This window comes from Dunckerocampus dactyliophorus, chromosome 19 (genome assembly GCF_027744805.1).
Source record: "Dunckerocampus dactyliophorus isolate RoL2022-P2 chromosome 19, RoL_Ddac_1.1, whole genome shotgun sequence".
In the NCBI taxonomy this organism is placed as follows: Eukaryota; Metazoa; Chordata; class Actinopteri; order Syngnathiformes; family Syngnathidae; genus Dunckerocampus; species Dunckerocampus dactyliophorus.
Genome location: NC_072837.1, coordinates 10,975,522 through 11,106,162, shown reverse-complemented (window position 1 = coordinate 11,106,162; position 130,641 = coordinate 10,975,522). Strand labels below are relative to the sequence as shown.

Genomic DNA, 130,641 nt, shown 5'->3' with positions numbered 1-130,641 from the left:
TTGAATCAGCTGTGCATTGTTCATACCTTCTGGATGACCTCCTCGACATGTTTGCAGTCAAATAAAAACACGGCAAAAATATAATAATAATGGATTTGATTTTTAAAGAGCTTTTCAAGGCACCCAAAGAGCTTCACACATCCACTCGTCAGTCACACACTGGTGGTGGTAATCTACATCTGTGGCCACAGCTGCCCTGGGGTAGTCCGACGGAAACGTGGCTGCCAGGGACACAACAGCAGTGCTTGGGTGGAGGGAGCGAGGATCGAACCGCCAACCTTCCGGTTTCTGGACGACTTGCGCTACCTGCCACCCAAAAACGACACAGCAAAACAGCCAAACATCTGATAAAATATCTATAAAGCTCGCTCGTTCGTCCCTCTTTGTCATGCTCCATTGTAAACAAACCACCACTCTGCTTTGTATCAAAGCTTCGGCATCTCAGAGCTGCTATGACGCAGTTTCTTGGATTACCATAACGACCCATACTGTACATCACTGGAAAGTATAGGGACGCCCGATACCTGGGAATCGATATTGTATGCAATGGTACAAATTTTAGGCACTTTTGTGTCTGTTTATGTGTTAATAAATGTAAATTTCTTTAATAACAACATCTCAAACTTTTTCGGTTGAACATGTTTTGGTGCATGGAAAAAAATGAAAACTCTTAACTATGCAGTGATTTTTTTCTTAATAGTACACAAATTCAATTTAAATTGAGTTAATTTTCGTGTAATTTTTGGTTGTTGTTGTCCCCGCAAACTTCGGCTCCACTTGGCAAGAGCAACAGCTTCAGTAGCAAACGTTTTCTGTGTTTTTTGGATGTTCTTGAACTTTTTTTTTTGTTACCTTAGTCAGAACTTTTTCCAAAATGATCATTTTCCTGTATGTTTTCATTTATGTATTTTTACTCTGACTTCACTTGACTTGACGCTACGACTAACTTTGGCCTTGACCGGTCTTCCATTCCCAGACTTCCATCCAACTGGACCAAAATGCGGTGAAAAGAACCCAACACATTACCTCAGTGCTTGCTTGCCCTCCACTGGCTGCCTGTTGCTTTTAGGGTTCATTTCAATATTCTATTGCTTGTGTTTAAATGCCTGAAGGGGCTAGCCCCCTCTCATTTATCTGACTTTGCTGCGAGAGCACTGAGTTCTTGCAACCAGTCTCTCTTACATTGTCCCAGGATTAGACTAAAAACAAGAGGAGACAGAGCGTTTGCAGTCCCAGGCCCCACATAATGGAACTCGCTCCCTTTGCAAATTAAAACTGCTCCTTCTGTGGAGCAAACCTTAAATCAGCACTAAAGACGCACCTTTATGTACTGGCTTTTAACACATGCTGATTTAGACGTTCTTATCTATTTATTTATTTTTTAAAATTGTATCTAATGTTGTGTTTGATCAGATACTTGTTCTTATTGATTTAATTTTTTATTTTAAAACTTGTTACATGTTCTTGCTTTGGCTGTTTTATATAGTTTTTAGCATTTTCTTTTCTATTGGGGCAGCATGAACTGTTTGAAATGTGCTTGACCTTGGATACGCATGTTTGTCTGTGTAACCAGGGTTAAAATCCCCAAGCTTAGCCTTGTAGCGTTTTTTCCCACACTTTCCTTGGGCCTTGAATGCACTTCATTCTCCTCAGCTGGGTGGGAGAAAAGTCAAGGAACAGCAGCTACAGGTCAGTGTCTCCAAACATTTGCGCTTTCAAACATTTTACGGTTTTTCTTTGGTAACATTTGATCTTTTCTTGTGACCAGACCATTTTTTTTCCTGTGGACCTGTTTATCTTGTGTGCTTTTGGATATGATGAACTGGTGAGTTGAATGGAATTGTGACAATTTGTACTGAATTGAATTGTAATGCTGTTTAGTCCTGCTGGCATGCTAGCGTTAACATGTTTGCGCTAACGCATGTTTTTAATGGTATTCAATGTGTTTGAAACACATTAAGTTGCTTTGCTAATGCTAGCTTAGCGTTAGCTTAGTATGAGCCAGCTAACAATGCACGTCACAGGAGGTACTGATTTTAAGGGACTAAAGCCCTAACAAAAAACCCTAAAAAACCCCCACAACAGTTGTTCCATTTACATAACTGACCTGTATATTAACCAAGCTACAGCGATATTATTATTGTAGCAGCTAACACGACAAACTATATTAATCTGGCGGAATAACACGACGCCTCGCTTGTCTCAGCGTCGCTCACAACACCTCAAGCCACTGCAACAGGACAGACAGAAGAGTGGATACTACTGGCTGTCAATTTCGCTACAAAGACTCAGCAAAATGGTCGTTTGCTGTCAGCGTTTTTTACCTGAGGACTGGAGCACAAGTCTTGTGCTGGAAGACACAGCCGTCCCAATGAGAACGGACATTGTAAGTGTCCTCGCTGTTTCTATGCTACTGTTGTTGACGGAAGTAGCGTTAGCTATAAGGGCTAAGATGTTATCATCAATGTACTTGTTAATGCATGCTCACAGCATGTATATAAAACATTGCTAGAGGTTTTTTTTTTAAATTTTTTTAGAGGGTTTCATAGTCGAAATAGGTACCTATGATGTGCAATGTCAGCCGGCTCATACTAACTCGTTTTCTCTCATTAGTACGCACAAAAGGGAGAGAAATGCGTTCATGTTTCACATAAGGATCGTGGACGATGGGCAAAATTCCAAAAAATGTGCAGTTTTCCTTTAAAGGGCTCTAATAAAATAATTGGAAAAAGTTCAGGGGCCATAGTTTGCCCATGCTTGGTTTAACTTGTGGGATGCAAAGCTATCGTGAATCACGCAAACACATGCAATCCACAGTAACACTTTCTTTTTGATATTTCCAGATGGCCAGTGCGTGGCTCCAGTAACACTTTCTTTTTGATATTTCCAGATGGCCAGTGCGTGGCTCCAGATACAACTTGAACTTCCTTCCTGGACCTCATCGGTACGGAAATTGGGCTCATGTGAAATGAATGAAGTCACCATGGAATGCAGGATAAATGATGGCATCATCTCTTATGGAAATGAGAAGGCTGCTACCCAAAAAGGCCTGTGGCAATTGAAGGCTACTCAGATGGGATGATGCGGTTGGCTACAGTTCGACACGAGGGTTATTTTCATACTTTTAGAATAGCAGCAATTAAAGCTTGTGTCCTAAAGCTGATATTTATGAAAAAGCTGGGAGAGGATTTGGAACAACGTTGGCAACACTATTAAAATGGTTTTACTACAACCACAATAATATGAGATGTAATGGAGTTGCCATCTAACTACACTAGAGAGAAAGAGGCAGAGGTGAGTAACACACCACGTGGATCGGGAATAGCTGTATTCCTAACAGTAACTGTAATTTCAGTACAAAACTAGCAAAGGAGGCGTACCATCGACAGGACTCCGATCCGAAGTAACGAATGCAGTAGCAGCTTTGGAAGTGGGAGCACGGAGTACATTCCCTGCATTATGGGAGAAAGTCAAGTAAGTTAATAGTACAAGTTCACTATCATCAATACCATTGCTGATCAAATTCTACTAAGTCAAACCAATAATTAACCAAAGAGTAAATGTTTTGAAAATTCCTGGCATAACAGCTACACTGTGAAAACAGTCAGTGCGTCCCTAAATCGTGACATATATTGTGTCATGCATTAATTTAAAAGTAAAAATTCTACATATAATATTAATAAAAACATACTACAAGTTAAAACAGAGCAAATATGTGTTTCCATTGTATGAGTATAAATGATCAATACCGTGTATATATGTACGTACATATACTCACTGTATTATTTATAACATTAATGAATACTAATTAATGCATCATAAATTAATAATATGTAATATAGTATAAATAGAAATTAATAAAATGAAACAAAATACATATTTTCTGTTTAACTTAGTTTATTAATTGTAATATATTTTTACATTATATATTTTTTAATTAAATTAATTACAACTACAATGTATGACAATGCATTATATACTGTAATATAATTAATGAATACATACAAAATAAGTAATTATTTTTTTTTAATTAAAATAAAATGTTAAATCATTTAACAACTACAAATATTATATTAATATATATATATATATATATATAATATAGGGTTGCAAAAATATTCATACCCATGAGCAACACTCAATTTCTCGGCACAGAACAAAGTTAATTAGTTCATTTTCATTTGAATGAATGTATTATCTTGTGTTAATTAATTACCTATATTAAATTATGTATGCAAATTACACCCTCCAAATTACAGTCATTTTTTGTTAAATATGTTTCTGAACTGTATGGTCGTGTTGTTGAACCGCAGAGTGGCGTGGAGTGGAGTGTTTGTGCATGTTTACCTTTTTCCAGTCGAGCTGCAGTGTTGTTGGGTGCACACATACCATTACATTCCAGCCGCAGAAAACATCACAGCAAAGTGGATCATAAAGTGTTTTAAAAAGTCTTTTGTTCTGCATGGCCTACTGAATAGAAGCAGAATAAAGATGAGTGCACACAGTAATTCACAAAGCTGCTTCTGTAAACAGTCACCTCTTAAGTAAACCCCAGTGACCACTGGAGGCTACAGTATATACAGTAGGCCCATATTATACCACTGAAATGAATTCCTTCCCTTCTCTAATAAGTGTGTATCAGCGCTTTCTTCGAGTGATATGTGTTATGTTAGAGTAAAAAAAAACAACCTATTATTGAACACTAAAAATACATATTTGACCTTGTGGTATAATTAGTCCCGTCTGGAAAAACCCTTTATATAAGCAGTGGTATTTTTCAGAGCCGCTGGTTGCTCAGGGGTGTAGTTTAAATGTCACGTAGCAACGAGTGAAGCAGTTTGAGGACAGAGGCTGTTAAATAGATCCTGACTGCTTACACTGGTGTTTCCATGGGAGGGCGGTGTCAGTACCAGGATGCTTGTTGCACCCCAGGAAGGCCAATTACCAGAAGGGATTTTGCACTAGCAATAATTTTGGAGTTTATTCCCCCCCCCCCCCCCAGGTGTGAACAGAGCAACGAATCGTCATCCCGGGACAATTCCAAATGATTCCACTTGACAACTCACAATTAACTGCATAACAGTGACAGTAATCCCTTGTTTGTTGCGGATTCCTTATTTATAAATGGAATATTTTTGTAGTTAGAGCATATTATGACCTTCTAAACACATTTTTTAACATTATCAGAGCCCTCTAACATATAATAACACCCCTATAGTCATCCTTACACTCATATTACCCAATTTAGTAAACATAATAAGAGAAAATAAGACATGTAAGACATAAGTAAGACTCCCACGTGTTGGCATTGGGAGAGTTCCTTCTTGTTGTTCCTTTTTTACTTCCGGTTTCCGTACAGTACTTCCTGCGGTGGCTATTATCTCATCAATAAAACACTACTGACATCTAGTGACCAGTGTAGAATACTACATAACATTACAACGTCTTTGAATGCATCTTCTGAATGCCTTATATTTGTATTTTACTTCATTTAGCCATTTGGACGCTTAATTAGGCTAAAAATACATTTGCAGCGAAATTCAAATTCAATGTAAAAGCACTCATTTTCAAATCAATTGATGTGTTTCTTTTATTACAAACATTTTAATTACATGTTTTTATTGTATTTGTATATATTTTTATAGCCATTTCATTATTAAATACAGAACAATGGACAACAAAATGAATTAATAAAAATCAGGCAGTGCTTTTGAATTGTGGAATTTAAAAAAAAAAAAAAATCTGGCCTGGATAAAAATGATGGTACCCTTAAAATGGTACCCTTAGAATATTTTGTCGCGCAACCTTTTGAAGCAGTGACTGCAATCAAGTGCTTCCTGTAGCTCTCATTGAGACTAATAAGACCAAAGGAAGTGCGCCAAGGTGGAAAGCAAACCAAGGGGTGCGAGTGTGAAAGCTTGAAGTAAAGCTTGAAGTCCACTTCTGCTGGAACCGCTGCTATGGGACCATGCATGCTTTTCTGCAGCAATCACCATGCGATGACACTTTAGAAATGTAACCATTTGTGACAGGTTGGACCCCAAAGCAAACAAGAGCGTGAGTAGCTTGTGCAAGAATCTTTAACACAAAGTATCAAACAAGAAGAACAGTTATACAAAATACACGACTGATGAGTAGTAGTCAAAAATGAGAACTAAAACTGTAAAATACTGCGAAGCAAATGTCTCCCTCACTCAGGGTGCAACCACATATGTAACACAATGTAACCTCACCGGTATTGAAATAGATTCTTACACACTAACATGCAAAATAATGCTATTTATACTATGTAATTTATGCATGCTTGGTGACTTCCTGTTGGGGAAATATGCGTGTGGGCTTCCCAGCATGCCTTGTGGGTGATACATTTGTATAAAATGGTATTGTTTTGCATGTGTATTAGTGTGTAAGCGTCTGCTTCAGCACACGCATAGTCATTGTGGTACAGTTACATTGTGTATTCCTTGGCAGCTTGGTATTTATTGGCCCTCAGAACATACCACAATAAAATAATAAAAGTAAAAAAAACAACAACAACAAAAGCAAAAAGGCGCGTAATTTTTTCTTGAAATTTATATCACTTCTTAGCATAAGTTGGACTGGTCTTAAGCTTTTTTTTATAGAAATAATAAAAAATAATAAAAAAAAGTAAAATAAAAAAATGAAATGGCCATCAACATCCTTTGATTTTTTGGAAAAAAATTTGACACTTTTGCCTATACCAAAACACCAATTGACTTTCAAGTATGAACATATACACAAAATGCTACTGTGCATATTCAGTCCCTCCGGCCACTATCGTTAATCACACGGAGTGGCAGAGACATGAAGAGAATAGAGAAATGTTACCACGCGAGCAATAACTCAACCACACAATAACTAATCTGTTTAGGGATTCGTCTTAAGTGCTGTGCTGTCATTTATACCAATTGGAATGACTCATACACACACATTTAGACAGCAGTAAAGAAGCCAGAGATCATTTATGGAAACAAATGAAACGCTGCTGTCAAGCCAACAGCATAAGGTGTTTTTTTCAGCAATACAGAAGGTGCTGAAAGCTGAAAATGGATGCAGCTGTGTTTTCTGTGTCTTAATGATGCCACGGCAGGAGAGTATCCAATCACAATTAAATCACTCTTGCAGCTGGGGACTGTTTACATTTTAAATATGATAATGCTTTATATTAGCATTCTTAGTATGAGATCATTTTAAACAAGCTGAGCATACATAACAGGGGGATCATCCTTAAGGAATTATGTCTACTCAGTTGTGTGGGAATGGCGAGGGACATGTAGGTGTGGCAACTATGGCAACTGGCTTGGGACTGATATTGGGGGTTCAAGACTTGATATCGCAAGAAAATATATACGGTTGCTTGCGGATCTTTCCCAGGTGTTGATGTTGAGCTCAGAGTGGCCGGTATGCTTTCCATCCCACGTTCGAGGACCTCTGTGTTGGGTACCCTGTCCTGCCACGAAATGTGCAGAATGTGCCGCAAGCACCTTAGATGGTAGCTGTTGGGTTGCATCTTGTGCCTTGTGAAGGTGGTCCAAACCTCGCTGCTTTGTGCAAAGCACGCATGCCTGGTAGATGCCTGGCTTGGTCTCTTCTATGAGTTTTTCCAGACCCTCAGATCTAAATGAGCCATAACTGCTGCGGCCTTGGCTATCCTGCAGTTAATCTCCGTGTCTATGGACAGTGAGCTCCAGATGGTGGACCCAAGATATAGTGAAATTCTCTACTACTTCCAGTGTGTACCCATCGATGGCAATGGATGGTCAGGAGTCTGCGTTCTGGGCCATGACGTTTGTCTTATTGAGACTGACTGTCAGTTCTAACTCTTTGCAGGCATGGAAAAGGCGACCAACAAGCTGCTGAAGGCTGTGTGAGATGTTAAATCTGCATCATCTGCAAAGAGCAGCTCACTAACAAGTACATTGGTGACTTTGGTCTTGGTGTGGAGACAAGCAATGTGGAACAACTTGCTGTCAGCCTGTTGTGAAAATACACTCCCTTGCTGCCGTCCTTGAAGGCATACTGAAATAGCATGGAGAAGAATATGCTAAGCGGCGTTGATGCAAAAACACAGCCTTGTTTTACTACACTGCTGACTGCAGTGTTGGTGATGACATTATAGGTTGCATACAGTTAGAGAAAGTGCTCAACCCACCATTGCCTCGATCTGTGATAACTTCACCTGTTCTGGACTTCAGGGGACAGTCCTGGTGGTAATGGTGCCAGTTGCCTTCTTGATGCCTGCATACCAGCCTCTCAAATCCCTGGTGTTGATGGCAATCTGAATTCTACTACAGAGATTCAGCCAGCATGGATTGGCACAGTCGTGTTCAGTCTTCTGGGTGTCTATGGGCCGAGGGGTTGCAAGTGTAGTTGGATTGGGAAATGCTTTGTAAGCCAGGAGGGCTTTCCTCTTCATCTGAGTCACAGGCTCCATTTTATCCCAAAGTGCCTCGTACCAGTCGGTGCTGTTATGCTTCTTTGCCATAGGCAGTGATGGCTGTGTTGTGCATGGTGTCCCGGAGGTGGGACCATTTGGAGTCAATGATGTTGTTTATGGGCATCTTCTCTGCAAAAGCCTGAACTGATCTTTCTCCTCTGAGGTGGAGCAGCGGGTAGGGGCATACACGCTGAATATGTTCACTAATCCAGCAGATGGCAACGATCCTCTCAGAACCTGAAAACAGACGTGAGGGTGTTCTTTGCAACAAAGCCAACACGGTACAGCCTCTGTTCATCCAGAGACTTCCCTTACCAGTAGAAGGTATATCTTGCTTCTCTGATCATGCCACTGTCAACCAAGTGAGTCTCCTGTAAGCAGGCAATGTCCGCATTAAGTCGAGAGAGTTCCTTGTCGATGACTGCAGTCTTGCGTGCAACGTTGACCTGCTCCAGGTCAGCAGAAACTCCAGGTCATATGGTCCTGACATTTTAGCTTGCAAATGAAAGTGCTGGTGCCTTCGTTGTTCTTTGACTGGTGCAAAACTTGTAACCCACTTGTTGAGAGGGTTCTTTAAGCTCCATGCACTCAGTGGAGCATGCAGGCCATGGCGAGACAGAACCTACAGTAACTGGCTGTGGGCTTACGACAAAAGGTAAATGTCCAGTGAGATGCCAACTCCTCTTCCACCGTCAGAAGTGAACCACAAGTGAATTAGCACTGGTTTCCTACACCAATTGGATTGAGTTTATGATCAGTAACTGCCACTTTCCATGTTCTGGCGATACCATTATGACATCACTGGAGTGTCTTCCAGTGGAGCTACAGAGCCTGGGCACGATGGATCCAAGGGAATGACGAAAACCGGTACATCTTTGCACCAACGACCGTCACAGGAGTTGCCAGTATTATGTTGGGACAAGGTCAGATTGCCTTAGGGACTCCAGCTTTGTATTTGATGTAGGAGTTTACTTCCCTAACCTTGACCATGTATGGGTATAGCCACAAGGCAGCAGAGGTTTTACTATCTGCCCATAGATGGAACACTGACAGGTGCTACTACTCTGTGTCATAGGGGACCTGGAAGCCAAAGGGTTAGCTCCACAGTCCCCAGAACATCAGACCTCCCGGTCCAAAGACTCCTCAACAGTTGCAGTTTCTATGTCATACCCAGGACAGAACTATTCAAATAATTCAATTAAAAAAATAGTTTCAGCAAAATAAAGTTCAAAATGAGTAAACAAAAGCAAAAAAACACTTTTGGGTCTCATTCAAATTCCTTGGCTTTTTGTGGCCAAAGCCCTCTTGTGTTTAATAACTTATTATCTGAGTTTATAAATAATATAAAAATATAACGATATGAACATTGTACCAATATGAACAAAACAACACAACACAACAAAAATATTTGTGAAATTAAGCACAGAAAAAAGCTGACAACTGACATACGAATCTCATCACTCTAGTATTGATCCAATACTGATACCTTCGGAATCAATACTATCGATTTGGATTCACCCACCCCTAACATATTCTGACATCGGGAGCTTACATAAACTGAATTGGTTGTGTATTTTCATACACACTCCAGTGAGCCGAATGTGTATTAAAGCAATTAAAAAGTCTGCTTTCCATAATTTGTCCCTGAAAAAAACATCCTTTTACTGTATATAATCCTCATACCAGAAGAAAAAGGATGTAATATTGCAGGCCAGTGTTTGATGTTGCCCAAAAATGTGTTGAATTGTTTTTAATAGGCAAAGCAGTGTTTCATTTTGCTGCTTTTCATTTATTCAACATAAGATTTCCTCATGAGTGATGCTTCATTAACAATAGTGCTCATCTTTTTTCCTGTTTTAATTTCCAATCCAAGATGCTAATCACCTTTTAAACGGGACCAAATGTATTCTCTGTAAGTGTGATACATTCAAAATACCAGATAGAAGACCGTGTATGTGGAAGCAGGATGCGAGATGTCGGAGGCATGATTCACGAGCGACAAAACACCCCCTCCTCCTCATGCATTCATTATCTGTCTCCTGCACAATAATGGAATGTCTGGGATAAAAATTAGCATCGAATCCGTCCCTTGAACCGTTTCAGTGGATCTCTGATCTCAGTCATTTTGTTTTATGGCACGGTGAATTACAACAGCGGAACAAATATTTGTAACATTTTTAAAGCCCTGGGTTTCCTTTCTTGCTTTTATTTGCAGCATCTACTAGTACTGTACAGTGGGAGAAATGATTAGCTGATCACCTGCTGAGTGAACATGAACAGTCCAAGATTTTTATGGTAGGCTTATTTTGACACAAAGTCCAAATCATACCGATATCAACCGATACCAATATAGGCGACAGCTCAGTTTTTTTATTAGCCCACAGCACATTCATAACAAAAGAAGAAAACAAAAAAAACACCAAAAAAAAAAACAACGGCAAAAATGGAAAAATCATCAGTAATTTTACAAGAATTAATTCAAAATGTTAAGAAAATTGTCATGTCCTGTGTCTGTCGCTCTGCTGCCGCCTGTCTGCTGTTTGTTTCAGTGTGCACATCCCTGATGAGCAAGCTGATTGCACACACCTGTGTTCAATCACCGGGTCCTTTATTAACTGCCACCAGACAGCAGACGGGTGCCAGTTATTCCCCCGTCAACTCCTGTGCACCCACAGCCTTCCTGTTCCCCTGGGAATTCATAACTGGTCCCTTCTTGTTGCCTTACCTACCTGTATCCACGGTATTTATTGCTATCGCTTGTTTATTCTGCTTGACATTTTTCAGCAGCTACCTTAGTTTTGCCGTGTGTTTTTTCTCCCTACCTTTAGTTTTCCTCAGCAGTGTTTTTTGTTTGTATCTTTGTCTGGCTAGTTGCCCTGAGCATTTTTGTTACCTCCTTGGTTGGCGTTGCCTCTTTTTGTATTCAACTTTTTCCTTTTTATGCCGTGTGTTCGACTGTTGCATCCTGGGATCCAGAACCCGGCCTAGCCGGATCGTGGCAAAAATATTAAGAAAAAAAGTAATTAATGAGAATCATAATTTTACGAGAATAATGTAACATTATAAGGAGAAATGTCATGTTTGTAGCATAAAGTTGAAATATTGAAGAAGAAACATTTTTTTTTTAAGTCGTAATATTATGAGAGACAAACAAAAACGATGAGTAATTTTTGGAAAATCACAATGATGTTACGAGAAAAAAGTCAAAATATTCTGAGAAAGTCATAATTACAAAAAGAAAATAAGAAAAAACAGGTGTAATTTTATGAGAATGAAGTTAATATATTAATATATAAAAGTTGTATGGTTATGAGAAAAGTCAAAATTTTACAATAATAAACAAAAAAAAGTATTAAATAGTAATATTATGAGGAAGAATATCGTCATTTTAGGTGCATAGAGTTGAAATATTGGTATAATATAATAATATAAAAAAAAATAGATGTTAAAGTGGTAATATTGTGATTGCATATTTAGGTTGTGAGTTTGATCCTCTTTTAACTGATGAACAACAAAAACAATACAACACAGGTCAGGACGAGTGCTGCGTCATGTGATGTCTAATCCACTACTCTGCTGACCATTTTTCTTAGGTGGTTTGTGACCATTTTTTTTGTTGGTTTGGTCACGTTTCTCTAGCCACCTTTGTAACACAGATACAGTGCACCACCTGCTGACTACAGGCTGCGCAGGCAATTACTTGAGTATACAGAAGTGTTAATCACAATGGTAAACAGCTATTTCTTATACAGTGGAACCTTCGTTAGCGTGCCCTTCAGTTAATGTGTTTTTCGGTTAACGTTCAAAATTTCCACCCAAATTTTGCCTCAGTTTGCAAACATTTTATGGTTAGCATACGATAGGGCGTGCACCTTGTTGTGTTATGAATACGTTATGTTAGAACTGTGTTCGTAATGTATTTTTATCACAAAACATCTTATTAGCTTGCTAACACGTGGAACCTGTCGCCCGTCTATGATGTTATAGGCAATTGACTCTGTAGTTCTTTGCTAACGAACACAGCTACGCCACAAGTCTCAAAAATGTTACCACAAAACACGGTTTTATAGTTTTAGAATTACAGTTTTACATGCATGAAACAATTCTAAATGTATATAAATGACGAATAAAAGGGGTAAACTGAAAGGGATTTAACGTCACTTTTACCTTCATTGAAGACGTCGATGAAGACATTGTGTCTTAGTCACGTCTTCAGTGAAGGTAAACTTAACTTAAATGTTCATTTATCCCTTTCATTCATCATTTATATGCATTTATATTTCTATGCATTTAAAACTACAATTGTAAAACTATAAAAACATGTTTTGTGTTTTGTGGAACAGATTAATTGGATTTACATTATATTTTATGGGACAATTGAATTTGGTTAGAATAAAGGTTAAAGTTGGACCCTCATGAACTGATTAATAATGCTAACCAAGGTTCCACTGTACAATATGTAAATACTATTTTATGAATTGCCGACTGCTGATGAATGACTGAAGCACATCTATTTCAGGTAAAATGGCATTTCTAACCTTGCTGCTCGTTAAGGCTAAATAATGTCCTCCCCCACCGCTTTTTTCTTCCACCCCTCAAGCATTAATTGCATTCATTCGTGCTTCTGATCGGCTATAAATTGAGCATTGTAGTGAGCCGGCCATTCATGAGGCGCATTATCTGACCTTGAAGTGAGCATGATGAGGACTGTGTGCACGCACACACACATACATATACATCGCGTTTTCCTGACCAGTGAAGGGGATGATCACCCATGAGAGGTCGGTATTAGAGACCTTCTGCCTGGCTAAGCTGCACCATTGTTACTAAAGAACAGTGACAAAGAGAAGGGCTACATACCTCAGACCCCAATCGCTAAACTGGGTGAGCAGATGAAGCGGCAGCTTTTTGATGACTTTTAAAAACCATTGCTTTCCTTGAAAGATAGTGGCCGATGCGTACGATGACAGAGGTGTGCAAGACTTAATTCTGTTTTCTAATGTTTCTTCTTCGTGTCACAGTTTCTTTTCAGTGGAACAAGAAAGCATCACAGTTAATTGAAGGGTTTTATTCTTTCATTTTGCTTACTGGGCTCATATGAAGAGACAATCATTTACAATCACATTCCAGTGTTTCCCCTATCGTTATATTGGGAGGGGTGAATCTTTTTTCTCATAACTCTTTATCTATATGTCTCACTCGATTCTCTCTATCACTCATCTTGCTGTCCTCTTTATCCATATATCTCACTCTTTTCTCTGTCAATTATCTCGCTGTCCTCTTTAGCCATACGTCTCGCTCTTTTCTATCCTTCATCTCGCTGTCCTCTTCATCCCTATGCCACACTCGTTTCTCTCTATCACTTGTCTCGCTGTCCACTTTATCCATGTATCTCACTCGTTTCTTTCTATCATTCATCTCTCTGTCCGCTTTATCCGTATGCCTCACTCATTTCTCTCTACCACTCACCTCATTGCCCTCTTTATCCATGTCTCACTCATTTCTATCTTCCTTTCTGGTATCTCCCACTCGTTTTTCCATGTCACTCACTTGCTTCTCCCCTATTTTGTCGATTTCTGTATTTACAGTGTTTAGCGCCTGGAATGCACTGATTTGATTGGCTGAGTAATATTATGTGGGATGACTTCACTCATATGCAGTTGGGCAGTGGATTTCCTGATCTGATCAACTAGTACCGTAAAGCCATAAAGTGTAAAAAAGACATACCCCAAGCAAACCACTTTATATTTTCCTGGAAATTGTGGCCAAAACAAATACTATGACAAAAACGACTGAACTACTGCAGTGGAATGAGTTTCAGTCTGTCCTGTTTATGTCGACAACTAAGTGTTCTTCTTATTACTAAAAAGTGCCCGCTTAAGTCGATGTTGACATAATCCATAGATATCTCTCACATGTGTTTGCAAAAGCAGAGTTGTGCCTTATGTCAAATGCTCAATAAAAACAAACAAAGAAGGGTGGGAGGGGCAAGAAGGAAGGAACTTCCCTTCAAGCCTGAAACAAGCCGGATACACCTGGCGGCACAATCAGGTACTGAAGTGCAGCTGTGCTGGACAGGAGATGGAGGTTTGTCAGCGCAAACCTCCACTGTCCTCCCATCCAACTTCGTCAGGACAGTTTGTACGGGAAGGGGATAAGGTGACCAAGGCCCGCACATCAGCATCAGAGTCTGGGCAGGTAGGCATAACACTAGTGCCGGTTCTTCACCGACCTCAAACTGAGACTCTGCTTTGCAACGAAAATTGCCATCACCAACCTCAGACCTGATCTTGTGCTCTGGTCACTTCAATACAAAGCATGTACAGCATAGAGCTCACAGTCGCCTGGGAGAATGCAGTAGGCAAGGCCTATGAGCACAAGAGACGTAGGTACACCAAGCTGGCTGCTGACACAGAACAACACTGATGGAAAGCCACTGTTTACCCAAAAGGAGTTGGCTCTAGAGGATTCGTGGGTCAGACAAACAGAAAGCTTCTCAAGGTCATGGGAATACGAGACCAGGCCCATCGTCAAGCCATCAAAGCCCTGAAAGGGCCAGTCAGTGGCTGTGGATTAGGAGGAAAGAGAACACCTGGGCTCCAAAATAACTACAGGTGTAACAGATGCCAGATGGTGACACTGCGTGAAAGTACTTTGGTAAACCTCACTCCCAATGCCTAGCACTCTCATTCGGTGGACCCTGGTTTGAACCCTGGATGTGCAGGGACGGACCAGGTGGCTTACATTGGAAAGTGAGGTTTAGGGGGGCAAGTGTAACGGATGCCAGCTGGTGCTGAACTCCCTGACGTCTTAAGAGTCGCACTGGCCATCGAGTTGACAACTCAGGCTTTTTGCTTGATACATAGCTCTCTCGACTCTCATTCGGTGGACCGTGGTGTGAGGATGGATTGCATATGCTGACATTGGGGGAGTAGGAGAAGGAAGGGGCAAAGGTGGACGAGGGCACATCTGGGATGGCAGATGATGCTGTTGAGCCCTCTGGAGGTGTCAGGGGCTTCATCAATTAAACACCAAAGAAGGGGAGTGACCAACTGATAACCCCATGGAAATGTTTAGCTCCTTCAGCAACCTGACCCTGAAATGCTGTCCTGTATTGGTATGCGGCCACGCGTAAACTTAGCTCAAGGAGAAGGACATCCCTGCTCCTCAGAGTCTCCTATACTCAGGACTATAACATCAAAGCCTGTGTTGTAAAAACAAAGCTTCGGATTTCTTCTTTCCTTGTAGACTTATCACCTGCACATTTTTTCACAACTGCATGCACTAATGGAAGAAAACGCTAAAGAACAAGTCACATGTAAATGTGCAAGCAATGGCCATTTTCACTCATGTCGACAAACGCCATACCAGTGAACGGGTTCCACTGTATTCTTGAAGTGAAGGAGTTAATAAGCAGCTGTGTTCCACCAACACGTGCGTGATGTTGAAGCATCCGCAGTGAGTACAAACAATAAACTGTCCTTAACCCGGTTCAAGATGAAACTGAATTTAAGTTTAAGTCATTGTTTCCATTTTAGGTGGAGGCAGATTGTTCATGTGCAAATTAGGATTTAGTGGGAGTAGTGAGGCACAATGTGTCGCACTCAGCATGGAGTCACTGGCTATTTCCAGGAGACAGTAAGTACTAAACATAACAATCAACAATGGGCACTAAATTGTCATCACAACTTCACATATCACTGTCCTCCTTTGTAAATGAATTACCTGACTGCAAAAATCCTTAATATCCTAAACCTTATACAAACTATATCAGCCTATATATACAGGTAGATCTAGTAGCTCTATAATTTTGTCCTTATACATCACCACAATGGATTTGAACTACAGCAATCAAACGTGTGATTCAAGAAAAGACTCAGAATTTAACATTATGATTTGTGACACGCATGCCACCAATCAAGAAACACTAACAAGAATAATATCAAGGAAATAATGCAATTATTTCTTTTTATGACATACATTTTTTGAGCAAAATCCTCCTGTGACATATCCCCGCAGTTTGTAAAGCAATAACAATATATAAATATAACAATATTAACAATGTAACTACACAAAACACACACAGAACAGAAAAAGTTTGATCTTATCACGCTAGTACCAACCTGATACTGATACTGCTCTTGGTATCGGTACCATCAATATTTCCGCCCACCCCTCACAGATGTGTGTGTGTGTGTGTGTGTGTGCTTCTCATGCTGGGGTTGTTAATATTTATACAGTGGAACCATGTGGCGCTGGTTTAAAGCTCATCTGAAGGTCTTCCTCCAACACCGGACGTACACACTGGGAGCAAAATGGAGATCCTGCAGAGAAAGAAGACAAAAAGCACAGTCACACAAACACACACACACACACACACAGAGGCGCTCACATCGTCCATAATGGCAGTGGAAGTAAAAGGTGAAAGCAGCTGAAGGAGCGTCATGGTGTGTGACATTGGAACAGAAACTGATTATGGATAGTTCAATATGTGCTCAATACAAATGTGTCTCTGAAACACTAATGGCAGCAAAGAGTACCATAGTATTAAAAACACAAATCAAATTGCGAATGTTTGGTCCAAAAAATACTGTATATGTATATATTTTTTATTTTGTCATTCACTCTAAATCAGCAATAATTTTATAAATATGGGATACTACAAGTAAAATGTGCAGCATACACTGTTTGTACCACTGTTAAAAAAAGCCCAAAAAGACCACAATTTTACGATTATATATTTATGCTTCACTGTTTTTTCATGTTTTTTCATCACGTGTTGAGAATTTATATGAGAGCACCAAACATGGGACATTGAAAGATGGAACAAAGCTTTATTCTCTGATGAGAAAAAAATTAATCTTGACGGTCCTGAATGGAACAATAGAGCTTCAGGTTGTGCAGGGGTGTCAAACGGTAGCTGGCTATGTGAAGGGGCATCCCTCATAGCTGAAGGCCCTCGTTTGTGTGGTAATGACTGGCTTTTCCAACAGGACAACGCTGCAGTTTACAATGCCCGCCTGGCAAAGGACTTCTTTCAGAAGAATAACCTCACTCTTTTGGACCATCCTGCGTGTTCCCCAGATCTAAATCCAATTGAAAACATTTGGGGATGGATGGCAAGGAAAGTTTACAAAAATGGACATCAGTTCCAGACAGTGGATGCCCAGTGGATGCACAGGTACTCATTACTGAGTCCTTTAGTGAACATTTTGTTTATATTTTTGGGGGGTTTCGGGTTTTTTGAGCTATGGTCCTAAACCTATGATCAGTTGATGAACAGCCTATTTCACTTTAATGCTTGTTTGAAATACCTTGCTTACTCAAACATTTTCTTTGTCTCACTCCCATTTTGTCGTTTTGTATTTTGAAGCTCTGCTTCGAACCTCCTTAAGATCCAACAGTGCAAAATGTAAATTCTTGCAATTTTGGTCTTAAAATGCTGATCAGGATGTATATTTATATATTATATACTGTATATGTTTAATATGTGATCATGAGCCTGAAGACAAGGCTAAAGGCTACACCGTGACTCAGATTTCATGTGTTCATGTATGTTCTTACATGATCATTCATTAGTGGAGAGTAGCTACACGTTTTATACTTTAAATGTGTTTAATAAGTGTGTGAGGCATATTTAGGGCTTAAACCTACATAGTGTTGTGAGTGACTTAAGTATTGCATTTTTCTGGGGTAACACGGCCAAAACAGGGCAATACGAAAATGATAATGATGTCATTGCCCCAAAATATAATGTTTACTTGTCAATACTTGAGTACATTATGTTCTTTTTCTACATTATTTGTGGTTTGTGTTTGTTTTCTGGCGTATACCTTCAGGGGTAAACTGCATGAGCTCTGCATATGTAATCAGGTATTAGCTGAATGGAGAGACACACAAACTCATGCATGAATGAACAAGACCCCTCAGGGAAGGTCGAATAGAACGGAACAGAAGTTGTATTATTTTAATTTTTCTCACTCTGTATGCAACATTTTTGCATTATTAAGCAGAAATGTGTCAGCAGTAATGTACAGTATCATTGCTGTTGCCTTCATGAATCCCTAATCCTGCATCATATCAGTATGTCACACAACGAAACATTGCTTGTAACTTCTTTGCAGGGAATAAAAGAAACTAACAGGATATTTAAATCCAACGGATGAAATGAACCTGAAATAAACAGCACTAGAGATTAATTCAAGGAATAACTCTTAGAAGGCAACCCTGAAAGTGGTGCCAGTGTTGATCTCGCTGCCACATCGTATCTTTGGCAACAATCACATCTTCAATGAAGGTGAAAGTAGCCTTAAATGTTACTTTAACCCTTTCATTCAAAATGTACACAGTATGTTTTTAGAATTTTTGTATGCATGTAAAACTCTAAATACTTGCTTTGTGTTAACATTTATGAGACTTGTGGCGTCGTTAGCACAGGACTACAGACTCAACCGCTGATCACATCAAAGAGGGGTGACGGAGGTGACTTCTGTTTCCTGTTTCCATACATTAGCAAGCTGCTAACAAGGACGTTTGTGATTAAAAAAAAATACAGTTTAACTCATACAGTGTATTAATAACGCGACAAAGATGCACGCCATATTGTACGCCAACTGGAAGTAGTACTGAAGCTAAATTTTGGAGCTTAACCGAAAAACCGGGGTGCACCCTAACCGAGGTTCCACTGTACCCGCAATTTTCCCCCGGTCTTCAGATTTTGTAAGATTGGTAAGGCCAAGAAAGACTTAACGTTTGTATCATTTACAGATGACACTGCTGTAATCCTTCGCTATTTTGCACTATGAATTTCGTGGCTTCACTATATCATGGGTTTTCAAAAATATATTTAGAAATGATCCCTGTTTCATAGTTGAATACGGTCTATTATTAGTCAAACAGTATGCATATTTAAGCAAATTTTATGTAATTTTGGCCTGAACCGAGCATTTTCAAGCATGAAAATGGCTGTAGTATTTAGCCATTTTACATGAAGTAAAATGCAAATATAAGACATTCAGAAAATGCATTCGGTGATGATTTAGTATTCTACACTGGTCACTACGTGTCAGTAATGTTGCATTGATGAGACAATAGCCACCGCAGGAAATACTGTCCAGAAAAATGCTAACATATCTGTATTATAACATGTCTATATTATGCCTTATTTATGTCTGTATGTATTATTTTTGGTTATTATGTCTACTCTATTGGGTAATAGGAGTGTAAAGGTGATTATAGGGGTGCTATTCCGTGTCTAGAGGGCTGTAATAATGTTAAAATAAGTTTTTAGAAGGTCATAAACAGGGATTCTATGCTCTAATTATTAAGAAATTGTAAAAACGCACTTCACGGAAATTCACATATCACTTATCAATTAACCGTGATGAACGAGGGATTCCTGTCCTGCATTTTGTAGATAGATGATAAAATTATCTGGAAATTATGTCTCTGGCGAAAGTAACAAGTACATGTGCAAGCAATGACTGTTTTTGGTCATTCGGACAACTGCTCGTGTTGACAGCCAATCTGAGTGACGTCGACTTAAACGGGCTCCAGTGTACCAGGCTACCACTAGCAAATAGCCGGTTGCATTGATGGCGTATCGCAGCGAAGCATTTTTACACACTAAATCACATGATCTTGCTGCTGCTGGCTTTACTGCATGTTAAAAGTCTCTGTGGAAATAGACGAGGTGCCGGGTGCTAGTTTCTCACGCTGCCTGCCTACAGTATACAGTATATACTGTATGGATCCCTGGAGATATCCTTCCTCTTTAGAGCTCAAAGCAACTATCCCATTATGAAAGAGTAATTCCCAAGCAACAATGCCTCGCTTAATTGGACGTGTCGGCACTGTCGGCCGATTGAGGAGGAAGTGAGAGATGGTAGATGCCTGGCCAGTGTTGATAGCTTCCTGTAAAGCACCTGGTCCAGCAGGAGAATGGAGGTCGCTGAATGTGATACATTACCCCGACACAAAAACACCACTCAATACCGAAAGGGCAGAGAAATTGATCTGCAGCTCTCTCATCGGAGCCTTTGTTAAGGTCTTCCCTGTGTTTGATGGCAGTGAGAAGCAGATGAGAGGAAATGGTGATAGTAAAGAGAGAAGGACGCCGTAAGCGTGGGCTGGGAAAAGACTGAGGGGGAGGATCAATGTCTGTTTCAGCGAGTTAATGAATGTAGCATCATTTGCAATGCAATAAAACAGTTTGCCTTCTACAGTAGATCTTTTTCGCAGGACTTACGTCATGCATCTCCAAATTTTTTGAGTAACTGAGACGCCCGTAAAAATGTTTTTGACACACGGCTCGCACTTCGCCCTACAGAAACCCCCCTGCTAGCTTGTTCTTGACATTCTCCTCCGATTGAGCTTCAGAACTCTCCCCTTCTCTCTTCAGTTGCCGTTGTTCACTAATGACGGAAGCTATGTTCATCATGGATGTGCCACCAGCAGGAAGTACAAGGTACAAACGAAGGCGCTCAGCCATTCAAACCTCCCACTGACATGTACTCTATGCTGTATTATAATGTGGTTATATGCTGACATTTCATGCTTTGTTATCACATATTTATAAACAATTACAGACGTAGGGTCGCGAATACAGTTGCTCTCTCGCTACATCGCGATTCGAACATCACTCCCTCGCTCTACTGTGGTTTTTAAAAAAATAATTCATACTCGCAGTCAAAAAATGTTGAAAGACAAGTCATATGTAGTATTCTTTTCACTAGGCATCAGTAATGTTATTGATTGAGAGATTTATTTACATTACATCACTTTAACTTGCAGTCCGACGTGACAGAGTGAAAAAAAAAATCTCCTCCCATTCCGTGTGGAAGTGGTACGTTTTAGACTTCTTGCTTTGTCCTTCTTCCGCACTGAGTTTCAAACCTATTCTTAAGTTTGCAATAAATAAATTGGAAGCTAACTAGTTAGCTCGGTGGATTGCTCTTGTTAAAGCGGCGGCCGTCTCTTGTGTCACTTCAGAGATGACGTAGGCTGCGCATAAGCGGTGTACAATGTGTTGTAAAGAAAGCCAGCTGTATTGTCGGAGTGTACTACATAGTCTCTATATGGCAGATTGATGTTAGACTGGCTGCCCTGTGTATCAATCAAGTGACAAACGTCATCGTGAGGATGGATGCTAGGCTGATGTTGATCTTTTTTTTATATGCCATATGATCGACCCGCATTATGTTCGAGATACTACAACAACAATGAACTTTCCCAATGCTAACAGTGAGTTATGTCGTATTATAGCTTATCATGTCTACTATATGAGGTAATATGAACGTAGAGGTTACTTTAGGGGTGTTATTTAATATCTACAGGGCTCTAATAATGAAAAAAATGTTTTTAGAGGGCTATAAACAGGTTTTCTATGTACTTGCATTTATTATTATTGAATTCTACTGCGCAAAAATGCACTTATCGTGGTCGGGGCTGGAACCAATTATCTGTAATAAACAAGGGATCACTGTACTGTATATTTAAAAAAAGGCTTAAAAATATGTGTAAAATATAAGAATTTAATCACAAAACGTCCTTGTTAGTAGGGTTGAGCCGGATACTCGTCTAAAACGGACAATGCATTTTTACGAGTACGAGCATGAAACGAGTACAGCTCGTCATTATCCGTGATCGTGATAAAGGAAAATCATAACTAACTACTGATGTATTCACTCTTCACCCTCTGTGATTGGCCAGTCACACGCGGCGACCGCCCCTCCCTAGACACACCCCCTACATCCAGAGAGAGGAGCCATGTCTCTCACTCTTTCACACACATTTGAGACGACAGAATTGAAAATGGCTCGTGCTGCGTCGTTTCGTCTGTTTGTTTATAATTTGGCTCGTGATATAAAGTCACTTGGAAAACTTTGCGTTTGTCATCCACGGCGGGTGGCTCAGTTCCCGCTCTCCTGTGTGGTTCTGGCATTCACAGCTGCACACGGGCCTACTCACAACATGTGTCCGCTTAAAGCACATTCCCTGGCGGGAGGCTATCATACTTGCTTCGTTCATTGTAGTCTTAAACCTTCATCTTTTGGAAAAGAAACCAAACTTACAGTATCACTCGGACACTGCGAACAGCAAGCAGCAACACAACGTTTTGGCATGACTGGTAGTTTGATGAAAAATATACCAAACCAAGTTGACTAGCTAGCGTTTGTTTACAATCCTGCTCCTTCACCGACATCACTTGGGAAACGCCCCCTTCTGACCAGCATCCAATGCATTTTTTACTAATTTGACGTTCGCTTTAAAAAAACCTCGACCAACGTAGAACATAGTTACAAACAATATAAAACATATTTAAGCAAAGTGGAAAAATCATGTCAGTGATCCTTTAAGGTTACTTTTACCCTCATCGAAGACGTGATTGACCAAGACACGATGCTGGAACTTGCAACTTTCTTGAGCTCCATTTTTGGCTTATTTTGCAGCTGTGCTCAAACGAAAAACAAAGACTTGAGGTGAGAAACGCTCAATGCAAGAAGTAAGTCATAGCAAAACAGGAAGGTGGTGTCCGTGTTGATCTCGTCTTTTGCGTCAATCATGTCTTCAGTGAAGTTGAAAGTGATGTACATTTTAATTGTTTCAATATTTGGCTTTCTGGAATGGATGAATTGGATTTACATCATAATAGGAAACATTGATTTGGTTAGAGTACGTTTCGGTTAGAGTCGGACCTTCTGGAACAAATGAATGACGCTAACAAAGGTTCCACTGCATTACAAAAATATTAGAGTGGAATTCCGTTCCAGTAAATTGTTGGTAGTGTCGCCCCCACACAATCTCTGCTCCATCTTCAGCTCCGTGCTTGAAGCAGATGGAGACGAGGGGCCGAGCTCACGCCGTTCTTCAAAGATAGTAGGCGAGTAACAGTATGATTTAGCAATATGCGTGTGTCGGAGAATGTGCGGGGGCTTGCTTAATAGAACAATGTTGAAGGTCAGCCCGGCGTTAAGGAGAGGAGCATATCTTGGCTAATTAGCACTCCCACAGAGAGCCAACCCAGCATCTGTGGCCATCTATTCAAGCTGCACATGCTCATAACTAACATACACTAGGTTCTTCATTCATGACATATCGGAAAAATAGGGTTTTAATGTCCTTGTATGCTATCTTAATTACTATTATTACATAACCACAGTGGTATCTCTTTCTTCAATTTAGACTTTTTTTCCTCAGACAGGAATAGGTATACAGTATTTCCACTGGCCAAATTATTGGAATCTGCTTGTTTTGTTGAACAACCTTTGTCGTACTTACAGTTGCAGTCACAAGTTTACATACAGTGAAGACCAAAAATATTGGCCATGCCTGTATGGAATATAACAGTCTATTTTAATATAATCAGTCTATTTTTTACAAACATGGCCAAAAATATCGCATCTTTGGCATGCCAATATTTTTGGCATAAATGAAATTTAACAGGAAAACTAAAAAAAAAAACCCAAAAAACACAACAATGAAAAAAATCAGCAATAATTTTACAGGAATTAATTCAAAATATTAAGAAAAAAAAGTTGTAATCTAATAAGAAAAAGGCCTAATTTCATGAGAATAACGCTGTGATACTATGAGGAAAATAACATAATTTTATTATTATATATTTTAAATATTAAAGAAAAAAGACATGATTTTTTTTTAATAAAAGCCAAATTATTATGAGAAACAAACACAACAACAAATAAATTTAAATTTTCAGAAAATTATTTACGGTTTAAATTGTGGAAAAACTCATGTTATGAGAATAAAGTCAAATTGTAATACGAATTTTTACAATTTTTTTTGTAATAGGAATTTGGGGAAACAAATGACTATTTCTTTGGAGGAAAATTCAAAATAAAAATAAAATACTTTTTGGACCAAAAATCAATGAATTTGCGAATCCATGAATGCTGAATCGCGGCTGTGCTGCAGTGGGACACGTGATGGTCATCTGTGACTCTCCATTTCCAGTTAATAACTGAAACATGCTCTTAAAAAGGATTGAAATATTTTACTAATTCCAATATCCTGTAATAATCTGAATAACATTATTAACCAGAATTCTAATCAGAATAATCACATTACCTGCCGCATGCAACCATGCCGTGTTTAAAAGCGAATAAAAACCCCTTTTTTGTACAGGTTGCGGCTGGCTGAACCACTGTGCAGCCACTGCTTGAAGATATGTTCTAATCCCCTCTGACCTGACTCTGTCACAGCAGATGTTCTCGTCTTTGTGCTACATGTCACCTTTTACGCCTACAGGAAAGTGCACATGCGCTGTACCTTACAGCCCCACCGTGCTGTAATATTTTATACATTAAGGCTGGCTACTGTACAGCACACGCGTGGAAACAACCAGTTGTTTTTGTTACATAGACAGACCTTGAATAACAGGAATTCTCCGAGAGCAACACTTAAAGTCAAGGTTATTTTCTTATATGAATCTCTTTTATGCGTTATTGATCTTTTAGTTTAGTGGTGTAGCTTTTTACGTTATGATGTAGCTGTAGCAAATGCAACAACCAACATGGTGGTGTATCTTTTGTCTTTGTTGTTCCGTCATTTTGGTCTGAAGTTAAAAGGACTTTCCACAAGGGCATTGAAGACGTTTCCTGTTAGGGGCGTCCTGATCTGATCTTGATCTTGTACATCAGCCCAATATCAGCCAAAAAAATTGTATTGGATTATATCGGCCCGCATCTAAAATGTCCAATATTGGTACTCCGATACAAGCAGTCCATTCCCGACTCCGCACCAGCACTTCTAGCGAGCAGCAGGCCTTCTATTCAGCGTGCTGAACCCATGGCATCACTACAGCGTGTACTGGCGTGTTTAGTAAGGAGTAGGAGTGATGTCAGGCGTGTGGCTGTGTTTTTTGTTAAAGTCTGAAAAATCCAATGCAGCTGAGTGTAAAACTTGTCATGCACAAGTTTCCTGTGGTGGCACAGACCCGGAAAAGTTAATTACGACCCACCCCGTCGCGCATTTGAAGAAGGATTTTTGCAACGCCACGGCTTCCGGAAACATCCACCGCTGTTTGACACATTTGGAAAGCATGAGAAACTTCCTGTAAGAGAAAGCGCTGCATTGAGCACATCGAGCCTTGCTAGATATAAAACTATACACCAGATACATCAAGAAGTAAATGGGTCAGTTTTTCTCATCCCAATGCCACCACTTACCTTAGCCCTTACCCCTAGCTTTGGCACATTCCCGAGAAACAACTGGTGTCCCAATTCTCCTTAAATCACGAGTTAAGGGGTAAGTTCTAAGGGGTGTACAGCCCTAGAAACCAAGCGTGGTCGGGGACCAGACTTTAAAAGAAGGGGTAGGAGGAGTTTCCTCGGATACAGCACTCCCACTGACAAGACGGCAGAGCGGAGACCGAAAGAAGAAGAATAAATGTAAGTAATTATGCATAGTAATCGATTTTCACGGTAACGTCACTCATTTTGTTTCTTAGATATTAAATTCTTTGCGACCCCACGGAATAGCGCCATGTTTTAAATGGTTGGTTTTTGCTAGCCGGCTAACACCGATATCTAACTTCACTGCAGTCCCCTGCCTTTCATACGACTAGACAATGATATATAGCGATCATATTAGCCTGTTAATTGTAAGTTATATTGTAAAATCACTTGCTAGTCCACCAACAATCGTAATGGTGAGATATGTTTATTGTATTTAGCATACACAATGGTCTGGAAGTGAGCTAAATAAAAGATGCAAACAACATGGTCATGTGTGGACAGCACACCAGATTATCAAAGTTTATTCAACTTTTGGAATCTAACATTGTCCCGCCTTTTTTTAAATTTTTTTTTAAACCATCACTCTCTATTGGTTTTCAGCACACTGTTACTATACAGTGTTCCCTCATTTATCCCTCACGGGGGATAGGCTATTCCCAAAATAGCGCGCAATAAGTGAAACCTGCCAAGTAGCCAACTCCTTTTTTTTTTTTTTTTTTTTACAATTATTATGTTTTAAGCCTGTAAAACCCCTCACCATACACTTTTATACACTTTTCTCAGACAGGCAATAACATTTTCTATCATTTTTCTCGTTTTAAACACTCATTTTAAACATTTTAATGATCAACACAAAAAATTGTTAAGTTACGCATATTTCGCTCCTGCCTTTTCATCCTGGCGCCGTTCCGCTGTACCGGAGCGTTTTTGTGTCCTGTAACATATTGCTGCAGACGAACCGAAGATTCATTTAGAAGCTAGCAAGCAAGCAAGCTGGAGATGACACAGGAGACATGGCAGGACGGCAGGAAGGTTGATTGATTGACAGTGGTCTGCAGCCAATCAGGACGCATAAAACAATGGGCGGTGCAGACCGATGAGAGAGGGAAGAGATAGAAACTCAACTTCCCACAATGCAATTCTTCTCAAAGGGCCAAACAGCGTTCATACATGCAATAAAAAAAAAAAAGCACAAAAAAATCTGCGAAACAGCAAATCCGCGAAATGTGATTTGCGGATAGAGAGAGGGAACATTGTATTACTGTTACGATTATTATTGTATTTACAATGACTTCATATTCGTACCCCATAAATCATCCATATATGTCGAACTGCATTCCAGTTTTCTGATGCAGTTCTAGAAGATTTTCTGTGCTAACTGCAATGAGCTAATTGTAATAGCCTCACCAACCATAAACCTCCGCATTTTACTGTCTCCCAGACATCACCAAACATTGGCCCTCGGTTGTAAGGGGTAGGAGTCGGGGTAAGACAAAGGGAAAGGGCTAAGGGGTGGAATTGGGATTCAGCCTTATTCTCTGTTTCAGTAATATCATTGGATCAAAACTTTTGGAACAGTTTTATACATTGCTGATGTTTCTGTTGGAGACATACAGTCTTTGAGGTGGTCCACGTGGTCTGAACGTTGTGGTCATCCAACTTCAGTGCCCAAATCTCCCAAAAAAAGAGAAGAAAAAAGCAAGAAGAGAGTCTCGGAAAAGGTAAATAATATGATAAAGGTTGATTCTTCTGTATCACTGGAGTGACTTCGCCAGAGGCGGTGAAGATCGAAATGCTTATTAAAGATGAAGTAACAGAGAAAGGAAACATATCCATGGATAGGAGACTAAATGATCTAAAATGTCACATTTCTGGGTAGAAAATGCACAACTTGGTGAAAATTCCGTGTGAAAAACACGCAAAGTATTCTTTATGTGAGTAGCACATGAAAGTACAGTGTAACTTCTTTTTCGTTAGTACTGTAATCCAAAAACACGAATGTACAGAAAACCCTAATCGGAGACTGCACGCAAACCGAAGAATGCACGCAAACCGAGGCAAAATTGTGCTGTAAATTTTCGACATTAACCGAAAACACGCTAACCGGGGCGGAAGCTACCCGGGGTTCCACTGTACAAGTCACTTTTTTGGGGCCAATATGAACAACTACATAAAGAGATTGGATTTAACAAAAAATCCAAATTAAGTCATGAATAATTTCATAAAAACTACACTAAAGCAACAAACTTAGCACCTTCAAAACCACTTATCCCACTTCCAATGGTACAAGTATCATTCCTCTACCACTAAAACTCATTGAACAAGCACTTTATTTACTCTATATATCTAAATACAGATATATAATAAGATAGATAGAGATATAATAGAGATATAATAAGATAAGTGGCATGAAAATGGGTTGATGGATCGATTCCGAGTTGCATTTCCGGTTCCATGATCATGATCACGTTTTTCCACTATGATATCACTGGCATCCTTCGGGTTGAGTTGATCCTTTATTTGCTTAATGTTTAGCTCAGGGGTGCCCAAAGTGAGGCCTGGGGGCCATTTGTCGTCCCACAGCTGTTTTTTAAATTGATTTCTCCATTCTAAAAATATAATTTAACAGGAAAACTAAAGTAATTGTAAAATAATTTTACAAAAATTAAGTCAAAATATGAAAAAAAAAGTTATAATCTAATGAAAAAAGTCGCAATTTGAGTAGAAAAATTATGTAATTTTAATAGCATAGTTGAAATATTCAAGAATAAAAGACTCGAATATTATGCGAAACAAACAAAATGCTGTAATCTTTAGAAAATTTGTTTTGGAAAAAACATCATATTATGAGAATAAAGTCAAAATATTATGGAAATAAAGTCATAATATTAGAAATAGAAAAACACAAGTAAGTAAGTTGAAAAGTAAGTCGGTGATTTTAAAAAGAAAACAGCAGAAATGGAAAAAAACAGGTGTCATTTTACAAGAATACAGTCCAAATATTAAGAGAGAAAAAGTTTTATTCTAACGAGAAAATAGTTCAAATTTTATATTAACTTGTAATATTATGAGGGAAACATTTTTAGGAGCATATGCTTAATATTAATCAAAACATATGTTATTTTTTTTAAAGGAAACAAAAACAAAACAAAATAATAATTTGTAATTTCTGGAGAGTTAGGTTGGGGAAAAAGTTATAATATTATGGGAATAAAGTCAAAATATTTTGGGAATATAACCATATTACGAGAAAAACATTCACAGAGATTTTGTAATGTAAATATTTGCGTATACAGCAAAAATGGGGGGAAAAAAGACCATTCAGAAGTTGGTATTAATAAGAGGCTTGTGGAAATATACATAACGGCTTAGCATATCTATGTGATGCTTTATAAAATATCAAAGTGGCCCTTGCATGCTTTCATTTTACACTATTGTGGCCCTCGCTGGAAAAACTTGGACACCCCTGTCTGTGAAGGCTTTTCCTGTCATTTCTCCTTCAATTATAAACCCCCCCCCAACACACACACAATCGTACTGTACATACATAAGCATGCATTACTGAAACAAGGCAACGTGCCACACCAGACCAGGTGCACAAAGATAAAAGGTAGCTGATCTTGCCAACACAAAACACAGAATTTGGACGTGATTCAGAAAGGCATGCTGTGAAACTCCATTGAACGCGTTTGTGTTGTGGGAGGATTGCAAAGTACAACACAATTAAGGGACTTACTGCTTCTCCTTATTTTACAGGAAAACATGAACGTTTTCCACAAGTTGAGCTTTAAGACATTTGATGGACTCATTTAAATGACGTTATTCCACTCCTCGATGCTAACACGCAAAGTGAAATCATCACAGGAGTGTCTGGTTGCTTCATGCAGGTAGACTAATCCTCCTCCCTCTCAGGTGGCATTTCGTGTAATGTCGTTGGACAGGACGGTCAATTGAGGACACAGGAAGTGACAGGACTGCAGGATGGCTCATCTTTATGCGTGAAGACGGTTTATCCATTGTATCTGAGCATAAAAACATCACAGTAAGATGAAGGATATGTCGTGAAAAACATAACATCATCACTGTGTCCCATGACCACCTTGTTACTTGCAAAGAACAATCTTTTGAAAGTTTATACAATAAATGGACTTCACAGTCTAATTTTCCCGAAGCCATGTCACCAACACTTGAAATGTCCTAAAGTGGTTCCTCCCTATATGACTTTATGTGGGTCTGCATCCTTCAAGTGCGCATTTGTAGGTTGCATGACATCATCGCAGTGCGCAAATGCTGTCCTGAACCGAAAAAGACCCAAGGATCCTTAAAATGTGTCCGACAAATCTGTCCTCCTTTTCCATTAGCTCCAAATGTTCATCAGGACTATCCTGACTGGCCTTCCATAGCCCAAGATCCTTTGCAGAGCTACTCGGAGGAAAAAAAGGCTTGAATTTAAAATGTAAGTATCGATTTTTTACTCATTATAGCATTTAACGCCAGATATGTGTGACATTTGAAACTTAAATTTGTGTTAAAATGCAAGAACATCTGTGGCAACATCATATGCAAATTAGCCAATGACATCATTTAGCGACTTGAGGACAGTCAATAGCTATTTCTCTTCCTGAGGAGGTGGCAACAGTGGTCCTGGAAGAATGCCGATCCCGAAATGGAACACAGCCATTAAGTCATAGTGACATAAAGGAAACATTTTAGAGTCTTTGTCATGTGGCAGTCGCGTGACCATCTCAATATGGCCTCCCCAAAATGGCAGTGTGTCAGGTAAGCTAGCTCATTTCCACAAATCTTATTGTGTTGCCATTAAAGTTCATGTTAAACCCATTTACCAATTGTAATGCTTTAATAGGGTCTCAAATTATACAATTGAACTGTTTTCAATATTTCTTTCATGAATTCATTGAAAAAAAAGCTAGTAAGATATTGCTCTTAATTAGCATGAAACTGCTATGGAAAGCCAGTTAGCAAAATAAGATGCTAATAAGATGCTCAATAAATGTCACTGTTTTGATTCATTTGAATTAATATATACTCTTTTTTGTTGTAGTAGTTCCTACGTTCCCTGAAGGCCACATAGTAGGAAAGGTCCCTAGTCTTTTTGTTAAGACATCCGTCACGATTCCACACTAGTGATGGAAAACATGAACACTCACTGTGTCACTCTATGCGACAAGTGAATTGGGTACTTGATTCACTCACTTCATTCACAGATAGCATGTATGCAAACTCGCACATGTGGAGCAAGTCGTGAATCGGGTACAGCCGGTACGCGAGCATCCCACCCAAGCATGTTTCTGATTTCCTTCTTTAATTTAGCTAGCGGTACCTGTGAGTCCTGATTCACTGAAACATTCACAAGTTTTGAACGAATCGTTCAATACTCGCACATATCTATTCTACACCACTTCTCCATTGATGACACGCTCCTACGCAAAAGCCGTGTCAAAAGTCTGCAGAAATGTAAAGATTTCAACCTGAACAAGAAAGATCTGAAAGTGGAAAGTGTACAAAATAGGATTTGAATTCATATATGTCATATATTCGACATGTGTTTTTTGTTTTCTGACAAACTCTTGTCGTCTTTGACATTGACCGATATGTCAAAAATATGTGTAGCACTGACATACGCGTTCCCAGGTGCTAAAATGCATCTGACAGGCACAAATCAGGTCACAGTGTGTCGGGCGTTTCATTTCACGCCCTCTCTGACAAGATTGACATGCTTATGCCGCAGTCAAGCACAGGGGGACAAGCAACTCGATTCATCGTTGATATTTTATGCTCCGGAAAAGCATTCGAGGCTCTTTCGCTCCAGAAGAAAGTTGTAAAATATACGAGCAGCCTTCACTTCCATTCAGGGGGGGATTATAGTTAGCTTCCATGCTGAGGAGACAGACAAGTTCTACAGAAAGACCTGAGCGTAGTGTTCCAGAGCTGCAGGACAAGAGCTCAGTGTCATTCCGCGGCTTTAAGACGAAGGCTGCATACTGGCAAGAGGAGAAGGGAAAGAGAGGACTGATCTAAATGCATGCACCTACACACACACACACACACACACACACACACACGCATGCACGGGCAAACACACGCACACACACACACATGCATGTGATGAGGGGTCAGAAGGTAAGCAGTGTCTGTCTGGTATAATTATGAAGACATGCATGGAATCGGAATGGAGAGCATACAGGGAAGACAGGCTGTCACCAATCTGTCACCTTGTGTCTTCCACGGCCTGGACACACACTTACTCACCTGCTCACACACTCACACACACACACACACACGGGCAAATTTAGCTGTCTTCCTGATGCATTAACGCAGGGAGTTTTTTTTAAACGTCATGTCGGGAAGTCTACTGAATGAAGTTTATGTCCAATACAAAACACTTAGGGTATGTAAAGTCAAAGGTCCCTTTGATGAATACCTGTACAAATCAGTTTTAATATATTTTTTTCTAGAAAATAAGTCGTCTAGACCGGTGGTCCCCAACCCCCGGGGTGGGTCATTTGGTACTGGGCCGCACAGAAACAAAATAATTTCCATTATTTCATTCAAGTGGCCGGATTCTCTCTGTTACATCCGTCTCACTTGACGCATGTCCATCGTGCGTGTGCTAACTTTATCTCACTCCGCACAGATAGACTACTACTGTATTTTTAGCATTTTTCTTTCATCTCATATTTGGTCTCAAATGCTGATACTATGTGGGAATGCATAAAGGTAAGTTTTGATGACTTATTGAGTGTTAATGTGCACATTTGTCTCAAGTTAATTCATGCTAGCACACTGCCTTTTACCACACACGTCAAACAGCGATGTAATAATCTCTCTGGAAAAACTTGCCTGGAACTTGAACTGGTGGACGGTGGGTCGGCATTCATTTTGGGCTTTTAATTTGACGTTATTCATGTCTTAGTTTTACACAATAAATAATAAATAAGATAAATTAGATCGCTATAATGTACGAACCACACCGGTCCGTGGGTCAAAAAAGGTTGGGGACCACTGGTCTAGACCAGGGATTTTCAGGGAGAGACGAAAATCTGGGCCTCCCTGCTTAGGCTGCTGCCCCCGCGACCCGATCTCAGATAAGCGGTAGAAGATGGATGGATGTCACAAGATCTCAAGATTAAAACATGACAACATTTCTCGTTCAGGATAAAAATGTCTCGTGGGCACTAAGCCTGGGGTAATAATAAATAAATAAATTACTCATGCAACAAATGAAAATGAACTTGATAATTTTGCGGGCCTCGATATATTGCCGTGTGCGTACGTGTCTGTTTTCCTCGTTTTTCGCCTTCAAAGAAGAACGGCGTGAACGGAGTGAGCCCTTTTGTCAGTCATACAGTCTCGGGGGGGGGCATGGCCACCAGATCAGAAATAAAAATATTGCATAGATTATAGATTAGATATATAATTATCACACTATACTGCCTCTTCACTTATAACAATCACCTAAGATGTTTTGCTCAGGTAGCTTAGCATACTGTAGTGTTGTGGGGGTTGCCTTTGGACTACCCAGCATGCCCTGTGGGCACTTGGAAATATCAATTACATTTCTGTTTGTTGTTACGCTTAGTTGTTGTGACCCACTTACAATGACAGTTCATTGTTGTTGTGTGCCAACTTATTTGTTACATGTTGTGGTGTTTATTTGTTGGTTTGTGTCGTGACTGTCGCCCTGTTTGATGACTCGCTCTGTTTGCACTGTGTTGTCAACATAGTTGTTTGCTAAAAGTGCCTCTGACCATTGTTTGTTGAAAACAAAGTGTGTCCTTCACATTTTTTAAAAACCCATACCTTGTATTTTTAACACTGGATGTACTAATACAGTAATATAACGAACAAAAAACATACTTTTGACTTTAAAATAGTTTATTTCATGAACAATATCTAAATTCACATACACAGTAAGGGTAGAAAATGCAGGACTTCATATCGCCTCCTTTAGGATGTTGTTGGGAATGGGTATGTGGGTAGAACTAGGACAGTGCTACACGTCAAGGATGCAGGTCGTAGCCTAAATTTGGGGGACATGTGGTGTGTTTAGGTACCTGTGAGACAAAGACATACACTCCTGAACCTAAACTTAAGACTTGGGGTAAATTACTCAAGTGGTTGTCCCTCGCAATATCGCGGTTCGAATATCGCTCCCTCGCTAAACAGTGGCAAGGTGGCAGTAATGACACAAAACATTGAGACACTGCCTTACATTACATTACCTTAACACTGTATGAAGTCAGCCATGGCCGGTCTGACACGTTTCCTGCCATTTCATGTTTAAGTGGTAAATTTTTGGCTCCTTAAGTTTAGAAGAAATAAATTTGAGGCTAACTGGTTAGCTCGCTAGCTTGCTAGCTAAGTCCCTGCAGCATAAGAGTTGCGCAATGTCACGTAAACAATGCATAATAGGAGTGTAAAGGTGACTATAGGTGTGTTATTTCATCTGAAGGGATCTAATAATGTTAAAAAACGTATTTAGAAAGTCATAAACAGGTTTTCTATCCTCTACCCTGCTGGAAAAACCAGCACAGACCGGCTACAAGCATGACCAGCGTATGTTGTGTTTTAGTGCTGGTGATGGTAGCATAGACCAGCATGGTCCACCAGCATTGACCAGCACTGACCAGCATAGACCAGCATGGTCCACCAGCTAAACCAGCACCAAACCATCATAGACCAGCACAATTTCCATGCTGGTCTAAGCTGTTTTTTTCAGCAGGGTAACTACGAAAATATTCCATTTATTAACACTGAATCCTATATCACAGAAATTCATTTATCACGGTCGCGTCTGGAGCCAATTAACTGCGGGCGACTGCACCCGCATTTTGTGCTGGTGGATTGTAACCAGCATTACCCCTTTTCCACTGTGACTGGTTCGGAGCTGGTTCAGAGTAGGTTGGGTTCTGCATTATCATGGTTCCACAGGGGTGCTGAACTGGTGCCGTATTTTTTGGTTTAACTCAAAAGCTTGCCGGGCTGGGTGCTGAACCGTTTGCGTAACGAAGTGGGGGAGGTGTTACCTCAAGTAAATACCTCCCTGTTACCTTCGTTCCAACTTCGTTGACTCATTTTTTGTAAATGTGAGAGCCAGAGCAGACTTTTATTTAGTCAACAAATGCCGGAATTTTACCGTTCTATTACGCAAATGTCTGAAAATATTTTGCGCCTCTGATCACAACGTCTGTCAAACAGTGCAGTGAATAATGTGGAGGATTATTAAAATTGAAATTCATTCACACATTACTTAATATTAAATCTCTGTAATGAAGGACTGTGTTTCCACCACATACTTACTATAAACTGCATTTAACTCAGTCAGGCTGTTTGTCGCGCTTAAAAAGTCATTTGTTGTCAGACATTCACAGTGACGTTGTGAACTCCTGATGGCAAATAAAAAAAAAAAAGTATTTCTATCTTTGAGTTACACAAGTCATGCCATTGTTGTCCTTGATCTCGCAGAAGCTGTTTTGTGTTTCCTGGACTGCAGGTAGCTCGCAATTTTTTTATGTACTTACTCACGGGTACTTGCTTTGGCAAAATCTTTTACTTACTCACCCCCCACTACCACTAGCTAAATTAAAAAAGTAAACCAGGTCGCATGTCATTCATTGTGCAACTGTTACTCTAACCTAAAAAAATTATCAATTCACTCGCTCATCTCGCCAGTTTCATGATTTCACTGACTCATGGGTACTCGACAAACATTAGAGTTTCACTCACTCACTGGTGCTGGACTGGACTGGACTGGAGTTTTACTGACTCACGGGTACTCAAAAAAGATTTCAGTTTCACTGAGTCACAGGCGCTCGATAAAGACTTGAGTTTCACTGATTCACGTGTACTTGACGCAGACTCGAGTTATATTGATTCACTGGTACTTGACAAATATTCAAGTTTCACTGACTCACAGGTACTCAACAAAGACTTGAGTTTATCTGCTTGATGGGTACTTGACGAAGAGTTTCGCTGACTCAAGGGTGTTCAAGAAAGACTCAAGTTTCAATGAGTTATGGTTACTCTATGAATACTCGGCTTTCATTGACTTACGGGTGCACGACCAAGACTGGAGTTTCATTGAATCACAGGTACTTGACAAAGACTTGAGTTTCACTGACTCACAGATACTCGACGAAGACTCAAGTTTCACTGACTCAAAGGTCCTCAAAAAATACTCAAGTTTAACTGACTCACGTGTACTTGACAAAGGCTTGAGTTTATCTGCCTCACGGAGGCTTGACAGCGACTCAAGTTTCACTGATTCACAGGTCCTTGACGAATACTCAAGTTTAACTGACTCACAGGTACTTGACAAAGGCTTGAGTTTCACTGACTCACGGAAGCTTGACAAGGACTCAAATTTCACTGGTTCACGGGTACAACTTGTTGTGTATGTGCCAGTTGCTGCGCATGCGCTGTGTGGATGGTAACTTGAGTGAATCGAGTACCCGATTCACTTCAGTGAGTGACCGACTCATAAGGACTGGAGTCAGTCAAGGAATCACTAGTAGTGAACAGAAGAAGAATAAGTAAATTTTGCGATCATTATTTCCGGTAATTGTACATGGAGTACATAGTCACAGTACATCTATTGAAGTGTACTCATGCAAGTATTCAATTTGGGCATTCTGAGTGCAACATGACCGAGTACTGCATTTTGCCATACTTCTTGGTGTGAGTGTACTTCCACATTCAAAACACAAAGTGTAAGTACAGACGTGCGCAAATTGAGCCACAGCCACTGTCTTAGTGCGTCTAACCTTGGCAGTAAAAACTTCTTGTGCCTTTCAACTGTCTTGCCTCCTGCAATGACAGAAAACCATTTTGGCTTTGCCATCAGGACGTCATGAGAGTGCGAACGTCTGACAGAAAACCTGACCTTTTAAGGTTTTCGATCAGCAGATAAACAGTCTCTATTTATCATCTTTTGCATCTTTCTTCTTTTTGCATTTTGATGCTCTACTAATCTGGTTAAAGCGCAAGACGCAAATCATTTTTCTTAGGTCTTAAGACTTTGTTCAGGAGTGTATCTCCAAAATGCAGTAATTACTACTCCACCCGCCCCGGTTACCAATATAGGAGGCAGTATCTTACTTTGATGTAATGTATTGTAGCAAGCAATGGTGCTGTACAGTGTATAGTGTCAGTGGAGGTGACGCCTATGTCCACTGTTGCGTTTATTTGATGAAGAAAGACTGACTGATTGTAGTCGATAATTTCCCTTTGTGCTTCATTCGTTCTTCTTCGTTCTTACATTGGAAGAAATCCTTACCAAAGAAGAAGGCATTTTGGTCCCTTGCTTCAACAGAGCTGGAAAAGTACAACATGGCTTCCCTGTTTTAAGTACATAGTACACACTGGAAGACCTTCACCTGTGTGGCTGGATTATCATCCATGATTTTGAGTACACAGCCAGACATTGTGAAAGATTAAATACAACATTTGTGCAAACAATAGGTGTGTAAATGAGTCTTTTAGCTGGGAGTTTCCAAATGTTTCTCATCGTGGAACAACACCAAAACAACAATAAGAAGGCATTTGCTGCTATACAGAACCTCAGTGTTTGAGTTCAAATGTCAAAGAGTACATTAAAATGCACGAGTCATTCTTTTTTTTTTTTCCTTTAGCAGTGTGCTCCAACTCATCCACCCATCCCACCCGTTTCTGACTCACTGTTGCTACGACGGGTGAGTTTCTGAAGCGAGGAGACTGGAGAGCTATGCTGTGCCGGGCAGTACTCGGGTGCTTCACCCTGCTGTGCCTGAGACAAACTGTGCAAACGTTACTGTGCTCTTCAACCTGTATGCTACCATCGCTGCTACCGGTACGTGTAAGTGACTGTACCACTTCAGAAGAAGCTGCGGAAGTGTGTGTGGGTGTGTGTATGTGTGTGTTCATATCGTGAATGTTTCCCAGGCAGTGATCGACTCACGACGACCAATCCAACCGTGTATGGTAGATACAGTTCATATATACACTATGTCATCGAACAGGAAGTATGTGTCCCTTCTCTTTTGAAAGAACAAATCAGAGGAAACTCTCTTTGCTTTGTCTCGTACAAAAAGAACTCTAGTAAATATGGCAGTTTGTGTATCCAGACGTCTTTCCAGAAGTCGGTTGTTACGAGGTAACCAGGGAGTAGATCATACTGAAACACAAGAAGAAAAACGGAAGTGAGTGAGTAGAAAAAAATGAATAGTCAGGGTTAGGCTTATAAATGCTATCTAAAACACGTGATTATTCTAAATATAACATTTTCCTCATTCAGTACCATGAGAAAGTGTCTCTATACTTTTGATTGGTAGTGTACAGCTTCAACCATTCGATCATTTGTCTCTGTTCTGTAAACAGTGTGTCTAAAAAACCTCAAGCAACGCTTTTTTGTTTCACTTTGAACATTGTTTGTAGCTGAAATAACAAATGAAAAAAATGTAAGTCCTCCTAACCCTAACCCATGTTATAACCACGATAAAAAATAATTTTGAAAAAAATATTAAAAACCTGAACTGAAGAGCATTGTCTAATGTATGGGTGTCCAAAGTGCAGCCCCTTTGGGCCATGTTTGACCTGTAGCTCGTTTTTTATTGAAAAAGCATATGCATAAAGTAGTCCCTCAGTTGGGCTTTGCTAACAATCACCTGGTTTTGGTGGCATTTGCTGACCTCATAGCCGGTGTTTTGGTGCGGTTGGTGTTCACACTTGCACTCACGTGAGGCGCACCACAAGTGGACCGAGACCCATCTCTGAAGTGGTCTCAGTCCGCTTGTTTGGTCCGGTCCAAGGTTTGGTGGACTGTGTTCACACCTGATCAAACGAACCGTACCGGTAAAGCAAAATACTTAAGTTTGACAAGTGTGAACGCATCCTGAGACAGAGCTGCCAACTCTTCCGAATTCTGTGGAAGACCGCCGGAAATTGCCCTTGGTGACTGACATCCGGACTGAAGTTACAAATCTCCCCAATTGTGATGTTTTCATGTAGATATAAAATATTGTAGCTTTTGCCTGAACTGAACGTTGGGAGTTTGGGGTGGTGGTGGTGGGGTTGTTAGCCCTGGATATACTGGATTGCAAACACCAAATATTGGCAGCTCTGCCTGTGTGTGTTTTGCAGATATGTGAATTTGCCTCTGCACAAGAATATAACCCAAAATTGAGATTACCAGAACAAAATTGTCAGGATCTCTCCAGATCCCTCCTCCCACTTCACCCTTCCCTTATTTTTTATCCCCTTATTGCGGCATCCTGATGTATGACTCCTTAAAGGCCCGCCCGGAGGAGGAAACATCACCAGATTGTTATCAAATCTTGATTCCACTTCTTCCGTGTCTGACCCCTCTGCTTCATTTGCTGCCCAGCTTTCTACACTGCCCACCGAGGATTACCACCACCTCTTTTCACATACTCTCAGTGTCTGCATTTTGGTGTTCAGCCCACGAACCCAGTACCAATCCCTGACAAATATGGTGCAGGGTTGTTTGATCCTTGCAATCTGGAGGACAATAGGTTGCCCTGAAAGCCTGGCTTATGTTTCTGTTTAGCTTTTGCGTTGCTTGACACGCACCTACACAATAATCTAACCTTGCGTTGTGGCACTGAGAACTGTAAGGGCTGTGATTGGTCGGCTTTTGGTACCTTTGCGAGTGCCTTCTCCTCAAAGTAATTAATTCCAGTGCCAAAATCACTTTCTGTTTGTCCTTAATTACTATTGTTCACTAGTAACGCACAAGTTAATAGTCCACGCGTGTCATGGTTACTCACTGACTCACCGGAAAACACTGCCCCTTGCATTTCCGCAGATAACTTCACGGCATACACTCAACCCCAACGCGGAACTCTGAAAGGATCAAGACTACGAAGAAGCATAAACCAGACTTAAGATGTCCCAGGTGATCCAGACCATCAACCAATGGTCTACGGTGGCACTGGAATTTCAAAGAAGAGTCTTACAAAGAAGAGGTGCACATAGCAGTGCTTCTCAAACCATGGAGTGGACCTTTACAGGGTCCTAAACCCGTGGTTACATTCATTGGGGTGAAGAAGCTAGAGGTTGGGACCTGAGGTGGGTTCAGGTCTGCTCTGTTGGGTCTTGAAAGGTACTGTAGAGATGTTGTTCTGTCTTTGGGTTGTCCTCATGTTAATATACAACACATTTAATTCCCTGGCTGCTGAAATATCAAGTGACAGGTGTCGCTTATTTCATACCTCATTAGTTTTACACATCTGAAGCTGACTAGTTTGTGTGCACGAGAGAGTGTATTAGGAAGGTCATATTTTCATGCCAAGGGGAAAGAACAACTTTATCAAAAATATTTGTTCCATAAATACACACATCTAAAAAGCCTATATATACCTATGTCCATCTTGGGGAGGATTATTATATAACAGGTGCAACTCATTCCTGCGAGAGAAACAACACATTGAGAAGCAAAATGAGTTAAGGAAACTGGTACGTTCAAAGCATCAGTATTACCATAGTTTCTTGACTATACCGCGCACCAGTATGTAAGCCGCATCCACTACATTTAAAGAGCAAAAAAGATTTGTGCATATACAGGCCGCACCAGTCTATAAGCCGCAGGTGTCCACATCGTAACATGGGATAGAGTATTTAGTACACAGAAAGATGTTACACAAAAAGATTTTTTAAACTTTTGATTAAATAAATGCTTTTTTCCAAACAGTGCATTGTAAAATGGCTAGTTAAACAGTGCTGAACAGTGAGTCTAAGATAGCTAGTTAAACAGTAGCCTACCAGCAATATCATTCATCACCGTCCTCCTCCTCCTGGGAACTAAAACCACTAAAGTCGTCTTGACAAGCATCACCTTTGAACAGCCTCATAATTCCTTCATCACACACTTTGTCAGTCTCTCTCTTTCTCTCATTCGCCGTCACTGTTCATTGTTTAGCCATTTAGCTTGAGCTGTCCTCTTCATTCAGTCCAGCCTTTTGATACACGTTGGTGATAGTGGACGGCTGGTAGTCCGAGTAGTCCAAACAGAAGCTGTAGTAATTCTACACTTCATCACACTTAGGATGTGCTAGAGATCACTGCATAAGACTTCAAAACGTGATATTAGCTTCCGCTTGACTTGTCCACGTGTCACTACTTCCTGAAGCTGAACTCTAAGCATCACCCATTCATCCATTTTCTATACCGCTTCTCCTCTTTAGGGTCGCGTGGCATGCTGGCTTCGGGCGACAGGCGGGGTACACCCCAGACTGGTCGCCAGCCAATGGACAATTTAGAATCGCCAATTAACCTAACATGCATGTTGCCTCTGCACCGGATATTACAGAATTCGCAAGAGATAGAAGTTTTGTACTTGTCATATATTGATAGACAAGTTTTATATAAAGTAAGTGTTACCTTTCACGTCTCAGTCTCCAGCTGGAGGCGGGTGCCTCTGCTGCTGATTGGCTGTCTGGCTACTTAAAACCAATTGTTTATAGTTGGGAGACACTGCTTTTGTCTTCCATGCTGCAAGGACGTGCTTGTTTGGACTTCTTCTACTTTTTGGACATTTAATTTGTTGTTGTGTCTTCTAAAAGTACATAAAGCTGTTTCCCTGCCATCCGGCATGGCCCTCTGCTTTTCTTTGTTTTATAAGAGTACGTTTTCATGGTGCCTTTTGTCAGCTCAAGACAAAGCTCAGCCGATGCCTGCCGCTCCCTCCTTTGTTGGCTCTGTTGTACTTCAAAGACAATAACAGAATATCAACAAAAAACATTAAATAAAGATTATAATTTTTTTTTTTTTTATTGAGCAAAGTAATTATTTTACTGAGACCCCTTTATGTCCCCGTGAAGCCACAAATGAATCCTGTCTTTCAGTAAGAAGGTGAGATAAAATGTTGTGTCTGCCAGTGTTCTCTTTAAACAGCAGATCAATCTAGTATGTGTAAGAGTTGGACGGGAAGAAGCGATATGAATATGCCAGATGGTTTAAGTTAAGTTGAATGCTCCAATAAAAACTAGTGTCACTGGGGTAAGGACATCACAATAAATCCTAAATCTTTCATCTAATGTATAAATACATAATGAATAATGCAACACTGATCCTGTAGTTACCATGACCTTGCTTCATTGCATTTCATTTTCCATTGTTTTCTTTGAACTTGTCCTTGTAAGGTGTTCTTTATTCAAGGATCGAACAAGCTCTGAGAAATAAGACATTTGCATGTACAGTAGTACCTCGGTTTTTGTTGTTAATTCATTCTAGAAGGTCCACGGACAACCAAAACATGCAAAATTTTTCCTATAGGAAATAATGTAAATCCAAAAAAAGGGAGATTTGGTGTTGAGTTTGTCATCCGAAATAGCTGAATGAACAAGCAATTCTATCAATGTACCAAAGGATAAAATACAACAGTTTGTTATGCACAATATTGTACCATAACCAAACCAGTGTATGAAAACCGAGGCAAAAGTTTCGTCGCAAACTGTTCGAAAACCGAGGTTAGACTGTATTTTGTGACGACTGAGTTAAAATATCCTATGGAAATGTTTTTATGTGTGACTAAATTAGTAACTCTGATGTAATTCCATGCCAGAAGGGAGCAAACCATCGCTTTCAAAGTCAAACTATGTTCAGAGGACTGACAGTTTTTGTGTTTTATAGCTAAAACAAATACAATACAGTGCAACCTGTTTAAGTCAACATCACTTGGATTGGAATTAGGGATGTGGCCGATCTGATCTGTAAAGGTTTCGATACCAGCGTAATTAACAGATTCGAATTGTCGGATACCACCTGCGGAGATATCCGATCCATGGGCTATGTCTGTGCTTTAATGCCGCTTACTCTGGTAGCTGGCTGCAAAATGTAAATCAGCATGTTGTATCTAGTGCGGCTAAAGTTTGTGAAGTTACTAATCCTCGTCTCCATGGTGGTCAAATAAACTACATTTCTCAAGTATCAGTATCGCTGCAGGAGGACGATCGAGGAATAGCGAAGGGACATACAGTTGTCCCTTTTTTATTGCGGTTAACTGGTTCCAGACACAACCGTAATAAGTGAATTTTCGCAAAGTAGGATTCACTATTAATAAATGGAATATTTTCATAGTTATGGCATAGAAAGCCTGTTTACGATCTTCTAAATGAACATTATTAGAGCCCTCTAGACATCAAATTACACCCACATAGCCATCTTTACACCCCTATTACCCAATATAGTAGATATAATCACAGAAAATAAGACATATTAGACATAAACAAGATAACAGACTCACACATTAGCAGGTCCTTGTTTTTTTCTGGACAGCATACTTCCTGCGGTGGCTATTGTCTCAGCAATGTACTGTTTTAATCGCTTTGCAGTCGTATTACTAAATATAGTAGACATAATAAGAGTAAATAAGCTATTTAAGATGTAAATAAAATTCCTGCGTGTGTGTGTAACAGCAATTGTGTTCCGCAATGGACCTTAGTGGCATGTGCACAAATGTGCGGAGGACAGGAAAATCGGAGGTTTAGAATTAATTTTTGCGTGTCGTGAAATAATTTAAACCTGCAATAAATACCATGTCTAGTGCCTGTCTCACCAAAAAATTACTGTCACCTAGTGGCCAATGTGGAATACTACATTCACAATTAGAATGCTTCTTCTGCCTTGTACTTCTTCTAAAAACATGCATGTTAGGTTTATTTGCGACTCTAAATTGTCCATAGGTACGAATGTGAGTGTGAATGGTTGTTTGTCTATATGTGCCCTGCGATCGGCTGGTGACCAGTCCAGGCTGTACCCCGCCTCTTGCCCGAAGTCAGCTGGGATAGGCTCCAGCATATCCGCAACCCCAGTGAGGATAGGTGGCAGAGAAAATGGATGGATGGTTTTTTATGCTTGAAAACGCTTAATTTAGGCCAAGAATAAGTACAATTGACTTAAATATGCATTTTTTTTAATAATAGGCCGTATTCAAACACAAAACAGCAATCATTAATTTATTATTTTTTTTAAAACCGCTATGTCATGAGGGACGACTGTGCATGCATACATTCATACATATACTTGCCTGTAGAGAGGAGTTCATTACAGCCTCGTATAATCGAGAATAATGGTAATAATACTATGAAAGCAAACACAGTTCTGGTATCTGAATATAGTATCAATATGTGCAAATATCCAAATTCAAATAGATCGGAGTTGACATAACCGAAAATAGCCATTGCTTTCACATTTACATGTGACTTTGATGAGCTGGTCAAATTAGACGTGGTGTTGACATGAACGGGTTCAACTTCCACTATTCAAGTTGAATATTAATTTGCAACATTTGTGTACAATTCAACTGCACAGGCAATCATCGTGAAAATGTGCTTTGAATGTCATCGTGAACACACTTGGCTGTTGATGCGGTCGATATTGGTAATGGTTTTGCATGTGTATGTGTCATATCCCACTGTAATATGTCCCATAATGTTGACAAACCATATGCAAACGTTGAATCACAGCATTATCACACACATACTGTACAACAACCACAACAACTCCATGTTAAATGTGACATTATTTTAGAGGACTAGTTTGAGACAAACAACTAGGAAAGAAGAAAATCAAAACAAATGTGCAAAAACACGTGACCACTTTACAGCTAGAAGCCATACTTATACACAACGTATATATACAGTATATACATATTTGCTGGCCGCAACTTTAGGTGCACCTGCACAATCAAATTAGGTAGTTTGATAGCCCACGGCTTTTGGCTCACTGTAGCGCTGCTGGACTTAACTGTCAGTCAGTGGGGATGTGTGGATGTGGGTTCGAGCCTGGGCAGGGTGTAGGTTAATTCTGTAGCTGCTGCCATCAAGTGGAAGAGCATTTGATTGGTCTGCCTGTCACTATACATCGCTGGCATAGATAGGTGAACAAAGACACATCCTCTGTAGTAAATCAATAATAATTTTCGGACCGTGGAGCGGTGGTTGGGAATCACTGATCTAAAGGATTCATATATTTTGTTGGTGCAGGTTTACCTAATATTGCGGCTAGCGTTAGTGCATGAGCAGTGTTTATTGGCAACGGAAAAACTCTTGGAAAATGAGTGTGCTACTGGTACTACTGTATTGTGAATAAAAGTACATCGAAGTCAAATATACAAGGTTAAAAATGTAAGGATGGTACCTTGCGAGTGTTCCCACTGATAAGACCTATTAGAGGGATATTTCCAGGTTCCACACACTGCAGCCCCCACATGACACATGGAACAAGATCCGTAGTGATTATTATCAGCACCAATAGACAAGGACAGCATATTCACATGACATCAACACATTTCATTAAACATGCGTGAAAGGACTTTCATCATGTCAATTCTTCAAGTGCTTGTCAATGAAGTAAAGAATCAAATTCTCTCAACATCACATGCATTAGCAACAACCAAGCCTAAACGTAAAACCCTAACTAGTGTAGCAGACGTGAGCTTGCATGTGACTGCTAGAGAAATGGTTGCTTTATTCAGAGAGTTGCACTCATACTGCTTCACCAGACCTTGAAAGACCGAAATAAAAGGTCTGATGATCGCTCACCAAAACAGTTTTACCTGTATTGTCACCATTTCCCTTGCGTCCTAGGTCTAGATTTGTTGTTGTTGGGTTTTTTTTTTGTCTATGCTCGCCTGTGATACATGTACGGCTCCCATGCTGTGTGCTGGAGGCTCACCAGTAGAGATAGTAGAAGAAGGAGAGGACAAAGAAGGACAGCTTGCACCAGGCCTCCTTCAGGCAGAACTTGAGCGTGTCACCATTCATCACCGATGCCGGGTCGTAGAGCAACTCCTTGGTGTCCGTCGGGGAATGGAAGTACCTACCGCAGGGGGCAGAGACCACACCACGGGTAGTTGACCCGTTCCACGCCACAAGATAGCGATGGGAGTGTTGGGGAATGGAGGTTAAATGGGGAAGATGATGTCGAGAGAGTGGGGAAGAAAACAGCATGGGGAAAGAATGTTGATCATGGATGAAAATGGCAGACCTGTCAAGCTTGGGGTTTTTCAACATGCTGAAAGTATCAGTGTCTAATCAGCCTCAATTTTAGCATTGGGCAGGATCTAATAGACCTCTGTGGCCTTTGAAAAGACCGTGAAATGGCCGCACGGTGGCCTAGTGGCCACGCAGTCAGGACGTTTGAAAGATCTGGGTTTGAATCGCCGTTGGTCATCTCTGTGTAGAGTTTGCATGTTCTCCCTCTAACCCCGAAATTGTTCATAGCTATGAATGTGAGTGTGAATGATTGTTTGACTATATGTACCCTGTGATTGGCTGACGACCAGGACAGCCTCTTGCCCAAAGTCAGCCGGGATAGGCTCCAGCATACCCCCGCGACCCTAGTGAGGACAAGCGGCGTAGAAAATGGACGGATGGATTCATATTTGTAAATAACATCAGTTTAGGGTAAATCAGATGAGTTTTCTACAAAAAATGTCCTTACTATGGAGATTAAAAGTACATAAAGGCAGGATCTAACACAAATAAAAAATTATGTTGATCAAAAATCAACCATGAATGGGTCATGAATGTAGAATCCAATGAGGGAAGGATCCACCATATAGTGGCAACTACTATACCGTGTATAAGGTATACAGTGGACCCCTCTTTTATTACGGTTAAATTGGTTCCAGACCCAATCGTTTTTCCGCAAAGTAGGATTCCTTATTTATAAATTTAATATTTTCATAGCTAGATCATAGTAAACCTGTTTACGACCTTCTAAATATGTTTTTTTTAACATTATTAGAGCCCTCTAGACATGAAATAAAACACCTTTACACTTGTATTACCCAATATAGTCGACATAATAACAGGAAATAAGACATATTAGACATAAATTAGACATAACATACACTCACGTTAGCATTGGGAGAGTTTTCTGGGCAGCGTACTTCCTTGTTTCATTAATGTAAAATTACTGACACCTAGTGACCGGTGTAGAATACTATGTATTACGTCTTTGAATGCGTCTTCTGAATGCCTTACATTTGTGTTTTCGTTCATTTAGCCATTGTTATGCTTGGAAATGCTTAATTTAGGCCAAGAATACATGCAAACTTGCTGAAATATGCATATTTTGTACTACTGATAGGCCGCAGTCAACCACGAAACAGCGATAATTTATAAAATAATTTACATTGAAAAACCTGGATAGAGTGAAGATGTGAAATCGGAACTGCAAAGTGGTGAAGGACGACTGTATTAGTATACCTTGAAGTAGTATATATAAGATACATACATATACATATAAATGTTACTGCAGCATTTATACAAATGTCGTTGGAGGCTAACATCAAATAGCCTACAATTATATTTAAAATCTCATTACTGAAGTTTGCTGAGCATTACATATATTCTAAATTGTACACCCAATTATTTTATTTAATAATCACTGATGATACAGTATATGTAATATAATCCTTCAAAACATTCAAGATCATAAAAAATGTATCCCTGGAACTTTACATAAAACATTAGTCAGATCTTAATTATTGACATCCAGTCCATAATCGAATACTCAATATTACCATTTTTTTAAATAGCTTTATTAACATTGCATTAGAGGGAACATTTTCTCGTAATGCATGCATTTCATTGACATAATTCAGGCATATGCAGGCGGTAGGTAACCGTTAAAGATGTTCACCTGTATATCTTAATTCTAAAAAGAAAGGAAAGATTGGAGACAGGCTGGAAAGATTTGCTCATCTTATCCCCACAATCTGATAGAAACACCATGATGAAATGTAAAGCTTGGCAGGTACAGCAACATACAACTAAACAGAGGACTTTATAGCCAACTGTCAATTTGGGTTTTTCTTAACTGATAAAACACGTTTGTGACATGTCTTGTTGAGTTAAGATACGTCATATTCTCAGAAGTTGAGTTTGCTTAATATTTGAATGGACGTTCAAAGATGTGGAGACTTAAAGATCTGGTATGGTGACTGACATGGGTGAACATGTCAAACACTCCAAAATGAGAAACCGAAAAGGCACAAACCCAAAAACAACTGAATGAAAAGAAATGCATCACATTTACGCAACAAAACGCCAAAATTGGCCAGGCTACGAGGGGCGCCAGACCTGAGGGATATCCGTCTTTAAAGATTTAAACAATAATATTTTAAAATATCATAGAGCAACCGATTTTACGACCACTCTAAACATTTTACTTTTTCATTCCACCAGGTGTGGTAGCCAGGCTAACTTCCTGGAGATTTTTAATGTGTTTTTGGTTTTGGATTGTTTCTGTCTTTGGAGTGTTTGGATGGTGCTGCCATTTTTTTTTTTGTCGGTCAACGTATAACGGGGGTATGCTTTCTTAAAGTCCTTGGGGTCATGGGCTATTATCTGGAGATTCTCTATTCACTTCACTTCATTGAAACTAGGAGTAGTGTAACTAGAGCTCTGTTTGTGTATGAAGTCCAGTCTCATTTCAAAAAGCAGAAATCTATTTCAGAGTTTGTTCAAAGTTGAGGTAAAAATGGGGTCGCAAACATGGACTTTGTTTGTGCTCAAAAAAACACTGGATTTCTCACGCTATCTGCTGCGTTCTGCCATAACTCAAAGCAACACGTGTTGCTCGGTGGCTGTCTGATACGGTATGCTGCACCATACACATTTAGACAACAATAACTGTGGACAATGTTTGGTTTTGATATTGATGTATGTCTGTATGACTCATGCAATCATGAAATATTCAGTAATGCCCAAGAATCTTTCATGCATAGTTCGATGACGACACATACTGTACTGTCATTTAAGATAGTGAGAATACATTATATGTTTCATGTATGTATTCCGAGCACTTTATTTGCACCATTTCCTGCACAAAACATCACTACTGCTACTAAACATCAAACAAACACATCAAGAAAACACATCTGACACACACACACACACACACACATACACAGGTGTTTCATTTTTAGTGGAACCACTGAACCACAGAAGCCTTCTAATCAGTGAACATTTAAATATGTACACATTTGAACAAGAGTAGGCAAGAGATGGTAAATTCTGTTGAAATTGCGAGTGAGCGCTGAAGAATTGAAGCTAAACTGAAATGCTGTACGGAAAATGTAGAATTACAGGACAAGTAGGAATAAATTGCCTGAATGTTTTGATGCCTGACTGGTGTGAATGGCTTGAGGAAAAAAAAATGGCATTCATTTCTATGGAAATTGTTGGCCCGGGAAATGTGGAATTATGACAAAAATTGAATTTTTTTTGGCATGTGCGAAATAGATCGCACAAATGTTCTGAATGAGCTGACGGTTCGGATGTTGGCATGATTTGAATCGGTTGAGAAATGTGTCTCTTGTGGAATTGTCCATTCATTTTCAATGGGAGTTATGTCACAAAAAAGTGGGAATTTGCAACAACTCCAGTCAGCAAACATAAGAAATGGAGGCAGAAAGTCAGAGCCCATCAAACAAGCCATAGCTCTCCGCAGCATATTATGAGCCCCTTAAGAGCCATCAACATCCCCCCAGTACAGAGAAATACTGCTTCTCCACTGTAGTAGTATTTGTTCATAAACACGTTTATTTACTGTATACTCATACCTGATAGTTTGACTCTTCCTCTGTATTATTACAACTGGCTGCCATCGATCAGTGTCTTCCCTATTTGGCATGCGACTCTGCCACTTTTCATCATAATTTTGATTTACCGCAGCTGTGACATCCGATTCATGTCTGATTTTTATTAATATATGATACAAGCCATATATAATATTTCTGCTCAGACATTTTCAAATTGGGTCGCCATTAAAGGCAGCCGAAAGTAGTAGGTTAGCGTGATATATAATTAATACGGCCGTCAATAAATTACTTTTTCAAAATGCTTTTTGTCTCACTCCCCCCGTCTTGCTTTTGCATATTGTAGCTCAGGGGTCACCAACGTGGTGCCCGCGGGCACCGGGTAGCCCCCCACGACCACATGAGGCGCCCTCAAGCCTGCTTTCCATTCAGCTTTTCAGTTAATAATGTGAGAACACTAAAAAGAAATGCATTCGGAAAAGCAAAATGTGAGTTGTGGATACCAGCATGCTCTTAACGTTCTGGTAAAACAAGCATATTCGGTTTGTTTTGGGTTGAAATAAGGTATAAAAATAATTGTTACAAAAATGAGTAGCTCTTGGCCATTTTCATTTTGTAAAAGTAGCTCTCACAAGAAAAAACGTTGGTGACCCCTGTTGTAGCTCTACTTAAAACCTCACTAAAATCCAAATGTGAAAAATGCAAATTCTAGCAATTTTTCAACTGGTTTTAAGATTCTGACCAGGAGTGTATATGTGTGCGTATGTTTGGCTCTCCATCAGTGTTGCGCTCCACTGAATCACCTTGTTTAGATTCGATATCCCTCACATTCTTTCCATCTCTGTCTTGAACGTTATCTCAGAACCAGCAACTTCAACTTGAAACTGTGTGTTTCGAGGAAATGTTGCCGAAATTAAGTTCCTGGTGCTTTTTCTGGGGTGAAAGAAGTCCCTGCTCAACGGGCAGCACATTCTAAGTACCCAGGGACCTTAGGGCAACTTTTGCAGTGCTGGATATTTGCTTTGAGTATTTCATTTCACCGCCCATGTTTGAAATCTGCAGCTGTTCACTTACTCACTACTATTTTGTAGATTCTCGATATTGGCTTCTTCACCGATATTTGAACATTTCTTAACCAATACCAACTGATACCGTTATAGGCAGCAGCTCATCCGTCAAACTAATGTCACGAAATGAGCACTTGATGCTTCTTTACAAGTGATGTGCAATACAAGTTATTGCTGCGTGTGATCCTTCTTGAGGCGTAATAATAGAATATAATTATTAAAGGAAGACGCTGGACTTTATGCAAATTGCATATCTACACTCCGAAGGCGACACTTGGATGTAATTCTAGACCGTGAATGTACTGAGCTCCACGCTCTGTGGAGCATTGTGCGCGCCGATATAATTATTGACAGAAAAAACAATACCAATTTGATCCCATATCTCATTTTTATGCCATTATCGGCTGATGTTATCAAACATCCCTATTATTTTGATTTAACATTGTTACATTGTGCTCAGAAACGGAATTATAGAAAAAAGCCCACCACATGTACTCAACAAAAACATAAACGCTAGTTAGTGTCTAAATCTGTGTTCGTGAGCAATCATAAGTCATAATTCATCCACATCACAGGTGTGGCATATCGAGATGCTGATTAGACAGCATGACTTTTGCACAGGTGTATTTCCAGGAATTGTGTACAGATTCTTGCAACATGGGGCCGTGTATTATCAGGCTGCAATATGAGGTGATGATCGTGGATGAATGGCCTAACAATCGGCCTCAGGAGCTCGTCACGGTATCTCTGTGCATTCAAAACGCCATCATAACATGTCCAAAACATATGCCTGCTGATACCATAACCCCACCGCCACCTTGGGCCACAGTGTGTGCAAGTGGGCATGTCCGATATTATTGGCCGATATTGGCAGAAAACTGAAATGTCGGATCATATTGGTATCGTTTTTTTTGGCGTGCGAGCGAGACCTCATTTACAGTAACTGCACCATGCTACACCGAGTTGTTATGCAATAGTTGTTGTACAGCGGAAAGTGGTAGCGGCATATCAATAAGTATACTTAAAGATATCTGGAAGGCGACTGATTAACTTAAGGTAAATCCTTATACAGTCGTCCCTCGTTCATCACGTTTAATCAGTTCCAGACCTGATAAGTGAATTTCCACGAAGTAGTTTTCAGCATAGAAAACCTGTTTATGACTTTCTAAATACTATGACTTTATTCTTCTAAATAATACGACTTTTTAAAGCATTTTTAGAGTCCTGTAGACATGAAATACCACAAGATCACTGCAAGGGCGCAAGAGACGGCCACAGCTTTAAGCATAGCATGCGAGTGAGCTAACTAGTTAGCCTCCAATTTATTTACTCAAACGTAAGAAAGGGTTTCAAACTGAGTGGGGAAGAAGGACAAAGTAAGAAGACAAAAACTTACCACTTCCACACGGAATGGGAGGCTAACTTTTTTTCACTCTATCATGTCGGACATGCTATGGCTGACTACATGCAGTGTGAAAGTAAGGTCGTGTCATGTCATGTCTCATCAATGTTTTGTGTCATTGCCGACGCCCAGTGACCAGAATACTTCATACGATTTGTCTTTCAATATTTTTGGACTAATAATGGGCCGTAGTCAACCACGAAATAGAGATAATTAATCAATTAATTTTTGAAAAAACGCAATAGATTGAGAGAGCAATGTCCGAGCCGTGATGTAGCGAGGGACGACTGTATATTGTAACTTGTTAAATGGTGTGACATGAATGTTTTGTTGTCCCAGCAAAGCCATTGACTTGCTATCTAACAATGTTTGCCACTAATAGTGTTATACTGTCACATTAGGCAAAGGATCACCATTTGGCTTAATGTATCATACAATGTTCCGGGGACCTCGACACCACAGGAACCTTCTTTTAGTTCCAGGAACTACAATTACCCAGAACTAAAAACTTGAACATTTGGTGGAAAGGGAGCTTTTTTGCTCTCTTTCCCTCATTTCCTTGTCAGTTCATCTCTGAGCTGCATAGGAAGCAGCATCTGTAGCCAGCAGGCATTTGGCACAGTCTCCAATTAATGAAGTACTGATGTGTTTTCTCTCCTTTCCTCTGCAACAACAACCAGCTGAGCTCAAACCCATCAAGCTGCTAGCATCAGGCCTATACTGATGGGAAGAACAGTCGTAATGACAGAGAAAGAAGAATTAATGCTGACCCATTTTCCAGTATGCCTTACAGGGGACTACAGAAATGTAATATACACTTATCTGAAACACTGATAGCCTATACTTGATTTTAATCTCTGCATTCATTTCAGCATGTGCTGTGATTAAATGCATCCAAGGCGATTAGTTCCAGACCAATTACATTTCCATGAATGCACAAACCAGTTAAATAAAGAACCGTGCACCCCTTTTAACACTTTGTTGGAGCACTTTTGATTCCCCCGCAAAAACTTGCCATGTGAATGGCCCTATTTATGTCAACTGACCTGAGTTAGGATTTGATACAGGTCTGGGCTTTGCTATGGTCCATTACGGACCTTGACATATAGCCAATCAATTCTTTAAGTATTTTAAGCCGTGATGGTGCGCTTCAATTTTGACCAGCGCATCTTTGTGAAATGATACGGAACTGGTTGATCAGCTCTGGAAATCGACTGACCAATCGCATGTGAGTTAAGCCATTCCACATGATTCTACTCAGCCACTCAAATCTCTGCATTGGTGCATTGTGACTCTAAATACAACAGAGACAGACGAAAGAGAAATGAAGCAAGTGAGATGGAAAAAACAAAGAAGATAGAAACGAGTGATAGATACAGATAGAGAGGACAGCAAGATTGTTAAGATTATAGGGAACGATAGAAACGAGTGATGGATATAAATAAAGACAGCCAGACGAGTGAAACCTACCAAAAAAGAAGAGAAAAACGAGTGATAGATACAGAGAAAGAGGACAGCAAGATTACAGACAACAATAAAAACGAGTGGCCGATACGGATAAAGAGGACAGCGAGACGAGTGAGCGTTACGAGGAAAGAAGATAGAAATGAGTGATAGATTCAGATAAAGAAGACAGTGGATAAAGAGAACAGAGAGACAAGTAAAACTTACAGGGAAAGAAGATAGCAACGAGTGATAGTGACGGTTAAAAAGGACAGCGAGACGAGTTATTGTTACGTGGAAAGAAGATAGCAACGAGTGATAGAGACGGTTAAAAAGGACAGCGAGACGAGTTATTGTTACGTGGAAAGAAGATAGCAACGAGTGATAGTGACGGTTAAAAAAGACAGCGAGACAAGTTAATGTTACGTGGAAAGAAGATAGCAACGAGTGATAGAGACGGTTAAAAAGGACAGCGAGACGAGTTATTGTTACGTGGAAAGAAGATAGCAACGAGTGATAGAGATGGTTAAAAAGGACAGCGAGACGAGTTAATGTTACGTGGAAAGAAGATAGCAACGAGTGATAGAGATGGTTAAAAAGGACAGCGAGACGAGTTAATGTTACGTGGAAAGAAGATAGCAACGAGTGATAGTGACTTTTAAAAAGGACAGCGAGACGAGTTAATGTTACGTGGAAAGAAGATAGCAACGAGAGATAGAGACGGTTAAAGAGGACAGCGAGACGAGTGAACATAACGGGGAAAGTAGATAGAAATGAGTGCTAGATACGGATAAAGAATGATGAATGAAAGTTATGGGGAAAAAAGAGAGATATGATTTCCCTCCACTCTCTTGCTACCAAACGGGCTGGATGACAACAGGGTTTACTCCGTGCATCAGTCTCAACACCTGCGTGCGTTGGCTGTATATGAATGAACGGAGTGAGTGAACTCTCCTGTCAGTCATTCAGCCTCTTTGCCCGAGTGAGGAGAGGCGGGCCAGCAAGTGAGTACTTGCTAGCTGTGTGTGTCATGTGCTGGTTTTGGGGGTGAAGTTCTGTCTCCTGCTTACCCTGCCCCTTCTTGACTGCAGAGTGTTTCAACGCAATTCCGTTTTGCCTTACCATTATGCGTACAATACAGAGACAGATCACAAGGACAGTCCCAAACTCAAGGATACAACAGAACGTTACTGAATGTTCACTTATTTTTCTAAATTTATGTCACTTTTCAATTCTTTTTCTATTTGGCACATTCATATAGTCCAGGAGTCCCCAACCCCCGGGCCGCGGCTCGGTACCGGGCCGTGGGTCATTTGGCACTGGGCCGCACAGAAAAAAAAATTCCATTATTTCATTTTTTTATGTTTTATTTTGAAAAGTGGCCGGATTCTCTCTGTTACATCCATCTCACGTGACGCATGTCCATTGTGCGTGTGCTAACTTTATCTCACGCCGCACAGATAGACTACGACTGTATTTTTACCATTTTTCTTTCACCTCATATTTGGTGTCAAATGCTGATACTATGTGGGAATGCATAAAGGTAAGTTTTGATGACTTATTGAGTGCTAATGTGCACATTTGTCTCAAGTTAATTCATGCTAGCACACTGCCTTTTACCACACACGTCAAACAGCCATGTAATAATCTCTCTGGAAAAACTTGGCTGGAACTTGAACTGAACTCATACTTGAACTCATAAATAAGATAAATTAGATCGCTAGAATGTACGACCCCCCCTGGTCCGCGGTAGATTTATCGGAACACAAGCCGGTCCGTGTGTCAAAAAAGGTTGGGGACCACTGCTATAGTCCATGCGGATTTTTCTGGCTGTGGTGGCTTTGCTCATGACTGGTGCTAAGTAACGTCATACAGTGTGTTTATGTGTCTATTACGAGATGCTCACTCTACGTTTATGGCATTTCAGTGAATGCAAGTTAAGCGAAGTTGTCTGCAGTTGCTGACAGGTTGCAGGGTGCGTGTCTGCCCTAAGTTATCTACATACTCCCGTTTGCCAAATTACAGCTAGTCACATTTTCATCACTACAGGCTGTGTCGCGTTCATGCTCCATAAATTATAGATTTCACTGCGACTTCTACATCAGGCTTAGGCTGTTTTACCACTATGATTTCCCAGCCGTTTTCAAAAGACGATTTTGACTGATCTTTCAAGGCACACAGAATATTGTGTTCTCTGGCTATATAAACATGGAACCTACGAAAAGAAAGACTGGACTCCCGGCTTTCATCACACAAAAAAAGTTTGTTTCTACCGTTTTCCGTTCTTTAGTAACGCGCAGTAGAACATAGGTAAGTTTCAGGAAAATATCAGTTGCCAACTAGAAAAGAGAGAAAACGAGCTTTTTGTGAAAACATACATTTCAAACATACAGTAACTTTCACTTGGACACAAATATCTAAACAACTGTACCACAACATAAACAACACAAAAACGTATTTTTGGTTTAGCAATTAATTTACAAATATAACACCATGAACTATTTACAGTGTTCAAAGCAACGACTCCACACTTGTTTGGGTCGCCAAGTTCCCGTAGTGGCTGTGGTCCTCCTCATTTGCTTGGAGTCTGCACAGCATATCCCTGCGTTACCATTTACATCACAAATTTTTCAAGTCATTTGACGTGTTTTTGAGCGAACAGGAATTTTTCCCGACATTATCCCGTGTGGACAGATAAATGTGCCAAAAGGCTTTTTGTTTTGTTAGTTTCGGTGCAGACAAGGCCTTACATCGCTGATCAAACCTTTGTCCTTACATTAACTTACATTAACTTTGTGTCAGATAGACAAACACACGCACACACACACACACACACACACACACACGCACACACACACAGAACATAAAAAGGACAATAGATGGTTCCTATTCACCTCCAAGTGTTGTAGAAGAGCAGGGGGATGTTGAGGCCCACAGTCAGCCATTCCTGGGCACACAGGAACATGATACAGAAGAGTACATGGATCGAGTACTCCGGTAGCACCAACTACATGACGGCGAGACACAGAAGACGAAAACAGGAGAATGAGTCACAGATCTATGACAGTACAGTAAACCAAACCTCAGTATCGACATACATCGAATTTGAAAACGCCTCAATCACACCAACTCACGAAGCTGCTTTGAATAAACAGTTTATTGCCTGGTTGACATACAAATAAAAAAAAAAAAAACACCTGAGTCAAGTTAGGTTTAAACTCAACCATCTAAAACTGTCACTTAAAATGCCCCAAGCAATAAAAGACCTTCAAAGTCCTTTTCCGCATTGGTAGTGCTCAGTGTTCCTTGATTGAATTATGTTAAGCACATTTCTCTCTGAAATAACAACTATATTAATAAACAGCAACTATATTTAAACACATCTTAGGGGCAGTTGGTTTGCGGATGCCAAATAATCTTATTTAATGCCTGCAAGGAAGCCGCATAATTAGAATGAAAATCCTTAGCTTTTCCTTTTTTATTTCTAAACCACAACATATTTATCTGCATGCATTCCTGATGGATAAATGTGCCAGTAGCGATTATAGAGACTTTAGCCAAAGATGAGTGCTTTAGCAATGGCAGCTGTCATCAGTCATGTCAATAGTCCTGCCTGCCCTATGCGACAATCCCAGCCTTTGCCTTAAACTGGAACCAGGTTGGAAAAACAAACTAATACATCCAATTGTGTCACTGTGCCACCTTGTTGGTGTTTCATCATTGAATAGTGCCGATTTTTAGACAAAATGTATGCATATTTAATCAAAATTTACGTATTCTTGACATAAATGAAGAATGTCAAGCATCGAAATGGCTAAATGAACCGAAATAGACGCATTCAGAAGACGTGACGTAGTATTCTGCACTGGTCACTAGGGGTCAGTAATGTTACACTCAAGAGACAACAGCCACTGCAGGAGTACTGCACAGACAGGAAGTACAAAGGGAACAAGAAGGGACTCTCCCGATGCTGAGTGAGTGTATATTATGTCTTATTTATGTCTTATATATATTATTACCTATTATTAGGGCTGTAAAAACTGTATTAATTAACTACTTTAAGATTTTTAGCATAATTAAAGCCACCCCTCTTTGTTACGACGGCAAACAGCATCACAATAGTGTCACCACAGAGTCTCACGCCCTTTTATAACTTTATTCTGACATGAACACATCAACAGCAGTGCAATTCCAACACCATATACCGTATGTACGTGTGTCTCCAACTCACAAACACATCTCTCGTCCTCCTGGGAACGACACTTTTTGTCATTGTCACAAGACAACAGCGAGGTGCATTCATGTGCACTCGGAACATCACAACAACGTCTTTAGTATGGTTGTACGTGTGGTCTAAATAAACAGAAAGTCAAATGAAAACAGTAAGTGGATATTCTTATCACCGACATAACTCATACTGCGGAAGTACATTTTTCTGCATTTAAGTATGCTCGGAATTCCCAGGGAATACATCTACACTCAAAACACTGAATTCAACTTAAAAAATTATGCGATGTCTTTGAACGCAACCCATCATGGTAACACGGTTAAAGTGATTGAAATGTTCTGCTATTATTGAAGAGAATGGTGTTTTAGATTTTCAGACATGTGCTACAGTATCTTTTAGCATGATTTAAATTTTAAATACATTTGGAGCTGTTAATACAAGCAAATATATAAAATTGTGTCCAATCATTTATCTTTTTGTTTAAAAAATACAGTAAAAAGGGCACATTTCACACATAGCTGCAAATGATGATTAATCATGATTAACTAATTTGTAAACCGTGATTAATTTTATTAACATTTTTAATCATTTCACAGCCAAAGATATTATGTCTATTATATTGGGTAATAGGAGTGTGAAGGTGACTATAGGGGTGTTATTTCATGTCTAGAGGGCTCTAATAATGTTAAAAAATGTATTTAGTAGGTCGTAAACAGGTTTTCTATGCTTTAACTACAAAAATATTCCATTTCTAAATAAGGAAATTCACTTATCATGGCCTCTCGTCCACAGGCAAACATACATTTTTGTGCTTAAAACCAAGTTTTCCAAAAACTCCACCTTTAGCGTTTCTGTGTGTGCGAGTAAAACACAGCTTTTTAGTTTGCGTCATAAGAAATGTGCGACGTTATCTTATGTTTTTAAACGGAGTGGTGAAAATGTGTGTTCCTGAAGCTATCCGTGTTTGTGCGGACATAGCTACTGTTATTAATGCATATCATATTACACATGTCACAAAGTAATACGGCTTAAAATACCTGTATTAAGAGTTATCACAGACCCAGCTAGTCCCTCTGACCAGTTTAGATGTACAAGTGACAGCTCATTTATATACAGTATTTAAAACGTGCCATGTAAGATGCATGTTCTGGATGCATTATTCAAATGGCTGCACGCCTTCCTGATAGCACATAACACATTTCCTCAGAAAAAAAGCAGGAGATGGAAGAAAATGCTGTTAAGACAAAACCGAAATGTATTCATTAAAAAAAAACAAAAACCTTCACACTACAGTATGCATGGGTGAGTACAAAAAATCTTTATGAACAAAAAATTCATTAAAAAACAAAAACCACGGCTTCACGTTCCTCCCCATCATGTTCGAGTCCCAAGCAAGATACAATACAAACATGATATAAACATAAAAATAAAATGGATAAGTGAATAAGAGTAGATTAAAAAAAATGAACAAATACATAGAAAATACAGACAATACAGGGAAGAAAGGTAATTGATTAAATAAATAAATAGCTGACCAAATATAGCTCGTGTAATGACGACGGTAAAAAGAATAGAAAAAACCTGTTAAAAGTGTCAAAAAAAACAACATGCATGCGTATTTAAAATGAGAATAAATACAAATTAATAAATACATAGAAAATAAAATACATTAAATCAACAAGAACTTAAATATCAATGAAAACAAATACTGGAGTAAAAAAAAAAAAAGACTGATGTATTATTAGATGCACAATATAGATTAAACAATTACTTAAATTCAGTAAATGTATTATCATTATTTACTATTATAAAGACCAGAGCCAAATACATTATATCTTCATAAATATTCATGAATGTACTTTTTTTTTACACTCACTAAGCTTGTCCGTTTTAAAATGTCACGTCTGACACTGTCTTATCATCGTAGTGTGCACGTTGGCACTAAATAAGCGTTCTATACATAAAATGTATTGTTATTCTTACTTTTATTATGAAATAAACCAGTAAAGCAGGTGAAAGCACATTCTTATCTCAAGCCAGTGCGCTATTAAAACTTCCACATTCATTACAGTACATTTTGCTGCTTTAAGGATAGCCCCATGACAATTTGAAGTAGATGAAATTTCCAAGGGTCCAAAGCCAGTAAGTCTTCAGTAATAGCCTGAGATGCATCACGTAGGGAGAACGGGTCGTGATGGAAAGGAGGAACCTTGTAGAAGGCCAGAGGGCAAGTGAGTAGCCTGCAGCAAGGCGGGAAGGAGGTAGCTGAAGGTGAAGAAGATATTGACGAGTCAGAGTAAAGATAATTACTCCCCAAAGTCATTTACATGGCATTTTCCAAACATATCTGCCGTACAGTAACTAGCACACTAGTTGGAGGTCGATGGGAATCGAGTTTTAAGAGTAAAAATATCACTTTCAGTATTTCTACACGGCTGCTTTTGTGTGTGAAAAGCTTTCAGTGAAGGTTTATGCCTGGGACCGACTTGCATGCATTTCTTTGTGGCATTTTTATTCTGCCCGCTGCACATTCAAAACATGTATGACCTAGTAACATTAGATTAGCAACATTCCAGTGCCACAGGAAGCAACACCATATAAGGTCAACGGCAGATTAAACACCCACTCTGCTTTGAATCCAAATGAGAAGTCCCTTTTCAGCCTTTATCCTTGTTACTAGCAAACATTTAGTCAAGGTTGAGCACACAGGGGGGTACGTAAACAAACAGTGTATTCACAGAAATCCTGCCGGGTTTTTCTAAATGGTGATGAGCCTCTAAAATATATTGGACAATGTTTCGGGCTCTGTGTTATGCCACTGCACATAGCAAACGTGTTCACGACAGCAGATGTGGGTGTCGGAGTGTACTGGAGCGTACCGTAGATGTTACTTTTTTTATTGTGAGGGGACTCGTTTCAGTGAGTGAGCACCTGAGTGTTGACAGAGGCGCCCATCTGGGACTTCGTCTATCTGGGATTGAGTCCTGTGTCCCTTGCTGTAGTGTTACAATGCCTTTGAGGGGGCGGGGGTGGTTGGTCGGAAGCGCTACCGCCCATCTGATCCACCAGGAAGCTCTTCGGCAGCATTCATTTACGGGGTAATCATATTCTCATATCCAGCTTTACTTTCAAATCAAATGATGCGTCATGGGGATTAAGTGTTAAGGTGTTAAGCTCAGACTTTTCGGCGTTGCTAAGCATCACTCAAAATGAGACAAATCATTTCAGCTAATTAATTTTGAGGGTGTGGCGATAAATGCTGTCTGCGGACATACAGGGGTGTGAAAAAGTGTTTGCCCCCTTCCTGATTTCTTATTTTTTTGCATGTTTGCCACACTTAAATGTTTCAGATCATCCCACAAATTGAAATACTAGTCAATGACGACACAACTGAACCTAAAATGCAGTTTTTAAATGAAACTTTTTATTATTAAGTGAGAAAAAAATCCAAACAAACATAACTTAACTGAGATTAATTGAGATCTATCAGTCTAGAAAAGGTCATAAAGCCATTTCTAAAGCTTTGGGACTCCAGCGAACCACAGTGAGAGCCATTATCCGAAAATGGCAAAAACATGGAACAGTGGTGAACCTTCCCAGGAGTGGCCGGCCAACCAAAATTACCCCAAAAGCGCAGCGACTCCTCATCCAAGAGGTCACAAAAGACCCCACAACAACATCCAAAAAACTGCAGGCCTCACTTGCCTCAGTTCAGGTCAGTGTTCACGACTCCACCAGTTCCAAGACGAAAACCACTGCTGAACAAAAAGACCATCAAGGCTCGTCTCAATTTCGCCAGAAAACATCTTGATGATCCCCAAGACCTTTGGGAAAATACTCTGTGGTCTTTGCTGTCACCTAGTGACCAGTGTAAAATCCTACATACCACGGTGTAAAATAAAAACCTGTTGTTCCGGCGACCAAGTCTGGTGCTTATGTGTCCCACCCAACATTGCAGTAACATTATTGACAGCTAGTGACCATCACAATGTCTTTTAATGCTTATTCTGAATGTCTTGTATTTGTATTTTAGTTCATTTACTAATTTTCACGCTTGAAAGGGTTTCTTTTATACCAAAAATACGTACATTTTGTTTAAACGTGCATATTTTTGACTAATAACGGGCCGTAGTCAACCGCAAAACAGCGATGATTTATTCATTCATGTGTTTTGAAAAACTGTGATGGAGTGAAGCCGCGGAATTCGAACCGCAATGCGGCGAGGGACCACTGTACACAGAAATTCATGATATCAACACGGAAGGTACATATGCGCTCCAAGAGCTGTGTCAAAATGTGGTGCTTCATGATTGTCAGACAGAACGGGTTGGGATGGAAAGAAGGAAACTTGGAGTCGGCCAGAGGGAGAGTGTGTTGCCTGCAGCAAGGCAAGAGATAGCTGAAGGGGGAGAACAGCGTCGCAGAAGAACAGCAAAAATAATTATTCCCCGAATACAGTTTCCCGAAAATAATGATGGCTTAGGTTTGAATCAGCTCTATTTTGAGGCTGAAAAAGATCATTATTGTTTTTGCTTGTAGTTGAAGCAAAGGGACTGTCACTCAATGCAAATGAAAAAAATGATGCATGGTCATATCTAAGAAGTCCCAACCCCCTTCACGTAACATGCAATAACCAAGTCATGAAACAAGTCAGGTCAAATATCTCGGTTTCACAATCACAACCAACGGTAAATATAATAAAGAAGTGAAGAAAATAATTGTTCTACCAAAGAACCAAATGATATCCTTAAATATATGTACTGAAATGCTACATCTGGTCTATGCTACTTTATGAAAGTGAATGTTGGACTCCAAAGATCTGAAAGCTGAAAGGTAACGAGGATCCTACGTATTTCATAGACTGGAAATAAAGCAACAAAGAAGTCTCGGAAATTGCAGGCAGGGTAAGGAGCCAATGAAGACTATTAGAAAACAACAGCTGGAGGTTCTCGGGGTAAATTAGAAGGTAGACACATATTTACATAGCCCAAAACAGGGGTCACTAACAGGCGGACCTTGACGTCGTCCTATACAGACCTGGACCTATAGTCAAGAAAAGTCAAGTATTTTACGTTCTAATTTGACCGGCATAGCTTTTTTAGACTTGTGGTACTGGTTGATCACATCAGGAAATCCACTGACACGTGATACTACTCAGCCAATCAAATCTGTGCATTCCAGACACTAAGATTATGACTCTAAATAAAGAGACAGACACAAGGACAGCAAAGTAAGACTTTCATTGTACAGGGAAACGTGTTTCTTTACTGTGCACGTGACATACGGAGTGAGCGGACAGAGAGATGAGTGAGATACGGGGAAATACGATGGATAGGGAGTGAGACGACAGAGAGGTGAGTGGGATACGAGGAAATAAGAGCGATGAGTGGGATATGGGGAAATAAGAAAGATACGGTGTTAGAGATATGGAGTGAGAGGACAGAGAGACGAGTGGGCTACAGGGAAATAAGAGAGATACAGAGTGAGAGATACGAACTGACAGGACAGAAAGATGAGTAAAATGCATGGAAATAAGAACGATACAGAGTGAGACATACGGAGAGAGAGGACAGGGAGACGAGCGAAATACAGGGAATTAAGGGTGACTAGTGAGATACTGGAAAATTAGAGCGATAGGAAGTGAGAGATAAAGAGTGAGAGGACAGATAGAATAGTGAGATACATGGAAATAATGATACAGAGGGAGACATACGGCGAGAGAGGACAGGGAGACACGTGAGATATGAGGAAATAAGAGAGATACAAAGTGAGAGGACAGAGAGATGAGATACGGGGAAATAAGAGAGCTAAGGAGGGAGTGATACGGACTGAGAGGACATAGAGATGAGTGAGACACACAAACATAAGAGAGATACGGAATGGGAGGACAGAAAGTGTGTCCAGAGACAACAGAAAAATAAATACAATCTCTAAGAAACGGAGAGTGGACAGCGAAAATTGAGCTTTCAGCACAGAATGGACAGATTCTGAGCCTCGAGTAGTTAGTTGAAAAGATCGAGAAGTCAAAATCTAGATGTGTCTGAATACTTGCTAAATATAGTGACAAAGTCACCGTGTTGGCAACACTGATCCCTCCTGCTGCATCTTCTTAGACCAGACCAGGTGCGTATGAGGTGTGTTACGATACCATCTACTTTACGGCTTTGGAACAACCAGCTACAGTCACAGACAGTCCCATTATAATGTGTGTGTAAGCGCGAAATCCGTTGTGGCGGTTCAAAAGTATTTATAATATTTACGGAGAAATGAACGTATGGGAAGGATTGCATCTGACCAAAATATTTGATCAAGAATGTCAGGTTCATAGGTCAATATAGCTGCTTTTGGCCCACCATGTGCTGTGTATATAGCGTGCTGGGACAACTGTTGACATTGAGGACACTGCATCCGTTTAAATTGGACAAAACTCCTAGAGAGAATTATCATGGAGGCTAACTATGAACTGATGGAGGGAAGTGATTGAGGGTAAGAGTGACTGATCTCAGAAGGTGAACGTGCGGACATTAGCCAGTATTCAAAGCTGCTGAGAGTGACGAGCTGCCTGCTAGTGCAAAAGATGAATTTTTCAGGGTACCGCTGAGAGGCTACGAGTGGGTTACGTTTCTTCCTAGCTGATACTGGCGATGAATCAGTCCAAGATCATGAAGATCAATGTTCTCTCCCACATCTGGGAATGTGTAGGCATTTAGAAGAACGTTTGAAAAGTGTAAGAGAATGTGTACAAACAAGTCTTCAGAGATATTTAAAGACCAGTATTTAGGTCTCAACTGAAAACGTGGCAGTGAAAGCAGAGTTCAGCTAAGTACACAGATTTTTTGTGGTTTCAATATTAAAAGTTTCAAGGGGAACAAAAGAACTAATTCCGTATTTAGTCGGAGTGTAACGGTACATCCCTTCGTAATCAGACTTTTGGTTCAGAGGCATATCGAGTTCCCCCACGAAACACACAGGAAGTGTAACTGCCTTGCATTCTAGTCACATTTTAAAGATGTTTACATAAAAGCTAAGCAGTTTTATGTTTTGCACTTTCTTCCCCTCACTGTACCCAAAATGAACTGAACCGTTACCTTAAAACCGAGATACACTCTTCGTCAACAGTCTTCAATGCAGGTAAAAGTCATGTTAAATGTTCATTTATCCATTTCATTCTTTATTTTGAATTATTTTGCATTGTTTGCTCACGTAAAACTATAATTATTCTCTATTAAGCATATTTTTGTTCATATTTTTGGGTGTCTGTAACTGATCAATTTGTGTTTACATTAACACTGTGGGAAAAACTGCCTCTGTGTTCGTACGCTTCATTTTTTGTGTGACCTTCTGGAACGAATTTATAACAAAAACCACTGTTTACCGCTGCATACATCGGAAGTTGGTCACTTTCAAACTAGATGATCTTTTGGGGGGTTTGAATTGTACTTAATTTTTTTGTTGTTGAATAGAATAAATTTAACATTTTTTTCCCCCCTCAAACATTAAACATGTAAATTTGCTAATTTTTTGTAATGTGCCATTCAGTATATTTCTGTTACAACTCGTGAAAACTTTCTAAAAATGAATTTTGAACCGCTTTTATACTCTTCACTGTAATACAATACTTCTAACAGCGGTACAGTACTAAAAGGGTAGAGCTGGTGACTCTACAGTCTATTGACTGGTTGACCAGGAATGGGAATATGAATGGAAAGAACACAAAAGGTTTGTGTTCTTCTTAATATGATTCATTTTCAATTCCATTAACAGTCAGTAGGAAAGAATACAACACATTGGGTGGCGTCCCACTTTGCCTTTTCATTACACTAAATTGCACGCAAACTATTAATGTAGTTTACACAGTTTGGAAACACAAGGCAAATCAGTGTGTACCTACCACAATGAAGGGAACTGGACAGCTTGATGGAAAAAGGAGTGTCCAAAACACTCAATTGACATCAAATCCATCTAATGTCTCAGCCTTCCCTCAGTGCAGCGCATACCCGAGCCATTCACACCCTTTCCTACAGCCTCATCCAATTTCCACTGCAATCTCCGACTGTCTGTCAGTGACGTCCACCTGTGCACAACATCATGAGATGTGACCAAACACAGAAGATGGTTTGCTGTCGGAGAACGGGAGGGTTTTCAGCAAAGCCTCTGTTTTGCAGATGAAAGAAACGTCTGTAATTCACCCTCACATCCCATCAAGCATCGATGAATATGACACATTACATAAACTGGTTATAATCCGAAAGCTGAAGATGAAGTAAGATCTGTGGAATTCAATGTCCATCTTTCAATGTACGGTACAGTGGATCCCTGCATATTCAGCAATTCAGCATTTGGACCCCACAAATTCCATCGGTTCGTCCGTCATCTTACAGTACATTATCACTCATTGGGGGTGAGTACCTATACAATTTATACTTTAAATGCGAATGGAAGAATGGAGATACAGGCTGTCATGCCTAAGTTGATAAAGGTGATATTCAGGACTGCGCTAACTACTGAGGAATAAACCTAATGTCCCATACCATGAAGATCTGGGAAAGAGTAATGGACAAAAGAACTAGAGAAGAAACATCTCTTGGAGATGAACGATAAGGTTTTATGCCGGGCAAGGGGACAACATATGCAGTGTTTGCCCTTAGACAGATGACGGAACAACACTGGGAAAACTATTTAAAGACCTAAAGAAGACATATAATAATAGAGTGCCATGTCAAGAAGTCTGGAGATGAAGAGAGAGAGAAGGGAGTACTGGAGAAATACAGTACATGAGGATTGTCCAAGACATGTACAAAAGAGCAAGAACACGGGTCAGAAGTCGTGTTGGCTCAACTGAACAGATACCAGTTGGAACTGGCCGACATCAGAGATCTTACTTAAGATCTGTTTGATCTGATTATAGATGTGATGTCTAGGGGGTGTATGCTCTTTTCCAATGACATTGTGTTATTTAGTACCAGCAAAGTGATCGTAGAGGGAAAAATTAGAACAGCAGAAATGGGAGGCATTGGAAGACAGAGGGCTTAACATCAGTTGAAAGAAGACAAAATACCTGAGGTTCAACGAAGATCAAGACTCTCACATTAGTCTGCAAGGGACAAGGCTGAAGAGAGTGGATGAGTTTAATTACCCAGGATTGACGGCGGCTGAGGACGGCAATTTGATGTATGGAGCCGAAACACGGCCAATGAAGAAGGTACCGGAGAAGACGTTGGATGTGGCAGGGATGAGAGTGCTTAGATGGATGTGTGGAGTGACCAACATGGATAAGATCAGGAATGAAAGGCTAAGAACGGCAAACAGCTGTGATTAGAAGAGGCGTATGTGGGAAGAAGAGTGATGGATATGGAGGTACAGGGAAGAAGTAGGGGGAGGAAAACCGAAGCGGAGGTGGATTTACTGCATGAGGGAGGAATTCAGAGGAAAAACAGCTGTCAAATGACAATGTGTATAACCAGGCAAGGTGGAGGAGAGCTGTCAGACACATCAACCCCACATAGAAGTGGGAAATAAATACAGAGAACGAAGAAGTTGATCCGAAATCGGAAGAGAGCGTTAATGTCAAGCTAGCAGGAGGGGTGTGTCAAAAACAGACATTTTTATGGGCGTCTTAATTACTTGCATTTTTTTTCCATTCGCAGGTGGGCTTGGTACTCATGCATAGCAGGGATGTATGATGCAGATGATGACTAGAGACACATTCACCCTCGCTTTCACCCTACAGAGAAGTTCCTGTGATGTGTAGCTCCAATGCAGGTACATCCACTGCATATGGATGACACTGAATCGTAATTCCATTTACAGCTATAGGAAATCTTGCCTGCGGCACTCGTGAACTGAGTCAGTGTTTACGCCATTCTAAGTCGAGGATATGCATCAGCTCGTATAAAAATAGATAATAATAACTGACTCAAGTAACAGACTGCAGTGTTTGCCCCTACCATTACATGCCACAATTTCTCATCTGCTTTCTGCATCCTGTGACGAGGAGCGATCACACGAATTAAGTCACATTTGCTATTTTCGCTTTGTGAAGAAATTTGGGTTTTTCTACCACTTTCGAAATGGAAAAATAACCAAATGTAACTGTGAATGTGTAAATGTAACCCACACATGTGCAAGTGTGCACCTCAAATGTGACTTGAGAAGAGCGATCGCGTTCCATTTGGCTATGCTACGTATGTTCTGTATATGTATTGTATATTTTTCATATCCAAAAATAGGTTGTTTAAGTCGATAAAAATGTCTAAATAAGTGATAATACAGGTAAAATGTACAGCATACATGTAGCACTGTTTAAAAAGACAAACTTATTTACAGGTTTATGTCTTTGGGCTTCACTGATGTTTTTCCGTGAAGCATTGAGATTTCACACTTTGTTTGGCGGTCCTTGAACGCACCATAGTTATATGCTGTGACTGGCTACAACCCTGAGACCCATCCCATCTGTTCATGGATCATCTACGTTATCATTCATCAGTGGTGAGTACCTATTACATGTTATACTTTAACGTTGTCCCTCGTTTATCGCGGTTAATTGGTTCTAGATCCGACCGTGATATGTGAATTTCCGTGAAATAAGATTCCTTATTTACAAATGGAATATTTTTGTCGTTAGACACACAAAACCTGTTTATGACCTTCTAAATATGATTCTTAACATTATTAGAACCCTGTAGACATGAAATAAAACCCCTATAGTCACCACACTCCTATTACCCAAGTCATAGACATAATAACAGAAAATAAGACATATAAGACATAATACAGACTCAGTGTTGCCAGGTCCATAAGCAACTTTGGGCTTGGTTTTTTTTTATGAAGTCGCTTGTAAATTCCCAAATTTCCTGTTGTTTTGGCCGTGTTTCCAGACAGCTCGTCACTTGTTTCAGGAGACATACACTCACACACATACCCTGGCCTACGATTTGCTTCATTTGATACTACATGGTAGAGTAATAATACTAACATATGTACTTGTACATTATAATTACACACACACAGTTCTTACACACAAACGCAAAACTTTCTGCTGTTATTTTGATATTTTCTGCACTTGTATTTGTTTGCTTTTACCCTGAAAAGCGTTCTATAAATAAAATGCATTATCATTATTAATAAATAGGCATATTTTTTCTAACAATCGGCCGTAGTCAACCACGAAACAGCGATGATTTTTCAATTGATATATTTTGAAAGAGCGAAACTGTGAAAGTCAAAGCGCAACGTGACGAGGGACGACTGTAAATGTGTGTGTGAGGCATATTTAGGTCTTTTAGCTTGTTGGCTTCTGTCGCGAGTGAGCAATTGAAGAGACGGGCTTTGGAAGCAAAATCTAATCTAGTCATTCCGACAGTCAATATAAATACAAAGGAAAACGTCAACATCAAGCTAGCAGGAGGGTTTGGAGGGGGAGGAGCGAGCTGTGTGTCAAAAAAAGGTTGTGTCAATTACTCGCAGATTTTCGTTGTTTGCTTATTGCCGTGGAACGTACAGTAACTCTACTGTATAACCATTTGTCAATTACATCATTAACATTCTAGTTGATGATGTCTAAGTTAATTCATTCCCGTTAATAATACAGATAGTCACAATTCTATGTGCTTAATTACTGTACATCGCAACACAGAAATATTTCACGGCAGTCATTCATTTCTTTTAATGTTGATCATTTTAAAAGACTTGCAGCACTAATACAATGTTGAGAAAACGTAAAAAAAATATGATTGGGATACAATTAAAGCCTGAAATGACGAACATGTCCGATCAATCGGATCAAGAATGCATTTAAATTTTTTTATATATATATATATTTTTTTTTTTTTACTTTTTGGGAAGCAGCACCTAAACCTCCAGCTGAAAAATGTATATGAGAAAGCCTGGCCAAATTTCACGTTTTTGCCCACACTGTTGTCTCAACGTGGCCTCATCCTCATCCAAGTCCAATTAGTGAGGCCACCCGCCATGGAGTGTGCATACTCCATGCTCAGCTGAAAAAGAGGCTGGAGAGCTTTTCAAATTTGACTTTTCAGGCACAGACAGAAACTAACCATTCAGAGAAAAAAAATCTAATAATATATGATGCAGTGGAGGGGAACCATTATTTGATCCCCTGCTGATTTTGTTGTTTACCCCCTTACAAAAACATGAGCAGTGCATAATTTGTTATGCTAAGTTTATTTTAATACAGAGAATGTCAGTTGACTCACACAGTTAGCAAACATACCTGCATCCAGCATCTGAGCGGCACTCATTCTCTACAAGACTATGAAATATATTGCATACGTATATCAGGGGTGCCCACATTTATTGGCCCCGGCACATTCTAAAAATATCATTGACAAGAAAATAAAAAAAAAACAACAAACATCAACAGCAAAAATGGAAAAAATCAGCAGTAACTTTATGAGAATTAAAAAAAGTAAGTTGGAATCTACTCATAATTTTACAAAAATAACATTATAATGTTATGAGAAAAATGTCATTTTAGGAGCATGAAGTTGAAATATTAAAGGAAAAAGTTGTTTTAAAAAAAACAACAGCAGATATAGACAAACACATATATCAGATATATCTAGATCACATATAGACAAACAGATATATCAGATATACCTGTATCTACATCGCATATAGACAAACAACCATTCCCACTCACATTCATACCTATGGGCAATTTAAAGTCGACAATTTACCCAACATGCATGTTTTTGGAATGTGGGAGGAAGCAAGAGTACCCGGAGAAAACACACACACGCACGGGGAGAACATGCCAACTCCACACAGAGGTGCCCAAGCGGAGATTCGAACCTTACTCCTGACTGGGTGGCCAACATGCTAACCACTCGGACACCGTGCTTTCTAAATTAATTTTAATTTCAATTTGTTATAACTTTGCACGCATATTTGGCTTTGACTTCGTCTAAACTCACAATGTGGAAAAAAATATCAGGATATATATCGTATATCTTAGGTATACCTTTTGAGCGTTAAGTTGCTGTGTGATGAGTTTAGTGTTGTTTGTAAGATGACACCGTGAGTCAGTTATATTGAGAAATGACCTCCTGCAATTTCCAATGGTTTCACAAGCTTGTCGTGAGTTTTTTTCATAGCTCATGTTTGGCTCCTGAAAGAGCTGCTTGGTCCAGAATATACCATTTTATCCCGTGGACATGTGCGGCTTATAGTCCGGTGTGGCTTATATCTGTACAAATCTGTTTTTTTTCTTCTAAATTGAGTGGGTGTGGCTTATACACCAAATTTACAGTAACTTGTTAGCATATCTGCCTTGCGTTGAAAAAGTGGCCCTTGCATCCTTCCATTTTTCAGTATGTGGCCCTCAGTGGAAAAAAGTTGGGCACTCCTGGTATATGTAGTTGCACATATGGCAGGTTTTGCAAGGCCGCATTTATATTTTGCTCACTCACAGCTTTCACTTTGAGCTAAAACATCTGAGTCCTCGTACAGCACTAACTTCAGTATTCAGCAGCACTCTGTTGATGCCCTTTCACCCCGCAGGCTGCAATGATAGGCATGAAATTGGAGCCTTCTCTTTGCAATGGAGTTGATGAAATGCTCTCTGTGCATGAGTTGCAAAGACAGCTACCTCGGGGCTCATTCTAAACGCTTTCATACGCTTGGGTGAAGATGCGAGATGTGAAATGTATGTAACACTGCCGTCAGCTGGGGAATCTAGATGGAAGAACTGCTTGTTTAAAGCTTATTTATCCCCAAATAGTGCATCTGGAGAGTTAAGCTCAAAACACTTTTTCTCAGGAAAGTTCTGTTTAGATTTGCTAGTTAAAGGGATATTTCGGATTTTTTGACATGAAGTTGTATGATATCCCCATCAGGAGTGTAGTGCATCAACAGTGACTTTTCCCCCACTTAGTCCCGTGAGCCGAGTTCTGGTCGGTTTTCATTGTGGAGGAAAGTAGTTCCGGCTAGTTGCTGGGGTGTCTTAACTTTAGCGTTTTGCTCCTCAAAACAACATGTGTTCAAAAGAGTAATACATTTGCATCACAAAAACGTTGCCCGCAAAAAAGTCAGACCTCTCTGCGGCTTGTCCACCGTTGTGTATGTGTTCCGCAGTGTTCATGACACGATGCGAGAGAGTTAGCATCGCAGTGGTCTTCATCCTCTCATGTAAACACTGGAACACATACACAACAATGGACAAGCGGCAGCGCGCAGCGGTCAAACCAGCGTTCATTTATGAATTAAATAATGTGTGAAAAAGCGCGTTAGGGTGAGGGACCAATGTTCAAACTGCGATGTAGCGAGGGACGACTGTGTTTATATTTTCCGAAAAGAAGAACACGGCGAACCAGGACTTGATGAGATGGTTTGTTGACAAAAACGGGTTCCAATGTATCAAGGCATAACTAAATGAACTTCTTAAAGGTAGACTCTGAAAACTCTGATGAATGATGTCATCAGCCAGCCACTAGTTTCAAATCAGGGCCAATGTGTACAGCGCACGGGGGAAAACGCGGCTGAATTTCTGTCATTGAATTTCTGAAATGTGATCTCACACAGTCGAAGCGCATTTAGTTTATTCACAATACACAAAACTCGGTAGCTCAGGTCCAAGTCCTTTGTCGCGTCCAGTTCATGTACGTTCATCTGTGCTGTCTTACACGCACAAACCACGCAAACATCCTCCTTCGTACTGTATCTTGGCAAATGTGATCACAGTATGCAGGCCAGGCCCTGTGTGGCACCATCTCAGTCGATCACAATGACTACCGCACCAGCTGCTGCTGTTTATACACCCTATGTAGTCGATACAGTACACGATGGCAGCGTGTACATGTGTGTGTGTGTGTGGGGGGGGGGATTCAACATGAAGAAAGGATGAAGAGTAGAGGGATGGCTGTGAAGCATGATGGACGCAGCAAAAAAGGAGAGCGAGAAGGAATCAGGAACCTTTTTACTGAGACATCAAACAGCATGATGGAAACCTCAGGGGACGCCCAACCACTCCCACCCGCCCACCCATCCATCACTGCTACTCATCACCTAACTCCTCTCAATCCTCTAATCTGATTGGCTGGGTTTATATTTCATGTAGCCCAGAGTAAGAAATATGTTTGTACGTATTTATGTACGTCATACATACAAGTCAAAATGATCTACCTCTTTCTTTAAAACTTATAACATATAGAAAATCTAACCGGTAAACTTTGAGAATACTATTGTATATATGAATGATTAGCATTTCACATTTTCAAAGTTAACAGCTAATCAAAGTAGTTGATATCATCATTATATTCAATATGGCAATAAAGATTACACATACTTCCTCAACAGTTGTGTACATTACCTGAGTACTGGTAATATGTCAGTCAAAATAGCTACGTAACGTTCATTAGGAGACACAGTTCATGTATTATATCCAGTTAGCATTTGCTATCATTACCGATATACAAGAGCTGCAAAGGATTATCCAAAAGACAATGCAGCCGAAGTCAAGGCAACATATTAAAAAGGTTTCAGCAGTGGGTTCATTTTCCATTTCATCGTGAAATAATAGTTTTAGAAGCGGATGTGTAGAAAACACTGATTTCTGTAGTAGAGTTCATGACGCGAAGCAAAGCCATCAAACAATACACTTTTTTTTTCGACATAACTAGCCGCTACAAGTGAACAGATAACTTTTGTTGTAGATACAAGCATCTTACCGCTTGATCTGTAATCACAATAATAAAGATGAAAGTTGCATCTCCGTGTGTTGCTTGAAACGCCGCGGGGGAACAAGAGCGAATCAGGAGGGGAGCTTAATGTCAGCTGACTGATGTCATATGACAAAGTGACGTTTACGGGAATTTACCCAAACTACTTTGGCGATCTACCGGTAGTTCACGATCAACGTAATGGTGACCCCTGATGTAGCCAATAGCAGCCCGGAATTCTGGTGCCCATGAAAAAAAATCACATTGCCCCACTCCCGTTTTTACTTTTTAATAATTACCGATTTTCGGGGCCCTGGTAGTCCGGGGCACATGGAATTGTCCTAACTTTCCCCCTCTATATGGCACCTCTGGCCAACAGCACTCGTTGTAAATAAATGAAAACATTTACAGTTAATCCATGTGATCGGTATCGGCAGTGATCGGCCGATCTCACTCATGGATGATCGGTATGGAAGCATAAAAGTCGGACAGGAGCATTCCTAATTATCACCCATTTTCCGTATGTCTCTGGTAAAAGTCACAGGAAAATGTGCGAGCAATGGGTAGTTTCGGTTTTGGTTATGTTGACAACTGCTTATGCTGACGTCCGTCAGCCAGTCCGAGGGGCGGCCACTCTAATCGATTGGATTTGGCCCCTGGACTATTTCATACATATATTACGTCAGTGAAGGACATTTTACTGTAATTATCTGTCTTCATGGCATCCATAAGGACTTCTTGCTCTAAATATGAAATCAGATTGACTGCAGTCCAATGCAAGGTTAAATCGATACAGTACAGACCAATTCAATCTGGAAAATGTCCGCTGTTTCCACCGTGAGTCACGACCACTATTAATATTAATTTTATTACAGATCCCCCTGTGGCTGCTATTTTCCTGTCAAAGATGGGTTTCCCTTCCCCCCTTTTTCTCCTCTCATTATTATCCTCTTGGCTGCCTGGTTCCCTCGCGTCCCTGCCTCCCTCCCTCATCTCCGACGCCCTTCCTCCTCCAGTGTTCTCCACATCTGAGGACTTCCTTCCTGCTAACACTGTGTGGGACCAAAGCGTTGCTGTCATTTGCACATAAGCTCATTATTCTGACTGACCGAGATTTACACGGTTCCCACGTGAGGGATGGCACTAGAGGAGCCTGACTCTCCCACATACTGTACGGCTTCAACTTATACTGTACGCTATGCGTATATGCATTTTATGTACAGTGGTGTGAAAAAGTGTTTGTCCCCTTCCTGGTTTGTTGTTTTTTATTTTTTTATTGTTTGTCACACTTAAAAGTTTCAGATCATCAAACAAATTTAAAATATTAGTCAATGACAACACAAATAAATACAAAATGAGGTTTTTAAATGAAACTTTTGATTTTTAAAGGGGAAACAAAATCCAAATCTATATGGTCCTGTGTGAAAAAGTGATTGCCCCCTAAACCTAATAACTGGTTGGGCCACCCAACAAGTGCAATCAAGCGTTTGCGATAACTTGTAATGAGTCCCTTACAGGGATGTGGAGGAATTGTGGCCGACTCATCTTTGCAGAATTGTTGTAATTCGGCCACATTGGACGGTTTTGCAGAGTAGAGCGCCTTTTTAAGGTCATGCCACAGCATCTCAATAGGATTCAGGTCAGGACTTTGACTAGGCCACTCCAAAGTCTTCATTTTGTTTTACTTCAGCCATTCAGAGGTGGACTTGCTGGTGTGTTTGGGATCATTGTCCTGCTGCAGAACCCAAATTGGTTTCAGCTTGAGGTCACAAACAGATGTCCAGACATTCGCCGACAGGATTATTTGGTAGACGGCAGAATTCACGGTTCCATTTATCTCCGGGTCCTGGAGCAGCAAAACAGCACCGCACCATCACACTACCACCACCATATTTTACTGTTGGTATGATGTTCTTTTTCTGAAATGCAGCGTTACTTTTACGCCAGATGTAATGGGAAACACACCTTCCAAAAATGTTAACTTTTGTCTCGACTATTATCCCAAAGGTTTTGGGGATCATCAAGATGTTTTCTGGCAAAATTGAGACAAGCCTTAATGTTCTTTTTGTTCAGCAGTGGTTTGCCATGCAGGACGTTTTTGCCCACTGTCTTTGTTATGGTGAAGTGAACACTGACCATAACTGAGGCAAGTGAGGCCCAGTTCTTTTGATGTTGTTGTGGGGTCTTTTGTGACCTCTCGGATGAGTCGTTGCTGCGCTTTTGGGGTAATATTGGTTGGCCGGCCACTCCTGGGAAGGTTCACCACTGTTCGTGTTTTCGCCATTTGTGGATAATGGCTCTCACTGTGGTTCGCTGGAGTCCCAAAGCTTTAGAAATAGCTTTATAACCTTGCAAAATGCATTTTGTTTTCAGTTGTGTTGTCATTGACTAGTATTAAATTTGTTTGATGATCTGAAACATTTAAGTATGACTAACATGCAAAAAAATAAGAAATTAGAAGGGGGCAAACATTTTTTCACACCCCTGTATGTCCACAGACAGCATTTATTGATTTAAATCCATACGCAAATACAACAAAATCTCTATAGTCCAACGTCCCAATTAGAATTACAATTAGAATGCTTTTTCAAAGTTGTTCATTTTGCAATTTTATTTTTGTATATCCAAATTGATACAAATACTTTTTGTTTGATATAGCAAACAACTTTTTCTTTAGAGTACGGCCCTAATCACCATAATCACAGTGTTCTGATGCAGACCACATTTTTAAAAATTTGCTGCAGGCTGCAAATGGCCACCGGTTTTGATTGTTCATGGTTTTCTTGATGGAATTCCAAAGAGCACCAGCATTATGACTTCACCGTGAAAATCCATTGGTGTCTTAGGAAGTAAAGCTGTGAAAAAAAAAACAAACTCAAATTGAAAACTCTTGAAAGCTGCTCAAAAGAGGAACAACTTCAACAAATAAATCATTCAGTTCTGCTTTTTTCAGAACCGCTGTGTTTCCAATAAGCATTCATGTCAGTTGAAGGTCATATTAAATCAGTTTCATTGTACTTTAAATAACCGTCTTTGCTTAATTAGTCAACAAAATGACATTATTTTTCCTCATAGTAGTACAAGTTTATTCTCGTAAAATTGCGTTAGACTTGTTAGAACACAACTTTTTTCTCTTAATATTTTGACTTTATTCTCGTAAAATGACAGCCGTTTTTTCATTTGTGCTGTGTTTTTTTTTCCCAATTTTCCAACTACTTAAACTTTCTTCTTATAAATTTTCTTCTTGTTGTTATCACTTTATTCCGACAATATTTTGGCTTTATCCTCGTAACATTATCACTTTTCCCGCAACTTCTTTCTTTCGTTGTTGTTTTGTTTGTTTCTCATCATATCACAGCTTAAAAAAAGAACTTTAATATGAATAATTTAATATTTCAACTTCATGCTACTAAAATGAAGTTATTTTTTCCTCATCGTATTACGACGTTATTCTCGTAAAATGTCTCATTAGATTACAGGGGGGAGTTTTTCTCATTAGAGTAGAACATTTTTTTATATTTATTTATAATATTTATAATATAATATATTTATAATATATGATTATAAATATATTATATCAATATATAATATAAATTAAATAATAATATAAATATAAATATATTATAATTATTATATTATATATTATAATATAATTATAATTTTCTCATTAGATTACAACATTTTTTAATATTTATTTATAATATAATATATTTATAATATATAATTATAAATATATTATATAAATATATTATATAAATTAAATAATAATATAAATATAAATATATTATAATTATTATATTATATATTATACATTATAATATTATAATTATTATAATTATATTATAAATATAATTATATTATAATATATTATAATAATATAATATAATATTATTAATATTTATTCTTGGAAAATTACTGCTGATTTTTCAAATTTTGCTGTTGTTTTTTATGTATTCTTGTTCAATTCTATTTTTAGAATGCGCCACAGTCCAATAAAAAAACAGCGACCCGCCGTTTAGACACCCCTGGTATATATGCAGATATGAATGGCGTCTGTACCTCATAGCTGGCCATATGAAGTCACATCTGTCTGGTATTTTAACCACAACATCCGTACAATTTTGACATTACAATCAGTTGTTGCAAGTCTAAACGAACATAACACGGACCATACCTGGCAACCCTCTCGTTTTCACCCGGAAACTCCCATATTTCGCCCCTTTTTCCTGACGCCCTATTGTTTTAATAGGTCCCCGTATTTTAACTTTAAAGTGTTTTCTTTTTAAAGATAGCTATATCCAAGCACAGTGTTAGAAATACAAAACGCCATTACAGATGTAAAGGGGTACCATTCTGTTTTCTTCATAGAACATGTGTTTTTTTTGTGCAACATCTTTAAAATGAACATATTCACAGCTACAAGGGCAGTGCTGTGTGGTGTGCGTGTGCGTGTGTGTGACTTGAGTTCCATGTCTACATGGATGGTAAAATAAGGCTGTTGATCAGCTAGATCAGCTGTTGAACCAATGACCCTTCAGGATAAACTGACGCGTAAACAAGCACGCTCGCGCGCGAGTCGGCGCACGAGCACGCAGCATGCACCAAAGTGTGAGTTTCAGAGCGGGAGAGAGAGAAATGTCACATTGAGGTTAGGAGGGGGCCTCATTTCATTCTCGCACTGCATCCTCAAGGCAAACTGTCAGCACACACACACACACACACACACACACACACACACACACACACACACACGCACACACACGCACACATCAGCTCTCAATCTCGCGCCCTTGATGTCAGTCCAATATGATGAAAGGAGACAAAGGAAGCAGCAACGCGTAAATAAAACATACCAAACCACACCTGTTTACTATTAACATGCATTCCAAGAACTTCAAAATTACAACCATGGTCATAATAATGCAATCTGAAAAGTGAAAAAAATAATGTTCTCATAAGAATCAAACCAAATATGTTATTCGGTAAAAGGCCTGTCAGCTGCTCACCTTTCTCAGCAGGTTGCAAATTCTCTCGATGTTTCGCAGTCTCTCCCTCTGGAAGAGAAAATTGCAAAAAAACATGAGGAACAGTCACAAAAATGTCATTTGGATTGCCAGGAGATAAAATGTATAAATGCACAATAAAGTTAACTGTAAAACACACTTTTTACGAAGCAAAAAAAATCCTGCACATTGATTGAAAGTAAAAGTAAAAGTGTTCGATGCTAATTTACATGGGAAATTCCCTCGCCACTCCGAATTCTGCGGCTTCAGTCACGGTTTTTCAAAATAAATGAACTAATAAATTATTGCTGTTTTGTGGTTGACTACGGCATATTAATACCTGCATATTTAAGCACATTTTATCTTTTCTTGGCCTAAATGAAGCATTTTCAAGCATTAAAATGGCGAAATGAACGAAAAAACATCACTCCATCGTGATTCACCTTTCGCTGATTTTTTTTGGTGCAATTTTAGTTCTTGTATTTATTTTTCACAACGTAAAAAACATATTTAGAAGGTCTTAAACATGTTTTCTATGCTCTAACTACAAAAATATTCCACTTATAAATAGGGAATTCCACTTTGCGGAAATTCACTTATCACAGGCGGGTGTGGGACCAATTAACCATGATAAACGAGGGACCAGAGTACAATTTTTTTGTTGAATCACTGCATGTGCTTTGTGTCAGCTTGCTATAGTTCATGTATTTGCTAATTCTGTGCTAAAACTCGCTCCTGTTACTTCCGTCCTGTTACTTAAATGCTTAGGAAAAAATCCAAATGAAGTAAACACCCATTTTTAGTACAGGATTATGTTGTATAATTACAGTTTTGCACAATAAGCGTTCTCAAAAGCACATACTACGTGTCTTTGAACGGTTTGTCTTCCTTAGGGCCGGTGTAACCTGTTCTGAGATGGTTCTAGCATCGTTTACATGCCAAAGAATATAGCATGACGTGCGTATGTGGCAAGAGGCTGAGAGGATTTGAGGCCGTATCGCCCATTCCTACCACCCACATCACTGAACCGTACATTTCCGGTGGCTCAAATACAGTATGTTATTAAATATCATTCAATCCGCCACTTCTGTAAGTGAAAAGGGAACGCTGGAGCGATATAGAATTCCAATAAAACAGAGTGAAAGCTCATCACTCCACATCAAGAGTCGCCGCACCATTTAGTCGTTGTGAGAGGCGACAGCAAGTGACTGGCGGAGACTTGAGAAAAACACAGCACCTCTATATTAATAATGTGTTGGCTTCTCAGCTCGGATAATAACGCGTAAAAAGCTTCGGCAGCACAAACTGGCGCTCGCCAAACTGCTGACTCGAGCAGCCACTATTGCGCTTAAGCTTTTAAAGTCCTCATCAAAAATTCAACAAATTCCCAGAGCGTCACATTCCGAGTTTTTCCAGCAGCGTTGGAAAGAATGAGGGTGTACAACTTTGGCTTCTTGAGAGCTGAATATTTCTGTTTGTGTCCAAGTTGTGGTTCTTGTGAGTATTTGATGACTTTATCATCGCTCCTTTAGCTAACGGACTTTCACTATCAGTGTTGTTCTGCTCCCCGCTAACGATTGGTCTGTCCTTGCTAGCTCAGCAGATAGATAACAGGTTTTCGAGAGACTTCAGTTCAGTTTTAGAGCTGTAACTGATAAAGATGAGCATACAGTACAGAAATAAAGCACGTCGATTATGACTTACAGAAAATACAAGTCATTTCTTTGTGACATTCAACATAAACAAATGTGTTAGCTCGCTGCTAATTTACATGGGAAATCCCATAGAGTGCTCCCACGCCAATTCGCGGTTTGCATTTCACGACTTCACTCTATCACGGTTTTCCAAAACTAGAGAACCACTCGGAGAGCGCAGATAGTTCCCCCCATATTGTGATTCGCACCAAAATAATAATCCTACATTTTTTGGATCGGGCTTTGATATCGGTCCTATCTTGCACTGTTTAAAACATTCCTGTGTCACCCCTAAAATTTTATTAATTCTTCCATATCCCATTTCCGACCATTCCTGAAAATGTTATCGAAATCCAATCGGAACTTTTGAAGTTATTTTGAACACAAACAAACAGATAAACGCTGGCAAATCCATAACCTCCGTGCTGTGCTTGCGGTTTGCGACACGCTTGGCGGAAGTAATAAATGCATTAATAAATGGCCGCTGTTTTGTGGTTGACTGCAGTCTATTATTAGTCAAAAATATGCATATTTAAGCAAATTTTTACCGTTTCTTGGCCTAAATTATGTATTTTCTAGCATAAAATTGACTAAAATACAAATATAAGGCATTCAGAAGACACACTCAAAGATGTTTTGATGATATGTAGTATGTTACACTGGTCACTAGGTGTCAGTAATGTGACATTGATGAGACAATGGCATTGTGTATATGTGTGCTTCATCCAGCTGCCTATAGTTCTTGAATCCAGTTTACCACGCTTACCATGCTTGAGTGTGAATGGTTGTTTGTCTATATGTGCCCTGCGATTGGCCGGCGACCAGTCTAGGGTCTACCCTGCCTGTTGCCCAAAGTCAGCTGGGACAGGCTCCAGCATACCCCCGCGACCCTAATGAGGAGAAGCGGCATAGAAAATGGATGGATGTCTACTATATTGGGTAATAGGAGTGTAGAGGTGACTATAGGGGTGTTATTTCATGTCCAAAGGGGCTCTAATAATGTTAAAAAGCATATTTTGAAGTTCGTAAACAGGTTTTCTCTATGGTCCAACTCTGAAAATATTCCATTTATAAATAAGTAATCCTACTTCACGGAAATTCACTTATCACAGCCCTGTCTGGAACCAACCAACTGCAATAAATGAGGGATTACTGAATACACGCTTCCACTTAAACAGACAATGCATAATAAGTAGGGGTGTCAGGAGATCATGCAAGATTAAAATGTGACGCTCTTACTCGTTTTAGAGAAAAACTGTCTGTGAAGTACGGCATCGCTACTGTGAATGATAACACACATAATATAGAAGTGGCAGTGCGCGAGGCAGGATTGGAAGCACACATTCAGTGCTTTATGCACACTATAAATCTTGCAATAACCTGCACGTGGCTTTCCCAGCGTCACTCGCTCATGACGTGTGACTGTTTTTTCCCATCGGAGTTGAACAGCTGCGACTGCGTTCATGTCCAGAAGCTGTAGTAATTCTACATTTGATCAAACTTACTTGAGATTTGCCAGATCAAAACATGATCGCTGCATAAGACTTCTCTCAAAACATGTTATCGTAGAGTCGAATTCGGACGTACTTCCTGCTTCCGCACTCTAAGACATGAGTGCGATTCACTCCCTCTCACTACGATGTCTTTGAGCGTTTGTGAAAGGGACACTTCATTGTACGCCGCCGTATTATTGCAACTTTGCTGACTTTGCGGCTTATTTCGAGTCATTCGGTATGTTTCCATTGTCCAAGGTGTCGATCATTAACAACTTGGGGGAAGAAAGACGCAAACATACCAGCGAGTGAGCGTGCGTGACTTTGTGGGTTATTTTTTTAAATTTCTATTTAAAAATAAATGGTTCTAACTTGTTGTCATTGATAATTCATAAGGCACAATCGCATGCAGTCATTGCCTTTTTATTGTATTGGATTCTTATTGTGCAACGTCTACAACTTATCTTCATGGCAATCTGAAAGCTTTAAAGTCTTGTTTCAATTGCGGTACAAGCCAAACAAGTCGTACATCTGATTCTAGCGAGGATAACGCTAATATTCTCCAGGAAATGTATTTGAGGCAGATTTAAAGTTTGCGTGTTTGTGTGTGTGTGTGTGTGTGTGTGTGTGTGTCGACAAGACTATCAAGCCTTCAACTGCTTCTGTCGTTCATTTATCCAAAACGTCACACGGGACTTTACCTCATTCCAGACTTAAAGAATGAGACGTGGGAGTGGGTACGATTACAAAGTCTTTCATGCTGCCTTTTTCATTATTTTAAACAAGTATAACTGGAAGTCATTTCAGGGGAAGGAATTTTGCCCCGGACGTCTTATGTACTGTGGAAAAAAAGAGAATCTGTGATTTGGGAAGAGGAACTGCGGGGAAAAAATGAACTGCAGATTCATTTAGTGCGTATAAGATATTCTGACCCTCCCTCTGTCCTCAATGTAACCTCTTCCACTGTAAACATGAAGGAGCTTCACATTGGAATAAAAAAAATGTATATTTTTATGTTATTTCGCTCTTCAAAAATGGACAGTTTTTGTGCAAAAAAAAAATCGCATTCACCCTAAGCCCATAATAACTTATGTACATAACTTGTTCATAAAAGTAGCCTACATATACTGTTGAGGTCAAAATGAAGGAAATTTTCAACTTTTCTCTAAAATTGATTCAAAACTTAAAACAACCACTTCTGGTAATTTGTAATTAAGTTGGCACATGTCTCTTGAGGGATGTTTGAACATTTTTCCATGGCATTTTTTTCAGGATCATCCAAATTGCTCGTCCTCGGAGTACGGACCCTCACGTTCTCCATCGGACTGAGATCTGGGCTATGAGAGAGCCACTCGAGAATCTTCATTTTGGTGTCTTTAAAAAACCTCTGGATCAACTTTGATGTCGTCGTCTTGTTGGAAGACCCTGCAACAACCGAACCCGAGACTGGCAGCAGAGTTTGTGATGTTGTTCTTGAAAATATCAACATCATTTTCTTTTTCCATGGTCCCATGCACCTCAATAAGGCCTACTGTGCCTGAAGCAGCAAAACATTATTAGCATTATGCTCCCACCACCATGCTTCACTGTGGGAACAGCATTTTTAGAGTTGAAGGCCTCACCGTTCCTTCGCCAAACAAAAGCAGCATCCATATACCAAAACAGCTCAAGTTAGGTATCATGGTATCAAGTTAGGTGAGAGCAATGGGGGTCTTCTTGCAAGATGGCCATGAAGAGCCCTCCTAACAGTCCTATGGAAACATCAAGTCCAGTGGAACGCAGTTCAGTGATTTAAAACATTTTGGTGGTTAAGTGATACGAACCATGTTTTTTGGAGTCACTTAAATAAGATTTGTTGTTAACTGACAGTGTTTTCAAAGCACACACCCATTTTGACCAGCGGTTTTCATCAAATCTTTATTAAAAAATGTTAAACTAGGTACTTTCACTCTGTAAAGTGGCAGAATTGGCGTGGATTACATGTATTGTCTCAAAGGCAATTTATACTGTCTGTTATTATTATGTTATTTTGTTTCTGCGATGAGCCATGCTCCACAGATGGCCTCTGGGACACACTTTGGACACCCATAAATGGCTTCTTGGAGGGCATCCACTGTCTGGACTTGATGTCCATTTTTGTAAACTTCTCTGGAAGATGTACTTTGTCAAGCGGGCATTGTGAAAAGCCAGTCATTACCACACAGACGAGGGCCTTCAGTCATGAGGGATCCCTCCTGCAACATCTCCACATAGCCGGCTGCCATTTGACGCCCCTGCACAACTTGAAGCTCCATTGTTCCGCTGAAGGACAAAACAGCCTAGATCATGATGGCGCCCCCTCGACTGTGCTGTGTGGAACACATCTCAGTTGAAATCTTCTTGTCATGCCAGTTTTGTTGGAAGCCATCAGGACCGTCATGGTTATATTTTTTCTCATCAGTGAATAAAACTTCTTCCACCTTTCAATGTCCCATGTTTGGTTCTCTCATGCAAATTACAAACAGGCAATTTTGTGGCGTTGATGGAGACGAGGCCTGTGCAGACGTTTTTTCTTCTTAAAACCCTCCTCTCACCGATGTCGTCTGATGGTTGTTGCACTGCACTCGGCACCAGTAACAACCTTCATGTGGGCCAAGGAACATAGCCAATCGGATCCTCCGGCTCAGATCCGGTGAAATTTTTTGGGGTCTACCACTTTTTTGTTCCATAACCGTCAGGATTTTTGAAGAACTTTTAATTGACTGTCTTACTGCGTCCAACCTCGGCAGCAACGGCGCACTGCGAGACGCCTTGCTTATGCAGCTCAACAATTCGACTGCTTTCAATGCGAGAAAGCGTTTTTGCCTTTGCCATCAATTGAATCCACTTTTTTGATTTTGGCTTTTAAAGGCTGTGCTCTTAAGCTTTTGATCAGCTGATGAACAGCCTATTTCACTTTAATGCTTGTTTTTTGTCTCACTCCAATTCTTCTTTTTGCATTTTGAAGCTCTACTTAGAACCTCCTTAAGATCCAACAATGCAAAACGTAAATTCTTGCAACTGGTCAACCGGCGCATGGTACTATTAACGTGAGATGAGCTTCAGCAGTAGTAAGTGCAGTCATATGCATGACGTATGGAGCTGGGAAGGAAATGCAAACCTACCGCATGGAGTGGATTGCCTTGATCGATTGGCACCTTGAAGTCAGCCTGGAGCTCATCAAAGGCTGTTATCTGAGAAGTGAAAAACAAACATTTGTCACCGTGTAATCACTGAATGATTGAAGAGGGTAAGAGGGATGAGTTGATCCCAAATAAAAATAAAACTCAATCCATCAGATTTCCATTGTTTCTACTGTTCAGGATCGCGGGGAAGCCAGAGTCTATCCCAGCTGACTTTGAGCATGAGGTAGGGTTAAACCCTTGACTGATCCATTGTCAATCACAGAGCTAGGAAGTGATTCGTTGAAAAAAATGAAGTAGAACAGTTTGCAGCCAAACGTACCATGCAATTTTGTCAACGCTCTCAACGTTATCTCAAGGTACTTCACACATAACAAAAACCAACTCACCCCCAAATTAGCTAGCATTTTGCTGCATTTTTTGCATTTTATGCCATCCCCCAGCCAGGGTGAGTTGATGTTGACTTGTTTTCAGCGGGTAGCAAAACTATACTGCGACACAAGCTGTACACTGACGACTCTGAAGTATATCACAGTATCACAAGGCACATATACAGACACCATTCACGCTAGGGCTGCAGACGAACACTGAAAAAAAAAATCTAAATTCACGCAAACATTTGATCTAATTTCTAATTTGCTTTGATTTTTCCCAATATTACCAAATGAACTGCATCACAAACAAAACATTGCCAATTCAATGAAGGATTCACGCTGTACTATCATTGGCATGACGACCGACTCTCCCATGCCAGCCAGGGCGAGTTGGCTCCATTACCCTGGTTACACCTGCAGATGGCTCAGCCTTTCAGGAGGAGCATTAATTTACTTTTCATTTGTATTCATTGTGTGCATGAACGTACCGTTCAATGTGTGAGTGTGCCATGTTTTTACTTGATAGATCATTTTCAGTCTTTCTATGCATTTCTATCAAGAAAGTCCCTCATCAACTGTCCTTCCACGACCTCTCATGAAGAGCGGCAGAAAGATCATTGCAAGTTTCTTTCTTCTTTCTTTGAGGAGTCACAGTCTCTGTGTGTGAAAAAAAAATCGCAATCTCAATTCTAAGCCAAAAAGAATCCCAGAATCATGCAGCCGCAATGGAGGCAATGAAAAGCTCCCTCGAAGCAAGAAACCTCAAACAGAACCTAGATTCAGTGTGGGTTTGCCGTCTGAGTTGAGTTGGAAAGACTGAGTGGCAGCATCGAGAGCCGATGGAGGGAACATAAACATATATACAGGACTGACTTTTTATCACTTGTGTCAGTCCGTGAGTTGTGTGCATCTGTAAGATGTGATAACAATATGAGTGCAGTATGTATCGGGATGCGCATGTGTGTAACAATAAAAGAAAAATCTATATTATGCACAAGATGTGCATAGACACACGTGCCAAGTGTGTTTTACTTTGGACGTGACTAATGTGTTATCTTCAGAGACACAGCAGAGCTTCACTCCAATCCGGGTTATTTCCCTTGGCTCCACACTGACAGGCAGCTCTTTACATGTTATTTCCCAGTGGATCCAAACTGTGATCCTGGGCCATTGCCTCACTCTGTTACAGTGTTAGCTTCCCCCAGGCTGTCTTCATGGCTGATGAGATTACATATGAACTGTTATCACGACTGCTTTAAAGATATGCATATTGAGAGATACATCCATTTTTTAATGTATGTTAGCTCATACTTCAATCTTAGTCGACCCCACTTCTTGGTTTTCCTTAATTCTAATCCCAGTTGTACAATACCCCTTGTTTATGCCTCTTCGGCCATTATCCAAGAGCAGTTGCTTTACCAACTCCCTTTTGTTGAGCATTTGCTGGACAGTCAACTTTCATTCCTTTAGTCCTTCAACCAGTTTATTTTGAAGGACTTGTGGTACTTCGACAGGTTGTTCTTTGGCTTCTCTTGATGTGTATGAGCAGCGACTTTACTGAGTCCATCCTTGATCTCTAAGGACCTATTGGCTTCTCTCTTCACCGACAGTTTGCAATGTGGACTAGGGATGCTCCGATCAGGGTTTTATGCTGCCGATTCCGATACCGATCATCCACAACTGAAATTCGCCAATACCGATACCAATACCGATACGAATCACATGGATGAATTGAGTGCTATTTGCCAGGGATGCCGTATGAAGGAGAAAAGTCAGGACAATTCCAATGTCCCTTGACTGCCAGGGGACCCAAACAAATAGATAATTACTAATAAAATTAGTAATTCATTAATAAAGGGGGGAGCTATTTTTTTTCATGTGACCCAGAATTCCTGGCTGCACCCTTGCTATTGGTTATATGATATGAAAAAAGGAACCATAAAATCACCGTAATTTAGACAAAAGCATGTTTTACTTACTTTTTCAAGAGAACATATATCACTCGTGAAACTTATAGAGGATGAGATGCCTTCTTTAAGGAGATTTCGGATGTCAGAGTACATTGGTGGAGCTCTAGCAGGACTTCCGGGTAAATGAGAGAGCACTCGGCAAACCCGGTGTCATCCATCGCTGAGAAAGGCTGGTCATCTCGTCCGATGAATTCAATTATTTTTCAGGTTATTAGCTTAGCCTTCTGACTATCTTCAAATGCTGGAGTAAAGCTTTTTAACGTTCTACCTCCGCAAGATAGTTTTTGTGGCATGTGTTGGCAGTTAAGTTCCACACGGCAGCATTATTGTTTTTGTTTTAAAGGAAAGTGGGAGGACGACGTTGCCCAAGACATTAGTTAGGGCAAGACACTACACGGCATGAAAAGGATCGCTGCAGACTGCAATAACCACAGATTGGCTTTTGTGATCGCTGTTGAAAGGCATTTATTGGCATATTCAAATGACACGATTTTTCAAGGAAATCGCCCAACGCTGATCGGTGGCTGATCGATCGGAGCATCCCTAATGTGAACATCTCCCAATCTCATGCTCCGTCCTTCCCTTATTTCCAATCTGAGGTACTTAAACTCCTCCACCTGAGGCAGAACCAGAAGGGTGCAATCTAGCCCCCTTCATTTAAGAACCGTTGCCCAAAATTAAAAGTGCTGAGTCTCATACAGACAGGTTTGAACTCAGCTGCAGAGGACCGCACCAGATGCTGAAGTTCATAGCTCGATGAAGCCAGAACTACATGATGAACTCCAAAAAACTCTCCAAAACACCCTCTCCTTGTGTGGCAGCTTATCAAATGAAACTACAGTACAGTTGGTTCCTTATTTATAATTGGAATATTTTCGTAGTTAGAGCATAGGAAACCTATTTACGGCCTTCTAAATACAGTTTTAAACATTATTAGATCCCTCTAGACATGAAATAACACCCCTATAGCCACCTTCACACTCCTATTCCCCAATATAGTAGACATAATAACAGGAAATAAGACATATTAGACATAAATACGACCTACCATAGACTCACATGTTAGCACTGGGAAGGTTTATGACTTTTATTACTGCATTTTATGTCCTTCATGTGTTCTGTGGACAGTGTGAGTGACAAGCAAAATTTGAGCTGCAGAGCAGATGACCAGAACCAACTCAGCTCAGTGGGTGATTTATGCAGAAGGACCACTGTCAATGCCACTGAATTTCTGTAAGCAGGGTTTTTTTTTCTTCTTCTGTGAATGTTGTTTTATTATAACACTTTGAAGTCATGGTTGGCTGGCAGCCCAAACTAATTTGGCTGGCGCCTCCTCTTCTTTTGGCACATCAGAATGTGCACCAACAGTATGTTTCGACATGGAGATGGAGCGAGACAGTTGTGGTCCAATGCGTTGTGCTTTAGTGTGTGGATGCAAATGTGCATTTATCTCCTCTCACTTTTAGTGGGTTGAAACAAGTATCCATCAAACACTGGTAAAAACGGGCATTCTAGGCATTCATATGGAAATAACAGATTTTCTTTCAAATGAATAGCAATCACGGCAACTGCCACAGTAATATGGAGAAAGTCTGCATAAATTATTCAGCCTTTTCGCAATTATTTATTGGGATTTTCGAACCCACTCCATATATATTTTTTCCAACATCCATTGACACATCAGTTTGAACTCAGTAATGCTGCTGCAAATACCAATTCTAATACGCACACTGCAAACTGAGAATGAAACGATGCAGCACTGAATACATGTAATCAGTTTCCGAGCATTTGTCAACCAGACTGCTCTAAAGTTGGATACATTCCACGTCAATGAGGAGCGCTACATTTATATTGAGCAAAAATGCAGATACATAAGAATAGGTCATACAGTCGACCCCCACAATCTGTCCAAATCAACCAACTCCTGTCACGGTGTGCTGTATTCTTTTTATTACTAAAAAGTACCGGCTGAAGTTGACATCGACATACGTGGTCAACCATACATCCATTTTCTTCAGCTTAGCCACGTCCGTAGGGAAGTTCAGACTTCCTGGTCTCCGCTCACCTCTTCCAGTTCCACCAGGGACACACTGAGGTGTTCCCAGGCCAGCTGTGAGACATAATCCCTCCAGTGGCTCTAGACTGAGCTCCTCCCAAATGACCAAACTCCTCACCCTGTTTCTTAGGGTGAATCCATCCACCCTATGGAGGAAACTCATTTTGTCTGCTTGTATCTGCAAACTTCTTCCTTCAGTCACGACTTAAAGCTCATGACCAAAGGTAAGGGTGGGAACAGCTTTGGCTTCCGGCTCAGCTCTCTCTTTACCACAGCAGTCCGTTACAGCGGACGCATTACTACAGATGCTGCACTCGGTCTCACGCTCCGACCTTCCCTCGTTCGTGAACAAGACCATGAGATACTTGAACTCGGCGAGACCTCACTCCCAAACCAAAGGGTGCAATCCATCCTTTTCTGGCTGAGAACCATGGCCTCAGATTTGAAGGTGCTGAGTCTCTTCCCAGAAGCTTCACACTCTGCGAACCGCCCCGATAAATACTGAAGGTCGCAGCCTGATGAGGTCCTAAGGACATCCTCAATGCCTTGGCGGCACCTAGAAATTCTGCACATACAAGGTGTGAACAGAATTGGTGACAAAAGATTGGCGAAGGCAGACGTTCACCAGGAATAGGCTTGACTTACTGCTGGCAATGCGAACCATGCCCTTGCTCTGCTTGTACAAGGACAAAGACTTGGTCAACCAACATTTGAAAAATATGGAGAATCGGTGAGTTTATGTCAACACGCGTTGTAGTATTGTTAACTTCATTATCAAAATTCCACTGTAAAAATGACTGACAATGTCCAACAAAGGTTTGTTGGGATTTAACTCAATTTGAATTAATTACCCAAAGAGTCTTGCTCAGGAAGTTATCACTTGCTTCAAATTGGTTTAAACAGCACGGGAAACTAAACAAATTAAGTCACAGAGCTTTTTGCTTCGTTTTATAGCATTTCCCTAATCCTTACGAGGATTTAGGAAGGAACATCCAAATCTGCTGCAGACTTCCCAGAGGTCAATGGCCGCCCATGAGCTGGGAGTTGGCTTCTGTTTTAATTGCTCACACACTCCCTTCAGGGCCTGTATCTGTGCAGAACACCTTGGCAGAGGCAGACAGCTGGAGAAGCCAGTTTCCCTGATGTTGATAAATAGTGTTGGCACAGTTAACCCTTTACTTCACTCAGAGGAAATCAAAGGAAACAAATCTGTTCCTTGCAGATTTCTCCTATGAGTCTGAGTCAGACTTTCTGTGAGGCAAAAGGGAAAACTAGGAAGCACTTATGAGACAGAATATCAATACTACATACACTATTACACGTGCATCTATGTGTGAAACACAACTGAAGCAAGAAACAGACTTTAAAATACATTTTAAATAATAATCTGGTGGAAGAACCAAAGACAAAATCTTATTATATCAAGGTGTAACGGCTGACGCCTCTGCCTTTCATGGCAGAAGGCCTGGGTTCGATTCCCAGCATCCAGAAGGGCATCTGGCGTAAAAACGAAGCCAAAACCACTCATGTGATTGACTTGCTGTGGCGCCCCCTGACAGGGAAAAGCTGAAAGGAGGTGTAGGGGGTAGCATTTAACAAGCTACCGTAATAATTGAATCAATCAGCTGTCCGCCTCTCATCAAACGTTATGAATATCTTTACGTAAATGTTTCCCACAGTAGCAGTGAGTATGTGAACAGCTGGAGACTTTTCAAACGTGGCCGGTGAAAGAAAATGTACTACTGTATGTTCAGCGCTGAAAATCTTGCAATAACATTCCTGGCTACTTAGAAAGTACTATCTCCATCCAAAAGGGGGCTTCTTTCTGCCCCAAAAAATAACCAGGAACTTCATTTCGGCAACAGTTCTGCGGTCCAAACAGGCAAAGAGTACTGTTAGGGTTAAGGTTCCTTGTTCGCGGTGAAGCTCCTGCGGTGCAGAAGGGGCTATATACAGGGGATCGTCTCAAATTTACGATTCAGCATTCACAGCCCTGCAAATCACACATTTTTGGTCAAAATAATGTTTTTTTTCTCCAAATATAGGATTGTTTTTCCCCATTCTAGGTCAGTAATAATTTAGAAATACTCAGTACTCATCCCTCGTTTATCACTGTTAATCAGTTCCAGACCCGACCATGAATTTCCGCAAAGTGGGATTCCTTATTTAGAAATGAAATATTTTGGCAGTTAGTGCAAAGAAAACCTTTTTACAACCTTCTAAATACGTTTTTAACATTATTAGAGCCCTCTAGTCATTAAAATAACACCCCTATAGTCACCTTTACACTCCTATCACCCAATATAGTTGACATAATAAGAGTAAGTAGGCCATTTAAGACATAAATAAGACTTGTTCTCATGTGTGTTGCTGTAAATGTGTTCCCAACCGGACCTTATAGAGAGGCGGACAGGAAGTGACCTTAGGGGTTCAGAGCTGAGTTTCAGCTTTGCGTGAGTAACTGCTGCAAAAGTAGCCCGTGTTTTTATTAGGGATTATTGGGCCTGTTGTGAGATAATTAAAACCAGCAATAAAAGCCTGTTGTTCGGGCGGTCAGGTCTGGTGCTCGTCTGTTACTCCCAACATTACGGTAACATTACTGCAGTGAACTGTGTGTTAAAAATTGACGGTGACATTGACACACAACAGTTTTTTTTAACCAAACCAAACCAGACCTGCCAAAAGCAACCATAGTCTTGCTTACAACACCTGCACCTCAACTATACCAGTCTACTGATTGTATCCACTTCTTTACCACTGAGGAGATTTTACCAATGTTGTCACACGCAGGAAAATCAATGCAAATCCGGTTGAGTGCGATTTTTTTAGCCTTGAGAAATGGTGACACATTTCATGAATTGTGACATTCACACCTATGGACAACTTAGAGTCTGTGATGAAGATGAAAAGTGCAGAAGACAATTAAATGCATCGTGCACAGGTTTATAGCTGAATGAAGATATTGTCCTCTTGTTGAAATGAGCATCCATCCTATGAATATTCAAATGTCAACACCTGGATTGTCAGTCAGTTCAACAAGATGAAAAAATAGACGTGAGAGGAGGCGGAAGGATGGGGATCACCCATATAATCCCCCAGTGTGTGCATTGTGCAATGAAACAATGGGAACGGCGGAGTCAGGATGATGGATGAGGAGCCAGCGGGGGTTAATGAACACGTGGATCAATGCTGAGCCAAGCCAGTTATGCACTGAACGCCACCTCCATTAACCCCCTTGCCTGGTGCCAGAAACCCTGTTGACTGTTTGCTTCATTGAGTGTACAATCAGTTGTAGCACCTATGTATTTCTTCCCACTTGATGTCTTACTGTAGGTGCCTTCTACACACGTTTTAGTTGCTTTTAGTGCTTGGCAGAAACTCCCACTGTAGTTTTAGTCCTGTAATTTATGGATATACGTCTATGTTGCACTCAACATTCATAAACATTAGGCCAGGGGTGCCCAAACTTTTTCCAGTGGGGGCCACATAATGAAAAATGAAAGGATGCAAGGGCCACGTTGATATTTTGTAAAGCAACACATGTGGATATGCTAAGAAGTTATGTATAGTTCAAGAAAAAATGTCATCTGAGCTTTGTGATATAGGTGAAAAAGCCTATTGTCACTATGAACCTCACTCTCTTTTTGCAGTTTTTTGAAATGTCTCAAATTTATACATTTTCTCTTTAAATAATCCTTGTATTTATTCCCACAATATTTTGACTTTATTCCTATAATATTAAAACTTGAATGACAATTTTTCCTCATAATTTTTCCACGAAAAATAACAGCTGTTTTTTTTCATTTCTGTTATTGTTTTTTCCCCCCAACCATTTCAACTTTCTTCTTTCTTCTTATCAATTTTCTTCTTGTAATTATGACTTTATTTCCATGATATTTTGACTTTATTCTCGTAACATTCTAACTTTTTCCAGAACCTAATTTTCCAAAAATGACACCTTCATCTGTTGTTTCCTTTGTTTTTCGGAATATTACGACTTAAAAACATAACGTCTCTCTTTTTTGGCTTATATTTTGACTATATTCTTGGAAAATTCCTACGGGTTTTTTAAAAATTTTGCTGCTGATGTATTGTTTTTTTAGTGTTTTCTTGTTAAATGATATTTTTAGAATGCCACGGGCCTATAAAAAAACAGCCGCAGGCCACCAATGGCCCCCAGGCCGCACTTTGGACATCACACAATATAAGGCTTCTGTGGTTGTCCACATAACCGAAACCAAAAATCATTGCTTGCACATTTACTTGTGAATTTCACCAGAGATGTAAGGAGAATGTGCGAGAATAATTTAATAATAATACATTTTTCAACTCACAGCAGTTGGTTGACGTGGTTTTCCTCCACTTGTACTTATTTTTATTTACATTCTTGTGTTTTCATATGATATTTTATGCACTTACCTAACATCTGCTGCTGTTGTACGTCTTGACTACAATGGGTACACGTTGTTAGTTGCTGTGTTAGAATCCAACCTAATACTGTCACATCTTTGAGCACGTTAAAGGATCTTCTCCTATGAAAGCGACAGTAATAACTAAGCAACACTGTGTTTTTTTGTTCTCTCTATTTATTACTGTTTCATGGAATTCTTTGTGTTTTATTACTGTATCACAAAACCATAGCTATTTGAATTCAAAATTATTTGTGCCTTTTCCTTTACAGACTTCAAATAAGATGGAAGAGCTGATGAAGATGCATCGGGATGCATCTTGTGTTTACGAGTGTCTGGCAATTCATGCAGCCGTCAGCCCTGTACTGTACTGTACTGTACAGTACAACAAAAGTCAATAATAGACAACAACCTATTTGTACGTCCTAAGGAAGCTGGGCTAACAACAAATAGGTTTCTGGTATGGCTCCAGGTGGTATCCAGGATAGTGTTCACACTATCTGGCCTTCTCCATCATGGTCCCTGCATAGTGAGTTATACTGGATGTGGTAATTATTTTTGACACCTCCAGAAACAGATGTAACTAGGACATTATGAGGAAAGCAGATTGTACTTCATCTTTATTTCATTAATGTTATTAAGTCATGAATAATCCAGATGAAGGCAGCGCAGACTGAGTGCACTATCCGCAGCTCAGAGCTGAGTTTTCGGTCGCTGAACTCCTTCATTGTTCTGGTCACTTAATTGTTATGGTCTCCATCGTCTTTTATGGGTTCATTCTATTTCCCCACTCGGGGCTTTTCCGGGAAAAAAGACAACTCTGCCCTTGCATTAAAATGTAATTGGGGGTCATAAAATTTGGTATTCAACCAACATCTGCGGGATAATATGCCTCTAAAGTCGCACAAAATCTTTGACCTTTCCATTCAATGTGAATCAAGGATTAACTCTGGCTCTGTTTTATGTTTTTTCTTTGTTTATTTGGTGGATTTATTTAGTTATGACTGGCCGGTAAAATAATTTCTTCATATGCAAGTTTTTTATGAATACCACTGCTGCTATCTTAATGTGATCATAGGTTTGAAAACACAAAGAGAAAAAGCAAGCCCTTGGGTACTCTAGTACTGGTAGTCGGTACTCTGGTCCGGACCAAAAATGGGTAATAAGAGACTTGGCATGAACTTGAGTGTGCTCAGTTTGTGTGGTGGGCTGCACTGTAGGGAAGGTGGGTGAAGTGTCTTTCCCAAGGACACAACAGCAGTGACTGTGATGGAGGAAACTGGGTTCTAACCACTAACCCTCGGTTTCTGTGTGACCTACTCTAACCCCTGAGCCGCTGCCCCCTATCCTGTTACAAGGAGGTGTCGTTCTCTGAGCTATACTGAGCAACAGGACATCTCTGTTGATAAGATCCAGGTATGTTTTACTACCGTATTTACGCTTCTTGGTTTACATTTAACATATTTTTTGTGCATCGCCTGGTTTTGGATATGTTTGCATTTGGTCACATTATAGCCAATGTTTTGGTGCGGTGGTGCTGACGGCATTTATTCCGCACTAGAGTCTACTTACAGAGACCCATCTGACCCGTCTGTTTGGTCTGGTCCTGGGTTTGGCGGACTGCGTTCACACTTGACCAAAAAAATTGTACTCACAGAGAAAACGGACTAGAGTTTGTTTTGGCTGAACCACAAAAAGACAAGCATCACCGCAACCTCCATTCAGCCATCTTCTTCCGCATAAACGAGGTCAGGTCACGGCGGCAGCAGCCTAAGACAAGAAGCCCAGGCTTTCCTCGTCCCAGCTGCTTTGTCCAGCCCCTCCCGGCAGGTCCTGAGGCATTCCCAGGACAGCTGAGAGACATAGTCTCACCAACTTGTCCTGGGTCTTCCCCGAGGCCCTGAACATCTCCCCAGGGAGGCGTCCGGGGGGCAACGTGTTCAGATGCCCCAGCCACCTCGTCTGGCTTCTCTCAACGCGGAGGGGCAGCGGCTCTACTCCGAGTTTCTCCCGAATAACAAAGCTCCTCACCTTATCTCTAAGGGAGAGTCGCCACCCTACGGACAAAACTCATTTTGACCGCTTGTACTCGCGATCTTGTCCTTTCGGTCACTATCCAAAACTCAGAACCATAGAAACGCAACCTAAAAAACCTAAAAACACCATTGGAATTATTTCTATCTCTTTTTTTTTTAAAGCTGGACAAATCAGCCCCTCAGAATGGACCAATTCCACTGAAGCTGTCTTTCTTGGATCACCGATTTGAATTGTTGCCTCCTGAGAGTTTTGAACTTCCTCCCTCCTGTTTACATTGTATCTCATAAAATTCTGCTTCAGTCATCTGTCTAGAAGCTAAGTCTGTCCCAGTAAGCAAAATGTTTAGTCTCAATGACCTCTCCTCCATTGCTTATCATGTTAGTTTTGTTTTCTTTAGAAGGTTCTGCCTCATATCCCTTTCATCTATTTTACTGGTCATTGTCAGTCCTCCTGAAACCTGACTGGGCTATCGCCAATATTTGTGTAGAGCTGTTCAATCAATGGCATGCGTGATCAGTGTAGCAGGATTCAAAATTCAAAAGACCCCACGGAAGTGACAACCACCTTAATTACTGTTTCTAAACCTTCAATAGGTTCCACTCATACTGAACTAATAGATAGTAACGTTAATTTCCTCTGTGTCTTATTACGTGTTCTCATTAATGCCCAACTAGAGCGAAGTCCCTCAGGGCTCTGTCTTTGGCCCATCCCTGTTCTCATTAGATATAGGTGCTTTGCCTAGAGTCATTTGCTCTTCATTTTAAGGGAACTTCATATTCATTTTATGTTCATGATACATACATACATGAAACTTTGTGACCAAACTTGATAAGAACTGTCCACCGTTCATAATTTTTTAGCTTCCTTCAAAGATCGGGATGTCTTAATATAAGGGCTATAGCTTTTTTTTTAGCACAACCTACCAGTACACTTCAAACCTGGTAACACTTTGAGACGGAGGTTGGTACACCCCAAGACAAGACACCCCATTCCCAGAAAAATAATCGGGTATACGCTGTTCAGTGCAGTGAAGGATGCACCAGTTTTTACATCGGGGAAACCAAGCAGCCACTGAGCAGGCGCATGTCAGAACACAGACGGAATAACTCTTCAGGTGAAGACTCTGCGGTCTACCTGCACCTCAAAGCGAAAGAGCACTCTTATGAGGACAAAAATGTACACATTCTGGACACAGAAGACAGATGGTTTGAAAACGAAGTGATGGAAGCCATCTGCGTTAAGGTTGAGAAGCCAGCTCTGAGGATAAATACACTGGATCTCGCACAAAGCTCTAAGACTAGAGCTGTCCTATCAAGTCTGACTAGTGTTTGTCCCACCCAGTTTCAGCATGAGAGACGTAAACTTCTTCTAAGACAACAGTCCAACCGGACAGTCCAGTTGCAATTGGAAATCAGTCGGAAATCAATCGCACAGACTAGAGCTGTCCTATCTAGTCATTGAGCTTTAACTGATCAAGTCTGCTTGGGTGAGGGGTGAAACGTCTGAACGGTGCAGTTGCGATCGAGTCAATGCCCTGAGAATACAATGACCTGATGACTGAGTGATAAATGAGACTAATCGCATACATAAGGTTTTAAATCTAGTAGACTTTAGGGAGTCAACTAGCATGGTCATATTGATACATGCTGAAATAATGCTCATATGAATTATTAGCATTGAACTTCACAGGGCTCAATCATAAGCGTCCCATTCACCAACAAATATGGTGGCGTAATTATAATCAATAAATCAATTAACTGCACGATAAATAAAAACAAACTCCATCATTTTGCCGGCTTCGATATATTGATATTGACATGTGCATGTGTGTTTGATATCCTCCTCTCTCTCTCTCTCTCTACCAAACAGGTCGTCGTGACAAGAAGGAACATTTGTGTGGGGAAGTATTTCCCCAGCGGACCGCTCAATTTTAACGGAATGTCATCACAAACGCTAACGCCCCTCCCGAACTAAACGTGATAAACATGTCGATACACCTGAAACGCAAAAGTTGACAGGAAAACTCCTCTTGCGGAGCGTGAATGGAAAGTGGCGGGGGTTAGCTTAGTTTATCAGAGCATGCTAGTGCGGCTGTGTGATGTGTGACTCAGGCTCTGTGAGTGTGTTTACGCCGTGTTGTCTTTTACCGCTCGTTAATGTAAGCGAGCATTTTACCATGCCCGCAGACGTGGTGGAGGTTTTCAGTGAAATAAGGACAGCTCATCCGGCTCATCTTAACCATCAACGGGCATTCTCAACACACTCAATACACTTCTGGCCTTCACAGTAAGTGCGCCACATCCTGTCTAATTGTGCTAACAAAATAAGTGTGTCATGAAAAATATCTTACATTACATTTGGAATTGCATTGGTGACTGCGTCCTCCCTTTTTTGTTTGTTTAATTTATTTGACAGTCCAATGACAATGTTAAATACTCTTGAGAAATTAAAGTTGATTGCTTATGATGTGGTGTACACAAATTATTATGCCATGTATTATAAATACATGAATGACAAACAATAATATCGTTTAGGACAATTATCGTTTAGGAAAATTTGTTATCGTGACAAGCCTGGGCATAATAAAAGCGCGTCCTCCACATTTTATGCAAGGAGAGCACTCTTTGCTCAAGCCTCTCAACACCTCAAAATACACCAGGCGATGACTTTTAGCATGGCTGTGCTTCGCTGACAGATAAACACATTTTGCATCGTCATCGGAACGCCACAAACACAGCAACAGCTGAGAGAGTGTTATGCTTGTTAAGTGTGAATGATTATTCACGCGGTTAAACTGACAAATGCCCTGTACTTGTCAAACTCTCCGGGTGTTAAAAAGTCATCCTCGACGCGCAACTCGACCCCATCTGCATATTGTTAGATGAGCTGCTTTCCCTCAAATCCTTCCTGAAGTCTGTGCGCCAGTTCCTCATTGCCCTCCGTGAAATCATGTAAAAGTAGGAGATGCAAGCGGAAGCAAAAGGTTATGTAGAAGGATGTGTGTTAGTAAAAGACGTCTGCTCCTCACGGGCATTGGCAAGATGTGACCTAGACATAGTTTTATCATCAAAGTCGAAAATGGAAATGTGTCTGCAAGACTAAATCACATTCAGTCACAGTAGGCCGTCCTCTTCAGTGTCTAGCCCTGCAGCACACTCTGATTTTCTGCATTGAGATGCATAGACAACATATTTTCTGTTTATGAATATCAGTTATCGGCTGTCTCAGACATGCCATAAATTCCAACACCTTACTGAGTGCCACCATTCTAGAAGCTTGTGATGCCACATTCAGGATAACTGGGACACCAGCATCCCCGCTATGGTTCACGATTGTCTACGTTTATTGTTATTAATTTAACCATTAATGTGGTGTACCCTCTGTAATTTATCTTGAATATACAGTGGAACCTTGGTTATCGACAAGGTTCCAAAAGGTTTGATCAAAACCGAAATCTACGAAATAAAAAAAATAATAATAAAAAAATCACTTTTCAAAAAAATCCCCAAATCAATTTTTTTCGTGAATAATGTAAATCCAATGAATCTACACAAAAATATGAACGAAAAATATATTTTATAGAGGCTAATTATAGTTTTTAACAGAAATAATGCAATAATAATTGCGAATATTGTTGGTATTGTTGATGCAGATCTCTAATATTGTGCGAAAACCGAGACAGTATACGAAAAAAACAAAATTATTTTTAAAAAAATTATTTTAAAAAATTATTTTTTACAAAAACCTAGTCATTAGAAAACTGAGGCGTGCAAAAAAATGAGTTTGACTGTATTTGATAGCTCTTATCAAAAAAATGATGACTATAATAATAATTAGTGTAACAACCCCGTTAGCAAGAAACTTTGACAAGGCGCGTCTGTGAAGTGAAAACCGTTTCCGGTGGCTACGCCATGAATTTGTTTGCAGCGCTATCAAAACTAAAATGTATAAGACATAAAATATATGTCGAAAATATAAGACATATTTAGAGTTAATTCACACTTTTTTGCTAAGTGGCCAAACTTTTGGCCAGTACTGTGTATATAAATATATATATATATATATATAGGCCTGTTGGTGCCCCCTGATGGCGTAACATTCTTTGACCGTTGTCAAACCTGTCAACATTTGCATTTGAAAATAAAGGAAAATGAGGGAAAATTGGGGAAATGCTCGTCCTTCCACCAGACGTTCCACCAAGAAGAGCAAAACACGGGAGTTTCCCTGGGGAAAATGGGAGGCTTGACAGTTGTGCTTTGCGTGCCTGTGTCGTTTTCTGCCTTGTTCTTAGTCTAGTTTTTATCCCGAGACTTCCAAGTCCACAAAACGCGGGGAAGTCGTCTTCTCCTCGAAATGTTTTGACAGCTGCTACAGCACTTGACAGCGTGGCAACGGACACGGAACGCAATGAAGGGACAGACTTCTGGATGTAAGAGAACTGCACGAGACAACTTTATACCGAGCTCGGGTCGTTACATTACACAGTAATGCACACTGAATGACGAGCAATGAACGACAGAGTTGCAGAGCGCGCTTCCAGTCTATACCTTCAACAGAACAGATGGACAGATGGACGCCAGTCTTGACTAACCACCAACTTATTTGCAGCAAGCTACGTCAGGAGGAAACATACACGTGTTAGACTTAAACCATGTATGTGTGCTCAACTGAGACACGTTCCCTCACTCGTGTTTCGCTCGGCAGAGTGCATTCTATATGTGGCTTGCTCCTGGTGCAGAGAAATTCATGATATCAGTGCTACTTACAACTCTTACAATACTTAATTTCACTTGGTCTTTACGGTGTGAGCACTTCAATTCCCTTAGTCTCTGTGTCGTAGGCAGTCAACTCGGATAGTCGGCCATGTTGGCAGCCGATAAGTTAAACAAACATCACATTACAAAAGCAGAACGCAATTTGTCCATAGCTACTTTGATATGATCACAATGCTGACAAAAATCCAGAGGAATTCTGGGAGTTCCAAATGTTCTTGGGCACCGTGGGGCAACAGCCCACTTTGCCCGGTTGACTCTTCAGCTTAATCCTCACTGCCTCTCGAGAAAATATGCTTTCACAGCGTCACACTCCGCATGGAGTAAACCTGAATGAGAGAATAAATTGTGCCATGTGCGCCACTGGCTAGACGGTCTCTCCATCACGTCTGCACCGGAGGACTTTCCCGTCTCTCATAGACGCGCCAGAGCTGCATTTGGCACGCTTCCAGCTTTAATGACACATGGAGGACATTAGAGTCTCCTGTTACATGGGAAGAGAATTACACAAGTGGAGTTGGCCTACTGAAGCGTTGCAGCTCAAGGGAGGTTGCAGTTCACCTTGTATGTTAATTACAATGGCTTCATAATGGCTTCTGTGAGATACGGTCTTGTTCCTTCTGCAAGGAACAGACAGATTCTCCCGATGATTGCATTTTCTTGGGCATTCCCTACCAACATGACATGACATCTTTGGTTTTATGCTGAAGGGTTTACGGTTAACTGCAGTCCCTTTCCCGTTGCCCATCCCACCCTTCTTCATTTGTTTTCATTGGTTTCAACATAGGCACAAAACTGCTTTTGCAAAAACACGCACGCGATAATGACGACAATGATAACAATATCACGACACATGTCAACATCTCTAAATGTAATTATTCTAAACTTAGTGTTTCAAACAGAGTGGCGAAGAAGGATAAAGTAAGAATCCCAAAATTGACCACTTCCACACGGAACGGGAGGAGAACATTTTTTTCACTCGATCATGGCTGACTCTATTTTTGTGATCTAAGCTAATGTCTCATCAGTGTAACATTACTGATGCCTAGTGACCAGATTACTACATAAAACTTGTCTTTCAATATGTTTTGACTTATAATAGGTCATATTCAACCACGAAACAGCAATCATTTATTAATACATTTGTGAAAAACCACAATAGAGCAAGGGAGCCATGTTCAAACCACAAAGTAGCGAGGAATGACTGTATTCTACAAGTCACATGGTCCACAGGAAGTTGCATCATTCATCCGTAGGCAATGGGAAGGCCAAAATTAATTGTATTTTTCCGTATATTGGATGATATTACAGTTATGCCTGGGGGTTAAAAATCTCAGCACAGTCCTGTTACCTACATTTTTTAAAGTTGTATATTTGTAAATGATATCTATTTTTGGTTGAATCGCTATAATGTGCTTAATGTCAACACGCTATTAGCATGAATGCCATGTGGCTGTAGTTCATGTACTTTGTCGTTCGATGCTAAAAACTCACTCCTGTAACTCCTGAAACGTACGCAAAAATGAAATACATGTAGAGTTGCCTGAGATGGACCGATACACATTTTCAGTAGTTTAATATCGGTCTTGTGAGATTTAAAGTTGAAAAAAGGAGAAATTCAAGTTTATTTTGAGAGAGTTACAACACGAGCCAATGGCACCGATTCAGTGGGAAGACCCATGAGTTGGGACATTTTGTCGACATAAACGCGGGTCGACTTAAACAGGCTCCACTGTATAAATAATACTGTAATGTGAGCGGACCTGCCAGGTCACCTCATTTTATTTTGGCGCCAAATTAACGCTGTGTGCAGAGCGTCTACACACATGCTACAAGCATTGGTAATAGGTGACGACATTATTTTCCGTTTCGCTGTGCGTCAGGCCGAGTTGTTAATGCCGCACTTGTTATGTTATTATTCAGAGTTGTCTCAAGGCTTAATGTGATAACATGGAGAATTTGGTTCGTCTATGGGGAGGCAATGACCCAAATAATGTAAAAAAAAGAATCCTTTTTGCTTTAATTTTGTTGTTGATACTTTACTTGCAGTTACTAACGGCGTTATTGTTTTCCAGTAAACTAATTTGCTTAGTTTTGAGTTACCAAAGGTGAAATGAGGCACGTTATGATGCAGCGATATCTACAGTATATCGACAATGTGGATGTGGCTTCAGTCGCCATTGTTTACTGCTGCTTCACAAGATCTTGCGAGATTAAAACATGTTGAAAAAACTGTCTCATGGGCGCTAGGCCTGGACCATAATCATTTCCGGTGTATACGATGCACCGGTGTTTAAGCCGCACCCGCTGAATTTAGAGCAAAAAAGAGATTTGTGTATATATAAGCCGCACATGCCCACGTCATAAAATGGCATATTGTGCACGCACGAGTCTGTGAGGACCAGGTAGATCTTTATTTCACAGGAGCCAATCACAAGCTATGAAAAAACTCACCCATTGGAAATCGTCTGACTCACAGCGTCATCTTACAAAGAATGCTAAAATCATCACATCGCAACTTCACAGTCAACAGCTAGGTAAGAAATATAAAAGGCAAGTACCAATACGAGTTTAAAATTAAAAACAGCAGCTATTTTAACTTCATCCCATAATGCATTTCGTCCCAGCAAAGCATTTCATTGGTTATTGCTGCTTGGGGGAAGCAATGACGTCAGCCGCCCTCTGGGGACCGGGCTCCTCTGGCTCCCTCTGATGGACAGAGGCAGCATTGCAGTGCCCCGGCAGCATTAACCAATGGAATGCTTTTCTGGGATGAAATGCATTATGGCATGAAGTTAAAATAGCTGTTTTTTTTATTTTAAACTTATTGCCTTGTATATTTCTGACCTGGCTTTTGAGTGTGAAGTTGCTGTGTGATGATTTTAGTGTTGTTTGTAAGATGACACCGTGATAACTCGTGATTGGCTCCTGCCCCATGAAAGAGCTACTGTTTCCTCACTGACAGTATTTAAATACTGGCCTCAATATGTTGCCATGTGCATGCGTGTCTGTTTTCCTCGTCTCCCGCCTCCAAACAGGCAGGTGCATTTGTTTCAGCACCTTGGCGAACAACAGCATGAAAGGAGTGATCCCTTTTGTCAATCATACAGTCTCTTTGTCACAGTGGGTGGAGGCGGGGCCACTAGCATACGCACAGAGTGCAGAAGAGTGTAACATAGTAGAAATTAAATAAGTAGATTGCAATATATCGTCATATATTTGTTATTGCACTTTTTTTTTTTAAAGTAATGTTAAAACCTGGTCTCGTTTTGTTCTTGTCTTGTCTCGTGACACCCCTACTTGCTACACAGGAAGCTAACTAAGTAGCTAGTCAACAAGAGTTGTGGTTGCTCACTGTGAGGAAAACACTGCCCCGTAGCGTTTTGGTCGAGAATTTTTGTTGTTGTTTGTGTTTCAAACAAGTACTTTTCCTGGTAACTAATTACATTTATAAAAGAGTTATTCCGTTACTCATTCAATTCATTTTTTGGGAAAGCGGCTACATTTAATCACTTTTTTTAAGGTAATTTGCCCAATAATTTAAGTTTCTATACTATTATTTTTATGTATTTTTTTGTATTATTTATTTTTATATATTTTTTTATGTTTTATTATAAAACCTGATTTAATTCCCTTGCAGCATTCCCTAACAGACTAGTCCTTAACTCCTCCCTTCTGTCTTCCCATGCTGTGTTTATTTGTAAAGAATTTGGCCGTGTGTCCCCCGTATGGCATCATATAAGGCTGCAGGATGGAACAATGTTTTTCATTTTCTTCTCAGGCTATCGCACGGCCTGAATGATGCTAACAGGTCCATCGTGTGTGAAAATAACAGCCGCAGTAGACTCATCTTGTTTCCAGTGTCACAGAAGTTCATGACTCATTTTACTTGCAATGTCTTTTCATCCCTGCCCTCTTTTTCTATTTACGTTCATTCACCGTACGCATTTACCCTAGTTCGATGCAATTTCCCAGCAAGTTGAGGAACAGAAAACACGCCTGTAGGTTATTTAGCGGCCCCTGCGGCTGTCCAATATCAACAACTTGGAACGTAGACGAGTCAAAAAAACACAAAGACGCGAATGAGCTTATTACGCCGCGTGTCTACATGTCAGCGTGAGCGGGAATCCGCGGAGGCATCGCCACTCTTTCTGCTGTCTTAAGCAGAAAACACAATCAAGCCCCCCCTCGCAAGGTGGATTATTGCTGAGGCGTCAGAAATAGCGCATTCGGCTGTGAACAAAATAATACATACAACTGCTGGAGATGCTTTATTTGCTGTTTGTTATTTATAAAACGGCAGTGACGCTTCTAGGATCTGAACTTGGAGGTGCGCAGCCCCCAATCGGGACGTCAGGGATGGACGGCCTTGTAATTAGCTCACTCGCTTATAATTAATACTGGAACACTTTTGGTGAAATGTGTCTGAAACAGCAGCATGAGCGGTTGAACTTAATTACGCTCACGTTACACAGGATGCTAAGTGGTTGTGCAAACCACGTATGGCTCTCTTGTCTGAATATCCAGGATGTCGCTAAACATGCTCTGCAGTCCTCCCTCGCCGCGTCGTGCTTCAATATTTTGCGGCTTCACAATATAACAGGATATATTAATGAATAAATCCTGCTATTTCATGGCTGAATACGGCCTGTTATTAGTCCAAAATATGCTTATCTAAGCAGATTTTTCCGTATTCGTCTAAATGAAGCATTTCCAAGTAGACAAATGGCTAAATGAAGTAAAATTGAAATATAAGGCATTCAAAAGATGCACTCAAAGATGTGTCAGTAATGTTACTGTGATGTTTGGTGAGACACACAAGCACCAGACATGACATGACAAAAACTGTGTAAGATTGAAACGGATGCCAGCTGGCTTTGCTGTGCGAGAATACGGGGGTGTGAAAAAGTAATTTGCCCCCTTCCTGAGTTCTTATTTCTTTGCATGTTTGTCACACTTAACTGTTTCATATCATCAAACAAATGTAAATGTTTTATTATTAAAGAAAAAAATCGCCCTGTGTGAAAAAGTGATGGCCCCCTAAACCGAATAACTGGTTGGGCCACCGTTAGCAACAACAACTGCAATCAAGCGTTTGCGCTAACTTGTAATGAGTCTCTTACAGCGCTGCACTTTGCAGAATTGTTGTAATTCGGCCACATTGGAGGGTTTTCCAGCATGAAGCGCCTTTTTAAGGTCATGCCACAGCATCTCAATAGGATTCAGGTCAGGACTTTGACTAGGCCACTCCAAAGTCGTCATTTTGCTTTTCATCAGCCATTCAGAGGTGGACTTGCTGGTGTGTTTTGGATCATTGTCCTGCTGCAAAACCCAAATTAGTTCCCGCTTGAGGTCACCAACAGATGGCCGGACATTCTCCTTCAGGATTTTGCAGAATTCATGGTTCCATTTATTCCAGGTCCTGAAGCAGCAAAACAGCCCCAGACCATCACACTACCACCACCACATTTCACTGTTGGTATGATGTTCTTTTTCTGAAATGCGGCGTTACTTTTACGTCAGATGTAATGGGACACACACCTTCCAAAAAGTTCAACTTTTGTTTCGTCAGACCACAGAGTATTTTCCCAAAGGTCTTGGGGATCATCCAGATTTCTTCTGGCAAAATGGAGACGAGCCTTAATGTTCTTTTTCTTCAGCAGTGGTTTTCATCTTGGAACTCTGCCATGCAGGCTGTTTTTGCCCAGTCTTGGGTGGAGTCATGAACACTGAACTTAACTGAGGCAAGTGAGGCCTGCAGTTCTTTGGATGTTGTTGTGGGGTCTTTTGTGACCTCTTGGATAAGTCGTTGCTGAGCTCTTGGAGTAATTTGTAACTTGGAGCCACTCCTGGGAGGGTTCACCACTGTTCCATGTTTTCAGCATTTGTGGATAATGGCTCTCACTGTGGTTCGCTGGAGTCCCAAAGCTTTACAAATGTCTTTCTAACCTTTTCCAGACTGATAGATCTCAATTACTTTCTTCCGGGGGTCGGAATCATCACTTTTTCACACAGGATTTTTTTGTCCCTTAATAGTAAAAAGTTTATTCAGTTGTGTTGTCATTGAAATATATTTCAATTTGTTTGATGATCTGAAACATTAAAGTGTGACAAATGTTCAAAACCATAAGAAATCGAGAAGGGGCTAAACTTTTTTACACCAGCATATGTACAGCATATTATTTATATGTCACACCTGACTATAAGCAAAACTATGAAAAAAGTGTGACTTATAGTCAGGAAAATACTGACAAGTCATGAGTACATTTGTCCCTCGTTTGTCACAGTTAATTGGCAAATGACACGACCGCGTTAACTGAATTTCCGCCAAGTAGGATTCAATATTAATAAACTGGATTTTCCATAGTTTGAGCATAGAAAACCTGTTTATGACTTTCTAAATCCGGTTTTTACCATTATTAGAGCCCTCTAGACACAAAATAACACTATAGTCACCTTTACACTCCTACCATTTTTTGTTTGCAACACATTGCTCAACTGTAATGCTCAGGTTACAAATCACAGTGAGGACACAAGAGACGGTCACCGCTAGCATAGCATGCTACCACGCTAACTTAGTTAGCCTCTCCAATTTACTTATTCTAAACTTTAAAAAGTGTTTCAAACGGAATGGGGACGGAGGACAAAGTAAGATGTCAAAACCTTACCACTTCCACATGGAATGGGAGGAGAATTATGTCATGTCAGACATGCCATGGCTGACTACATGCAGTGTGAAGGTAATCTAGTCTCATCAGTGTCACATTACTGAGGCCAAGTGGCCAGAATACTACATATAATTTGTTTTTTTTTACAAATAATAGGTCATAGTCAACCACGAAACAGCGTTCATTTATTCATGAATTCATTTTCAAACCACGATAGAGTGAGGGAGCGATGTTCGAACCGCGATATAAGCGGAGGACGCCAGTATATGTTCATTAAAAATGAAAAGAGTATCATTCCTGTCACCAGTGCTATGTGTAATGTTGCTGAGATGAAAGGGTCTCCATTGAAGAAAAAAACGTGTTTATTTTTTTCCGGAAGCGCATCCATGCATGCGTGCACTTCACTCAAACTCTGTGCAGTCATCCCAAAAATGCATCAGTGTTGTTATTGTTTCCAATACTGTGTGATCTTTCCACCTAATTGGCGATCGAGGTGTGAATGGCCGATAATGAATGACGCAAGTCCGTCATGTCTGCACTAAAAAGAAAGCAGCTGGATTCCCAATCACTCGTGTGAAAATGACTGCTTCACTGATTTCGGATGCATGAAAGCAGCCAGCAGTGCAAAAAGCAGGAGACAAATTAGGGACAGGGTGATGAGGATGCAGCAGTGACGCCTGACACAGGTGTGCACCTGTCCTTTACAGGAATACATTCGGTTCCACAGTAATGGTGGGCGGATGCAAATATCGGCAACATCGATACCCAGTGTAGTATCAGTGTCAAACCAACATACGTGTTATTTTTCAGTTCTCATCTTTGTTTATTTTGACAAATCTGTGCACATGTGTTGTTTTATTTTTGAAACACTCAGGCAACGTTCCTTCTCAGCTGCACGCGTGCGCCCACTGATCAGAGGACATCCTTGCTGCGCCACAAAATAAAAGCCAAGCTGAAGTGTAGATAAAATAAATACATGACAATTTATTCTGTACCATTTTTCAATGCAACTCTGCGAGTGACGGGCGACAACAAGCGGGAACAGCATATCACAAAATGACCAACACTGTCCAGCCAATGGGAAGAGCCTGTTTGCACGTATTTACTTACCCAGCCAATCAATTCATTAACATTCGCATTACGTTGTACAGTGCATGTCTCTGTTTGGCAGGTTAGCTAATAGCTAATGGACCGAATACTTTTTTTGTTTCATTTGGAAAAATCGTGCACTTTTTCTTAAAGGGATAGTCCGGATTTTTTGCCATGAAGTTGTATGACTTCCCCATCAGCATTGTAGTCCAATAACAGCGACTAATCCCCCCGTTTGGTCCCCTAAGTCCAGTTCTGGTCAGATTTCTGTGATGAAGAACGTGGTTGCTTCTAAAAACAAGGCATTTTTGGGATGCAAATGTATTAATCTTTTGAACGCATGTTGTTTTGAGAAGCCAAAGTCTGTTATTGGACTACAGTGCTGTCAAAATATCCGAACTATCCCTTTAAGAAAGGAGTTATGAATGACAAATGAGCACGGGAGGGCTTCATTTTCCAGACTTCACCACCCTTAATAACACTTTTAAAATGAATTGGGCTCGGCACTTCCTCAAAAATCCAGTCTCAATTTGGAATTTCATTCCAAATTACATTTTCTCTCTCTTGGTGGTTTAAAATGTATTCTGAACTACAATTATGATGTCGACAAACTGTGAAATTAGCATCTTTCCATAGGCAAGTTCTTTTATCCTGGTCTCTAACGTACAAACATAACTTGTCACCCCCAAATAAGGCGCCTTATTTGGAATAATACAAACATTTTCTATCAAAATAAGTCGCTTTTCTTGGAAAGATGGGTTCATAACAACGTTACTTTGGTGCCTCGGCAGTTTAAAGCTGAGGGACTCATATAACTTTCCAGTACCCCCCCAAGGAATTTGCCATAGTTTTTGATGCTATCCCTTCAGGTACTTTAATGCTTTATCGAAACCTTCCTGACCTTCCATTCTCGTGACTCACCTATCGGAGGGATGTGTTTTTCACCTTTTCGTAAAAATAGTAGCCGCTTACGAGCCTTATTTCAAAAAGATGCCGTCTGTACCTCACATGTAATATCTTACTGGAATCGCTTCGTGGATGACATTGCCTGGAATTAGGTGTGGTTGGTTCCTCACACGTACCTCATCACTATCAAGGTGAGGGAAGTATCTTTCGGAATTATTCACAATTACTATCCTGCTAGTCACTTTATGACCACATTTAGGAGAGATATTAATACGGGCTGCTACTTTTACATCTTTTCTGCCATTGCCCACACTCCAAGAAGCTGCGGAAGCGGATACATTATTGATCACATCTCCAAGGACTTGTTTTTGTCACGGGAAAATGTTTTTTTTTTGTGCTTTTATGCTCTCAGAAAGAAGAAAAGGCTTTTGATTATTTCGGCCAAATTTTTCATCCGCAAATGCGAATACAGGAGTAAAAAAACCCAATTTCATTTTTTCCTCTCAAAGATGTTGAACGATATATTCAACTTGTAAACAAATCTGACAACAAAAAGGCTTTTATTTGACGTAACCCCTGGCCATGTGCTGTGGTTTTTGTTATTTTGTTTATTGTATACTTGTTTGTCTATGTGTGCCCTGCGATTGGCTGGCGACCGGTCCAGGGTGTACCCCGCCTGGCGCCCGAAGTCAGCTGGGATAGGCTCCAGCATACCCCCGTGACCCTAATGAGGAGAAGCGGTACAGAAAATGGATGGATGGATACTTGTTTGCTACTAATAAAGATTGTTTAAAAAAAAAATCCCACAAAACAAAAAGAAAAACAAACTACAATGACACCCCCCGCATGTGGATTGTACCCATTTTATACCCTCATTAAAATATTTGATGGAAAAAACAAAAAATAGCTCATAGCTAATGGTGCAGCAGAGTTAACAGAGCTAAATGCTGCTTGCTAAACCCGTATTAGGGCGAAACCAACAGGAAGTGCCACATCCGCTCACCAAGCTAAAGTTTAAAAAAGGTCTTTTAAGGTGGACTGGCTGTCGGAGATGCGGGAACAGAAGAACAAGAGTTGAATATGGGTGAGATTTTTTCGAAAAGGGTTGCTCTGAGACCGTTTTTCAGTTGTCTTTCACCTTGCATTGAGGAACACTGAGGGAACCAACCATGTAACCACCACGCAACGTTCGAAAAAATGGAGCAAAAACCTTCCCTGCAGCCAAGGGGCAACCAACAGATGCTCAAAACCAAACCAAATCAGAAAAACAACAAAGGTTAAGTTTTCATAATGTTTCGGCAACCAAAAATGGCTAGCTGGGATGTGGTACTGGGGCATGCTTTTATTTTGATGGCCGAATTCAGCAAGTGTTACACCGAGTTTGCCCGTGTGATGTTTTTGTCTGTTGATATTTTTTTTATTTACATTTTTAAAATTGTGGCATCACTTTCAAGAATGAAATAGTGTCAGAGCAGGCTGCTGCAAAACAGAAAGGAAAAAGGGGGTGTCACGAGACACGGCGATACACACCCTTCTGCACTGTGTGTGCATGCAACCTGCCCCGCCTCCACCCACCGAGCCAAAGAGACCGTATGACTGACAAAAAGGCTCACTCCGTTCATGCCGTTGTTCTATGGAACAAACGCGCCAAGGTGCTGAAACCAATGCACAGAGTGAACCCTCTTCCTGCCTGTTTGGAGGCGGGAGATGAGGAAAACAGACACGCATGCACATTGGCCAGCAAAATTCTTAAGGTTTATTTTGTGAATTAATTTATTTATTTATTAACATCACTTTTTAATCTCGCGAGATCTTGTGACACCCCTATATTTTACACTATTGGCTTAATTTTACAAAAAAATAGCGTGCAATAAAACAAAAAATGAATATCATATATTAATACATAATTATACATAAACGTTTTTATTTAAAAACATTTCTTTCAGCTGTATATTTTTTTTTTACATTAAGTACAAAACTATCGGTGTCAGTATCTGAGCACGTATTTACCTGGTATCGGATCGATACCAAAACGTGCAGTATCGCCCACCCCCATTGAACAGCGTCCCCAAACATCAAACAGATCATTACAGAATCGTGTACAAGGCGTAATCAGGTAAGAGAAGTACTTACATGCCATATTGCGAAGAAGATGAGGGACACGCAGAGGACCAGAGACAGCATGTAGCAGAAGGCAGCAAAAGTGAACATAATTGGGACACAAAACGGCGGGGAATTTCCCACAAAAAGCGCGATCCCATTTATAATATATACCAAAAAAAAAAAAAAAAAAAAAGACGGGGGCTGCGGTTTAAACAATAAAGTTGTCACGCTGCCACAAGAACACGAGGCGGTACTGGCACCTCGACTTCTCCCATGTCAATGCTTGCCCCAAAATAATAATAATAAAAACAAAATAATTGTCAGTGGCGGCTCCACTGCGTCTCTCAAGCAGCGGTGATGTTGTGAGTCAGAGAATCCCAGCCTGGTTTGATGCTCGGCAGTGGTGTTCACTGTCTCCACTGCTCGGAGCGCGTCCTTAAAAATACCAAAATATAAATGAAACAAGCGGCAACATCGATGAGTTGATGCGCAACACAATGCAGAGGATGCGCGCCAATGCGAGATCCATTCGTCTGGCCGGGGAGGAGAGATGAAAGGCACGCGCGTGAACAGGTGGATCTATAGGAGCAACACCCACAGCGTGTGCACGTGAGATTGGTGCACGCGCACAACAAATACACTATATATAGATATTTTTCATTGTATTTGTCGGAGGGGGGGGGGGGGGGTGGTGTCTTGGAACACTTAACGGCAGAGGACTGATGAGTGTTATGATTATTAATATGACACCTTGCAACAAGCTAGCTATCAATGATGCCGCACATGATCCGCTAAACACAGTGCGGCAATCACATACGCGCTGCAGGATCGAAACAAATGCAAAATGAACAATACCGCAAATGCAAACACGCACACAAACCCTGAAAAACAACTGCACGAGAGAAATGTGGCAAATTCACAGAACAAAACGGAGGTTTGCCAGGCCGTACCTCCCATTTTCCCAGAGAAACTACCAGAATTTGCCATATTTTTCCATAAACAGCTGCTGGTGGAAATTCTTGTGGAAATTTCCCTTAATTTCCCTCATTTTTCCGGGCTATTTCTTTTATTTTATAATGCAAATGTTGACAGGTGTGAGCCTGGCCTCCTGCAGGAAGCTACCCAGGCTAGCAGGGGGGCCTGAGGGTTCTCAACTGGTGTGTCGGGACCCAAAAGTGGGACACGTGCCCATTCTGGGTTGGTTGCAGACAGCAAGTCAAACATTACATTAAAATATGTGACATCTGACTTATTTTGAAGTAAAATTGAGCAATATTTAGTCACGTTCCTCCTCATTTTCTTGACAAAATGCCTTAATAAATTCCTCTAAAATGCACTATTATGTGTATTAATGTTTCAAAATATGCCAGTTTTAAAAAACTAATCCATTTGCTTGGTTTTGGCGAAACAAAAGTATACAAAATACAAATAAACACATGAAAAAACAACTAATAAATACAAATAAATAGTAATGAATATGATTTAAATTAAAACTTTTAAAAAAGACTTAAATAAAATCATAAAAATAAAGAAAACACAATTTAACAAAATAAAAAATAAATACAAATACAAAACATTAAATGAATAAAAGTAAAAATGAGTTAAAAAGTGTAATAAAAAGAAAAGTTATTTACATAAAAATGCAAAAAAAAATTTCAAAAAATAATAAAAAATGACAAAAATTACAGTGTAAAAAAAGTAGTTAAATAAAAACAATGCCTTAGATAAAAATGTAAAAATATAATACAAATAAAAATGACGTACAAGTATAAAAAAAATAAAATAAATACAACTAAAAATGACTTAATAGTGTCAAAGTAATAATACAGATTAAATCAAAAGAACTGACTTAAACAAAAAAAACCTAAAAAATTATTTTTAAAAAAATAATTAAAAGTAAAAACAACTTACATAAAAGAAAAAAAATAAATGACTTAAAAAAAGTGTAAAAAATACTACAAATTTAAAAAAAGCTGACTTAAATACAAGTGGGTCATGACTTAATGACCATTGGAATGTGTCGGCCCCCGGTTGAGGTCATTTGAGAACCACTATTTAAAGACAAGGTACATTTGTCTTTGCGTCTTTGTTCAACACATTGACATAACATAGGTTGCTTTATAGTGCCATCAAATATTATGATTTAAATCTTCAAAAATGAATATGCCTCAGGTACGGCACCCCTGGTAGTTCACTGTCTTTGTAAATCATTTTCTTCCTTCTATTTTACATCGACATACGTCACCTGCCTGTATTGTTCCTTGAAATCGCTCATTGTTTGAGTTCCGTGCTCAATCCGTTCCATAATTCGACTCCACGTCCTGAGATGCTGAGGGTTTAAATGTTTAAAGTTCAATTTCTCCCTGGGGTCGTATTTCTGCTCGCTTGTTGAGAAGAATTGTATGACATTTTTGGGTATTGTTTGCTTTATGCATAATTTTAGCTGCTTGATCAAACCATCTTTTTAGTATAATCATTTCATCTGTGACTTTTTTATTAGCTCTTGTGTACTTCCTCCAGAACAGAAGACAGTAACATCGTCTGCAAATAACGCTAGCTTTAGTTAGGTCTTTCGTGACTTTACAGATGTCATTTCTATGTAGGTTGAACTGTTTTGGTCCCGGTATTGACCCCTGGGGTGTGCCGCACAATATATTTAAGCATGCCGAAGTGTATTCTCCTAGCTTCTCATCTTGCTTCTTGTTTGCTCGATAGCTTTTTACCCAATTCAACACTAACCCTCTTATTCCACACCTTTCTAATTTTGTAATTAGAATGCTGTGATTAATTGCAACAAAAGCTTTTGTCAAATTCGTAAATCCAGTCTGTAGCGGTCTACAGTATAGCGTTGGTAAGTTCCTCAGTAATTCCATGGAAGTTGAAATGCTAGCTCTGTATCCATACCGGCCGTCCGCGAGTAATTCATTCTTATTAATCAAATTGTCCAACCTGTTGTTGAATAGCTTTCCAGTAATTTCGGAAAACTGCAGTAACAAGGAAACTGGGTGGTAATTTGTACATTGATGTTTGTCTCCATTTTTGAAAATTGGAACTACTTTAGCTGTTTGGCTGTTTGGGAATTTGTTCCGATGTGTGTCAGCGGTTCTGCGATCCGGTTGATTACCATTTTTACCGTTTCCATATCGATTCCGTTACAATCCGTTGATGTTTTTGCTTTACATTTATTGACAATGTCAACGATTTTCATTTTTGTCACATCGGTGAGGGACATTGAGTTAGCGTGCCTGTCTACAGGACATTTCTCTCAAGGGACGGTGCTTATCATAGAGCTTCATATGAGTATTTAGAAAGTTTCCAGTTTTATGTTTCTTCCACATCATTTGCACTGTACACCCTCTCCTATCGGTCTTCTTCCACATCTTTCTTAAAAGTGTCGACGCTGTCCTCTGTGCATAGTCTTTGGAAAGTCATTTTGTCTTTCACTTTTTATAGTTTTCGTGGTAAATTATCAACACTGGAAGACGGTCACTCGTGTGATGAACTAGCAGACCACTAATTGTGTTCTTATCAAACTCATCAGTGAATATATTTGTGAATTAGTGAATACAGTATATGATTAATTAGGGGCCGCACGGTGGCCTAGTGGTTAGCATGTTGGCCACACGGTCACAGTCTGGAGATCGGGAAGAGGGAAGATGGGTTCGAATCTCCGTTGGGCATCTCTGTGTGGAGTTTGCATGTTCTCCCCGTGCGCGCGTGGGTTTTCTCCGGGTACTCCGGTTTCCTCCCACATTCCAAAAACATGCATGTTAGCTTAATTGGAGATTCTAAATTGTCCATAGGTATGAATGTGAGTGTGAATGGTTGTTTGTCTATATGTGCCCTGTGATTGGCTGGCGACCAGTCCAGGGTGTACCCCACCTCTCGCCCAAAGTCAGCTGGGATAGGCTCCAGCATGAAAATGGATGGATGGATTATCAATTAGCGTGGCACAGTGATTTTACGATATAGAGTATTTTTTGCCAGATGTCTGTGAAGGTCGCTTTGATCCAGCCCTCGAACATTTCGATGCTTGCCTCGGGTGTTCTATATAAACAGCTTATGAATACAGTTTGGCTTTTTTTCTTTACAGATCAATTAAAATGCGACTCAGAGGCAAAGAAAAAGACCTCAACTGAAGAACAGAGACCCATTTGTACTTAAAAAGGGCTGCATACGGAAAATTTGAAGGCCGCTGGGGCCCCTTTTGTATTTTTATACATTTTTTAACATTTTGTAAAATTGCTTTTTTTTTTTAAAACAAACCTTCATGTTATTATTTGTTTCCTTTTTTTTCTTTACAATGTTCCTTTTTGCCATACTTTTCCCCAATTTTTGCTGCTCTTTTTGTTTAGCTTTCTTTCTACACTGTGCCGCGGGCCAATGAAAAACGAGCCGCGAGCCGCAAATGGCCCCCGGGCCGCAGTTTGGACACCCTTCGCTTAAAGTAAAATGATGGGGGATATACCGCAGACCAAGTGGAACACATAAAATATATTTCTGATGGTTTTTGTGTGTGTAAAATACTCCTAAATAATATCAAAGATGTGTGACGCTACATACAGTATACAGTATGTGCTTAGTAGCATGAATGCCCTTTGAATTTAACCTTATTACATATATGAATTCAAAATTATAGTGTCTTATTAGCATTTTTACTATTGCGACAAATATGCCACTTTGATTGCAGTGTTTAAGTTATTAGCAGTTATTAGCAGTTATACTGTAATATTTAACACCCTATTAAAGTATGAGAATTGTGGACTGGCTTTAAAATGAGCTTTAATGGCTCCAAATAATTTTGTGGAAGTAGCTTAAAGGGGAATAGTCACATGACAGCCACTCCAGAATGTTTCCTATAAGTCACTTGGGACTTATTAATGACTTCAAGTCAAGCGCAAAGCTTCATAGGACATATTTGACACATTTAAAAGTGTTTCCGGTGATGCCTTCAAAGGACGGGACCAAGCCACGAAATATTTGCCTGAGAGTCTTCCGCCATCTACTGGTAGAAATTGAGTACAGCATGGCTTCCCTGCATCATACTGTGCTGTTCATAGTATTCCTGCTACTTCATTTACAGTACCTACTTCAAATAAATAGCAGAGGCAGTTGGTGTTCAGCTCTTTTTGGTTATGGCCATAATATTTTGACCTGATTCTCATAATATTACAACTTTTCCCCCAACCTATTTTTCCAAAAATTGCAACTTTATTTTGTCTTTTTTATTTTATTTTTTACTTTATGCTACTAACAAGACGTTTTTTTTTCCTAGTAATGTAAAATTGCCGTTGATTTTTACATTTTTGCTGGGTTTTTTTTTTTGGTTTGTTTTTGTTAGTTTCGTCATTAAATTATATTTTTTTAGAATGTGCAGCGAGCCAATAAAAATATAGACGGGGGCTGCAAATGGATTAGCTCCGCCTCCATTGCAGCAGCCAGCCTATAGCGACCGTCTTCCGCCCACTTCCGTGTCACAAAGCCAAAACAAGCGTGTCTGTCGTCTGGGACTTCCTGTCGTTGTGAGAGTGATACAAGTTTTGCACACTGCAAAGCACGCCTTAAAAAACTTTCATTTTGGTGCGTCGGGCACTTGGCAGGGTGTGGTGACTTTTCCCGACTCGCGATGTGATGTAATTAGCGAAAACGCGGGACACGCGCCCGTGATAGCTGGAACTGTGGTTGTATTCGTCCGGAGTGGATGGCCGGTGTCGAGGCGGTGGCCGGTGTACACCGGCGGCGGTGGATGAAAAAGTAAGTCAAATATGTTTTGGTGTAAATGTTATGGTTCGTCTTTCATGTCATATAGCCCAGCGGTCACCAGGGAGCCGACCACGACCACGAGACGCCTGCAAGCCTGTTTTTACATTCAGGTTTTCAGTTAATAACGCGACAACACTCGAAAGAAATGCATTCAGAAATACATAATGTGACTTGTGGATACCAGCGTGTTGTTAATATTCCGGTAAAACAAACATATTGGCTTTGTTTGGGTTGAAATAAGCGATGAAAATAAACGTTTTTCATGGTTTTTATATAAAAATTTACACTTAATCTATGTGTTCGGTATCGGGCGATTGTACTCGTGGATGATCAGTATCGGCATCAAAACACCTGATCGGAGCATCCCTAGTTTGTATCTGTTTGTGACTGACATGGGTCCTAAAAACGTTGCCAAGAAAGGTTCCCAGAAAGCAGACTCTAACCCTCTTATGTTGACAACTAAGTACTTCTTACTACTAAAAAAGTACTCGCTTAAGTTGACGTGGACATTAATTTCTAAGGCCCTATGAAATCCGTTTTATTTTTTCCCCCAAATTCCATTTTTAACTTTTACACTTACAGTATTTGACCTGCATAGTGTGAGTACTTTTGTGACAGTACATAAAGTGCAAAAAAATTTAAATTTATTAATGCGATACATCAATTTTGTCCAGTACAGTCGTCCCTCGTTTATTGCGGTAATTGGTTCCAGGTGTGACCATGATAAGTGAATTTCTGTGAAGTGGGATTCCTTATTCATAAATTTTCATAGTTGGAGCACAGAAAACCTGTTTAAGACCTTCTAAACATGTTTTTTTTAAGAATTATTACAGGCCTCTAGACAGGAAATAACACTCCAGTAGTCAGTTTTACCCAATATAGTAGACATAATAGTAGAAAACAAGATGTGTTAGACATAAATAAAACATTACATAGACTCACACGTTAGCGTTGATGGCTACTGTCCCATCAATGTCACATTCCTGACACCTAGTGGCCAGTGTAGAATATTACTGCAATGGCACAGAGAACACATAGGCTGTGAACATTCACACAGGAGCTGCTGTCAGCCACAACCCGGACTCTCCATACTGCTAACCATGCTAACACTCAGCAACTCTACAGTAGCTAGTTGACGTCACACACACTCATTTCCTAGGCCCCGCCTCTTAAAGTCACACACAACGTCACAGATATTACACTACATATCACATCATCAAAATGCCTAGTTGTATTTTTTTTGTTCATTTAGCCATTTTTATGACTAAAAATGATCAATTTAGGCCAAGAATACGTACAATTTGCTTATATATGCATATGTTTAATATGCGTACATAAATTAATAATAGGTCGTATTCAATCACGAAATAGTGATCATTTATGTATTAAAAAATCCCTGTTTCGTTTTATTTGTGGAGACCGTAGTTGTAGATCTCGACACGCATGGAAGACGTATCAAATATCTGAACGTGCGTTGGCTGCCCTAATTATGTGTGGCGCACGGCACACATAGGAGTCCGCAAGAAATGGACTTTTTGCCCCAAATCTGACACCAGCAAAACATGCAAAAGACACACATTGGCCGTACGGACGACGCATACGAAGACGTACGAAATGCGTAAGTTTGTCTTGAAACCTGAAAAAAAACATAAGCGCCCGTAGAGGTTGTTTGACATGACGACGAGCCTCTGCGGCCAGTCCACGGCTCGAAAATCAACACGTCACACATGCGCCTTTGCATTTTTTTGCAGGTAGACCGGCCGTAGCAGCTTGTATGACTGGTTGGGACCGAGGCGTCACATGGTTTCAAGTTCTACGCGATTCCACATTTAATTGGCCAATTCCGTGATATCACAGGGCCCTACATTTCTGTGAAAAACGGCTCCGTTTATGTTTACATGTGCCAACAAGCAATTGCTCCTTTCGGTTTCCATTTCGGTTGTGTCGACAACGGCGTATGTCGGAGTCAGCCGGTGGATTCTTCTTTTGAAAATCCCCCAAATTGACATAACAATGTGAGAATGTTCGTAGCTCAAAAAGAGGTTACGTTAAATGTGACTTTTTTGTGTCTTTCCTGCAGCTATTTATGATGCCAGACTTTTTTGGTTGTTTTTCATAGCTTCTCATTTCTTTCTTTGGAAAGCGGCCAAGGCCATTATTTCATAATCTCAGCGGGTGTTACAAATTGTGTTGCGTAGCAACTAATCATCCTTTTTGCCTAATCGTAGAAGTATTTCTGCACGGTTTCCTAGATGTTATATATCTGGGGGACAGCATTGAGTGCTTTTTTTATGTGATCTCACACTGGAGGTAGTACCTTGTTATCATCATTGACTACATTTACATGCCGTCAAATAACCCTATCATAACCGGAATATTAGCAATAACCCGCTTGCGCACGGCCATGTAAACACCAAAAACCCATTGGCATTGTGTAGTACTAGTTACATAGTTACACTACACTACTAAGTACAAGTTACGCTATTTTTCTGGCTTTTGTTTCTGCATAGCTTCTTGATATTTTTTTGTTGAAGGGAATAGAAGCTAGTACTTCACACGAGATCATTGCTACTACAAAGCAAGCTGTATAAGATACTAATACAAATATAAATATGAAAAATAGGGATGCTCCGATCGATTGGCCACTGATCAAAATCGGCGGATTTCCATGAAACGGCACGTTATCGGCACGTGCCGATAAATGCCTTTCAACGGCGATCACAAAACCCGATCACCTGTGGCTCGTACTATTGCAGCATGCAGCCTGCAGCGAGCGTCTCCCGCCCACTTTCCTTCACACTGCGCAGACGCGGCAAACCCGAAACAATCATGTCTGCCGTGTGGGACTAACCTGTTGTTTGTGAGAGTGATATCAATTTTGCACCCTGCAAAACATGCCACGAAAAATATCTCACGGGATAGCGTGTCAACAATCTTTAATATAATACAGCAATTGAAGAACAAACACTTGACGTAGTATGGTGAGTTTTCGAGGCCCAAGATGTGATCAACAGTCTAAAGGCAGCTAGTATACAATGCTTGCACGTACTGTATGTGCGTGACAATCTGAAGCAAATAACCCGAAAATAATTGAATTCACCGGACAAGATGAGCAGCCTCTCTCAGCGGTGGAAGACACTGGGACTGCGCTTTCACTTGGAGGTGATTTTATGGTTCCCTTTTTCATATCACATAGCCAATAGCAGGGGTGCAACCAGGAATTATGGGCAAAAAATCATCTGGGGATGGCCGCATCAGCGACCGCCGTTTGACGACCCTGCACCACCTGAAGCGCCAGTGTTCCAAATTGTTGTTTTCAATAAATTACTTTTTCAAAATGATTTTGTCTCACTCTCCCTTCTTGTTTTTGCATATTGTAGCTCTACAGTAAAGAAAACTAGCTGCGGTCCAAAAATGGCCCGCGGGCCACACTTTGGGCACCCCTGGTGTAGCGGTGGCCAAACTTATGTCAAAGCATATCGGGTGTATTTGATGTTTTTAATTTGGTTTGAAACAAAAAGGCTAAAAAGAAGTTATACTTATTTAAATACTTTGTCAACTTTTTTTTCGTGACATCATTTTAATATTCCAATTGTTAATAGCAACATTTCAATGTTTTCTTGTTACGTTAATCCAACTTGCGCTTTTTCAATCCCAGTGTTGCTATCTTTTAAATAAATGTTGCAATGTTGTATTATATGGATATTTTTGTAATTTAGAGTCAAATTCTAATATTAATCAATATATTAAGCATACAACTTTCATACTGTAACTTTAGTACTTATGGGTGTTGTCAAAGATGTACAAATATATTTGATACATGCAATAATGAGGTTTACCCAGTAGAGGGTGCAATTTCACTTTTATTAAGGAAACGAATGACACGGAACATTTTTATTTGAAAAATATATCCTGTGTATGTTATTTAAACGTATTAATGTGGATTGCCACGTTACACATGATCCATTCATGAACTCATAAACTCATTTTGTGCTTCGTACCACACGTGTACTTCGAATTGAATGAAAAATGCTGACATTCATAACAGTTCAGATGTGTTCAGTGACATATTAGCATGTTTACTAATAGGCTTTCCATACCAATGTTAAGGTAAAGTGATAGCCAAATTTCTCTAGCTTGAATATGTATTCATTTTTATACAATATAATATAATATATACATTTAATGAAACAAAATATATACATATGTAATCGTTGAGAGAATAATCATAATATAGTTTTCTTTCAATGTCGTTATTTTATTAATATATTAATATGTAATATGTAAACAATAGGATAAGCGGCATAGGAAAATAATGGATGGACGTAATTATTATTAATAATAATACATTATATGATTGTATCAAAAATAAAAAGGATACAATAAAACAATATAAATCATAATAAAATATATTTTATCCAATATTACATGAAGAAATATCTATAGTAAGCAGTTGTAATGGCTTAAAAATCAGCATTGATAGTTGAAAAAAAATCTTGACGAAGCTAAAAACATTAAAGTTTACGTTGCTTTTGTGTTGTAGCGTTCAATTAAAAAAAAAAACGCCTCTGTCATCAACTGAGAAGCTTTCAACATGGACTCTTCTGTCACATACTTCTAAAACCCGCCAGCCCCCCAGTACAAGGGGCAGCATGGTAGTATTTGTGTTGCTACGGTAACTGCTACGGGACGATCGTATCAATGCCCGCATGCTGTGCATCCACGTAACCGGAAGAACACCAGCTCAAAGCCGAACCGAACCAGTTCTCGTAGAAAACGGAAGATAATTCAAACCACGCGTGCTTAAATGTGAAAATTAACACAAGCAAGCTGCCCGAAACCTGCACGTCACGAATAATTTCTTAAAACAAAACACAACCTTAGCACATTTGAAAGGCAACGCTTAACCCCCCCTACCTTAGAAGTATCTTCCCTCTACTTTAAAACTGATTTTGACATCTACAAGTACAGCAGCCATCAGCCTCCCATTAGCAACATCATCCATGTAGATCTTGTACAGGCGCAGAAACACCTTCTTTATTTTGGATGTGTATTTCTTTTTCCAGCAAGCTCTGAAGCGCAGGGTTTAAGAGGTTAAATATGCAAATACGCACATCTAAATTTGACAAACACTGTCAAAGATTTGCATGTAGAGTAATTAGAGGTGTGAATGTGATGTGATGTGATGTGAAGTAAGCCTGGACGTGCAAGATAAGGTAATACGCCTGAGAAGGAGCACATGTGCTTATTATGACGTACTGTATTTGCTTGCATACCATCTTAACCCGTAAGCTAACTCATTTTTTGCCTAAATTAAGCATTTTCAAGCAGAAATGAACTAAAAATACAATTATAAGGCGTTCAGAAGACGCATTCAAAGACGTTGTGATGCCTTGTAGTGTATTCTACACCGGTCACTAGGTGTCAGTAATGTTACTGGAATGTTGGGTGAGACACACAAGCACCAGACTTTTATTGCAGGTTTGAATGACCTTGCAACAGGCACAACAATCCCTAACACGGGCTACGGTTGCGGCCGTAACTCACGCCAACTCACTTGCTGTCAACCCCCACTCCAACCCCCCCTACTCAGCTCCCTTGGCACCGGAACACATTTACAGCAACACACGCATGTCTTATTTATGTCATATTTATGTCATATTTTCTGTTACTATGTCACCTATACTGGGTAATACAAGTGTAATGGTGACTGTAGGGGTGTTATTCCATGTCTAGAAGGCTCTAATAATGCTAAAAAAAAAAAAACATATAACTATGAAGATATTCCATTCATGCTTAAGAAACCCTACTTTGCAGAAATTCACTTATCACAGTCGGCATGAAACAACTGCAGATAAGAAAAGTCCACCATTTTTACGTTTGTCTTTAGTGTTGAGGTTTCGCAATTTGTTCTGCGGTCCTTGAACGCACCAAACTTGTTGCGAGACATCATTTCTACACGTGACTGAGTCTGACGAGGGTTCTGGAGCGGAGTCTGATGTAATTATTACAACAGCTACTTTTAATACAAATGCTGATTCGAACTCAATGTCATGCTGGCAGGAGGTTTGGGAGGGGGAGGAGTGAGCCATGTCAAAAGTATATTATAAAAATGGTCGTAACTAGTCAGCTATTTTTGTACATGATTGTGTTGTGTGTCAATGGTAACGGTGGCTGCTGCATGATGTCACCTCCCCGTCTCACCACCAGATGGCAGCATTCTGTGCTTTAATCGCTCGTGCTTCATTGATCCCAACAGTTCAGTCCTCTCTCGTCAGCTTCCTGCTCGTGCTGTGCAGTGAACAGAACCGACACACTGTGCTTACCGCGAACACACACCAAACAAATGGTTCTGCACTACTGTGTGTTTTTCAGATGAGTCACCGATCAATACGTAGTGGTCTGAAGCGGCAGTTATTGTCTTTTTAGCTCTTGCTCTCTGGATACAAGTCAAACGATGCCTGGCATTGCCCTGCAGGCGCAAACGCGTAGATCAGCGGCCTCTGACACTGAAGTGTTTTTTTTTTTTTGGTTTTGTTTTGTTCTGTTGCTATTTTTGTGTGGTAATCAATAGGGAATCATGCACCGCAACACGTGTCTGTGAAGTATTAACAAGACCAAATAATAACAATGCGATAGAGCCACGCAATTTGCGGGGGTCGCGTACTCAAGCCATCCGCAAAAGGTGAAACAACCCAAGGAACTGACACGCCCATAAAAACACATCAAACCAAACGCTTCCCTCACTCACGGTGCAAACAAAAATACCAAGTGGAACTGTACCATATGCAGGATGCTTACACACCAATACACATGCAAAACAGTACTATTTTGTACTAATTTATAACCTGCAAGTCATGCTGGGTCAACAGGAAGTTACCCAGCATGACCTGCGGGTTATAAATTAGTATTAAATAATATAGTTTTGCCTGTACAATGTCATTTCCCCACATTGACACTGAAATACGCTTACACACTAACATAGAATGTCTTTTATTGTCACTATACACATTTAGCATCACTCGCGGGCCATAAATTAGTATAAAATATTAAAGCCTGCATGGTACAGTTACATTGTGTGCTGGGCGTCTTGTGTTATTGCTGGTTGCACTGGGACTGAGGGAGGCACTTAGGTTGATGAGCAAACACGCAAAAGCCAAATATGCGAGGGATCCACTGTATATAATAAAGTCGTTTTTAAATGCTATCCTGGCAAATAATTTTTGCTTTGATACACAACAGCAATCCTGAAAAGCCGCGCCCTATCATTTACTGATCTGTCCTTTCGATCTACTTTGGCCTCTTTTGGATGATTAGTCTTTTGGGTTTTGAATTTGCATAAAAGTCCAAAAAGAATGTATGAAAATTGTGAGTAGAAGACACAAACAGGTTTTTTTTGTTTGTTTTGCTCAGTTAGAGATACAACCCCCGACAGGGAATTGACCCTTCCACAGTCCTGCAGTTGACCAAGTAGTGGTTATAAAATATACTGTAATATTTAAATTAGATTATGATGCTTTCAAGGGCATTATTTTGCTTTTTGAGTCCAACAGCAGTACGGCCTGTGTACTGTAGTGCATTTAGAGTTTCTCATTCTTGCATTTTTGGTGAGCGAGTACTTCAGGGCTTCCACTAACCTCTCATGGACTTAGCAAGTACTTTGGGGGCTCAAATAGACTGCAGATGCATGCTCATTGGTCCTAACTCTGACAGTTGGGGGCCACCATTAGCCTCGTTTTCTGGAGACAATATGAGCCCTTAATTGTTGGAGATGGAAAATGTTGTTCTACCATATTCTATTCATATACAATCTAGAACACACCAGCCTTTTGCTTTAGCTTTTGTGTACTCTTCTCTCATCCCCATCCATATAGTAGAGGTGAGCGGATTGGTCCAAATATAAGGACCTATGAAATACACTGAAGCCCAAAGAAACGTTAATTAAAAAAAAAAAAGACCAACTCCATACATTTTTCTTGGTGGTTGTCTTGCACACTGGAAGGGGCGTTGCAAAAAAGGGAGAGACAGGCTTATTGGGTGATATCTCTATCTCAACATATCTTTTCCCCACCAATGCTCACATTTTTCAGTTTTTTAGTGGGGAAAAACTCCAGATCTTGGCCAACATGGTAACCACTAGGCCGCCGTGCGTCACGAAAAAACCCAGACTACACTCCGATTACTCTTTGTTTACACCACAATGTGTAATGTGCTACTGGATCACTGCAGGGACATAAGAGACCCCAATTTATTTATTCTATATTTAAGAAAGGGTTTCAAATGAAGTGGGGAAGAAGGACAAAGTACGAAGACAAAAACTTACCACTTCCACACGGAATGGGAGGAGAACCTTTTCATGTCGGGCATGCTGTGTGTAATGTCATGCCTCATCAATGTTTTGTGTCATTACTGATGCCTAGTGACCAGAGTACTGCATATGATTTGTCTTTCAATGTTTATTGACGAATAATGGACAATTGTCCTTAGCGTCTCCATCATTAAATTATATAGCGCTTTTGTAACCATCATTATCCTTGATGGTGATCGTGGCGTCTAAGCGACACGGATCAGGCGTGCTGCAAATGTTGGGCCGCATTTTTTTATACTTTTCTGAGCATTTTATGACGACCGATTTCACTTTCACTTTCCTTTTCTTTGACGTCTTGTCATCAGAAGGGTCTGCCTCATCCGTGGGAGACATAATGAAAAGAGAGATGATATTAAAACAGTGTACTGTGGTGCTTCCGTTGCTTTCTACGTTCAGCTCGAGATGGCAGCAGAGTCAGGATGTCGGTGAGAACCTTTGACGAGGAAGAGCGGAGCGACTTGCTCTTACGCAGCTTACTCTGTCAGATCACCTTGATGTAAATGTGCAGGTAATCAATAAGCAACATTGAATCGGAAACAATAGGCTCAGGAAATTGGCCCCTTAAGGCACACGAGGGAATCGTGTTCATTCACTGGAGCTCGATTGCTGCCTGAGATTCAGTTGAAGGTTTTGACGGAGGAAAAATGTGCATTTGTGTTTGTAGTCTCTGGGACGCGCGCCCTCGACACGCGCCGTCACACTCAAGCTCAGTCCTTTACGCAGAGGAGGGCGTTGACTTTGACTCACCTTTCTAATTTGACTTGTTGTCTCGTGTGAGGCGGTATCAGGGGTGTTTATTCTCAACGCTGAGCTAAAGGGCAAAAAGGACGCCAGTCACTCAGGACCCACTCTGCTAATGAAGACAGATTAGTCAAGGTATGACACACGCACACACACACACACACACACTCCGTATGGACTGTTTGATTTTCTTGTATTTTTATTGAAGGGGGAAAAAAGCTCATCAAGTGTACCAAAAAATATGATGGCGTCAGAAACACGTCAGGGGATGACACTATCTTGAGGGACTGATTTTGTTTTTTTGTTTATTTTTGCTGATCTCGTATAATATTACAGTGGATTTTTGGTCAAAAATGTATTTATTTATTTCAACATTTTAAATTCATTTGAGAACCGACCAAACTAAACTAGAAAGTTCCTCTATAAACAGAGGAGGAGGTTCGCGGCGTCACTCATCGTCTGCTTACAACAGTGTCCTGACTTCTCTCCCCCAAATAGTGTCTCATGCCACGGGAAGGCTAGCCACCAGCCAGATGAACGGACTACTGTTACGCCAGAAACCCATTTAGGACTACCCTGCAGTATAACAAGACAAACTTTTATTATTATTATGAGATACCGTAATCCCTCGCCACTTTGCGCTTCGAATTTCGCGGCTTCACTCATGGTTGAATACAGCCAATATTAGTTTAAAAAAAGCATATTTATGCTAATTTTGAAAGCATTTTCAAGCATAAAAATGTCAAAATTAAGTGAAATACAAATATAAGGCCTTCAGAGGATGCATTCAAAGACTGAGACAATAGTCACCGCAGGAATTACTGTGCAGAACAGAAGGTTAAAAAAACGTGTGAGGCTGTTATGTTTTACTTATGTCTTATGTGTTTTCCATTCATCTTCTTCCGCTTATCCGCTTAGGGAAGCCCAGACGTCCCACCTCCTGGCAGATCCCAAGGCATTCCCAGACCAGTTCAGAGACGTGGTCTCTCCAACGTGTCCTGGGTCTTCTCCGAGGCCTCCTACCGGTCGGATATGCCCTGAACACCTCCCCAGGGAGGCGCTCTGACCAGATGCCCGAGCCACCTCATCTGGCTCCTCTCAATGCGGAGGCAAGTTTCTCTTGGATGACAGTGCTTCTCACCTTATTTCTAAGGGAGAGTCCAGCCACCTTATGGAGAAAACTCATATTGGCCATTTGTACCCGTGACCTTGTCATTTTGGTCGCTACCCAAAGCTCATGATCATAGGTGAGGGTAGGAACGTAGATTGACCCGTAAATTCATCACTGCAGACGCCACATCAATCCACCTGTCAGTCCTGTGTTCCGTCCTTCCCTCACTCATGAAGAAGACCCTGAGGTACTTAAACCCCACTTAGGAGAGGATCTCATCCCCGGAGATGACACATCACCATTTTCCAGGCGAGAACATGGACTTCCAGCCGTTTTACTCTCGGCTTTGAACCGATCCAGTGAGAGTTGAAAGTGGAAGGGTATTATTGTGCCTGTTTTGAGGTCATCCCAACCAGAAATAAAAGCCTATTGTTCCCGCGATCAAGTCTGGTGCTTGTGTGTCTCACCAAGCAGGAACAACCGACACCTAGTGACCAGTGTAGAATACTACATATTATCACAAGTTTGAATGCGTCTTCTGAATGCCTTACATTTGTATTTTAGTTTATTTAACCATTTTATGTTTGATGCTTAATTAAGGCAAAAGAAAAATGTAACAGTTGCTTATAGAGTGAAGTGTGAAGTGGTGAGGGATTACTGTATAGGGGGGTTATTTCATGTCGAGAGGGCTCTAATGTTCAAAAAAATTTACTTAGAAGGTTGTAAACAGGTTTTGTATGCTCAAAGTACGAAAATATTTGATATATTAATAAGGAATCCGCGAAAATTCACTTATCACAGTCGGGTTTGGACCCAATTAACTGCGATAAATGAGGGACTACTGTATGTAAAGTCTACTTAGTCTCGTACTAAAATGTGCTTGCGCATTTCAATTCCTGCACCTTGCGCATATGCTGGTTGGGTGGTGAAACCATCCCTATCACTCTATTCACTCCAGTCACAAAATATACTGAAATTTGTCACTGTCAAGGCCGTACTTCCAAGTGCTCTCAATGAAAATGGCTTCCCATGTTAGTTTATTAACGATTTACCAATCACAATGAACCAGAAAAAAGGAACCCACGGCCCCTTGTGTGTGTGTCTGGGCCATGACACGTATCATTTCTCAAGAATGGCTCTGACGCACGGGTCGATTCATTTGAAAGATGTGACACATGGGTAAAGCGGTGTTTTGTGTGTACTGGACAGTGTGTAGTGGAGAGGAATGAGTATTCTATGAGCCTACATTCCTTGTGAGATTATGATTACATTGTCATGTAATAATGAATGTATGCATGTACGTGTCGCACCAGAAACTCACTATAATGATTTGCTAGCGATCTTGCTAGCGTAGCCAACAATATTTCACAAACGTTCATAATAGAAAGCAATAGAAGTACTCCAAAATCTACAAAACGTGTTATTGAATTAATGCGATCGTGTTGTTGTTGTAATCTGTCACACTATTGGAAAGAAAATGAAAATAAAATCATATAAAATATAAAATAAGACCTTCTTGGGGGCTCAGGGCTCTGCGCTAACATACAGGGGATACCCGCATATTCCCATTCCAGCATTCACGACCACTGAATTTTTACTCAAATTTAGTTTTTGAATTTTTTTTCTGGTAATGATTTACCCATAATTTATTAATTTAATAATAAATAAATAAATAAATTCTGATAATAAAATAATTTTAAAAATTTGGGGGTATGGGCGAGCCATGTGTCAAAAATCGACGTTATTGTTGGCGTATCAATTTTTCACGGCCAGCCTGAAGCCAATCAGACTGTCAAGTATGTCTTCCATCCTAAACAGTTCTTTTTACAGACCAGACTTATCTAGTTTTTTCGTACCTGACAGTTTCGACTGCTCACTTGCGGTCTTCCTCAGAGTGGTCACGTGGTGTTCCTTGGACGTGTCTTGTCAGCTGATTTTACACAGATGTTGTCGCTGTCTTCCCGTCAGTGAAGGCATCCGACAGCGCCTTGAAATTCAACCTACGATGGCATTCATAGCGTCAGCGAGTGACGTGTGGCTTTTTTTTCCCAGCAGAGTTAAACAGCTGCTTGCTACTTGTTGATGTCCAAGCAGAAGCTGTCGTAATTCTACATTTGATCAACTTTACTTAAAGATTTGTCAGATCACCCCACGTAGATATTCGGACTTGTCTGCACGCTCATTGCATTTGGCTAAGCGCCAACTTTCAAGCACAGTGTTGACAATTTAGCAACATGGTTGGTATATGTAGCAATTTTTTATTTAGGGTGTGCATTAAAGTGTTTGTTGCGTCATGCGAAAAACATTCACAACGCAACCCAGCCCTTGACCAACAGCACCGAGGAGGCAAAGCTTAGACACACTTGCCTTCCTGGCAAAACACGCATGGGGGTCCATTTGTGGAACGTGGCTCATTGCAGAAAAGAAACAAAAACCCAACAAAAGTGGAAAAAAATTGAGCAAAAAGGCATAATACAAAGTAACTAGAAGAAGCTAAAATGTTGATACTAATAACTAATAAAACCACCATATTTTTTAATTATAGCTATCAAAGAACAGCTGGACAGCCCTGACGTAAATAGACAAAGACAAGTAGATGAGAAAAACACCTCTATTATTATTATTATAATGGTTTATTAACTATTATTAACTATTATTATCATATATTAGCATAACAGTGGTTTATTTTGTCTCAAAAAACTTTAACAATAATATCTTTGAGCGTCCATTTGTGGGACAACACACATTTCAAAACGCACTTGCATTGTTTTGCGACTCGGTTAAATACAAAAGTTTGTCCGGTTATATTTTTTTGTTGTACTTTTCTTAAAATTAGTGTTAAAATCTCATCTCGTCTCGTGAGTTGGGTGTCTCTTTAACTAAATTCCACAGCGACTTCATTGTGTTAAGAGTTTTTGCAGCTACTGGTGCTGAGAAGAAGGTTAATGAGAGCTTGTTGTGACTTACGGGCCTGCTTCCTTTGAGATGATTGCCTGCTGTTTCGCTCTCAAGGGAAGAAGGTTGGATCATTCCCAAACTGAAGCCCATTAGTTGTTTATTGTCAGCGCGCTCACTGTATTTATGATGTGCATTTGTTTTATGTCATACCTGTAACAAGGCCTGTCACGCAAAAAAATGTTGCTGGTTGATAATTGTGCTAATTATCGTCGATAATTTTATCAATAACATTATTTTTTAGACCATTTTTTCATTGTCATGAGGGGTGTATTGCACATTTGAACCACTAGGTGGTACTCAAGTACCAGCGTGGGACATTAGCTTGACACAGAAGTTGCTTGTCTGTATGGTTTTGCAATGTAGCCAGCGACACTGTGAGAGCGCACCATTTTGCACTGTTTTGTTTATATTTGCCGACCAAACGCCTCTGTAAGCGTGGACTGCGGAGACAACCGTCCGTGTCGGTCGTCGGTGTCCATGCGCTCACAGTGTTCATTCTGTTTAAAACCGAAATGTTCCCACCTTGTGGCTGTCGGCTGTCAAAACGCATCGCTTCTGCGCCTTCTTCATGTTAGCGTACGCTGCCTCACGAAGCTCACTGCTAAACCCTCTGTATCCGCTCACTAGTAGCCCCGCCTCCACAAAGACGCTGAATGAGATGAGGGCCCACTCTCTCTGTTCATTCCACTACAGAACCAATGCGCCCAGAGGGATACAGAGTGAACCCTCTTGTCATCCAGACTGTGTGGCACAGAGAAACACTCTGGAACTACTTGGATGTCAATTTATCGAGGGCTTCATAATTATCGACCTGTTTTTTTTTTTTATCCTCTGATTAGTCGATTTATCAATTATCGTGATAGGCCTAC

The 130,641-nt window shown here is 40.2% G+C and overlaps 1 protein-coding gene and 1 long non-coding RNA gene across 9 annotated transcripts; one reads left to right on the top strand and one right to left on the bottom strand.

Annotated features, from left to right (window-relative positions):
- Positions 1-33,228: 33,228 nt before the first annotated feature.
- cnih3 (cornichon family AMPA receptor auxiliary protein 3) lies at positions 33,229-111,444 on the bottom strand. 8 transcript variants are annotated; one of them, XR_008566921.1, is made up of 8 exons: positions 110,862-111,444; positions 84,430-84,498; positions 78,103-78,150; positions 56,087-56,198; positions 45,406-45,553; positions 44,869-44,925; positions 40,090-40,137; positions 33,502-37,885 (listed from the first exon to the last, which is right to left on the bottom strand). XR_008566921.1 is itself a non-coding variant. In XM_054761555.1 (7 exons), the coding sequence occupies exons 1-6, from the start codon at positions 110,937-110,939 to the stop codon at positions 44,898-44,900; spliced, it is 483 nt and encodes a 160-aa protein (XP_054617530.1). In that variant the 5' UTR covers positions 110,940-111,444; the 3' UTR covers positions 33,487-40,137; positions 44,869-44,897. The 8 variants fall into 8 exon arrangements, 6 of the variants coding, with proteins under 6 accessions (XP_054617534.1, XP_054617530.1, XP_054617529.1 ...); XR_008566920.1 differs by having other exon boundaries at positions 33,233-37,885; positions 40,090-44,925; XM_054761555.1 differs by having other exon boundaries at positions 33,487-40,137.
- A 4,147-nt stretch (positions 111,445-115,591) lies between these two features.
- On the top strand, positions 115,592-119,935 carry LOC129172310 (uncharacterized). The gene is made up of 2 exons (XR_008566975.1): positions 115,592-116,585; positions 118,346-119,935. It is a non-coding gene; the product is annotated as an uncharacterized LOC129172310 (long non-coding RNA).
- The last annotated feature ends 10,706 nt before the right edge of the window (positions 119,936-130,641 follow it).

Excerpts from the sequence above, each read along its gene's own strand:
- cnih3 (XM_054761555.1), bottom strand. The coding sequence starts at position 110,939 with ATGTTCACTTTTGCTGCCTTCTGCTACATGCTGTCTCTGGTCCTCTGC. Across the intron at positions 56,199-78,102 it reads TTTGCAACCTGCTGAGAAAG|TTGGTGCTACCGGAGTACTC; the intron begins GTGAGCAGCTGA and ends GCCGTCATGTAG. Across the intron at positions 44,926-45,405 it reads TTCTTCTACTATCTCTACTG|TGTGTGGAACCTGGAAATAT; the intron begins GTGAGCCTCCAG and ends TGGGGGCTGCAG.